The sequence below is a fragment of the Chanodichthys erythropterus genome, chromosome 24 (genome assembly GCF_024489055.1).
Source record: "Chanodichthys erythropterus isolate Z2021 chromosome 24, ASM2448905v1, whole genome shotgun sequence".
Taxonomy (NCBI): Eukaryota; Metazoa; Chordata; class Actinopteri; order Cypriniformes; family Xenocyprididae; genus Chanodichthys; species Chanodichthys erythropterus.
The window spans coordinates 4523776-4649612 of record NC_090244.1 but is presented as its reverse complement, the minus strand read 5'-3'; the positions used below and the strand labels follow the sequence as shown (position 1 = coordinate 4649612).

At 41.4% G+C, this 125837-nt stretch overlaps 5 protein-coding genes and 1 pseudogene across 8 annotated transcripts in view; all 6 read right to left on the bottom strand.

The window, feature by feature from the left end:
* Positions 1–4266: 4266 nt before the first annotated feature.
* On the bottom strand, positions 4267–44243 carry LOC137015594 (von Willebrand factor A domain-containing protein 5A-like). Its single transcript, XM_067380642.1, has 22 exons — positions 44025–44243; positions 43532–43734; positions 43234–43456; positions 42978–43144; positions 42217–42331; positions 35716–35891; positions 35544–35632; positions 35316–35460; positions 34828–34907; positions 34635–34749; positions 34390–34548; positions 25338–25441; positions 24904–25110; positions 24120–24179; positions 20281–20358; positions 20145–20198; positions 10404–10803; positions 7392–7401; positions 7109–7183; positions 4774–4913; positions 4567–4690; positions 4267–4480 (listed from the first exon to the last, which is right to left on the bottom strand). The coding sequence occupies exons 1-22, from the start codon at positions 44062–44064 to the stop codon at positions 4401–4403; spliced, it is 2844 nt and encodes a 947-aa protein (XP_067236743.1). The 5' UTR covers positions 44065–44243; the 3' UTR covers positions 4267–4400.
* Positions 44244–45163: 920 nt separating this feature from the next.
* On the bottom strand, positions 45164–61208 carry LOC137014909 (von Willebrand factor A domain-containing protein 5A-like). The gene is made up of 21 exons (XM_067379464.1): positions 60984–61208; positions 60488–60690; positions 60184–60406; positions 59902–60068; positions 59713–59827; positions 59493–59641; positions 58316–58404; positions 57027–57171; positions 56829–56908; positions 56636–56750; positions 56391–56549; positions 56203–56306; positions 55871–56112; positions 52849–52887; positions 52040–52078; positions 48959–48997; positions 46475–46493; positions 46284–46348; positions 45979–46118; positions 45770–45893; positions 45164–45683 (listed from the first exon to the last, which is right to left on the bottom strand). Exons 1-21 carry the CDS (start codon positions 61021–61023, stop codon positions 45604–45606), a joined length of 2376 nt encoding a protein of 791 aa, XP_067235565.1. The 5' UTR covers positions 61024–61208; the 3' UTR covers positions 45164–45603.
* A 17698-nt stretch (positions 61209–78906) lies between these two features.
* On the bottom strand, positions 78907–91749 carry LOC137015500 (von Willebrand factor A domain-containing protein 5A-like). Of its 2 annotated transcripts, XM_067380502.1 has the most exons (6): positions 91252–91398; positions 88538–88603; positions 81296–81435; positions 81087–81210; positions 80338–81000; positions 78907–80196 (listed from the first exon to the last, which is right to left on the bottom strand). In XM_067380502.1, exons 1-5 carry the CDS (start codon positions 91280–91282, stop codon positions 80921–80923), a joined length of 441 nt encoding a protein of 146 aa, XP_067236603.1. In that variant the 5' UTR covers positions 91283–91398; the 3' UTR covers positions 78907–80196; positions 80338–80920. The 2 variants fall into 2 exon arrangements, with proteins under 2 accessions (XP_067236603.1, XP_067236602.1); XM_067380501.1 differs by lacking the exon at positions 78907–80196 and adding an exon at positions 91679–91749 and having other exon boundaries at positions 80935–81210; positions 91252–91302.
* Positions 91750–91934: 185 nt separating this feature from the next.
* LOC137015499 (von Willebrand factor A domain-containing protein 5A-like) lies at positions 91935–104722 on the bottom strand. Its single transcript, XM_067380500.1, has 15 exons — positions 104527–104722; positions 104034–104236; positions 103730–103952; positions 103471–103634; positions 102747–102861; positions 99749–99924; positions 99577–99665; positions 99351–99495; positions 98005–98084; positions 97812–97926; positions 97567–97725; positions 93259–93362; positions 92723–92964; positions 92510–92572; positions 91935–92336 (listed from the first exon to the last, which is right to left on the bottom strand). Exons 1-15 carry the CDS (start codon positions 104564–104566, stop codon positions 92143–92145), a joined length of 2112 nt encoding a protein of 703 aa, XP_067236601.1. The 5' UTR covers positions 104567–104722; the 3' UTR covers positions 91935–92142.
* Positions 104723–105612: 890 nt separating this feature from the next.
* Positions 105613–122021, bottom strand: LOC137015498 (von Willebrand factor A domain-containing protein 5A-like; annotated as a pseudogene).
* A 1420-nt stretch (positions 122022–123441) lies between these two features.
* Positions 123442–125837, bottom strand: part of LOC137015497 (von Willebrand factor A domain-containing protein 5A-like) — a 22460-nt gene continuing 20064 nt past the window's right edge. For 2 of the 3 annotated variants that reach the window (XM_067380496.1, XM_067380497.1), the window contains 5 exons: positions 125590–125611; positions 125418–125473; positions 124399–124517; positions 124190–124313; positions 123442–124103 (listed from right to left, as the gene is read on the bottom strand). In XM_067380496.1, the coding sequence (XP_067236597.1) occupies positions 124024–124103; positions 124190–124313; positions 124399–124517; positions 125418–125473; positions 125590–125611 (401 nt within the window). In that variant the 3' untranslated portion in view covers positions 123442–124023. Of the gene's footprint in view, positions 124104–124189; positions 124314–124398; positions 124518–125417; positions 125474–125589; positions 125612–125837 lie in introns of those variants that run through there. The other variant, XM_067380498.1, reaches the window with a different exon arrangement.

Here is a 125837-nt window from a genome sequence, read left to right as displayed (position 1 = left end):
CATTACCATATTTAGCACTCCAAACAAGATTTTTGTCTTATGTGAAAGTATCCTCAGTGATTACTGACCCATCCACCTGCATATAAACCATCATGATTATGAACCATCATGAAATGTTAGTCATTTATTTTTAGTAGCTATATTATAAAAAGTAAAAGAACACGTGTTTTATAAGCAGACCTGCAGAACAACATCACAAATACACCCGAAACAGTGCTTATGATATAAACAAAGAGTGCAATTGAGTATATACCCTTAAAAAGAAGGAAAAAAGCTTAATATGTAATATAAACAGCAAGGACAAAGATTAAAGTCAAGTCACCTTTATTTATACAGTGCTTTATACAACACAGATTGTTTCAAAGCAGCTTTACAGTGATAACAGCAAAATAACGATTAAATGATGCAAACAGAATTCAGTTCTGCTGTAAAGCAGCTCTAAAAAGACAAGAGTAAAGAGTCATTATTCAGTTGAAATCAATTCAGTTGATTCATTTTGGTTCAATAACTGCATAAAGTGCAATAGTGTCAGTCTAATAGTGTCAGTGCAGTCAAATCAGTAATATTGTTAAATATTAAGTGTCCCCAACTAAGCAAGCCAGAGGCGACAGCGGCAAGAAACCCAAACTCCATCAGGTGACAGAAAGGAGAAAAAAAAACCTTAGGAGAAACCAGGTTCAGGTGGTTTTTCTGAGATCGCAATAGACACGAAGGACTGTAATGAGTTAAAAGCTCGCTCAAGTACTGAGGAGCTAAACCATTTAGAGCTTTGTAAGCAATTAGCAAGATTTTGGAAATGTATGCGAAGTTTAATAGGGAGCCGATACAGAACCGGGCTAATATGGTCATACTTCCTGAACTCTAGCTGCTGCGTTTTGGACCAGCTGGGGTTTGTTTATCAAGCGTGCAGGGGAACCACCCAGTAAAGCATTACTGTAAACTAGCCATGAGGTCATGAACTTTTCTGCATTTGTCATTGAGAGCATATGATATGTTTTTAAGATGGAAAAATGTGGTAAGCATCCTGTAGGTGAGCCATACCTGGGTAATTTATCTGAGACCACAGTTTAACGTTCTCATGCTCATTTAGAGGAAATGACATTATACTGTGTGGGTTTGTGCTGTTGACCTATTTACAGTCACTGTAAGGGGGGGAGGGGGAGATTAAATGAGAATTATATTGCAATTGTAATATTTACTTGCATAGTAAGACTGAAAGACAAGATTGTGTAAGATGGAGTGAAAAATCCTCTGGGTCTGAACAAAGTCCCTTTGGTTTTGTGGGACTTTTTGTGGTCAATTTTAACTTCAGGTCATGACTTTTTTCAAAGTGTAGTAGAACAAGGCAACAACACTAGCCTAAACACATTTCAGATTCATCATTACATCATTTAATGCATTTATTAAAACTCCCAGTTATCTCCGTCCAGGCTCAGAGGTTTCTGTCAGGTCCACCCTGTCCCAGAAGTTCCCATCATTACCGCCTCACAGTCGGTTAATGATTCCTGTCACTGCCGGCCCAGAGGTTTATGTCTCTGTTTCTGCCTCCTCTATGCCAGCAAAGATTGCTGTCATTTCCTTCACCTCAGAGGCAGTGATGGGAATAATGCCGTTATAAATAAACTTTTTTCAGTAACGAGTAATCAAACAAATTACTTTTTCTCCCGTTACAACGCTGTTACCGTTACTAACGTAAAAATGCTGCGTTACTATAATTGAGATCACTGAAGCAGTTTTCATCTGAGTAGACTCTCTCTCAGCCATAGGACCTGCAAAGATTTTTTCTCTGGTGTGTGCTGCAGTTAGTCATACACAGATATAATGTTAAACTGATAATAATGTTCGATGCTCTGTGTGTGTGTGTGTGTGTGTGTGTGTGTGTGTGTGTGTGTGTGTGTGTGAGCATGCGAGCTGAGCACGAGCACAAACCAGAATACCCTTTGTGACATGCTGGATCGAAAATATGGGAAATAAGTTGTCCTAGTCGACTATTAGTTATTCATTCAAGCCATTAGTTGACTTATCACATTTATATTAATTTAATTTCTTAAATACTGGAGAGAATAAACCATAATAATGAGCGTTTATGTATAGGCTATAAAGGCACTCAAGCGCATGCATAACGCTTGCCATAAAGAACCGGCAAAAGTAATAATTATGAATGTGACCAAAACAACAAGGAGACATTTTAATTGTTTATTAATAAAGTAATGTTTTCTGAATCAGTGTCGGCTGCAAAGATGAAGTTGACATTGCTGACTCTCATCATCTGCTCATACTGGACGCGCCTAGAGAGAAAATGCACATTTCATTCGGATAAGGCTACATAATCAGAGTAGCCTATTTCTTTTCGTTTTTAGATATTTCAAGCTTTCTGTAGATATATTTCTCATGTCTGTGAGGCAAGCAGCCACGCTGAGTTTCGGTTCATTTAGCCTATAAGACACGCTCCAGTTCACGCGCCAGTGATCGCGTCCGCGCCTGCCATGATTATATTGTCTGCTATATTTGCTTCTTATTTATTAAATCCAGGCAATTGGTTGATGAAACATTGATTCAAATTAAGATACAATTTTTACAAAACGAAATTCACTTTAAAGAAAGGCTTTCTACAAAACAAAACTTAATGAAGTGGTCAAAATCATGTCTGACCCACTCCATGACTCCCGATATATTGCGCACCTTATGATGCATCTTACTCATGCTGTTCACTTTTCATAATCAAGTAAATTAATTTAAAACATAACATAGGACTATTTAAACAGCCTATGTATGAAACTAAATTTTCTTTAATGGCTACCAACACGTAGGCCTATAGTACAGTACAGATAAATTTCATAAGCAAGAGCGCATCATGAGTCACAAGTCGGATCAAGAATTATTTATTCATAGACTTATATTTAATATTGGGGGCATTCAAGTTATTTGACAAATTTAATTTTTTTTAAAGTAACGCAATAGTTACTTTCCCTGGTAATTAGTTACTTTTATAATGATGCAACTCAGTTACTAACTCCGTTACTATCTGTGAGAAGTAACTAGTAACTATAACTAATTACTTTTTTAAAGTAACGTGCCCAACACTGCTCAGAGGTTCCTATAATGGTCTCACCTTGAACCAGCACCCAAGGCCTTCCCAGTTTCTGATCTAGCCCCCCTGGTTCCCATCATGGCTGCACGGTCCTAAAGGTTCTTGTCATGGATGTCTCAGAGGTTCAAATGCCAGAAGTCATCCACCAGAGCCTGAGATGTCCTGGTCTCCAGGCTCCATTTAATGCCAGCTTGATCCCAGAGCTTCCTGTCATATCTCAGAGGTTCCTGCCACAGCTGGAGTTCCTTGTCCCTGGTGTCAGAGCTTCTGGGTGTCCATCCAGCCAGTAAAAGCAAATCTGAAATTTAAAAATGTTGCCTTCAAAATTAATGTTTACATTTTGTCATTTATCAGATGCTTTAACCCAAATCTAGAAGTGAAAATGCAGGTAAGTGTTTTAATAGAATTGATTTACAGGAAGTGCCTTTTGACTTTGTACCTCATTCTGAAGGAACCACCAGATGCTGCTCGCTCACGGACCATTGAGGAATGGAGGGAACATGATAACAAAGTTGTATTCCTTTAAATCTGTTTATAGTAAAACCTTTAATAGATGGCAAGAAAAAGAAGTAAAATATTTCACATTATTGATTAGTCCTGATTGTCAACTACAGTTGTAGTCAATTTTAATTTTCTCTAAAGGAAACATGTTGAAATGAAAGGACAAACATGGTAAGGTATTATATGGCTTCAGAAGATGTACTGACTATTTTATGGTGTTTTTCGAAAAAGAGTGACAGAGTATTTAACCCTCTATGGTAGGCAATATGATATCAATGAGGAAAAAATTATTTGTGTTGTTTTTCCTGCTTAAAATTGGACACTTTAACAATATCAATAAACATTTTCATCATTTTTTTATTTATTTAATTTTTATAAGTTTGTTGCCTCGAGGCAACATTGTACCACAATGGAAAAATTTAAACATTTGGCATTTTCATGTAGAAAAAATAAATGTATTTATTGAAAACATAGATTTATATAACTAGACACTTAAACAAATGTATCTAGTTTTTAATGTATTAAAAGTTTCATATTTAATATTTTTGTATTTTAATAGTAGTCTTTGCATAAGCTCAACATTCATGTTTGTGTTTGAACAATCATTTTTAGCACATAAGCATGATTCTGTTGCTGTGTGAAAGTATCCTCAGTGATCGAGGACTCGTTCAACAGCGTTAGTAAATCACTGATGCACAAAAAACTGAAAGAAAAAACAAAAGGTTAATGAATAATCTGAATCAAATTATTTTCAGTTTCAAAACAGCAAAAACATTATCATGAGAGTTTTAAAGATTCCCAGATGTCTTCAGATTCCCAGAGTCTCTTTGGTCACCTGACATCCAAGCAGGACATTCCCCACACACACACACTGAGACAGATCGCCCACTGAAACACACACACACTCAAATCATCAGTGTGTGTCACAGAACTGAAGATATCTGAACGAATGTGTTCTGGAATGGAGATCCCACCTTTCTGAGAGCCGATCCATGACGCTGCCTTCATGGCCACAAACTGCCACTCGACCTGCTGCTCTATTTTACAGCCGTATAACCAGATCAGAGCCAGGAGAGTGGCCCATACTGACCCATCCACCTGTGTACAAACCATCATCCACTGCATTTGTTACTGGACACTGGACACATTCATCGCTGTCTTATTATTTCATCACATCTCACCTGTGCTGGTTTCTGATTGGTCAGCTCATCCTCCGTCTTCCCAAACACATCAGCCAGTGTGGCGTCCAGCTCCCAGCAGCCTGACGCCTTCTGGAGAGAAACCAGCTGGAGTAACGGGTCCTTTGGGGGATCAGGAGCAGCTGAACACACATAGACATCGATTTAAGATAATGGTAAAATTGACTGAGAGAACACTAACACACAAAAACAGGGTTGTCAATTGATTACTAATTTTAAGCAAATTAGTGTTGCAACAAATCACAAAACTAACAGTTCGGATCATATTACAGTTTTTGAGTCCCGGATCAGATCATTATTCGGGTGGGGGGACTTTTATTATGACACAGTCGCCTGGCTGAGCATATTGTGTGGCTACAGAGAGAAAAAAAAGTCAGAACAGATTCGGCTGTTCAAAACTGACACATCCAAAAGAACTAACAAACAAGAAAAGCTTTGGAATGTTTTTTCCATTGGACATTACTGCAGTGGATGTGTTAGCAGGATGTTTAGCAAACACCAAACATACATTCACATGGGAACATGCAATAGAATGAAAATTACTATTACCACATCCTCCTTAAAACAGAAAAAAATCTTAATGAAGTCAGCACCTCAAATGTAGTAAACTGAAATTTATTAGAAATTCATTTAGTAAAGCAAACACATAATTTTTCAAAGAAACTGCATGACGGCCACATATAATATATTTTAAAGGAATAGTTCACTGAACACACATAGACATCTATTTAGGATAACACACACAAAAACAAGGTCTTCAATTGATTACTCATTTTAAGCAAATTAGTGTTGCAACAAATCAAAAAACTCACAGTTCGGATCATATTACAGTTTTTGAGTCACGGATCGGATCATTATTCGGGTGGGGGGTGTAATTTGATTTCCATTTATTACTTAAAGAACGCTAGAGGTCGCTAGAAGCCTATTCAAAACAAAAGGTGTAGCTTGATGACGGCAAGTTTGAGCGCGGAATCTTGGGACGTGGTCTCCACCTCAATGGACAGTGCAAAAGAATAGGGATTGGACTCGGGAAGAAATCATGTTCATGGATGCGATTATTAACGTTACTGTAGTATGAAGCAGAGCAGGAGCGTGTGTTGTGGAGCTGAATGAGGAGCTGGAGTGGTTGCTCAACACACGCCTCACGAGCAGCGGGACTTTTATTATGACACAGTCGCCGGCGCTGCTTCCGCTTTTCCGGTCATGAGTATGAGGTAACGCAGCTCTGTTTATCATATTAGATACATTTGAGTGTGTTGAAAATGTTACTCTGTGCGTTCGCTCGGCGGCTGCTGTGAGACACTGTTACACACTGCAGTAAGATAGATAGATTTTAGAATATAATTTTAAATATTGAATGTCTTGTGTTGTTAAATGTTGATAAATGCATGCAATTAATTTGAAAACATATTGTATGATGGAGAAAATTATGTATTACTGTTAATAAAAATAAAGCTGTATCTGATTATGCTATGCTAGCTATTTGACAAAATAGTGTTTTTCTCTGAGGAGTGGTAAAGCATGGTAAATTGAAAAAAAAAGACGAAATGTTGAGCAACATAATAAAAATTCATTTTCTTGTCTATAAATATATCTAAACAGTTGTTCCCTTGTCTATTAAAATGTTAAATATATTAAAGCATCTTTGCTGTTTCCATGGTTTCTTCAAAATAAAACGGAAACCGAGGGTAACGCGGGTATGACGCAATTGACAGGCGACCCCTCACATGTCCCAGAGCCTTGGTTAAAATTTCAATTTTCTCAAGATTTACAAATAGTTAGAAACATTTGGGATATTGTAAGTACTCAAGTGAACAAAATATATAACACTGGCCTAGTGGTTTTTGGATAATTTACTGCAAACATATTACATATTGCACCTTTAAGTACTTGAATACCACAGCAAAAACTACTAGCTTAACTAATAAAGTTCAAACATTAAAGAAAAAAAAATGATATTTTGTTAAATACAATATAACAAAGTTACAAATAAAGTAAGTTCTAACAGTAGTATTCAGATACAGTCAATAAAGCCCTTATGCTTCTCTGCATCGGAGTCTTTGCTTCATCCCTCCACCACACCAGACCATATATACAGACTATAAAAACAAATACAAACCCACTTACACAGATCAAAACACCTAAACACACACAAAAAACCCCACAGGGACTAAATTTATCTTAGGAGAAGCATGTTCCTCTACTCATCATTATTTTTGTAATTAATCTAAATTGATGCATTAAAAAACAATCTTTGTTTCAAACATTTCATACTTTACTCTTTCACAAAAGTAATATTACATTGAGGTAAATTTACCCTGCATTGGCATCGAACTGCATACCAAGAGCGGTAAATCAACTGCAAAATGCAGTGGCTGAGCATATTGTGTGGCTACAGAGAAGAGAAAAAACAAAAAACAAAAGTCAGAACAGATACGGCTGTTCAAAACAGACACATCCAAAAGAACTAACAAACAAGAAAAGCTTTGGAATGTTTTTTCCATTGGACATTACTGCAGTGGATGTGTTAGCAGGATGTTTAGGAAACACCACACATACATTCACATGGGAACATGCAATAGAATGAAAATAACTATTACCACATCCTTCCTAAATCAGAAAAAAATCTTAATGAAGTCAGCACCTCAAATGTAGTAAACCGAAATTCATTAAGTAAAGCAAACACATGATTTTCCTTAGAAACTGCATGATTTGTAAATTATGTGTGGCGGCCCCATATAATATATTTTAAAGGAATAGTTCACCCTAAAATGGGTGATTATCCCATAATTTACTCACGCTCAAGCCATCCTAGGTGTATATGATGCATAACTCAACTCTCTCGTAAACGTGTTTACGGCTGTTGCCAGAAGCCAGTGTTTTAAATATGGATATTTTCCTCACAAAAACCCATCGTTTCGCTTCAAAAGGCATTTATTAACCCACTTGAGTCATATGGATTACTTTTATGATGGATAGATGTGCTTTTTGAAGCTTCAAAAAACTCAGGCACTATTCAATGCCATTATAAAGCTGGGAAAAGCCAATATAACTCCGACTGTGTTCGGCTAAAGAATAAAGTCATATACAGTGGGTACGGAAAGTATTCAGACCCCCTTAAATTTTTCACTCTTTGTTATATTGCAGCCATTTGCTAAAATCACTTAAGTTCATTTTTTTCCTCAATGTACACACAGCACCCCATATTGACAGAAAAATACAGAATTGTTGACATTTTTGCAGATTTATTAAAAAAGAAAAACTGAAATATCACATGGTCCTAAGTATTCAGACCCTTTGCTGTGACACTCATATTTAACTCAGGCGCTGTCCATTTCTTCTGATCATCCTTGAGATGGTTCTACACCTTCATTTGAGTCCAGCTGTGTTTGATTATACTGATTGGACTTGATTAGGAAAGCCACACACCTGTCTATATAAGACCTTACAGCTTACAGTGCATGTCAGAGCAAATGAGAATCATGAGGTCAAAGGAACTGCCTGAAGAGCTCAGAGACAGAATTGTGGCAAGGCACAGATCTGGCCAAGGTTACAAAAAAATTTCTGCTGCACTTAAGGTTCCTAAGAGCACAGTGGCCTCCATAATCCTTAAATGGAAGACGTTTGGGATGACCAGAACCCTTCCTAGAGCTGGCCGTCCGGCCAAACTGAGCTATCGGGGGAGAAGAGCCTTGGTGAGAGAGGTAAAGAAGAACCCAAAGATCACTGTGGCTGAGCTCCAGAGATGCAGTCGGGAGATGGGAGAAAGTTGTAGAAAGTCAACCATCACTGCAGCCCTCCACCAGTCGGGGCTTTATGGCAAAGTGGCCCGACGGAAGCCTCTCCTCAGTGCAAGACACATGAAAGCCCGCATGGAGTTTGCTAAGATGGTGAGAAATAAAATTCTCTGGTCTGATGAGACCAAGATAGAGAACATTTTGGCCTTAATTCTAAGCGGTATGTGTGGAGAAAACCAGGCACTGCTCATCACCTGTCCAATACAGTCCCAACAGTGAAGCATGGTGGTGGCAGCATCATGCTGTGGGGGTGTTTTTCAGCTGCAGGGACAGGATGACTGGTTGCAATCGAGGGAAAGATTAATGCGGCCAAGTACAGGGATATCCTGAACGAAAACCTTCTCCAGAGTGCTCAGGACCTCAGACTGGGCCGAAGGTTTACCTTCCAACAAGACAATGACCCTAAGCACACAGCTAAAATAACGAAGGAGTGGCTTCACAACAACTCTGTGACTGTTCTTGAATGGCCCAGCCAGAGCCCTGACTTAAACCCAATTGAGCATCTCTGGAGAGACCTAAAAATGGCTGTACACCAACGTTTACCATCCAACCTGACAGAACTGGAGAGAATCTGCAAGGAGGAATGGCAGAGGATCCCCAAATCCAGGTGTGAAAAACTTGTTGCATCTTTCCCAAAAAGACTCATGGCTGTATTAGATCAAAAGGGTGCTTCTACTAAATACTGAGCAAAGGGTCTGAATACTTAGGACCATGTGATATTTCAGTTTTTCTTTTTTAATAAACCTGCAAAAATGTCAACAATTCTGTGTTTTTCTGTCAATATGGGGTGCTGTGTGTACATTAATGAGGAAAAAAAATTTACCCACTGTACACCTAGGATGGCTTGGGGGTGAGCAAATTATGAGATAATTTTCATTTTTAGGTGAACTATTCCTTTAATAGACAAGCTGTGGGCCATTTGAAAGTCATCCCTGAGTCATAATTGTCCTGCAGGTCAGACTTTGGACAACCCTGTTTTATGCTTGTGGCAGGGGGGGCGTGGTTCAGCGGAGTCTGCAGCGGGAGAGAGAGGGAGGAGACGCGCGGTGTCTGAGTGGATTAGACGCAAATATTAAACACCTGTCTCTTGTTTCAGTAATTGGCGTGGAGAGAGTATTTAATGCCAGGAGAAACAGGAGCCTGCGAGAGAGAGAAGGACTACTGGCTGTTTCCCCACTCCTGGATGTCTGTCTGCTGCTGGAGTGAAGTCTGACTATTGAGTTGATTGTTTTGTGCCTGTTTGTACACTGTTTTTGTGACTTTATTATTTTGGTGTCAATAAACAGCCAGTAGTCACCTGCCGACCCTGTCCTCTTCCCTCCTTACTTACGAACATTGTTACACTGGTGCCGAAACCCGGGAGAGAAGATGGATGCCGCCGCCATGCCCGAGTCCTCCGCCGCGCCATTTGCGGATCTGATTACATCCCTTGCGGTCATGCAACATGATCAACACCAGGCCCTGCTGGACTTACGTCAAGATCAGGAGAGGCGGTTCCAGGCCGTCCTCCAAGCCCAGCAGGAAGACCGTGAGAGGTTCCGGAGCTGGATGGACCGGGAGGTTCGGCCGGAAGCTATGGATCAGCGCGCTGCGCCCATCCATATTCCACTCAACAAGATGGGGCCTGAGGACGGCCCTTTGTGATGGCCCAACAGCTCCGGGACTCCTGCCGCAAATGGTTGCTGGCCGACGGAAGTGACGTGGAGGAGATCATCGACCGAGTGGTACTGGAGCAGTTTGTCACTCGGCTTCCGAGGAGAACCGCCGAGTGGGTCCAGTGCCACCGCCCCACGTCACTGGAGTCGGCTATCCAACTTGCGGAGGATCATATGGTGGCGTGCCCCGGGGTCGGCGAACCCCTGCCATCAGCTTCTCTCTCTCCCTCTTTTCCATCTCCTTCTCTCTCTCGCCCTGTCCCTTTACCCAGGTCTCGTCCACCCGGCCCTCCCAGAGTCCCGCCCAGGGGGGCACCAGCCGGGGTGGACATGGCTCCTGTGTCTCCGCTCTCTCCACGCCAGCTGTCTGATCCACTCTCCGCCACTGGAGCGGCGGGGAGGTCTGGGCCGGCCTGTTGGCGTTGCGGGGACCCGGGCCATTTCGTGGACAGGTGTCCTGTAATGGAGTTGGGAACAATGGTCCGGGTCCCGGATGCCCCGCAGGCTGCCCCCGGTCAAGCTGGGTGGTACCAAATACCTGTGAGTATCGAGGGGGGTACCTATCAGGCATTGGTGGATTCAGGATGTAACCAAACCTCGATCCATCAAAATCTGATACAATCTGGGGCATTGGATAATAGCCGCGTGGTTAAGGTGCGGTGTGTACACGGGGATGTGGTGGAGTATTCTATCGTGCCAGTCATTATTCAATTCAGGGGTCAAAAGCATAGTGTTGAGGTGGCAGTTAATCCGCACCTCCAGCATCCGTTAATTTTGGGGACGAATTGGCCAGCGTTTACAGAATTATTAGGGGCTTTTTGTACGGATGCTTCTTGGGGTAAAAATGCACCGGAGGGGAGCGTGAGTGTGCAGGCGGGAGAGACTGAATCGGGACCTCTGAGTACTGCCTCGGGGGAGCAGAGCGAAATCGAGAGACTTATTCTCTCGGAGCGCGATGATTTTCCCCTGGAGCAGTCTCAGGACGAGACGCTGAATCGTGCGTTTGAACAGGTCAGTACCATCGACGGTCAGCCTCTCCATCCTGGACAACCGCTTACCTATCCATATTTTGCAATTATAAAAAATAGGTTGTATCGTGTTAGTTCCTAGGAGCCGCAGGGAAATGCTTTTTCAAGCGGCTCATTCTAATCCAATGGCTGGTCATTTAGGTCAGGTAACGACACTAAATCGCCTCATGACCCGATTTTTTTGGCCGGGCATTCACGAGAATGTGCCCAGTTGGTAAACCCACCGGCCACCCCAAAAGCGCCTTTGCGCCCCCTCCCATTAATGCAGGTCCCCTTCGAGAGAATTGGCATGGACCTCATCGGGCCATTAGAGCGATCAGCAAGAGGTCATCGTTTTGCATTGGTCATTGTGGATTATGCAACACGATATCCAGAAGCAGTGGCTCTCCGCAACATTTCCGCTAAGAGTGTTGCTGACGCACTGTTTTCTTTAATCTCCCGAGTGGGGATTCCTAAGGAAATCCTCACTGATCAGGGCACGGCGTTTATGTCACGGACGTTACGCGAACTTTACGAATTATTGGGCATTAAATCGATTCATACCAGCGTCTTTCACCCACAAACGGACGGGCTAGTCGAACGTTTTAATCGCACGCTTAAAACAATGATTCGTAAATTCGTTCAGGAAGACGCCAAAAATTGGGACAAGTGGTTGGAACCCCTGTTGTTTGCTGTGTCCACAGGGTTTTCCCCCTTCGAGCTTCTCTATGGTCGTCAGCCCAGAGGGGTGTTAGACGTCATCAGAGAGGCTTGGGAGGAAGGACCTTCTCAATCTCAAAACGAAATTCAGTATGTGCTGGACCTGAGAACAAAACTCCACACTTTGGGGCGGCTATCTATGGAGAATTTGTTACAGGCCCAGGACAAACAGAGCCGGTTGTATAACAGGGGGACCAATTTGCGTAAATTTGCACCGGGAGATAAAGTGCTTGTATTACTCCCAACGTCAAGTTCAAAATTACTTGCAAAGTGGCAAGGGCCGTTTGAGGTCACACGGCAAGTTGGAGAGCTCGATTATGAGGTAATACACTCAGATAGGAGAGGAGCACGTCAAATTTATCACCTCAATCTCCTAAAAAAATGGAATGAGGGGGAATCAGTGATGCTGGCGACGGTGATTAGCGGAGAGGATGATCTTGGGCCAGAGGCGAATATAAAACAACAATCTCTCGCACTGGCCCCAGGGGGAGATCATCTCTCGCCCTCCCAGCTCATTGATTTAACCAAATTACAAGCAGAGTTTGCTGACGTGTTTTCTCCCCTACCTGGCCGAACAAACCTTATTCAGCACCATATCGAGACAGAGCCGGGCGTGGTGGTTCGCAGCCGGCCATATCGCTTGCCTGAACACAAGAAAAAAGTAGTTCAGGAAGAATTAGGTGCGATGCTTGAAATGGGGGTAATAGAAGAATCCAACAGTAACTGGGCGAGCCCGATAGTTTTGGTTCCTAAGACGGACGGCTCGGTCCGGTTCTGTGTGGATTATCGCAAGGTGAATGCTGTGTCGAAATTTGACGCATATCCAATGCCACGGGTTGATGAATTGCTTGACCGGCTTGGTACGGCTCGTTTTTATTCGACACTGGACTTAACAAAGGGTTATTGGCAGATCCCCTTGTCTCCATTATCCCGAGAAAAAACAGCTTTCACGACGCCGTTTGGATTACACCAATTTGTGACACTTCCGTTCGGGCTGTTCGGGGCACCAGCTACCTTTCAGCAGCTGATGGACAGGGTTTTACGGCCCCATGCTGCATATGCGGCTGCCTATCTAGATGATATCATCATATTCAGTAATGACTGGCAGCGGCATATGCAGCATTTGAGGGCGGTCTTGAAGTCGCTGAGGGGAGCCGGGCTCACGGCCAACCCGAAGAAGTGTGCAATTGGGCGCGTGGAAGTAAAGTACCTGGGTTTCCACTTGGGGCATGGACAGATGTGTCCCCAAATTGATAAGACTGCAGCAGTTGCGACCTGTCCGCGCCCTAAGACCAAAAAGGAGGTAAGACAGTTCTTGGGGCTGGCGGGATATTATAGAAGGTTTGTGCCTAATTATTCGGACCTCACCAGCCCCTTGACTGATCTTACTAAAAAGGAGGCACCAGATACGGTCCAGTGGACGGAGCTGTGCCAGCAGGCCTTTACCCAAGTAAAGGCTGCTCTGTGTGGCGGGCCGTTGCTTCACTCTCCTGATTTCTCTCTCCCATTTTTGTTGCAGACGGACGCGTCGGACCGAGGGTTGGGTGCTGTCCTGTCTCAGGAGATAGAGGGTGAGGAGCGGCCGGTGCTGTACATTAGTCGTAAGCTCTCTAAGAGAGAGACTAAGTACAGCACCGTGGAGAAGGAGTGTTTGGCCATCGGGTGGGCTGTCCTCACCCTCCGCTATTATCTTCTGGGACGGGAATTCACCCTCTGTTCGGACCATGCCCCTCTGCAGTGGCTCCACCGCATGAAGGATACCAACGCGCGGATCACCCGTTGGTATCTAGCTTTACAGCCTTTTAAATTCAAGGTGGTCCACAGGCCGGGTGTTCAGATGGCTGTGGTCGATTTCCTCTCCAGAAATGGGGGGGGGGGGGGGTATGTGGCAGGGGGGGCGTGGTTCAGCGGAGTCTGCAGCGGGAGAGAGAGGGAGGAGACGCGCGGTGTCTGAGTGGATTAGACGCAAATATTAAACACCTGTCTCTTTTTTCAGTAATTGGCGTGGAGAGAGTATTTAACGCCAGGAGAAACAGGAGCCTGCGAGAGAGAGAAGGACTACTGGCTGTTTCCCCACTCCTGGATGTCTGTCTGCTGCTGGAGTGAAGTCTGACTATTGAGTTGATTGTTTTGTGCCTGTTTGCACACTGTTTTTGTGACTTTATTATTTTGGTGTCAATAAACAGCCAGTAGTCACCTGCCGACCCTGTCCTCTTCCCTCCTTACTTACGAACATTGTTACAATGCTGTATGTGTTTAAATCATTTAAAATGCATCTCAAGACCCCTACTTTCTGTTCCATTACAGTCTGTCTAGTGGTCTCTGAACATAAAAAAGCACTTCCTGTGTGAATGGCTCCTTACTCATTCTGAAATTTTGGTAAGTGTGGTTTGGTGAGGCTTTCACATGAACATTTAAATGTATTAATTTTGTAATATGCCATAAAACATACATTGAGGTGCATTTACCTGGCAACATATAAGCCATTGGCTGAACAGATCGTCTGGCTACAGAGAGAGAAAACCAAAGGTCAGAACAGATTCAGATCTGGAGAAACAGCCAAGAACTGACACATCCAAAAGAACTAACAAACAAGGAAAGCTTTGAAATGTTTTTTCTGCTGAACATTACTGCAGTGGATGTGTTAGCAGGATGTTTAGCAAACACCACACATACATTCACATGGGCACACACAACAGAATGAAAATAACTATTTAACACATCCTCCTTAAAACAGAAAAAAAGTACATTTCACATTCATCTTAATGAGGTCAAAACCTCAAATGTAGTAAACTGAAATTCATGTAGTCAAGCAAACACAGAAACACACACATCTATACAGACAAAATCAGAGCATGAGAGATTGAAAAAGAAGAATCTATATTATTTATCTTCCCAGGTGAACCTCCCAAAGAAAACCCTAAAAAACAATTGTTGATAAATGCATGCAATTAATTTTAAAACGTATTGTATGATGGAGAAAATTATGTATTACTGTTAATAAAAATAAAGCTGTATCTGATTATGCTATGTTAACTACTTGACAAAATAGTGTTTTTTTCTGAGGCATGGTAAAGCATGGTAAATTGAAAAAAATACTAAACGTGTTGAGCAATATAATAAAAATTTGTTTTCTTGTCTATAAATATATCTAAACAGTTGTTCCCTTGTCTATTAAAATGTTTAATAAATTAAAGTGTCTTTGGTGTTTCCATGGTTCCTACAAAATAAAACCGGAAACCGAGGGTAACGCGGGTACAACGCAATTGACAGACGACCCCTCACACGTCCCAGAGCCTTGGTTAAAATTGCAATTTTCTCATGATTTACAAATAGCTGGAAACATTTGGGATATTGTAAGTACTCAAGTGAACAAAATATATAACAATGGTCTAGTGGTTTTTGGATATTTTGTTGCAAAAATCTTACATGTTGCACCTTTAAGTACTTGAATACCACAGCAAAAACTACTAGCCTATCTAATAAAGTTCAAACATTAAAGACAAGTGGTCAGTAAAAATAAGAACAAAAAAAAAAAAAGAGATATTTTGTTAAATACAATATAACAAAGTTACAAATAAAGTAAGTTCTAACAGTAGTATTCAGGTACAGTCAATAAAGCCCTTATGCTTCTCTGCATCAGAGTCTTTGCCTTATCCCTCCGCCACACCAGACCATATATACAGAATATAAAAACAAATGCAAACCCACTTACACAAATTACAACACCTAAACACACACAAAACCCCACAAGAGACTGAAAAAGACTTAATTTATCTTAGGAGAAGCATGTTCCTCTACTCATCATTATTTTTGTAATTAATCTAAATTGATGCATTAAAAAACAATCATTGCTTCAAACATTTCATACTTCACTCTTTCACAAAAGTAATATTACATTGAGGTAAATTTACCCTGCATTGGCATCGAACTGCATCCCAACGCCGGTGAACCTAAGCCTCCAAAAGGCAGTGGCTGAGCATAATGTGTGGCTGCAGAGAAAAAACAAACAAAAGTCAGAACAGATTCGGCTGTTCAGAACTGACACATCCAAAAGAACTAACAAACAAGAAAAGCTTTGGAATGTTTTTTCCATTGGACATTACTGCAGTGGATGTGTTAGCAGGATGTTTAGGAAACACCACACATACATTCACATGGGAACATGCAATAGAATGAAAATAACTATTAACACATCCTCCTTAAAACAGAAAAAAATCTTAATGAAGTCAGCACCTCAAATGTAGTAAACCGAAATTCATTAGAAATTCATTTAGTAAAGCAAACACATGATTTTCCAAAGAAACTGCATGATTTGTAAATTATGTGTGGCGGCCACATATAATATATTTTAAAGGAATAGTTCACCCCAAAATGGGTGATTATCCCATAATTTACTCACGCTCAAGCCATCCTAGGTGTATATGATGCATAACTCAACTCTCTCGTAAACGTGTTTACGGCTGTTGCCAGAAGCCAGTGTTTTAAATATGGATATTTTTCTCACAAAAACACATCGTTTTGCTTCAAAAGGCATTTATTAACCCACTTGAGTCATACGGATTACTTTTATGATGGATAGATGTGCTTTTTGAAGCTTCAAAAAATTCAGGCACTATTCAATGCCATTATAAAGCTGGGAAAAGCCAATATAACTCAGACTGTGTTCGGCTATAGAATAAAGTCATATACAGTGGGTACGGAAAGTATTCAGACCCCCTTAAATTTTTCTCTCTTTGTTATATTGCAGCCATTTGCTAAAATCACTTAAGTTCATTTTTTTCCTCAATGTACACACAGCACCCCATATTGACAGAAAAACACAGAATTGTTGACATTTTTGCAGATTTATTAAAAAAGAAAAACTGAAATATCACATGGTCCTAAGTATTCAGACCCTTTGCTGTGACACTCATATATTTAACTCAGGTGCTGTCCATTTCTTCTGATCATCTTTGAGATGGTTCTACAACTTCATTTGAGTCCAGCTGTGTTTGATTATACTGATTGGACTTGATTAGGAAAGCCACACACCTGTCTATATAAGACCCTACAGCTCACAGTGCATGTCAGAGCAAATGAGAATCATGAGGTCAAAGGAACTGCCTGAAGAGCTCAGAGACAGAATTGTGGCAAGGCACAGATCTGGCCAAGGTTACAAAAACATTTCTGCTGCACTTAAGGTTCCTAAGAGCCCAGTGGCCTCCATAATCCTTAAATGGAAGACGTTTGGGACGACCAGAACCCTTCCTAGAGCTGGCCGTCCGGCCAAACTGAGCTATCGGGGGAGAAGAGCCTTGGTGAGAGAGGTAAAGAAGAACCCAAAGATCACTGTGGCTGAGCTCCAGAGATGCAGTCGGGAGATGGGAGAAAGTTGTAGAAAGTCAACCATCACTGCAGCCCTCCACCAGTCGGGGCTTTATGGCAGAGTGGCCCGACGGAAGCCTCTCCTCAGTGCAAGACACATGAAAGCCTGCATGGAGTTTGCTAAAAAAACACCTGAAGGACTCCAAGATGGTGAGAAATAAGATTCTCTGGTCTGATGAGACCAAGAAAGAACTTTTTGGCCTTAATTCTAAGCGGTATGTGTGGAGAAAACCAGGCACTGCTCATCACCTGTCCAATACAGTCCCAACAGTGAAGCATGGTGGTGGCAGCATCATGCTGTGGGGGTGTTTTTCAGCTGCAGGGACAGGATGACTGGTTGCAATTGAGGGAAAGATGAATGCATCCAAGTACAGGGATATCCTGAACGAAAACCTTCTCCAGAGTGCTCAGACTGGGCCGAAGGTTTACCTTCCAACAAGACAATGACCCTAAGCACACAGCTAAAATAACGAAGGAGTGGCTTCACAACAACTCTGTGACTGTTCTTGAATGGCCCAGCCAGAGCCCTGACTTAAACCCAATTGAGCATCTCTGGAGAGACCTAAAAATGGCTGTCCACCAACGTTTACCATCCAAACTGACAGAACTGGAGAGGATTTGCAAGGAGGAATGGCAGAGGATCCCCAAATCCAGGTGTGAAAAACTTGTTGCATCTTTCCCAAAAAGACTCATGGCTGTATTAGATCAAAAGGGCGCTTCTACTAAATACTGAGCAAAGTGTCTGAATACTTAGGACCATGTGATATTTCAGTTTTTCTTTTTTAATAAACCTGCAAAAATGTCAACAATTCTGTGTTTTTCTGTCAATATGGGGTGCTGTGTGTACATTGAGGAAAAAAGATTTACCCACTGTATACCTAGGATGGCTTGGGGGTGAGCAAATTATGAGATAATTTTCATTTTTAGGTGAACTATTCCTTTAATACACAAGCTGTGGGCCGTTTGAAAGTCATCCCTGAGTCATAATTGTCCTGCAGGTCAGACTTTGGACTTTGTGTTTGATTCATTTAAAATGCATCTCAAGACCCCTACTTTCTGTTCCATTACAGTCTGTCTAGTGGTCTCTGAACATAAAAAAGCATTTCCTGTGTGAATGGCTCCTTACTCATGAACGCTTGCACATGAACATTTAAATGTACCAATTTTGTAATATGCCATAAAACATACACTGAGGTGCATTTACCTGCCCGTGACATATAAGCCGGTGGCTGAACAGATCGTCTGGCTACAGAGAGAGAAAACCAAAGGTCAGAACAGATTCAGATCTGGAGAAACAGCCAAGAACTGACACATACAAAAGAACTAACAAACAAGACAAGCTTCTGCTGAACATTACTGCAGTGGATGTGTTAGCAGGATGTTTAGCAAACACCACACATACATTCACATGGGCACACACAACAGAATGAAAATAACTATTTAACACATCCTCCTTAAAACAGAAAAAAAGTACATTTCACCTTCATCTTAATGAGGTCAAAACCTCAAATGTAGTAAACTGAAATTCATGTAGTCAAGCAAACACAGAAACACACACATCTATACAGACAAAATCAGAGCATGAGAGATTGAAAAAGAAGAATCTATATTATTTATCTTCCCAGGTGAACCTCCCAAAGAAAACCCTAAAAAACAATTGTTGATAAATGCATGCAATTAATTTTAAAACGTATTGTATGATGGGGAAAATTATGTATTACTGTTAATAAAAATAAAGCTGTATCTGATTATGCTATGTTAACTACTTGACAAAATAGTGTTTTTTTCTGAGGCATGGTAAAGCATGGTAAATTGAAAAAAAGACTAAACGTGTTGAGCAATATAATAAAAATTTGTTTTCTTGTCTATAAATATATCTAAACAGTTGTTCCCTTGTCTATTAAAATGTTTAATATATTAAAGTGTCTTTGGTGCTTCCATGGTTCCTACAAAATAAACCGGAAACCGAGGGTAACGCGGGTACGACGCAATTGACAGGCGACTCCTCACATGTCCCAGAGCCTTGGTTAAAATTGCAATTTTCTCATGATTTACAAATAGCTGGAAACATTTGGGATATTGTAAGTACTCAAGTGAACAAAATATATAACACTGGCCTAGTGGTTTTTGGATATTTTGTTGCAAAAATCTTACATGTTGCACCTTTAAGTACTTGAATACCACAGCAAAAACTACTAGCCTATCTAATAAAGTTCAAACATTAAAGACAAGTGGTCAGTAAAAATAAGAACAAAAAAAAAAGAGATATTTTGTTAAATACAATATAACAAAGTTACAAATAAAGTAAGTTCTAACAGTAGTATTCAGGTACAGTCAATAAAGCCCTTATGCTTCTCTGCATCGGAGTCTTTGCCTCATCCCTCCGCCACACCAGACCATATATACAGAATATAAAAACAAATGCAAACCCACTTACACAAATCACAACACCTAAACACACAAAAAAAACCACAAGAGACTGAAAAAAGACTAAATTTATCTTAGGAGAAGCATGTTCCTCTACTCATCATTACTTTTGTAATTAATCTAAATTGATGCATTAAAAAACAATCATTGCTTCAAACATTTCATACTTCACTCTTTCACAAAAGTAATATTACATTGAGGTAAATTTCCCCTGCACTTGGTCCGGGCTGAAAACTAAATCCCTGTGAATTCTGACAGTGTGACCCTAAAACAGCATTTGATTTTGATTAAATGAATACATCAAATGTAAAATGTTATATGACACAAATGTCCAGCACACACACTCCTACAAAATACACAAACACAATCCTTGCACTAACCTTGTGTGGGCACTCTTCTCTGCAGCAGGGGTCCTTTCACAGTCTGTCTGCTGTCTTTATTAAAAAACAATCATTGCTTCAAACATTTCATACTTCACTCTTTCACAAAAGTAATATTACATTGAGGTAAATTTACCCTGCATTGGCATCGAACTGCGTCCCAACACCGGTGAACCTAAGCCTCCAAAAGGCAGTGGCTGAGCATATTGTGTGGCTACAGAGAGAAAAGAAACAAAAGTCAGAACAGATTCGGCTGTTCAGAACTGACACATCCAAAAGAACTAACAAACAAGAAAAGCTTTGGAATGTTTTTTCCATTGGACATTACTGCAGTGGATGTGTTAGCAGGATGTTTAGCAAACACCACACATACATTCACATGGGCACACACAACAGAATGAAAATAACTATTTAACACATCCTCCTTAAAACAGAAAAAAGTACATTATTTCACCTTCATCTTAATGAGGTCAACACCTCAAATGTAGTAAACTGAAATTCATGTAGTCAAGCAAACACAGAAACACACACATCTATACAGACAAAATCAAAGCATGAGAGATTGAAAAAGAAGAATCTATATTATTTATCTTACCAAATGGAGCTCCCGAAGAAAACCCTAAAAAACATTTGTTTATAAATGCATGCAATTAATTTTAAAACGTATTGTATGATGGAGAAAATTATGTATTACTGTTAATAAAAATAAAGCTGCATGTGATAATGCTATGCTAGCTACTTGACAAAATAGTGTTTTTCTCTGAGGCATGGTAAAGCATGGTAAATTGAAAAAAAGACTAAACGTGTTGAGCAATATAATAAAAATTTGTTTTCTTGTCTATAAATATATCAAAACAGTTTTTCCCTTGTCTATTAAAATGTTTAATATATTAAAGTGTCTTTGGTGTTTCCATGGTTCCTACAAAATAAAACCGGAAACCGAGGGTAACGCGGGTACGACGCAATTGACAGGCGACTCCTCACACATCCCAGAGCCTTGGTTAAAATATCATGTTAGTTTTCTTTATTTTACAAAAAGCACAACATTGTGTTTTTACTCTGGGTGTATACAAATAAAAGAAGACATTCTATAGTTTCAATTGATATATTACTTATGTCTCTATGACAAGAAATGACGGAGTATTTTAAGTCTGTTTTGATGCAATGTGAAAAAAATCCTGCAAAACGCGCCAGCGCGTTTTCAGATCTCAGGGAGTTAAGGTCAGGCGAGTTTGCTGGCCAATTGAGAACAGGGATACCATGGTCCTTAAACCAGGTACTGGTAGCTTTGGCACTGTGTGCAGATGCCAAGTCCTGTTGGAAAATGAAATCTGCATCTCCATAAAGTTGGTCAGCAGCAGGAAGCATGAAGTGCTCTAAAACTTCCTGATATACGGCTGCGTTGACCTTGGACCTCAGAAAACACAGTGGACCAACACCAGCAGATGACATGGCACCCCAAACCATCACTGATTGTGGAAACTTTACACTGGACCTCAAGCAATGTGGATTGTGTGCCTTTCCTCTCTTCCTCCAGACTCTGGGACCATGATTTCCAAAGGAAATGCAAAATTTACTTTCATCACAGAACATAACTTTGGACCACTCAGCAGCAGTCCAGTCCTTTTTGTCTTTAGCCCTCTTCTGATGCTGTCTGTTGTTCAAGAGTGGCTTGACACAAGGAATGCGACAGCTGAAACCCATGTCTTGCATACGTCTGTGCGTGGTGGTTCTTGAAGCACTGACTCCAGCTGCAGTCCACTCTTTGTTAATCTCCCCCACATTTTTGAATGGGTTTTGTTTCACAATCCTCTCCAGGGTGCGGTTATCCCTATTGCTTGTACACTTTCTACCGCATCTTTTCCTTCCCTTTGCCTCTCTATTAATGTGCTTGGACACAGAGCTCTGTGAACAGCCAGCCTCTTTTGCAATGACCTTTTGTGTCTTGCCCTCCTTGTGCAAGGTGTCAATGGTCGTCTTTTGGACAACTGTCAAGTCAGCAGTCTTCCCCATGATTGTGTAGCCTACAGAACTAGACTGAGAGACCATTTAAAGGCCTTTGCAGGTGTTTTGAATTAATTAGCTGATTAGAGTGTGGCACCAGGTGTCTTCAATATTGAACCTTTTCACAATATTCTAATTTTCTGAGATACTGAATTTGGGATTTTCCTTAGTTGTCAGTTATAATCATCAAAATTAAAAGAAATAAACATTTGAATTAATTATATGACCAGCACCTGTATACAGAATATAAAAACAAATACAAACCCACTTACACAGATCACAACACCTAAATAGGGCTGGGCGATATATCAAATGCTTTTGTCACGCGCATTTCGTCAGTAAAGCCGGTTCCCTGATTACCACTAAATCGCCATCACCTGCTTTCAAATGAAGCGACATTTAATAGACAGAGCCGTAGATCACTGATAAGCCACGCAATATCGCGTTCAATATCGACGGCGATTCATATCGATATTGAACGCGATATTGCGTGGCTTATCAGTGAACTACGGCTCTGTCTATTAAATGCCGTTTCATTTGAAAGCAGGTGATGGCGATTTAGCGGTAATCAGGGAACCGGCTTTACTGACGAAATGCGCGTGACAAAAGCATTCGATATATCGCCCAGCCCTACACCTAAACACACACAAAACCCCACAAGAGACTGAAAAAAAGACTAAATTTATCTTAGGAGAAGCATGTTCCTCTACTCATCATTATTTTTGTAATTAATCTAAATTGATGCATTAAAAAACAATCATTGCTTCAAACATTTCATACTTCACTCTTTCACAAAAGTAATATTACATTGAGGTAAATTTACCCTGCATTGGCATCGAACTGCATCCCAACGCCGGTGAACCTAAGCCTATAAAATGCAGTGGCTGAGCATATTGTTTGGCTACAGAGAGAAAAAAAAAACAAAAGTCAGAACAGATTCGGCTGATCAAAACAGATACATCCAAAAGAACTAACAAACAAGAAAAGCTTTGGGATGTTTTTTCCATTGAACATTACTGCAGTGGATGTGTTAGCAGGATGTTTAGGAAACACCACACATACATTCACATGGGAACATGCAATAGAATGAAAATAACTATTACCACATCCTCCTTAAAACAGAAAAAAATCTTAATGAATTCAGCACCTCAAATGTAGTAAACCGAAATTCATTAGAAATTCATTTACTAAAGCAAACACATGATTTTCCAAAGAATCTGCATGATTTGTAAATCATGTGTGGCGGCCACATATAATATGTTTTAAAGGAATAATTCACCCCAAAATGGGTGATTATCCCATAATTTACTCACGCTCAAGCCATCCTAGGTGTATATGATGTATAACTCAACTCTCTTGGAAACGTGTTTACGGCTGTTGCCGGAAGCCAGTTGTTTTAAATATGGATATTTTCCTCAAAAACCCATCGTTTTGCTTCAAAAGGCATTTATTAACCCACTTGAGTCATATGGATTACTTTTATGATGGATAGATGTGCTTTTTGAAGCTTCAAAAAACTTGAGCACTATTCAATGCCATTATAAAGCTGGGAAAAGCCAATATAACCCCGACTGTGTTCGGCTAAAATAAAGTCATATACTCCTAGGATGGCTTGGAGGTGAGCAAATTATGAGATAATTTTCATTTTTAGGTGAACTATTCCTTTAATAGACAGTTCCTTTGATATTCCTTTAATAGCTGCTTGAAAGTCATCCCTGAGCCACAATTATCCTGCAGGCCGGACTTTGGACAACCCTGTTTTATGCTGTATGTGTTTGATTCATTTAAAATGCATCTCAAGACCCCTACTTTCTGTTCCATTACAGTCTGTCTAGTGTTCTCTGAACATAAAAAAGCACTTCCTGTGTGAATGGCTCCTTACTCATTCTGAAATTTTGGTAAGTGTGGTTTGGTGAGGCTTGCACATGAACATTTAAATGTACCAATTCTGTAATATGCCATAAAACATACATTGAGGTGCATTTACAGTACATGGCGACATCAAAGCCATTGGCCGAAAAGGTTGTCTGGCTACAGAGAGAGAAAACCAAAGGTCAGAACAGATTCAGATCTGGAGAAACAGCCAAGAACTGACACATACAAAAGAACTAACAAACAAGACAAGCTTCTGCTGAACATTACTGCAGTGGATGTGTTAGCAGGATGTTTAGCAAACACCACACATACATTCACATGGGCACACACAACAGAATGAAAATAACTATTTAACACATTCTCCTTAAAACAGAAAAAAGTACATTATTTCACCTTCATCTTAATGAGGTCAAAACCTCAAATGTAGTAAACTGAAATTCATGTAGTCAAGCAAACACAGAAACACACACATCTATACAGACAAAATCAGAGCATGAGAGATTGAAAAAGAAGAATCTATATTATTTATCTTACCAAATGGAGCTCCCGAATCAAACCCTAAAAAACAATTTCATTTCTTAATGAGTGACTGATTCTGCTTGCTATGCAAAAGTCACCGCCAAATACTGGCATCCTTGATTTCAGATCTCAGTGAGATGAACCCATCAAATGTACTGTAGTAAATAGACAAGTAACAGTAAAAGTGATTCACACACACAATATGAACACTATCCTTGGGTCTGAAAACTACATCCCTGTGAAATCTGCCAGTGTGACCCTAAAACAGCATTTGATTTTGATTAAATTAATACATCAAATGTAAAATGTTATAGGACACAAATATCCAGCACACACACACACTCCTATAAAATGCACTAACCGTTTATCGGCACTCTTCTCTGCAGCAGGGGTCTGTCTGCTGTCTTTATTAATGGCAATGAAGGCTGTATAAACACTGCTCACTCCTGCCTGAACACTGAGCTCCACTATCCTGCTCCTGATGCTCTCAACATCTGCATCACCTGACCTCTCCTCCTGCTCCAGAGCACGGATCAGGGTCCGAGCCGCCAGCTGGTGGATGGACAACCTGAGCAACATGGATGAAAACTGTTAAAACTGTTTACTGAGATGTATTGTTACTTTACTTTACATTTAAATGTATGCATAAGATAAGCAGATAGGCAGACACATTTATCCAAAGCAACTTGCATTGCATACAACTCAAGGCATACATTTTTATCAGTTCTTGGGACTTTAAAAAAGGCTCATGTCACTACAGTTCAGTGTGTTTCTATGCATGTTTGTGTGTGTTACCCTGTTTCCTCAGTTGGTTTGAGGCAGAAGTGGAGCTGGTTTGTTACTGGTTGATCTTTAAGACTGTATTTGACTGTCACTGTTCCCTCAGAGCCTCCTGAACTCTATAAAAGAGTGACAAGACAATGGAATAAGGAATTTAAAAAGATAAATTACCTACAATGTAAAATTCCTTAGCCTAACAACAAGAAATAGCAAAACCCAAGGCAAACAAAATACTCAGGGTCATTTCTTTACATTTTTCATATGCAACTTGAACAATTATTGTTTTTAAAAGAAACAGTTAAAAGTAAAAGTTCAGTCAAACACGTCATATGACAACCCACCCCACAGAACACAAAGTTTGAAATCCTTTTTTGAGTCAAATCTTGTCACTTATTCAGTTGAACAAAAACAAAACCTGATCGAGTTGGTTTTGGTTTTAAATTTAAAAGTGTTCCATAGAAGAAAGTCATACAAGTTTGGAATGACATGAGGGTGAGTAAATGATTAAATGATGGGTGAACTATCCCTTTAAAGAGCCCTTATTATGCTCATTTACAGGTTCATCATTTTGCTTAGGTGGTCTATAATAGATTTAAAGGGTCAGGAAACCCCCTGTTTCAGCAGCAGTCAGTTCTCACCACAGTTTTGAAAAATGCTACAGAAAGTTAAGCTGCAGAGAGGAGGGGGATGAGGGGAAAATGACAACACAGCAATGGCTTCTGATTCAGGCAATTATTATAATTGGTAATTCAGCCATTCGCATTTTGTTCTCTGCACTGAATATGAACATGATGTTACATCTTTGATAACTTTTGAGACTTATTTTGCAGCATTTTATAAGTCGTTTGATCGGTTAAAGAGCCGTATAAAGACTAGTTACACTCACAGTGTGGATGAATCACGTTTGTGTCAAAGACACAGATATTGAAGAGAACTTGTGCGACGCAGAAACTTACAAAGCAAAAACAAACACTTGTTTTTGACCCATTAAACTTCATCTCTAGCTTATTGTATCCGATCTCACTGTTTGAAGCGCCTGTCAGAGGATGAATAAGGCTGAAGTCCACCTTTCTCCAGTTCTAAACACAAACGATAGTTGATGGCCAACCACCTGCAGGCAGTCTTGCCCTAGCAGCATCGCGCAGAATGGCATGCAACACACCTGAACTTTTACACCACAAAAACAAACATTTAAGACCAATGAACGCCTCTCTCATCTACTGCACGATCTAACAGTTTTACATGTCTGTCATTTGAAAGAATCACATGGTGTCCTGAATAATTAAGAGACGGTGTCTTCTCATAGGATAAGAAAATTCAGTCTCATTAATAATCATGAGACACTGACGCATCATCGAAGTGTTCAGCCTGTGACGTGGCACGGTGTAGATTTTAAACCCGAAAGACGGAAATAGCAGGAAAAAAATCTCAAAATTAACCACTTTCCCTCTACAATTAAATCTGACACATGCTGACATTGTATTCAATGATGTTCAACACACATACTGTCACGGTTCGCAAATGCATTGTTTCCTTCTTGTCGCGTGTTCTGTGTTGTGACAGCGGTGGGCGTGTATGTGTGTGTGTATGTGTGTCCAGGCCACGTGGCTCATCAGTGCATCCAGCTGCCAGTCATTACCTCACCAGCTGCTGCTCATTCTCCCCTTACACCCATCGTCCTTGGTCACCCCTGGCTCACCAAACACAACCCCCGAGTAGACTGGATCCATAATTCCATTGTGGCCTGGAGTGTCATGAGTCTTGTCTTGTCTCTGCATGTTCGTCTGTCTCTGGTTCTGTTTTACAGGAGGAAGCAGTGGATCTGTCTGGACGCTTAGTACCATGGCCTGAAGGAGGTGTTCAGTAAGTCTAGGGCTGCCTCTCCCTCCGCACCGTCCCTATGACTGTGCTATAGACCTATTGCCAGGTAAATCTCCGCCTAAAGGCAAGTTATATTCACTTTCTGTTCCAGAAAGAGAGGCTATTGAGAAATATATTTCTGATTCACTGGCAACGGGGTTCATCCGCCCTTCCTCTTCTCCAGCGGGGACGGGATTCTTTTTTGTGGGTAAGAAGGATGGATCTCTACGACCTTGTATTGACTACCGGGGGCTGAACAACATAACGGTAAAGAATACCTATCCTTTGCCGTTAATGTCTTCAGCTTTCGAGAGGTTGCAGGGAGCATCTATTTTCACAGCACATAGAAACTCTTTCGCCTAGATATTATCACATAGAGACTGTGTCTGTACCTCGAACTAGTAAATACAAAAAACTTCCGAAACCTTTTAAGGGTAAAAATTTAATTGATGTTCAAAAAATGAAAATCACAGATAAATCAGATAAATGATAAAGCTTGGGTTACTGAATATTAGATCTATTTCTTCAAAAGCACTTATTGTAAATTAAATTATCACAGACAATAAACTAGACTTGCTGTGTTTGACAGAAACCTGGCTAAAACCAGACGATTACATTACTTTAAATGAATCTAGTCCTCAAGGTTATGATTATCGACACAATCCTCGACAGAAAGGCAAAGGGGGAGGTGTTGCTGTAATTTATAGTAATATATTCAGAATCACTCAAAAGAATTTCAAATATAATTCCTTTGAAGTGATGGTGCTTTATGTAACATTATGTAAGTTGACATTTGTGCTGGCTACTGTATACAGGCCACCAGGGCACCACACTGACTTTATCAAAGAATTTGCTGATTTTCTATCAGAGTTAGTACTGGCTGCGGATAAAGTCCTTGTTGTTGGTGATTTTAATATCCATGTAGATAATAATAAAGACGCATTTGGATTGGCATTTGCAGACATTTTAAACTCTATTGGAGTTAGACAACACGTGTCAGGACCCACTCATTGTCGTAATCATACCCTAGATCTAATACTGTCGCATGGAATTGATATTGATGCTGTTGAAATTCTACAGCAGAGCGATGATATATCAGATCATTATTTAGTCTCGTGTATAATACAATTAGCCAAGGCTACAAAACCACCACCCAGCCATAAATATTGTAGAACCATCACGTCTACCACTAAAGATTGCTTTATAAATAATCTCCCCGATCAGTTTTATCGCCTTAGTATACCTGACAACTTAGAAGAACTCGATGCTGCAACAGAAACTATTGGCTCTCTCTTTTCCAGCACATTAGATGCAGTCGCTCCTTTACGTCTAAAGAAGATTAAGGAAACTAATCCAACGCCGTGGTATGATGAGCACACTCGGGCTCTAAAACGAGCTGTTAGAAAAGCTGAACGTAGTTGGAAGAAAACAAAACTAGAAGTTTTTCGCCTTTCGTGGAAAGAAAAAATGATTGAGTACAGAACGGCTATAAGAAATGCTAGATCTACTTATTTTTCAAATCTCTTAATAGAAAACAAACATAATCCTAGGTATTTATTTGACACAGTGGCTAAATTAACTAGAAACAGAGATTCAACTGCTGACGTTTCCATAGAGCACAGCAGTAATGACTTTATGAACTTCTTTACTTGCAAGATTGACAATATTAGAGAGAAAATTAAAAACATGCAACCGTCTACAGTTTCGCTTCAGACAGTGCACTGTAGTGTCCCTGAGGTAAAACTAGAATCATTCGCCGCTATAGGAGAGGAAGAATTATCTAAACTTATCAAATCATCAAAATCAACAACATATATGTTAGACCCAATGCCGACTAAACTACTGAAAGAAATGCTTCCAGAGGTCGTAGGTCCACTTCTTGATATAATTAATTCATCTTTAACACTAGGATACGTGCAAAAAAACTTTAAGCAGGCTATTATTAAACCTCTTATTAAAAAACCTCAACTAGATCCGAGAGATTTAGTAAATTACAGGCCAATCTCGAATCTACCTTTTCTGTCAAAGATACTAGAAAAGGCAGTTTCAACACAACTGTGCTCCTTTTTTAGAAAGAAATGGAATCTGTGTGGATTTCCAGTCAGGATTTAGACCATACCATAGTACTGAGACTGCTCTCATTAGAGTTACAAACGATCTACTCTTATCATCCGATCGTGGCTGTATTTCTCTATTAGTGTTATTAGATCTCAGTGCTGCTTTTGACACTATCGATCACAACATTCTTCTAAAAAGACTTGAAAACTATATTGGCATTAGTGGAATTGCTTTGGCATGGTTCAAATCGTACTTGTCTGACCGTTATCAGTCTGTAGTAGTTAATGAAGAGATGTCGTATCGATCACAGGTTCAATATGGAGTACCACAAGGCTCAGTACTAGGAGAGATAATTAGGAAGCATGGTGTTAGTTTTCACTGCTACGCTGACGATACTCAGCTCTATATTTCCTCGCGCCCTGACGAAACCTACAAATTCACAAAACTAACAGAATGCATAGCTGACATTAAAAACTGGATGACAAGAAATTTCTTATTATTAAATTCAGAAAAAACTGATATCCTGATCTTTGGACCAAAAACTTCCTCACGAAAAAACCTTGAATACTCTCTAACACTTGACGGGTGCTCCATTAAATCTTCGTCCTCAGTTAGGAACCTGGGTGTGCTCTTTGATACCAATCTTTCATTTGAAAGTCATGTTTCCAGTATCTGTAAAACCGCCTTCTTCCATCTAAAACATATATCTAAATTACGACATATGCTCTCAATGACAAATGCGGAACAGTTGGTTCATGCATTCATGACCTCAAGACTAGATTACTGTAACTGTAACAAAGGGAGGCTCACAGGCAGGGATCCAAATGCAGCGTTTATTAAAGTTAAGCGTGGTCGTACAGGCAGGGTAAACCAGGGGCAAACAGGAACAGCAGAGGGTAGACAGAATCGTAATCCAGGTACAGGCAGAGGTCAGGACTGGCAGATAACATACACAGGTCGATATACAAAGCAAGGGTCAGAGGTAGGCAGCACAGAATCGTCAAACAGGGTGAATCAAGACTTAGCAAACTGGTGATGTGAGTGAGAGTCCTATATAGTCCTGATAATGAGCTGCAGCTGGGTGTGGTGATCAATGTGGAATGTGCATGAGTGTATGTGGCAACAGGTGATTGGTGGAGTGAGTGCATGTGATTGGCAGGGAGGATTATGGGAAATGGAGTCCGGAGTGAACAGGAACAGACTGTGATCGTGACAGTAACGCTCTACTGGGTGGTTGTTCTGCTCGGCTTTTAAACAGACTACAGTTGGTCCAAAATGCGGCAGCTAGAGTTCTTACTAGAACCAGAAAGTATGACCATATTAGCCCAGTTCTGTCAACATTACATTGGCTCCCTATTAAACATCGTATAGATTTTAAAATCTTGCTACTTACTTATAAAGCTCTAAATGGTTTAGCTCCCCAGTACCTAAGTGAGCTCTTAATGCATTATAGTCCTTCACGTTTATTGCGATCTCAGAATTCAGGCCAGTTGATAATACCCAGAATATCAAAATCAACTGAAGGCGGCAGATCCTTTTCCTATTTAGCACCTAAACTCTGGAACAATCTTCCTAGCATTGTTCGGGAAGCAGACACACTCTGTCAGTTTAAATCTAGACTAAAAACACATCTCTTTGCTCTTGCATACACATAACACATTATCAATACATTAACATTTTTCAAATCCGTTAAAGGATTGTTACGCTGCAATAATTAGGTCGGCCGGAGCCGAGAACATTTCCTATAACACTAGATATACCTGTACATCAGAATAAGAATGGCATCTACGCTAATATCTGTCTCTCTGCTTATTCTGAGGTTTGCCGGGTGCTGGATCCAGGCCGTATCCAGATCAGATGGAGAACCTGTGTCTGGACCTGACTACAACGTAGCCCAGGAGACAATGGGCCTACAGATCCAGTTCTGGCTGCATCTATAATTCAGATTTTGAATCCCCGTATCCACTTACATATATTTATATATAATCTATTTTTAATCTCTATAATAAAAATGTATAATTCAGATTTTGATCTCCATATCCATTTACATATATTATATATATCTTCCAAGGGGTTTTTTCCCCTCCTAAGACTTTTTTCCCCAGTGCTAGCACGCTGGGTTTTTCTCCTAGGGGGTTTTTTCCACCCCTGGGAGTCAGCCGACATTGGCTTAATGTAGCACCATCTTGTATATGTTACATATTACCACGCTTGGTCGTACAGCTTATTTTTAACCACTTCCCTTTTTCTGTGCTTCTAATATGTAAAGCTGCTTTGAAACAATTATCAATTGTAAAAGCGCTATATAAATAAATTTAACCTGACCTGACAAAATTGGATTTGGATTTCATAAGGCCCTACAGAGGTTTCTGGGGTTCGCCAATTTCTACCGGTGTTTCATTCGCAATTTCAGCCAACTAGCCTCACCTCTGATTGCCTTGACCTCCCCCAAAACTACGTTCAGGTGGTCAGACACAGCTGAGGCTGTGTTTGCCAAACTGAAGGGTTGCTTCGTTTCAGCCCCCATTCTCGTTGCCCCTGATCCATCACGGCAGTTTGTGGTGGAGGTCGACGCATCAGAGGTGGGGGGTAGGTGCAGTGTTATCCCAGCGTTCTCCCGCAGATGATAAGATGCACCCGTGCGCGTTTTTTTCCCATCGTTTATCTCCTGCCGAACGTAACTACGACATTGGTAATCAGGAGTTGCTTGCAGTCAAGTTGGCTTTGGAAGAATGGCGCCACATGTTAGAGGGTTCAGGGGTGCCTTTTATTGTATGGACCGATCATAAGAATTTGGAATATATTAGGACTGGCAAAAGATTGAACTCCAGGCAGGCTCGGTGGGCACTTTTTTTCGGACGTTTTGACTTTTACTCTCTCGTATCGCCCGGGTTCTAAAAACATCAAACCCGATTCTTTATCACGCATTTTTGATCGGTCCAAACGCCCGTCTACTCCCGAGTGCATTTTACCGGAGACATTAGTGGCCTCCACACTTACGTGGGAGGTCGAATCGAGGGTCAAGACGGCCTTAGAAGGGGTAACGCCTCCGCCCGGGTGTCCACCGAACCGCTTATTTGTGCCGGAGGAATTACGGTCCATGGTCATCCAGTGGGGTCATTGTTCTAATGTAGCGTGTCATCCAGGAGTTAAACGCACTAAATTTTTAGTCAGGCAACGATTCTGGTGGCCTCGTATGGCTCGGGACGTCCGCAAATTTTGTGTTGGCTTGCTCAGTTTGTGCCATTGGTATGACTTCCAATCGTCCACCGGATGGGTTGCTCCAACCGCTGCCAGTCCCTTCGAGACCCTGGTCCCACATCTCGCTAGATTTTATCCCCTGAGCAATTGTCAGACTGAGAGAGTAAATCAAGATTTGGAGCGAACGTTGCGATGTTTAGTCTTCAAGAATCCTTCCTCCTGGAGCCAACAACTTTCAATGGTGGAGTACGCCCACAATATGTTACCAGTGTCGTCCACAGGCCTATTGCCGTTTGAGTGTAGTGTAGGTTACCAGCCATCTATTTTTCCTAGTCTGGAATCCGAGGTCGCGGTCCCCTCTGCCCACGCCTTTGTCCAGAGGTGTCACCGCACTTGGACGAGAGCCCGAGAGACTCTTCTCCAAGTGAGGGAGCGCACCAAGGCCAAGGCCGATCGCCACCGGTCAAAGCCTCCCGTATACGTTGCTGGTCAAAAAGTGTGGCTTTCTACCAAGAATATTCCTCTCCGATCCGTCTCTAACAAGCTTGCTCCCAAATTGATTGGTCCGTTGATGATCTGTCACCAAGATCATTAGTCCAGTGGCAGTCCGCCTTAAACTTCCTCCGCCGTACAGGAGGATTCATCCCGTCTTCCATGTTTCTAAAATTAAGCCTGTGTTTCATTCCAACATTAATCCGCCAGTCCCGGTTCCCCCACCGCCGCGACTCATAGATGGGGAACCATCCTATTCGGTCAACCGTATTCTGGACTCTAGGCGGAGGGGACGCGGATTCCAGTACTTGGTGGACTGGGAAGGTTACGGTCCGGAGGAGAGGAGTTGGGTACCTGCCAGAGACATTCTGGATCACACCCTTATCGATGATTACAATCGACAGGTAAGGGAGTCGGGGAACGCCAGGAGGCGTTCCTAGGAGGAGGGGTACTGTCACGGTTCGCAGATGCATTGTTTCCTTCTTGTCGCATGTTCTGTGTTGTGACAGCGGTGGGCGTGTGTGTGTGTCCAGGCCACGTGGCTCATCAGTGCATCCAGCTGCCAGTCATTACCTCACCAGCTGCTGCTCATTCACTCACCCCTTATAAGCTCACCTCATTCTCATCTTCTCTGTCAGATCGTTGTTTGGTGTCCTGTGCTATGTTGTTTCGTCCTCTTCCTGCCCGGAGTTCGAGTCGTGTCTTCTTCAGTTCCAGTCCGGTGTTCTTCGTGTTCTCGTTCTATGTCTGGACCTTGGATTAACTTCACACCAGCACCTTTCACCACAGCCACGCATCACCAGCTGACCATCTCAATCCCTGCGTCACCAGAGACCTGCCCATTCAGTGACTGTGTTCAATTCTCTCTTCATTTGTCAATAAACGAGTTAACTCGCATTTGCTTCCTGTGATCAATAATGACACATACCTCTGTTAAAATCTCAGAAAATTTAGTTTAGGGTTTCATGACCCTATGAATGATTTAAAGCACCTGTTTCTGTTTTACTTCCTGTTGCTTTAAAACCCACCTGATTGGTCATCTAGCCCAGTCTGTTGTGATTGGTCTACCGCTTAGAGCATGTGTCAGAAACGTTACGCCACTTACCATAACTGGCTGATTTCAGCTTCCGAGGCTTCATTAGTATCTGTAAACATATTGTAATTATGTCGTTTTTTTTGCCGTACCAGTTTGAGACTGGGTCCAATCAAGGCGAAGGGCGGCAAATGACCCAAACCACCTTTGCAAAGACCTCAGCAGGATGTTTCACAATAAGCGTGTATTATGCAAATGTATCACTTGCTGAAATCACGGAAATAATGATAGGACTACAAATGAGGTTTTTCAGGCAGATGTTTCCTTTTGGAGAGATTATCTCACTTTGAGCATAATAGGTTCAATGGCAAACAGTTTCTAATTCTCATTAAAGAAACACACATCATCGCTACATCATCTCACCTCTCCTTTAAGTTGGGCATAAATGAGTGACCTTTGACCCTGGAAGAGCACATTGATGGGTGGAGACAGTGTGTCTACAGTAATGCCATCTGGAAGGGTCCAATCCACAGAGATATTAACCACAGCAGGCTGCAGTGCAAACCTGAGGGACTGCATCACCTGATATAGTTTGAAGAGAAAGAGAAACCATTGAGACATGTGACTAGGAAACATTTGTGCCTGTGAAATCCAGTGGAGAGCTTTACTTTGGGCTGCATGCGGTCGGTGCCTGTGATGAACTGAGCGTAACCAGATCCCTCCCTGGCCATTCCTGTGATGAGGGCGGTACTTGCACCCTCACCAATCCCGAATGAGAAACACCTGAACACACAATAAACTCTTTTAGTGTAAGTGATGAAGATATGAATGATGGGAAGATCAAACCCAGCAGACCTTTACCTGTGAGAGTGAGCATGATGTTTCACCAGATCCAGCACCTCTTTAGTGTTCTCCACCTCTCCATCAGTGAAGATGAACAGCTGAAGAGAGGAAAAACATCTGAGTCTTAAGTCTTGTTTTATCATTAGCTCTGTCAAAAGATCCTCTGCTCACATCAGTCAGAGGTGTTGGCCATTTTCATTGCTACATTTTGTTTTCTGAAATTAATAACTAATTAGATGGCAAAGCATCTTCGTAGAATCTGGCTAATATTTCAATGCTCCATCCATCCCTGCATGTGTCTCTCAGATTTAATCGCTGTCCTTGCCCAGAACAAAACAATACCACTAACCCAAACTGTATACTAATTATCAGTTATCTTTGATAGACCTGGGTACCTACCCAGGTCTGATACAACAGTATAATATATTTTTTGCAAATCAGTCAGTGAACCCACCTGATACTGCAGGCAACAAGTACAGTAGGTGCATGTTGAGGTGTTGTTGTACCTGTCTGGGGTGGTCTGGGTAACAGGGCTGACTGTAGATGTGTTTTAGAGGCTCTAAAATCTTGGTGCAGCCCAAGTCTGATTGCATTTTCTTCACTTTCTTCAGAGCCTGATCCATTGTGTCCTGATTGTACTCAACACTCTTACTGCAAATAAAAAAACACAATGATATCTTTCCTCTCACATATTTCAAAACTGAATATCTATGAATGAAGATCTAGTTACTAACGGGTAGAAGGACTCAAAATTAGAGCCAAATCCATAGATATTGAAGTAGCATCCCATGGGCAGACTCTTCAACAGTAACAGCAGAGTGTCCTATAGAGAGACATGGACAGATACTCAAGTGTGTCTCATCAGAATACGTGTCAACTGACCCAAAGGCACATTTTAAATATTACCTTTGCGCTTTCAATGCGCATCTGTGCTCCTTTACCACGATGCATCATGCAGTACATACTGCCTGACCTGTCAACCACAAAAATAAACTCGCCTTGAGTTGTCAGTGATGACATCACTTCCTCTGGAAACTCTGGGTACAAACTTATCATGACCACTGGGTCCCTCATCAGAGAGCCTGAAACAATGAAATGATGCACGGGGGTTGCAATGAGTGTAAGTTATAAAGAATACAGTGAATTTCCTTTAACATGTAAAACATTTCATAACACTGCCTGTCCTTATAGAAGGGCATGAAGTAAAAGCGATGACATTAAAACCATTCAAAACAGACCAACCATGAGCTCTGATATTCTTAAGCAATAGTATACACCGATCAGGCAACCTTCCTAATATTGTGTTGGTCCTCCTTTTGCTGCCAAAACAGCCCTGACCCGTCGAGACATGGACTCTCTGAAGGTGTGCTGTGGTATCTGCACCAAGATGTTAGCAGCAGATCCTTTAAGTCCTGTAAGTTGTGAGGTGGAGCCTCCATGGATTGGACTTGTTTGTGCAGCACATCCAACAGATGTTCGAATGGATTGAGATCTGGGGAATTTGGAGGCCAATTTAACACCCCAAACTCATTGTTGTGCTCCTCAAACCATTCCTGAACCATTTTTGCTTTGTGTCAGGAGCATTATTCTGTTGAAAGAGGCCACACACACCCAGCCATCCATGTGATGTAAAGGAAAATGCGATTCATTAGACCAGGCCACCTTCTTCCATTGCTCCGTGGTCCAGTTCTGATGCTCACGTGTCCACTGTTGGAGCTTTCAGCGGTGGACAGGGGTCAGCATGGTCACCCTGACTGGTCTGTGGCTATACAGCTCCATACACAACAAACTGATGCACTGTGTATTCTGACACCTTTCTATCAGAACCAGCATTAACTTCTTTAGCAATATAAGCTACAGTAGCTCGTCTGTTGGATTGGACCACACAGGCCAGCCTTCGCTCCTCATGGGCATCACTGACCCTTGGCCGCCCATGACCCTGTCGCCGGTTCACTACTGTTCCTTCCTTGGAGCACTTTTGATAGATACTGACCACTGCAGACTGGGAACACCCCACAAGAGCTGCAGTTTTGGACCCAGTCGTCTAGCATCACATTTGGCCCTTGTCAAACTCGCTCAAATCCTTACGCTTGCATATTTTTCCTGCTTATAACACATCAAATTTGAGGACAAAATGTTCACTTGCTGCCTAATATATCCCACCACTAACAGGTGCCGTGATGAAGAGATGATCAGTGTTATTCACTTCACCTGCCAGTGGTCATAATCCTTATCGGTGTATGTTTCTAACAAAGATATTTCAAGTACTTATTTCCACTTCATTAAAAAAGGGGTCATGAACTGCATTCAACAAGCACAACAATGGAACACACATCCTCAATGTACAGCATTTTTATACTTATCATCCATTAAATAAATCAATATTTTTATTTTGTACTGTCATTGATTATTTGATTACATTATTCACAATGCTTCATGAACAGCTCATTGTGTCATAAATGACATTAAGTACACAGTCTATTTAACTTTTCCCATTTCGAAATACACTGCTCAAAAAAACTAAAGGAACACTTTTTAAGAGAATAGCATCAAATCAGTAAAAGTCTTGGGATATTGATCTGGTCAGTTAAGTAGCAGAGGGGGTTGTTAATCAGTTTCAGCTGCAGTCTCAAGAGCATGGAGGAGATTTCAGGAGACAGGCAGTTACTCTAGGAGAGCTGGACAGGCCTGTAGAAGGTCCTTAACCCATCAGCAGGACTGGTATCTGCTCCTTTGTGCAAGGAGGAAAAGGATGAGCACTGCCAGAGCCCTACAAAATGACCTCCAGCAGGCCACTGGTGTGAATGTCTCTGACCAAACAATCAGAAACAGACTTCATGAGGGTGGCCTGAGGGCCCAACGTCCTCTAGTGGGACCTTTGCTCACTGCCTAGCACCATGGAGCTCAATTGGCATTTGCCATTGAACACCAGAATTGGCAGATCCGCCACTGGCACCCCGTGCTTTTCACAGATGAGAGCAGGTTCACCCTGAGCACATGTGACAGACATGAAAGGGTCTGGAGAAGCTGTGGAGAACGTTATGCTGCCTGTAACATCGTTCAGCATGACCGGTTTGGTGGTGGGTCAGTGATGGTCTGGAGAGGCATATCCATGGACGGACACACAGACCTCTACAGGCTAGACAATGGCACACTGACTGCCATTAGGTATTGGGATGAAATCCTTGGACCCATTTTCAGACCCTATGCTGGTGCAGTGGGTCCTGGGTTCCTCCTGGTGCATGACAATACCCGGCCTCATGTGGCGACAGTATGCAAGCAGTTCCTGGAGGATGAAGGAATAGATACCATTGAATGGCCCCCACGCTCACCTTACCTGAATCCAATAGAACACCTCTGGGACATTATGTTTCGGTCCATCCGATGCCACCAGTTTGCACCTGAGACTGTTCAGGAGCTCAGAGATGTATTGGTCCAGATCTGAAAGGGAAATACCCCAGGACACCAATTTTGTATTTTCTAGACCTCTTCAGTCTTTTTGGATTCAGTGTGCTGTCAGCCATTTTTTCTGTTTTGCTCAAGTACAAACCCGATTCCAAAAAAGTTGGGACACTGTACAAATTGTGAATAAAAACAGAATGCAATGATGTGAAAGTTTCAAATTTCAATATTTTATTTAGAATACAACATAGATGACATATCAAATGTTTAAACTGAGAAAATGTATCATTTTAAGGGAAAAATAAGTTGATTTTAAATTTCATGGCATCAACACATCTCAAAAAAGTTGGGACAAGGCCATGTTTACCACTGTGTGGCATCCCCTCTTCTTATTATAACAGTCTGCAAACGTCTGGGGACTGAGGAGACAAGTTGCTCAAGTTTAGGAAAAGGAATGTTGTCCCATTCTTGTCTAATACAGGCTTCTAGTTGGTCAACTGTCTTAGGTCTTCTTTGTCGCATCTTCCTCTTTATGATGCGCCAAATGTTTTCTATGGATGAAAGATCTGGACTGCTGGCTGGCCATTTCAGTACCCGGATCCTTCTTCTACGCAGCCATGATGTTGTAATTGATGCAGTATGTGGTCTGGCATTGTCATGTTGGAAAATGCAAGGTCTTCCCTGAAAGAGACGACGTCTGGATGGGAGCATATGTTGTTCTAGAACTTGGATATACCTTTCAGCATTGATGGTGCCTTTCCAGATGTGTGATCTGCCCATGCCACACGCACTCATGCAACCCCATACCATCAGAGATGCAGGCTTCTGAACTGAGCGCTGATAACAACTTGGATTGTCCTTGTCCTCTTTAGTCCGGATGACATAGCGTCCCAGTTTTCCAAAAAGAACTTCAAATTTTGATTCGTCTGACCACAGAACAGTTTTCCACTTTGCCACAATCCATTTTAAATGAGCCTTAGCCCAGAGAAAACGCTTGCGCTTCTGGATCATGTTTAGAAATGGCTTCTTTTTTGACCTATAGAGTTTTAGCTGGCAACGGCGAATGGCACGGTGGATTGTGTTCACCGACAGTTAGGGCTGTGACGGTGGCAAATTTTTACTACCGCTGTGGTAAATCACCAACAACCACTGGTGTTGCGGTGGTGGGGTCTGAAGGGGGGTGGGGGGATTTTGGTTTTACATACATACATATATATATATATATATATATATATATATATATATATATATATATATATATATATATATATATCAGAGGTTGCGTTAGACTTGCGTTTCGCCGTCATTTTGATGGGCAGGATCGTAAAAAAAATCCATCATAATCAATAATTACCCATCATTTTAATTTTTATATTTTAATAAGACATTTAATAGCTTCTGATTTCATCCACATTTTCATTTTTATTCACGAACTTACAGGATAAGCAAATAAGCATAGGCTATGCATTTATTTATACTATAAAAGAAAGTTGATCAAAGACTAGCTGCGTCACTTTTAGTTTTCATCTTGAACACTTTCACGGATTGTGAGTGAATGTGATCATCCTTTCCTCTTTGCTACTGTACAGAACGAAATAAACATGAATGAAAATAAAAAATATGTTGAAAGATACAGTAGCTTACCGAAATCTGTATCACATCAGTTCAATCAGTGTTGCAAACAATGTCACGTAACAATATACCTCAGAAAAGCCATTCGCTGACCATAAACTTATAGTCAGCAAGAAAAATAACAGAACTTAGTTATGTAAGTAAGCATAAGTAACTTCATTATTATACAATTTACTTGCTCGTCTGTGTGTAATCAAGCGCATCTATTTCATTTTATTCTGGAGACTGAACTCGCGCTCTGCTGCCACACTGGAGCGCACTCACCACCAACTGGACAGGAGTGGGAATTACAACAAGTTTACATACAAGCTACATAATCTGTCAAAATGAAGGACGGGCTGCAGATTTTTTCCGTCACTGCTAAAAAAATTCCATCAATGACGGAAAATGTTTGGTTAACGCAATCTCTGAGATATATAAATATATATTATATATGATGTCACACTACCGCCGGTGACACTCCGCCACCGCGGTGGCAACTTCACCACTGCGGTGGCGCGGTTGTCATGCCTACCGTCACAGCCCTACCAACAATGTTTTCTGGAACTATTCCTGAGCCCATGTTGTGATTTCTATTACAGTAGCATTTCTGTATGTGAAGCAGTGCCGTCTAATGCTGCGTTCACACCGAACGCGTCTGGGGCGTCTGAGGCGTTTGACTTACATGTTAAGTTAATGCAAACGCGCGTCTAGAGGTCCTGCGGCGCGAATCAAGCGTCTAGCGTGGCGCAAATCGGCCGTTGACGCGCGAATGGCGCGGCGCGAATTGAGCGTTCACGCGGCTGACGCGCGAATTGAGCGTCTGACGCCCAAACGCCCGAGTTGAAAAATCTGAACTTTGGCGTAAATTCGCGGCGCGTTAACCAATCAGGGACTCTGCTTTGGTAGTAACGTGTTTATGATGTGATCAGTGATGCCGGAGACCAGAACAAAGATGTCGCTGTGTGTGGCCACCCTGAGCTCTGTGATGTGTCATTATATTTTTATCGAGACGGGAATAAAAAGGACGTTGCCTGGAAGAGAATAAGCGAAGAAATCGGACAATCTGGTTAGTTGTAAAACTTTTTGCATGATTTTAGCCGTTGATACTAGCCCACCTTCTAGCTAGCAAAAGTCGGCCGGCATAACCGAGTTAAATTGCCGCTACAGGTTTCCAACTGACGAGATTATGTGTTTATTCAGAGGATCTGTGCAGAAAGAGATGAAAGCCCCTCCCATGACGCGAATTCGCGTCTGAACACACTTTGTTTAGACGCGCGAATTGAGCGAATTTTACGCGCGTCTGAAGCGTCTGACTTCAAAATGTTCAAGCGTCCAACTAGACGCGTCTGGCGCGAATTTGACGCCCCAGACGCGTTCGGTGTGAACGCAGCATAAGGGCCCGAAGATCACGGGCATCCAGTACGGTTTTCCAGCCTTGACCCTTACGCACAGAGATTGTTCCAGATTCTCTGAATCTTTGGATGATATTATGCACTGTAGATGATGATAACTTCAAAATCTTTGCAATTTTTCTCTGAGAAACTCCTTTCTGATATTGCTCCATTATTTTTCGCCGCAGCATTGGGGGAATTGGTGATCCTCTACCCATCTTGACCTCTGAGAGACACTGCCACACTGAGAGGCTCTTTTTATACCCAATCATGTTGCCAATTGACCTAATAAGTTGCAAATTGGTCCTCCAGCTGTTCCTTATATATACATTGAACTTTTCCAGACTCTTATTGCTACCTGTCCCAACTTTTTTGGAATGTGTAGCTCTCTTTTCTCACTTTCAACATTTGATATGTTATCTATATTCTATTGTGAATAAAATATAAGTTTATGAGATTTGTAAATTATTGCATTCCTTTTTTATTCAAAATTTGTAGTGTCCCAACTTTTTTGGAATCGGGTTTGTATATCTTTTTTGGTTCAACGCATCTGAAGGAAAGGAATTTTTTTCAAATGAGAGTGCTACAATTTTCTCTGATCTATACAAGCAAGTTGGAGCCATACAAACTACTGAGTACCATTTTGAGTTGCTGCAATGAGATTTCAACAAAACTGACTAGCCTGCTGCATAATTTTTTCACTTTGATTTTTGGGGTGTCTTTGAATTCAGTCTGTAAGTTGATGATTTTCATTTCCATCAAACAATGTGGCATCCTTTCCTATCTACCACATTATCCAGTCCATATTAGTATAGATATGCAGCATTATATTTTTTTTTCCTTTAATTTTTTTGAGCAGTGTACTTTTTGCTTTAAGTCAAATGTTATGTGATTCACTGGAGCTGAATGGATTCTTTTTTAAATGCCTATGGGAAATGAGTGGAAAAAATACTTCTGGATCTAAGACCAATGGTTGGACACTGTTCAGTCCAGGTCATACCTGATGGGGCAGTGTTCACTCCTGCCTCCACTATAGCAGAGGGCTGATGGGTATCCTGATAGTACACAAACAGCTCAAATTCCTTATTGAACATGTGACCAGGACTCAGACTCACCTACACACATAAAAACACGTGCATAAAACTGCTGTGCTCACACATCCAGATAAACACATGAAGACTAGGGTGGTCCTCAGATATAGAGTTAAGCTTTTCTAAAGTGCTTTTGCATTTTTTGACTCCACTTATGGACCTCTGTTTCATGCCATATCATGCTAATGTGAAATTAAATGTGATGTAAAACTTGGGCCAAATCAAATGTGTGTGTATGAAGCAGACCCAGCAAATGAGCAGGATTAACACTACTTGTTTACTTGTTGCTTTCACTGTTGCACTATTCCACTGTTCTCATTTTGGATATTATGGATTGCTGGTGTCGAGACCTCTTGACCACTTGGAACTTGAAACTGTTATGGCCCAGGTGTCTCCAACCCTTTATGTTAAACAGCTTTGACTATTTTTTTGGTTTAATATTTGCAGCACTCATGAACAGTCACGGTTCATGTGCACGGAGCGTCTATATTTGAACAACACAATGTTCAACCCACATGTGGCAGTGGTTAATAAAGTCGGATTTGCCAAATATTTGGTGCCAATAATTTTCTTGCAAAGGTGAAACATTTGATCAAAAAGCACCAAAAGAAAGTTTTTTTTTTAGTTTTGGTGTTATCTTGAGGACCACCCTAATGAAAACACACAGTACCGTCGCCTGAGTGTGATCAGAGTGGAGGAACACTAGAGGATCCAGAGTGCAGCTGGACTCTAGTTTGGAGATGGGCTTTGGAGAGCTCACATGGACACTGAGAGTCAGCGTGTAGGGAACAGATCCACATCCTGATGAAATCTCTGAGACTATACCAGCAGCTGAACCTGACACACACACACACACACACAAACAGAGTGTGTTAGAATCAGCTTCTCTCCACTAATAAAGTGTGTGTCAGCAGCTGCTGTAGTACCTGCTGGTGTGTATCGGGGGTTGAGTACAGCCGGCAGACAGAAGCGCAGCGAGTGGTCGGCCTGCACAGCGAGCTCGGTGACGTAGATGATGGTGACGGCAGCGCTCTGACCCGGCGACAGACACCCGACACTCAGTCTGAACACATCAGGACTCTCTTCGCTCTCTTCCAACAGAAACACCTGCTGACCCGAACTCACAGCGTCATCATAACGATCCCTCGCCTGTGAGACACAATTTTGTTACATGGTGCACAGTAAAAACATATAAGTTTTCAGCGGACTTATATTTGGACTCACGGTTTCTCTTTCTTGCACCTCTGCCACAATCTCCTGCTCTCCGATCTTGGCACTGAAGTGGCAGACAGCAGCATCAGCAGGCAGAGGGAAGACGAACAAGGCCTCCAGGGGGCGCTCTTCCTCATTCACATACTGCAGAGTGGAGGAGACTGTGGCTACATGATCCTGAACCCGAACCTCCACTGAGATGCTCTTCAGAGGCACTGAGTCACACAAACCAACAACAACAACACAAATACAGTAGAAGGCTCATTTTATCATAAAAACAAGAACGTCTACATACAATTAAAATGTTTGTGTTTAAGAAAAAACAGAGAACGGGACGTGTGACAATTTGCCCCATATAACATGAAAACACTCTTCTTCGAACATCCTTTCGGTTAAAATCTACCTGTATTATAGTATTACTGAGATAAAGCCCTCCCGACAAACTATTACAAATGTTTTAAGTTAGAAAACAGGTAACAGTAAAAGTAAACAGGTTAATTCATACCTGGCTCATTTCTCTGAGACAAAAGTCCGCACTTCACCATTTTAACGCCAAGATGATAAGACTTCAAACGTGACCTAACGTTACAGCTTTTAAATCTGCCTTAAATCTTCTCAGACCGATTAATTTAATTGGTAAACCAGTGTTTCTGAGAGTTTCTAACTCGACCGAATGTTTGGTGAAGAGAGGGGATGATTTCTGTTAGTCGTTGGAAGAGCATCAGTCAGAAGACCGTTAAAATCTGAGCTGTTTGAAGACGCGTCGCGCTATTTAAATTGAGGCGGAGGTTTGACTCATGAATATTAATTAAACGCCAAAGCGCCGCGGTTTGATCATGAATATTAATTAAGTGCAGAAGCTCCGTAGAGTTCAGACTTTTGAGTCAAACAAAAAAATAAATTCTAGTTACTTTTTAGATATACCGCATGTCACAACACAAAACACTGCCCCCACAGTTTGAAATAACATATTTTATCTTTTAATAGACATCTTCAGTTACTATTGGTGATCAGCTTGGGCAAGGTGATTTTGGTGTGGTGTACGAAAGGAGATGTAAGGAGGTTGATCCTAAAGCGTTAGTTAACCCAAAAATGAAATTTCTGTCATTAAACACTCACCATCATGTCTTTCCAAACCCGTATTACACAAAATAAGATATTTTTGATGAAATCCGAGAGGTTTCTGAACCACACTTAGGCAGCAACGACATTACACTTTTAAAGGTCCAGAAAGGTACTAAAGACGTTGTTAAAACACGTGACTGCAGTGGTTCAACCTTAATATTATGAAGCGACGAGAATACTTTTTGTGCAGAAAAACAAAACAAAAATAACAACTTTATTCAACAATTTACAGCTCTGGAAAAAATTAAGAGACCACTCCAAGTTCAGAAATCAATGTTAAGTGGTCTCTCAATTTTTTCCAGAGCTGTATACCACACAATGGCAAACTTTTGAAAGTTATAGTAGTACAGAAGCTAGATGTGAAAACGAAGGTAAGTAAAAGCATGAAACAGATAAAGTGTTTTAATAGAATTGATTCACAAGGAAGTGCCTTTTGACTTTGTACCTCATTGTGATGAAACCATGAATGAGGAGAACAAGATATCAAATAACACAATGTTGTATTCCTTTAAATCTGTTTATATAGTAAAACCTTTATTAGATGGAAAGGCAAACATGAAGTATTTCTCTTCTCTTTTATTACATGAAAAAGAGTGACAGAAAGTACTTAAATATTTTTGTACTTTAATAGTAGTCTTTGCATAAGTTCAACATTCATGTTTGTGTTTGAAAATAATCATTTTCAGCACATAAACATGATTCTGTTGCTGTGTGAAAGTATCCTCAGTGATCGAGGACTCGTTCAACAGTGTTAGTAAATCACTGATGCACAAAAATCTGAGAGAAACAAGAAAAGGTAAATGAATAATCTGATTCAAACAAATGAAACATGATCTAGCCAGTGAATTTAAGATTTTACACAATATGGTGTTGATTTAAGCTAAGAAAGAAGAAAATTAATGAAACACAAACATAAACAGCAACAGTTCTTCTGACGGCATGTGGAAACACTGACGTCTTCAGATTCCCAGAGTCTGTTTGGTCACATGACATCCAAGCAGGGCATTCCCCACACACACACACTGAGACAGATCACCCACTGAAACACACACACACTCAAATCATCAGTGTGTGTCACAGAACTGAAGATATCTGAATGAATGTGTTCTGGAATGGAGATCCCACCTTTCTGAGAGCCGATCCATGACGCTGCCTTCATGGCCACAAACTGCCACTCGACCTGCTGCTCTATTTTACAGCCGTATAACCAGATCAGAGCCAGGAGAGTGGCCCATACTGACCCATCCACCTGTGTACAAACCATCATCCACTGCATTTGTTACTGGACACTGGACACAATCATCGCTGTCTTATTATTTCATCACATCTCTCACCTGTGCTGGTTTCTGATTGGTCAGCTCATCCTCCGTCTTCCCAAACACATCAGCCAGTGTGGCGTCCAGCTCCCAGCAGCCTGACGCCTTCTGGAGAGAAACCAGCTGGAGAAACGGGTCCTTTGGGGGATCAGGAGCGGCTGAACACACACACACACACACACACACACACACACACACACTGTATGTAAAACCTAACTGGAATTCACTTTATTGTGGCTTTTAAATCACACTATTGTAGGACCAACAGTTTATTGCAATTTATAATTATCTGTGTGTGTGTGAGTGTGAGTGTGTGCTTGTACCCCTTTTTTTCCCTACAGATTCTGTTTGACAAGACAGCGCAGCTTCAGTCTTAGAAATAACATCTCTGCAAATTAAAACAATCATTAACCATAAGATGGCTTTTGCAAAGTCTTGGAAATTAAACTTTCATAGAGTACAGACACACACACATCACAAAAACATGACAATCAATGTGAATTCAATGTCTTACCTTTCTTCATCCGAATAAACTGTTTAATCGCAAATGGACAGGACAGAAAATAAGAGAATTCAAGTGTTTATCACAAAACCGAATGAATACACTTCCAAAGCACAAATAAACTATGAGTTCAATGACTGTATGTTTCTCTCAATTTTTTCATAACACATAACAGTAACAGAGTGAAAATGTTCAAAGGCATAAAGCATAAAGGCCCCGGTATACTTCAAATGAAATCAAAGAACGAACTGATGTGACGTCATTTCGAACAAAATCAGGCCAAAACGAAGTTCGTTTTGAGTTCTTTTTGGGAAGTTCGAAACGGCTTGCCAAAGCGAATTTTCAGGAAAAGTTCGCTCCAGCTGCAAAACACCTTCATACTACCATTGGTCAGTGACGATAACGTAATCGGGGGTGTGCGGTGAGCAGGGTTGGGCAAAAATACATCAAAATGTATTTTAAAATGAAATACCAAATACCTTAATTTTAAGTGTATCAAAATAAACTACAATAAACAGCACCCACACCATGTATCAAAATAAACTACTGTATTTTTGTATTTTAAAAATACTACAAAATACTTTTACAAGAGAGCATGAAATTTCTTCGCAAACCTTCCATCAATTGGCCTATTTTATCGATCCCTTCACCATTACACTGACTCAGTTGATTAAGTACACAATGTTTGATAGCACCAGCTTTTTCAATCAATAAATCTAACATATGCAACCAGTTAAAGGCACAATATGCACAGTAGGATTTTTGGATTAAAATATGACTTGTGTACTTGCATTATCCCAAATGTTTCCAAGAATGTTTAAATCCAGAGAAATAAGCAATTTCAACCAGGACACGGGCTGTGTTCATGTGTTGCCTATCAATGATTACATACCCTCAATTTCCGGTTTTATTTTGTAGAAACCATGGAAACACCAAAGACGCATTATATTCCTCATATGACTAATAGAACATATTATAAGTTTTATTCGACAGATAAGGAACTGTTTGGATTCATTCATCGACTGAAAACTAATCATGTTATATAGCTGCTTGTTTAAATCTGGTTTTCTTGATTTATCGCAAGTACCATGTTTTACCATGACTAACATCGATCTAGCTTACTGCAGTGTGCAACAAGTGTCTCATAGCAGCTGCCAAGCAAATGCAGAGTAGCACTATAACAACTTTCAACACAAAAATGTATCTAATATGATAAACAGCGCCGCATTACCCCACATAAGCTAGACCGAAAAAAGTGGAAACGGTGACTGTGGCATAATAAAAGTTCCGCTGCTCTCGAGACATGTCGCTTTTGTCTCTCATTAGAGACATGTCGCATTTCGTCTCATTCAGCTCCAACATCACCCTGCTCTGCTTCATACTACTGTAACGTTAATAATCTCATCCATGACCATGATTTCTGCCCAAGTCCCGTCCCGATTCTTTTCCACTGGCTGTAGACGTGAAAACAACACATCCCATGATTCCACAAAATCAAGGATATGCAACTAAATAGCGACCTCTAGTGGTGAAAATTTACATAATGTGGCTTTAACAGATCAAATCCATGTGATCTCCCAGATGAAGGTTAGTTTTAAAGTAACCAACAGTTTAGTGTTTAACAGTTTGTGAATGACTTGTATCCTAATTTAGTTACTTGGTGTTTGGTAACAAAGGGCCTACTTTGCATCAGCAACACTGACTCAATGACAAACAAGTCAATCATAAGAAGACAACTGATGGCACCTGTATTTATAGCAACTAGTTTCTAACTAATTAATCATTTGATTGTTAATCATAGACATAGGGGGCTGCTGCTTGGTATAATAGTTTTCAAGAACATTATGTAAATTGGTCAACTATTTAGCCTAGGCTACTAAAACAAACACTAAAACATCTGTTCTGAACTCAAGAAGTCTAGGCAAACTACTGAGTAAGCACCAATCAGAGGCCGCATTTTTATGATGTCATCATGCAGACTTCTTAAAAAGTATTTTACAGTATTTTTGACTTGACTGGAGTGCTACTAGTTATGATCAGATACTTTCTATAATAAATGCTTGCTGTTTTCTCATTTTTGTTGTGTTTACTTTGTTACTGAGAAGAAAGTGCATGGCACATATTTACATATTCATCTAACCGTCGCTCTCAGCAGTGTGGGTGGCGTCAGATGTTCGTTTACAGTATATTGCTGGTCACGCATTTCGAACTTCGTTTTACCCCTAAACGAAAAACGAAAAAGAACTTAGTTTGAAGTATACCGGGGCCTTAAGAGTCTTCATCTTTTCCCTTTCCCAGAATCTGAACATCTGAGGATGCAGTGGATTAATTTTTAATTTTGAAGGTAATGTGCCTCCATATACCTAAACCAGACTGCTTTGTGAATGAATGTCAATACAAAGGAATAATACAAAACACAGGATTTGCTAAAAAGTTGTTACTCAAGGATGGCTCAGTACCAATTGTTCGTAAACTATTAGACTGAGGTGCATTTACCTGGCAGTGACCTAGGGATCGGTGCTACACATCGTCTGGCTACAGACAGAGAAACCAAATGTCAGAACAGATTCAGATCTGAAACAGTAAGAACAGACACATCCAAAAGAACTAACAAACAAGAAAAGCTTTGGATTTGGGAAGAAGTTGTATGCTGTCTGCTATTTTCTCCGCTCCAGTAGCTGTATAGTAAACAATGTCTCCTCAGCAATCCTGGTGTTTTGTTTTTGTATGTATGAATGAACATAATTTCATCGTCTGAGCTGCTGAGGAATCAGTGAATTCGTTTTATTTGTAATTTTTATTTGTAATGCGCCTCCATATACTCATATTCGTTTATGTCTGCGCCAATCATTTAACACCAGACTGCTTTGTGAACGAATGTCAATGCAAAGGGATAATTCAAAACATGTTTTGCTAAAAAAATTGTTACTCAAGGATGGATCAGTAACAACTGTTCATGATCCAGCTTACAGTCTCCAGAGTGATACTGGATACAGCAGTAATGAAGGGGAAAACACGCACTTTATTACAGTTCATCGGAGTTGATTTACTGATATAAAGTTTACCAGTTTATTAAGCACCCCTGAAAAGACATCAGGTCTGTATATATTTGTTTACTGTTAAATGTAACAATGTTTCTGTGCACTTTGCTGTGTATGTTGATGATAATGCAAGAGAGAGAATGTTTATGGATAATATTTTAAAGGGTTAGTTCACCCAAAAATGAAAATAATGTAATTTATTACTCACCCTCATGTCGTTCCACACCCGTAAGCCCATCATTCATTTTCAGAACACAAATTAAGGTATTTTTGATGAAATACAATGGCTCAGTGAGGCCTCCATAGACAGCAAGTTAATTTACACTTTCAGATGCCCAGAAAGCTTCTAAAGACGTATTTAAAACAGTTCATGTGACTACAGTGGTTCAACCTTAATGTTATGAAGTGATGATTTTGTGTGGCAAAAAAACAAATTTTCAACAATATCTAGTGATGGGCGATTTCAAAAAACTGCTTTGAATTTTTTGTTTGGAATCCATGGTTGGATGCGCCAAAGTCACGTGATTTCAACAGTTTGGTAGTTTGACATGCGATCCGAATCACTGATTCGAAACAAAAGATTCGAAGCAGTGTTTTGAAATCCGCCATCACTAGATAATGTTGAAAAGGCGTTATTTTGTTTTCTTGGTGCACAAAAAGTATTCTTGTCGCTTTATAACATTAAGGTTGAACCATAGTAGTCACATGAACTGTTTTAAATATGTCTTTAGTAGCTTTCTGGGCATTGAAAGTGTAAATTAACTTGCTCACTGAGCCATCGGATTTTAAAATATCTTAATTCATGTTCCGAAGATGAACGAAGGACTATTAGACTGAGACGGCCTCTTAGGCCGGGAGCAGCAGCTAAAACGGTGCGTTTTTGCTCACACTAGGGTGACCACCTGTCCCGCTTTGCGTTGTACCGCACAGCATTTTGACTCCTTGTCCCGCACGTCGCATATTGAGAAAATGTCCTGCATTTTCATCAGTCTGTTGGTTTTTAATTATAATATTAAGAAAACGTGCATGCGTTCTTCTGCCTTTTTAAGAAAGCATTTTATTTATTCTTTTTGCTGCAGTTTTTCACCTAAAAGCACTTCAACAGAAGTATCATCCCGCCTACACAAATACAACAGCCGTTTTTTTACATCATATCCAGTGGTTGAAAAGAAAGGAGTAAACACGGTCAGCCTGCTGGAGAAATTGTGTAGTGATCATGTTCTCCAACAGAGGGGGCTATGCAGCTTGGTTGCGCGCGCCGCTACTTCATGAGGAACGTAATAATGGATGGACCAGAGCAAAGCTACATTATCGTCAAATATCAAAATAAACATCGTTATCGGTTAAGGTAGTAACTTACTAAATATTCATGTTAAATTAAAGTAATACTGTTTGTAGGCTATGTTTTATAACGGGGCCTCAACAGGGTGCAATTTCTACACACACGTGGTGAAGGTACACTCAGATATGAATAAATAAAAAATTAAATTAAATAATACAAGTACTTTGTGCTTAAAATGAGTCTAAAAGGCAAAATAATGGATAAAAATAGTTAAAAGTTAAAACTGTTGTAATTTCTGTATACAGTAGCTAAAAACAGCTTGCGAAAATTAACATATTAAATTCAATAATGTTATAAAATATTTGTTAAATGCTTTTTTATATTTATCTTCTTATATTTATGTTGTTTTATTTTTGTAATGTAACGTGCTTTTGTAAAGTCATACTAATGTTATAACAGGCATATTGTTTTGAACTGCTTTTACAGCAGTTAATATTAATCGTGTAAAAGTTTTTTTTTAATTTTTTTTTTTTGGTGAATTATATTAAAAGAGTAAAAATCCTAATAATAAAACTAAATCATAATTATTAATGTAATAATAGCCTATAAGGAACCCACAACAATTAAAAACAAAAACATTCAAAAATGTATTGTCCATTTTTAAATAGATAATAACAAATGAGATTTTGGTGATATTTTGACCACTCAAATAGGAAATTTCCCCAGTTTCCGTTTCAGAAATCTGGTCACCTAATTCAAAAATAGTTATCTGCATGATGCCTGCTGCCTTTAGGGTCAGTGATGTTTAATTTAAATTATATGTAAAATAAAGACATGTTATGTTACATTGTGATGTAATGGTGTTTTCTGGAAGGGACTAAAGAACAAAGTAGTTAGATAGACATTATATAACAGCTTCAGGTTGTGTTTTAGTGTTGGTAACATGTCCCACATTGTCCCACACAAACTTAGTAATCGTCCCACATTTGGTTTGTTTGATGGTGGTCACCCTAGCTCACACCCAAAAAGTAGCCATATTAACATGCTTTAAAAAAATGATCTGTGTATTTTGAGCTAAAACTTCACATACACACTCTGGAGACATCTGAGACTTATTTTAAATCTTGTAAAAAGGGGCATAATAGGTACCCTTTAAGTAGCACAGTTAGTTAGTTAATTTCTTAAAAACAACAATTTCTTCAAACAATTCACAATTCACTATTTCACAAAACTATTAGACTGAGGTGCATTTACCTGGCAGTGACCCAGGGATCGGTGGTGCACATTGTCTTGCTACAAACAGAGAAACCAAATGTCAGAACAGATTCAGATCTGGACAAACAGCCAAGAACAGACACATCCAAAAGAACTAACAAACAATTCAAACAATTCAAGTGCTGCATTACAAGACATGTTGCTGACAGGCTCTGCTTTGAATTAACTGTATGTTTTGTTTGAAGAACATTGAAGAAGAATAATGTCATATCATCAACTAGTCAGTAACTACACTGTAGTTAAATGTATGAGCATAAGAGTCTTCATCTTTTTCCTTTCCCAGAATGTGAACCACTGAGGACGCAGTGGATTAATTTTATTTTTTAAGGTAATGCACCTCCATATACCTACATTTGTTTATGTCTGCGCAAATCATTTTAAAACAGACTGCTTTGTGAACGAATGTCAATACAAAACACAGGATTTGCTAAAAAGTTGTTACTCAAGGATGGATCAGTACCAACTGTTCGAAACTATTAGACTGAGGTGCATTTACCTGGCTGTGGCATAGGGATCGATGCTGCTGCACATTGTTTGACTACCTGGCCTAAGCTCCACCCTCTTAGGCCAGGAGCAGCAGCTCATTTGCATTTAAAGGGACAAGGGTAATTTGAGCTGAAATTTTACAGACACAATCTGGGGACACCAGAGACTTATTTTAAATCTTGTGTCCTTTTAGTAGCACAGTTAGTTTTCACAGTTAAATTTTTTTTTTTCTTTCGAAACAATAATTTCAAACATTTCACACTTCTCTGTTTCACAAAACTATTAGACTGAGGTGCATTTACCTGGCAGTGACCCACGGATCGGTGCTACACATCGTCTGGCTACAGACAGAAAAAACATATTCAGACATGGACAAACAGCCGAGAACAGACACACCCAAAAGAACAAAAAAACAAGAAAAGCTTTGGAATACGGACGGACTGATATGGACATTTTTGGTTTAAACTGATTTTTAGTATAAACCTCGGTACACAAATAAACCTCATCAGGCCTAACAACTTTCATACTCTTAAGTTATACGCCGGCTCAACAGGAAGTCAGTTATTATGGGTTGTTTGGAAAACGCATGCTCTGGAATTTGATATACTCCTCCTAGACGATTAATCCGATCGCCACCAAACTCGGTGAGCGGATTTTTGATATCTCGAACGGTTTGGCCGTGGCGAGGCAACGAATTTATGGCAAGAAAAGGGAAACAGGAAATGTGTTATAACGTCAGCATACATTGATTGATCTTTATGAAACTTCAGCTGTGTGTTCGTTATAGGATACTGATCACATGGATGTGACTATTGTGAGTCAAAATTATAGCGCCACCAATTCTCAGCAGGAAGTGTGTCACTTTCAAAATGCTTTGAGATCACCCTCTTTTTTTTACCCGTTTTGTTTCAAACTTCATCAGAATAATGTTAAAACATGGCAGATGTAGACCTGTGAAAAGAATCATGATATCTCAAACACTGTTGCCATGGCAATGCATCAAACTTTAATTTTCGTTTTGGATGCTTTTGAGACACTTAGCATGCTTCAAATTGCATGAAACTCGATACAATCGTCAGAGATGTCAACCAGTAGACATGGATAAAACCGTAGAAACAGGTGGGGAGGAGGGCCTCTATAGCGCCATCTTTTGACAAAAGTGGGGGGTTAGTTTAAACTACAGTCACCAAACTCGGTACACATATTGATCTCATTAAGCCGGACAACTTTCTAATTTATAGTCATTAACTCCGACCAACAGGAAGTCAGATATTTTGGTTTGAATGTGGATTTTTCACACACACACACAGAGACGTAAAGCTGTTGATTTTTCTTTCATGTTTTATTTTCAGACATCATGAGAATTACATAACGTTTGGTATTGTAACATAACATGTTATAACAAGAATATCTATGGCAAGAGCTCTTTTCAGCAGATGCTTTCTTATCCTCCCGATTATTTTATTTTGTCTCTTTGCATACCGCTGTAATAGTATGAAAAAGGACAACATATGCTGCACATTTGTGGTCTGTTCTCTCTATATAATTTACAATATATCCCAATAATAATTCACTGGAATGCACGAAGAATTTCTCGTTTTTCTCTTCAAAGCCTCACATCTCTTTCCAGGTTTGTTTCACAGGTAAATACAATTTATTAAAATGGAAATCACTTTGAATTAGTATCACGCAATGCTAAAGTTCATGAACATTTTTATTAAGGCAACGTATTACATAATGCATATATCTCACTATAGTATATGTTCAACCCCGTCTGTTATTGCTGTGGAAAGAATCTAACTTTTTCATGGCCTGTTGAAAGTACCTTGTTGATGCTTTTACGCTTTTAAATGTCCTTTTAATGTTCGTTGGTTGAAGGGTGAGTACAATAATGTCATCTCATTGTACCCAGTTTAAAAATAAAACGCATTACTGCGTTCATAGAGACTATCACTAACTGTTTAAAGCTGTGGCATTACAAATTTGTGCTATGTTATATCTAGGTTCCAATGTAATGGTATATGAACTTAAAACTTTATGTACATTGTGTTTTACATTTTGAGGTAAAGATAATGACATTCAAAGGAGATCAAGGCAGGCAGCCCAGGTGTCTGTAACATTAACCTTTTGTACTTCCTGACCATTTGGCAGGACAAGCTCAAGATACAGCAGTGCTGTTGTCTCTATGATAATGTAAAGGTATGGGCAATACTGTCAGACTGATTGGATTAGCACCTATGCATTTGAATGACACAGTTATGCTGATTAGATCATGGCTGGGAGATGTAGGGAATGGGCTGATTCCTGCACTGCATTTGCATGCTTTGTTTATAATGTCTCCTCCTTTACTCCATGTATCCCTCCCCCTTGAATGTATACGAACTACCAAGTACAATGCCTTAGTTAGACTTGGATGACTACAGCGACACACACAGCACGTTTCTCAATAAAGAGTAACTTCTGCTTGAAAGATATTCCAACGTCTCCTGGTCTCTGCTTTGACGAGAAAAAAGTTTCCAACACAGCTTAACGGAAATTACTCCCGTAATTCACGCAAAACGTCATGGGGTGTTGGAATAAGGTGAATACAACATCAGCAATCACAGACATTCGCATTAAGGCTGGATTAGATTTCTCAGAGCACTGTGGAGTTTGCACAAATAACAGTATGTAATTTGCTCTAGAATTTTTATAGGGGTTGTCTGAGAAAAAACAGACATGGCAGATTAGGATGATATTCTGCACTCATTTGAAATTGACATAACATTCTATGACATGAAAGTCATCCCAATTTAAACGATCTCATGGATGTGACTGTTGTGGTTTATGATCATAGGAGCATCAGCTGCTGCAGTAAATGTGGTGTGAAACTGACATAGTCCTTTTATGTTTAACTGTTTTAAATGCCCATTGCCCGCCGTGCACAGTTGACCTGAAGCCACCGGGGTGGCGGTGCCACCGGGCTTTGGCCCGTCATCGCTTCTCGCAGCTATATTTGTTTTTGAACTGCTTTGTTCGTCAATGAACATGTGTAATTCAATCAGTCACATTAGAGCTGCTTTTATCATTTAGTCATTTTCAGCTGTTGTTACTAAATTGGACGTTAGAAGAATGTTGTGATGCTTGTCTTAGAAAACAACACAAACATTCTCACAGAACAAACACAGATTGAAAAGAACCACTGACCACATCCTCCCTAAAACAGAATTTCACATCTTAATGAGGTCAAATCATTAAGCTGTGAAGTGACAAGAAACCATTTGAAATCCTTGTGGTCAAACACAACAAAACACAGACCTGTACACACACAATCCTTGCACTAACCTTGCGTGGGCACTCTTCTCTGCAGCAGGGGTCCTTTCACAGTCTGTCTGCTGTCTTTATTAATGGCAATGAAGGCTGTATGAACACTGCTCACTCCTGCCTGAACACTGAGCTCCACTATCCTGCTCTTCATTTTATCCATTATATTGCTCCTGATGCCAAACACAACTTTATCACCTGACCTTTCCTCCTGCTCCAGAGAACGGATCAGGGTTCGAGCCGCCAGCCGGTGGACGGCCAACCTGAGCAACATGGAGGAAATTTGATGGATTAGAAGAGCAGCTGATGTCACTTTAATTCAATGTGCTTCTATGTGTGTTTGTGTGTGTTACCCTGTTTCCTCAGTTGGTTTGAGGCAGAAGTGGAGCTGGTTTGTTACTGGTTGATCTTTAAGACTGTATTTGACTGTCACTGTTCCCTCAGAGCCTCCTGAACTCTGTAAAGAGGGAAATTTGTATCATTTAAACAAATGAGAGACACTCCTATTCTCATTAAAGAAACACATGCTACATCATCTCACCTCTCCTTTAAGGTGGGCGTAAATGAGTGACCTTTGACCCTGGAAGAGCACATTGATGGGTGGAGACAGTGTGGAAACAGTAATGCCATCTGGAAGGGTCCAATCCACAGAGATATTAACCACAGCAGGCTGCAGCGCAAACCTGAGGGACTGCATCACCTGATATAGTTTGAAGAGAAAGAGAAACCATTGAGACATGTGACTAGGAAACATTTGTGCCTGTGAAATCCAGTGGAGAGCTTTACTTTGGGCTGCATGCGGTCGGTGCCTGTGATGAACTGAGCGTGACCAGATCCCTCCCTGGCCATTCCTGTGATGAGGGTGGTACTTGCACCCTCACCAATCCCGAATGAGAAACACCTGAACACACAATAAACTCTGTTAGTGTAAGTGATGAAGATATGAATGATGGGAAGATCAAACCCAGCAGACCTTTACCTGTGAGAGTGAGCATGATGTTTCACCAGATCCAGCACCTCTTTAGTGTTAAACACCTCTCCATCAGTGAAGATGAACAGCTGAAGAGAGAAAAATATCATTTAAAATCTTCAGCTAAGATCTGTCCCATGAACCTCTACTCACATCAGTGAACATATACATTGTGTCGTTCAGGTTCATGCTGAGGTGATGTTGTACCTGTCTGGGGTGGTCTGGGTAACAGGGCTGACGGTAGATGTGTTTTAGAGGCTGTAAAATCTCTGTGCCGCCCATGTCTGCTTTCATTTCCTTCACTCTCTTCAGAGTCTGATCCATTGTGTCCTGATTGTACTCGACACTCTGACTGCAAACACAAAGAAAAACATCTCCTAAACTCCTCTGACAAAATTTAAAACTGAATATTAGGGCAGGGCAGTGTAGCGACTTTGTAAGATACAGTATATCATTATTTTTAAGACAATAACATTTATATTGCTATACAGTCATTTCATGTTGCATTTCATGCAAACTTGTACTTTGAAAACCGTTTACAAGTTTGCGTTTTCAGGCCACCAAAACGCTGTTATCATTTTTAGTTGTCACCAAAACGCTTTCTGTTTTTAGTTGAAAATGTCGTGTTAACAGACCCTTAGTGGTCCAGTCTTGTCTATGCTACGGTTGTGTTTCGTTTGCCTGCCCAATTTGGATTATCTTCAGTGTATATTATTAAAGACTTTTGAACCTGATTTCTTCACAGGCAAGACTACATAGATACATTCCCTATATTTGTTTTCACAGCCTTCAATTTGCACATTATGAGACAAAGTGGTTAACAAGCTTCATTTACCCATTGTGTTTCTTATGAAAAATAATAACTCAACATTCAGCCCACTTTGTAGAAAATACCGAGCTATATATAGTATATCGCCATTCAGCCTATAAATACAGATATGTATTTTAAGGATTAGTTCACTTTCAAATGAAAATTACTGAGCTTTCCTCAACCTCAAGCCATCCTAGGTGTATATGACTCTCTTCTTTCTGATGAACATAATCTGAGAAATATTAATAAATATCTTGACGCATCCGAGCTTTATAATGCAGTGAACAAGGATCACGAGTATGAGCTGAAGAAAGTGCATCCATCATTTATAAACATACTCCACAACAGGGGGTTAATAAAGACCTTCTGAAGCAAAGCGATGCATTTGTGTTGAAAAATATCCATATGTTACAAGTTATGAAGTAAAATATCTAACTTCTGCCAGACCGCCTTCCCTATTCAGGGTGTGAAGAAAGTGTAAAACACTTGCAGTTCAAAAATCTCACATAGCGTAGTCACACACCTTCCTTATTTAACTTACAGAAAAAGTGTAACTGACAAGACGGCAGTTTACGCTTTCTTTGTAACGTGGAAGTCCAGCTCTCTAACCATTAGGCCACGAATGTTTTTAGTCTATATCACCCAGCCTGAATGAATATCTATGAATGAAGATCTAGATACTAACGGGTAGAAGAACTCAAAACGAGAGCCAAATCCATAGATGTTGAAGTAGCATCCCATGGGCAGACTCTTCAACAGTAACAGCAGAGTGTCCTATAGAGAGACATGGACAGATAATGAAACTCAACATGATCATTTTCCAATACATAAATTCAAACCCATTATAAATCCATATTCTGACCTAAACAAATTCTGTTTTGAATCTTAAAGGTGCCCTAGAACTTTTTTTTAAAAGATGTAATATAAGTCTAAGGTGTCCCCTGAATGTGTCTGAGAAGTTTCAGCTCAAAATACCCCATAGATTTTTTTTATTCATTTTTTTAACTGCCTATTTTGGGGCATATTTAGAAATGAGCCGATTCAGGGTGTGTGGCCCTTTAAATCTCGTGCTCCACGCCCCAAGAGCTCGCACTTGCCTTAAACAACATAAAAAAAGTTAAAACAGCTAATATAACCCTCAAAATGGATCTTTACAAAGCGTTCGTCATGCAGCATGTCTAATCGCGTAAGTACAGTGTTTATTTTGATGTTTACATTGATTCTGAATGAGTTTGAGGCTGTGCTCCGTGGCTAACGGCTAATGCTACACTGTTGGAGAGATTTATAAAGAATGAAGTTGTGTTTATGAATTATACAGACTGCAAGTGTTTAATAATGAAAATAGCGACAGCTCTCTTGTCTCCGTGAATACAGTAAGAAACGATGGTAACTTTAACCACATTTAACAGTACATTAGCAACATGCTAACGAAACATTTAGAAAGACAATTTACAAATATCACTAAAAATATCATGATATCATGGATCATGTCAGTTATTATTGCTCCATCTGCCATTTTTCGCTGTTGTTATTGCTTGCTTACCTAGTCTGATGATTCAGCTCTGCACAGATCCAGACGTTAATACTGGCTGCCCTTGTCTAATGCCTTTCATAATGTTGGGAACATGGGCTGGCATATGCAAATATTGGGGGCGTACATCCCGACTGTTACGTAACAGTCGGTGTTATGTTGAGATTCGCCTGTTCTTCGGAGGTCTTTTAAATAAATGAGATTTATATAAGAAGGAGGAAACAATGGAGTTTGAGACTCACTGTATGTCTTTTCCATGTACTGAACTATTGTTATTCAACTATGCCGAGGTAAATTCAATTTTTGAATCTAGGGCACCTTTAAATGTTACCTTTGCACTTTCTATCCGTGTGTTGCTCATACTGCCTGATCTGTCAATCACAAAAACAAACTCTCCTTGTGTTGCCAGTGATGACATCACTTCCTCTGGGAACTCTGGGTACAAACTTATCATGACCACTGGGTCCCTCATCAGAGAGCCTGAAATAGAGAGAGAGTCAGTGACAGCTTGATCACTCAATCCCATAATCCCAGTGAGCTGCAGGTCATACCTGATGGGGCAGTGGCCACTCCTGCCTCCACTATAGCAGAGGGCTGATGGGTATCCTGATAGAACACAAACAGCTCAACATCCTTATCAAACATGTGACCAGGACTCAGATTCACCTACACACATAAAAACACATGCATCAAACTGCTGTGCTCACACATCCAGATAAACACATGAAGACACACAGTACCGTCGCCTGAGTGTGATCAGAGTGGAGGAACACTAGAGGATCCAGAGTGCAGCTGGACTCTAGTTTGGAGATGGGCTTTGGAGAGCTCACATGGACACTGAGAGTCAGCGTGTAGGGAACAGATCCACATCCTGATGAAATCTCTGAGACTATCCCAGCAGCTGAACCTGACACACACACACACACACACACACACACACACACACACACACACACACACAGAGTGTGTTAGAATCAGCTTCTCTCCACTAATAAAGTGTGTGTCAGCAGCTGCTGTAGTACCTGCTGGTGTGTATCGGGGGTTGAGTACAGCCGGCAGACAGAAGCGCAGCGAGTGGTCGGCCTGCACAGCGAGCTCGGTGACGTAGATGATGGTGACGGCAGCGCTCTGACCCGGCGACAGACACCCGACACTCAGTCTGAACACATCAGGACTCTCTTTGCTCTCTTCCAACAGAAACGCCTGCTGACCCGAACTCACAGCGTCATCATAACGATCCCTCGCCTGTGAGACAGTTTAGTTTAAAATTGATGTGTATTATGAATACGCTAATCATCATCCTGCAGGTTTTGTATTTGGACTCACAGTTTCTCTTTCTTGGACCTCTGCCACAATCTCCTGCTCTCCGATCTTGGCACTGAAGTGGCAGACAGCAGCATCAGCAGGCAGAGGGAAGACGAACAAGGCCTCCAGGGGGCGCTCTTCCTCATTCACATACTGCAGAGTGGAGGAGACTGTGGCTACATGATCCTGAACCCGAACCTCCACTGAGATGCTCTTCAGAGGCACTGAGTCACACAAACCAACAACAACATCACAAATACAGCAGAAGACTCACATTATCATAAATCTAAAACGTCTACATACAATTCAAATTTCTGAGTTTAAGAAAAAAGGACAACGGGACGTGTGACAATTTGCCCCATATAACTTTTATGAAAACACTCTTATTGTCCGGAAGAATATTTCTGTTAAATCTACATTCATTACCGAGATAAAGCCCAGACAGACTTCCCTCTGTGAAAACACTACAGCTTTATAAAGTTATAAAACAGGTAACAGTAAACAGGTTAATTCATACCTGGCTCATTTTTCTTAGACAAAAGTCCGCACTTCAACATCTTTACGCTCTGTTAGAGGAAATGACAAGATGATCGACTTCAAAAGTGTCCTACAGCTTTTAAATCTGCCTTAAATCTTCACAGAAGTATCATTTAATGAGTAAATCAGTGTTTCTGAAAGTTTCTAACGCGACCAAATTTGAGGAAGAGAGGAGCTGATTTATGTAAGTCGTTGAAACGCCGCTGCTTCCTCAGTCAGAAGACTGTTAAACTCTGAGTTGAAAGGAAGTTGCTAAAGGAAGGTTTTTTTTTTTTTTTTTTTTTCTAAAGGAAGGTCGATTTGTTGCTAAAAGTTGCTATGACGTTGTGATATCATTGCGCGATGACGTCACCGAGTAACCATGACGCAAAACTGCATTATTGCGTAGAATATACATACATAAATATTTGAAATATGTTCATTTAGATTTTTTCATAAATATATATTTATAAACATTTTATTTTTAATATAAACAATATCTTTATGATCAGATATTTTTGTTTTTAAATAAAATATTGAATTATTGAACAGTTACACATTTTCTTATTAACTAGTAACAGTACACATTTTGAACAATCACAGTTTTAAGTATAGTCAAGACTATTAACAAAAGACACTTCACAAGTATTAAGGTGCGTTCACGCGGCCTCCTAATTCGAGATTCTAAAAAGCATTCACGTCCTCGTAGAGCTCGTAATTACAGTTTGTAAGCTGGGAGTTTTCTGAAAGCTCCCACATGTACCACGTGGCAGCTGTACCACCTGACCGCTGTAGATTCATTTAGGCGTTGATAGTGGTGCCATGGAAACGCATAATTCCCAGTCAGAGGACGTGAACAGCTCCGAATATAATGGGTGTGTCTCAATCAGTTCCCTAGCTCCCGAGCTCGTGAATCAGTATATCGTGTACACGAATTCGGGCACTGGTAAAGGTCAGTAAAAGATGCTGGTTCACTACACATTGGGACACTTATGACTCTATTTCCGGCGACGTGACAACGTCCTCATTGTATAACATCACTACTGGTATTTATGAACAATAACAGAGCTGATATTTTCTGACATTACTTGTAATGTTATTTAAACTACATTATGATTAATTATTTGCTTGTTACTTATACGTGCAACATTTCAGCCGTGAATAAATTATAAGTGTTAGCTAGATTATGTTCATTACCTGTCTAGCGATGTATGTTTATGCTGAAATATAATAAAATAACGGTTTGTATTTTTAAAAACATCTATCGCGTATTGTTATGTGTAGTGAGCTGGCTCACGTGATTCAAGTTTCGCGCTTCAGAACTTCCCTTAAGGGAGCATAGTGGGCATCGATGCTCCCTGGTTTTCACGGTGCATTGTGGGACTTTTCAGGGAGCGAACGTTTCAGTGCCCTGGAAGGATTCTGCGATTGAGACAGCCCTTAAAATGGCCGACTCCCTGGTCAGTGCCCTGACTACTGAACTAGGGAGCTGATTGAGACACAGGGAATGTCATTTCAAGAATCCGGTAAATACGAGGTGACGTGAACGCAGCATATAGAGGATATGCATCGACGTCACTTTCCCGCCGAAAACGCGCCCCCTCAGCTGGACTGAGTGGCAAAAGAACCTGGGTAGGGTTGCACCAGCCGTTCGTAAGTTCTTTCTTAAATTGGAACGTCCCAGCTAACACACGACGTAACAGTTACGTAATGTATTCGTACTTTTTGGTAATGTCATGACTTACTAACTGACAACGTAACTACGACGTCGCATGCCAGTAATTTCATTACCTTCAGATTACCATCTCACAACGTCGTCAGTACGTTCTCCTAACGTTATACGATTACCCAGAACGTTCCAGATACGTCCTCTATTCGTAATATATTGGTAATTCCATGACTTACTAGTAACGTAACTACAACGTTGTATGCCCGTAATAATATTACCATCAAATTACCATATCACAACGTCGTCAGTACGTTCTCCAAACGTTACAAGATTACCAAGGACGTTCCAGATACGTCCTCTATTCGTAATATAATGGTCATTCCATGACTTACTGGCAACGTAACAGCAACGTCATGTGCTCGTAATTTCATTACCATCATTTACACATAAATATATTATTATTACCAGAATTTGCAATATAAAACGTGTAATTAAATGTCAGACACAAGACTGAAATGTCCCCTTAAGAAAAAAAATGTTTGTTTTCACCAAATCAGAGTATGGATGACTGGTTTTTATATATGACGTGACATACAGCGCGCGCCTCCACAAATGTAGTGCGCGCGTGCCCACAGTATGTTGATAAGCGTGTAAAGTTAATTTTTCTGAGAGGAGAATTTATTTTTCCGAGGTGACAACGAATAAATGGCTTTTATAAAAATGTATAAAGTTAACTTTGGAAAGACGCAAAACCTTTTTTTATTGTTATGTTTACGTTAGTGCAGGTGGCCGTTAGAGTTGCCATGGCAACCGGGAAAACATTCAAGCTGCTGGAGAGGACAGCGTCGACGTTTCTCCGTGTTTCTCGTCAGTTTTATAGCAATAAAGTTCAACAACTGCGTCAGATTGGTTAAGTAACATTACCCACAGTCTACTTTAAGTACTTTTGTTAATATTTTTACCTTTGTGATTTCCTTGATCGTCTGAAATATATGTTATGCAAAATGTTACGTTAGCATAGCATATGTTTTTAATGATACTGAGAGCAAAACGTCTTGAATGCTTTTATTTTATGTTTCGCTGTAGGCTATATGTTTTTATTTATAGTTTGAGTGTATTTCATTATTTTTATTTGGAGTTTTGTTCATGTTCTGTGTGTTTTTCAAAATAAATGAATTGAATTCATTTCGAGTCTGCATTCATCGTTCACAGCTGTTGGAATAGCCTTTACATTAGTTTGGGCAAATGAGGACATAAATTAGGTTAAACTACTGCATGTCCGCCCATAGAAAAATAAATAAGAATTACCAACTGATGACCAACACACAACTATTGATACACAACGTTGCCACGACGTCGCAGTTACTAACTGGCAACGTCACAAAGTTACGTTGTGGCGACGTATAGGCACCTTTCACTTTTCCGGTTGCCACGACGTAACTAGTTACGTCGCCACGACGAAAGTTTGGTCACCAAATTACGTTGCAGTTACGTAACAGTCACGTATTTTGGTTAGCTGGGGTAAAGTCCTCACTAGTGGCTTAGTAACTACTAGCTAGTTTGTAACTAACTCTGTACTTTATTCGGTTGCACCATTTGTTCTTAAGGCAGAACGTAGCTAGTAGCTCCTAAGGTCTCCGTAAAGAAATGCGTAGTCGCATAATATGACGTTTACCTTCAGTTATCCTTCAAATACAGGAGCAGAAGTTGTTGAAATTCCGTGAATTTCAGTTTATCCTTCATTTTGACATATTTTGCCTCACGTAGCTAACAGTAAAAATAAGTTTCCATTAAATATAATAGCCTACTACTTAATCATAAATGTTTTTATATGTAAATAACATTCAGAAACTGTATTTGAAACGAAATTAATAAGGATCAAAATACTGAAACAACAACAAAAACATAAGAAATTACATTTATTGATTATGACTGATTTTATTTGACATGCACAACACGGAGTGATAGGACCGATGCACACAGCGGTGCGCTGTTTAACGGGTTCGTGTTGAAGAGTGTCTAACAAAGTAATCTTTTCACATGATGTTCTCTCTCTTTAAATTTAAGAGAGTGTAAATGTCAGCAGCATCATATATGTGTAAAGAATGAAGTCTGTCAGGTAAAACAAGAGCTTATGGATGCAGTTCAGTCAGTCTGCTATTTTATTCCAACCGTTACTCCTGATAGGAGGCTTCCGTAAATATTTAGTGTGTACGTAGAGTTACGCTTCAACTAAGTTTAATGGTGCAACACAAAAATATTTAGTAGTGCGTAAGTTGTAACTTAGTGCCCATTTACGTGAAAACTAGTCTACGTTGTAACTTGCGCACAGCTGGTGCAACTGGCCCCTGCTGCGTAACTGGATTAATAGGAGAAAGGGCGAAAACGTGGAGTGGGGGTTCAATCTTCAACTGGCTGGCGGCAGCAGCCACTGACAGGTCACATGACCTGGTGGCAGCTGCCAGTCTGATTCTGGCAGGTCACGTGACCTGCCAGTGGCACTGGTGGCAGCTGCCAGTCTTGATTCTGGCAGGTCTGTCAGCGGTGGCTGACAGAGTGTAACGCGTTCCTTATTTCTATCGTTGCATGGAAATACATAATTGTATTATTATTAATATAATCTTATGACTCTATTCTTTTGTATAATACACGTTTTAGATGGGTTTATCTCAATTAAAGCAGTAAAATGACCGTGATCTCAACTGGTGGAAAATGACGCATAGCCCAGCCAGCCACTGCTGAGACGCGAGTATAACGCGCTCTCTAATCACTCTCGCTGCATGGAAATACATAATTTTATTATTATTAATATCATATTATGACTCTATTCGTTTGTATGGTGGACGTTTTAGATGGGTTTATCTCAATTAAAGCAGTAAAATGACCGTGATCTCAACTGGTGGAAAATGACGCATAGCCCAGCCAGCCACTGCTGAGACGCGAGTATAACGCGCTCTCTAATCACTTTCGCTGCATGAAAATACATAATTTTATTATTATTAATATCATATTATGACTATATTGTTTTGTATGATTGACGTTTTAGATGGGTTTTTCTCAATTAAAGCAGTAAAATGACCGTGATCTCAACTGGTGGAAAATGACGCTCAGCCCAGCCAGCCACTGCTGAGACGCGAGTATAACGCGCTCTCTAATCACTCTCGCTGCATGAAAATACATAATTGTATTATTATTTGTGATGTCCTTACATTAATGCACCACTAGATGGCACTCGAGTTTCCTGAGTTATATATATACATAGGAAGTAAGTGAGAAGAGTGAGAAAGTATGCTGAGCATGTGCATGCATGTTATCCTGCTTGTTCAAATTAGTTATTAAAGTTTCCTTAGAGGAATACACAGTTTTGTGCTTCTTGTCTACATGAAGACATAACAAATTTGGCGACGAGGACGTTTTTACAAGATTTCCTGAAGATGGCATCAGTAAGTGCTCCATTTCCCAGTCCTTTTTTGCCTTGTTCCGGTGAGCCTGCTATACCATTAGTAACATGGCTGAAGATGTTTCAGAACTACATGCTCGTCATCAATGCTACTGGGGATTCCTGGCCAGAAGCCAGAAAACGGGCTTTGCTCCTTCACTGCCTCGGAACTGAAGGTCAGAGACTGTTTTATACATTACCCAATACGGGTGACGATCTGGCAGATGCTATTAAAGCTTTGGAAGAGCACTTTATTCCAAAAAGAAATGTGGTCGTGGAAAGACATGCCTTCAGGAAACGAGTGCAGAGGACAGATGAAACGGTAGTGCAATACATTGCTGCATTGAGAGATTTGGCGACTACTTGTGAATTTGCTGACAATCTTGATGATATGCTGCGTGACCAGCTTGTAGAAAACATTGCTAACCCTCGCATTCGTGAAATATTATTAGTGGAATCTAAATTGACACTGGAGACTGCAATTACAATTGCCACACAGCTAGAGGCCGCTGATGCCCAGGCAAAATCAATGGCTACAAGCAAACCTGCTCCAGTACAAGCCGTACATGCCACTCCTGCTTCTGGACGACAGCGTCCTAAGACCAAATTTAAAGCACGTACCTCATCGAAACCCTCTGCTTCTGCTCCATCAGCTCGGACATGCTTCCGTTGTAGCTCCGCTAGTCATCTTGCAAACGCACAGAACTGCCCTGCTGCATCTGCTAAATGTAAGAATTGCAATAAGACTGGACATTTCGCACGAGTCTGCCGTTCTGCTCCTACTCGTTCAGTGCATTCAGTTGAATTACCAGAGGTCTGTATTCTCTATCTACCTGGAGCAACTGACCGTTTGATGTGTGATGTGACCATAAATGCCACACCTGCTGCCACCCCTGTGTCTCTTCAACTTACAGTGGACTCTGGTTCATCAGTGTCCATCCTGCCAAAACAATTGTATGAGCAGCATTTTCACACTGTACCATTACAAGCTCCTACTGCCCGTTTAGTTACTTATTTACAAGAGCCAATTTCAGTACTAGGATGTTTACCTGCAACGGTATCCAAATATGGCATTACCTGTCCTGCACACTTCTTCATAGTCGACCATGGCACAGCTTTGCTAGGCATGGACCTGATTAAGGGACTCCAGCTTCGATTTGATGGACACACTGTGCTGCCGCCACCACAATCCACTTCAGTCTGTGCCCTCTCCACTCCTCCATCACAGCGTGCTGCATTGGGCTGTGTAAAAAATTTTACACACAAGGTTAACATTTCTGACTCTGTACCCCCTGTCAGACACAAGTTGCGTCGCTTACCTTTCTCTGTGAGAGATGCTGTTTCTGCAGAACTGGAGCGACTCTTGCATGCAGGTGTAATTGAAAGGATTGACTCCTCTCCATGGGTTTCCCCAATTGTTGTGGTCCAAAAGAAAACTGGGGGGATCCGCATGTGTGTGGATCTGCGAGGGCCCAATAAGGCAGTTATAGTAGACAGCTACCCACTGCCACACATGGAGGAGATGATGACATTACTGCAAGGTGCAACTGTATTCTCAACTATAGACTTGGAAAGTGCATACCATCAGGTACCTCTTCATGAAGACAGCCGGGACCTCACTGCATTCATCACACATGAGGGGCTCTTCAGGTTCTGCAGGGTACCTTATGGCTTGGCATCTGCTCCATCTGCATTCTAAAAGATGATGGTTGTCATTCTAAAAGGACTCCAGAATGTTGCAAATTATCTGGACGACATCATTGTGTGGGGACGCTCATTACAAGAGCATGATCAAGCGCTAGAGAATGTGCTGCAACGTCTCAAAGATGCTGGGTTGGTGCTGAATGAGTCTAAATGTCAATTCAGAAAGCAGAGCTTGAAGTTTTTAGGACACATGGTGACATCACAGGGTATTCAGCTGGATCAGGAACACCTCTCTGCAATAATCGATGCACCTGCACCATCAGATGCTGTTCAGTTGCGTTCTCTGCTGGGCCTCCTCTCATGGTACAACAAATTTATTCCCAATTTTGCTTCCGTAGTGATGCCTCTGCGTGCATGCCTGAGAGATGAGAGTGGATTTCGCTGGTCTGATGAAGCTCAACAAAGCTTGGCTGAGGTAAAAAAGCTACTGGTACACAGTCCTGCTCTTGCACTATTTGACCCAGGGCTGCCAGTGGTCATTTCTACTGACGCATCTGCTTACGGACTAGGTGCCGTTTTCGCACAAATATGCACTGATGGTCAAGAACGCACTGTTGCTTTCGCATCCAGAACACTCACCCCAGCTGAACAGAAATACTCCACTGTTGAAAAGGAGGCTCTGGCATGTGTTTGGGCAGTGGAAAGGTGGAGGACATACTTGTGGGGCCGCAGATTTACTCTGCGGACTGACCATCAAGCCTTAACGACGCTGCTGACCACAAAAGGGACTGATAGAGCTGGTATGCGCATAGCCCGGTGGGCTGCACGGTTGCTTTGTTTCAACTACGTAGTTGAGTACCGTGCTGGATCTGAAAACCACACTGCAGATTGTCTGTCCCGCTTGCCCCTGCCTCTTGCTTCGGATGCTGAGTCGGATACCGAGCCCGAGTTTGTTGCTTTACTGTCCACTGGTCCAACTGCCATATCCCAGGATGAGTTTGCTGCTGCCTCTGCTCGCTGTTCTGAACTCTCTGCACTGCACATACAAATTGCGAGTGGATGGCCTCCATCTTCTGCTGCTCTGGATCCTGTTCTTCGCCCGTACTACAAACTCAGACATGAGTTCAGTGTGCAAGCTGATTTTGTGTTTAGAGGGTCTCGATTGGTGGTACCCGGGGAACTGCGTGAGCCATTGGTCCGCATTGCACATGAGGGCCATCAGGGGATTGTGAGAACAAAGCAACGCCTGCGTGAAATGTATTGGTGGCCTAAAATGGACACACTTGTGGCAGAGAAAATTACTGCCTGTCAGTTATGCCTTTCTCTGGATAAAACTGCGAAAGCCTCTGCTGTTCCACTCCAGCCTGTTCCTTTACCTTCTGCACCTTGGGAAAAACTGGCAATAGACATTGTGGGCCCTTTCGAGACTGCTGTCTGGGACTGTCGATATGCTCTGACACTCACTGACTATTATAGTAAATGGCCCGAGGTAGCCTTTACTGCATCTGTTACAACAAAACAAGTGACTGCATTTCTTACCTCTGTCTTCAGTAGACACGGCAACCCGACCACTCTGGTCAGTGATAATGGACCTCAGTTCACTTCCCCAGAGTTCGCTGCTTTCCTGAAAGAGAGAGACATTAAGCACATTCGCACATCAGTGTATCATCCTGCTGCAAATGGAGCTATTGAACGCTTCCACAGAGTTCTTAAAAGTACAATTCAATCAGCAATCCTACAATCAGCACCATGGAAAACAACAGTGACTGACTTCCTGCAGATCTATCGCGCTACACCTCATGCTGTGACAGGGGTTTCCCCCTTCGAATTACTTCATGGAAGGAAAATGCGTACCCGCCTCAATGTCCTGAAACCCTCACCTTCTGGTCATGAGCCTAAACAGCTGCAGAAGCGTGTTTCGTCACGTCAGGATGTCATGAAATCTCGCTTTGACCACAAGCATCGAGTGCGCCATTTTTCTTTCCAAAAAGGGGATAAAGTGCGCATTAAAAAGTCAGTACATGTACCAAAAGCCCATCCAAAATTCACTCCTCCAGTTGAGGTTAGGAAAAAAGTTGGCCCTTACACCTACCTCTTGGAAGATGGAAAGAAGTGGCATGCATCGTGTCTTGCACCCATGCCGACTAAAGCGCTAGATAATGGACTGACCATCAATGCTGAAAACTTGATTCCCTCTCATGTTCCATTGTCTGGAAATTCAGTGTCTTCTGATGCTTGTCCACGGGAGAGACGTCAAAGACGTGAGCCAGGTTGGCTAAAGGACTATGTCCATTAGCCACAGAAACTGACATGGACTTTTGCAACATACATTACACATAATCACATGAAAATTCAAGTACTGAATAGTAGTTGAGTAGTTTTGTTCATACTCTTGTTCAGCACTCTTTTGCATTCATTTAATGTGTTTCTTAGTGTATAATTCATATACATGTGGAATTGTTGATACATTTCAGATTTTATGTTCTTTATTTCTATTTTATGCCAATTGTCGGCTAAAGAAAGAATTAATTTAACTAAGAGGGGAATATGTGATGTCCTTACATTAATGCACCACTAGATGGCACTCGAGTTTCCTGAGTTATATATATACATAGGAAGTAAGTGAGAAGAGTGAGAAAGTATGCTGAGCATGTGCATGCATGTTATCCTGCTTGTTCAAATTAGTTATTAAAGTTTCCTTAGAGGAATACACAGTTTTGTGCTTCTTGTCTACATGAAGACATAACATTATTAATATAATCTTATGACTCTATTCTTTTGTATGGTGGACGTTTTAGATGGGTTTATCTCAATTAAAGCAGTAAAATGACCGTGATCTCAACTGGTGGAAAATGACGCATAGCCCAGCCAGCCACTGCTGAGACGCGAGTATAACGCGCTCTCTAATCACTTTCGCTGCATGAAAATACATAATTTTATCATTATTAATATCATATTATGACTCTATTCGTTTGTATGGTGGACGTTTTAGATGGGTTTATCTCAATTAAAGCAGTAAAATGACCGTGATCTCAACTGGTGGAAAATGACGCATAGCCCAGCCAGCCACTGCTGAGACGCGAGTATAACGCGCTCTCTAATCACTCTCGCTGCATGAAAATACATAATTTTATCATTATTAATATCATATTATGACTCTATTCGTTTGTATGGTGGACGTTTTAGATGGGTTTATCTCAATTAAAGCAGTAAAATGACCGTGATCTCAACTGGTGGAAAATGACGCATAGCCCAGCCAGCCACTGCTGAGACGCGAGTATAACGCGCTCTCTAATCACTTTCGCTGCATGAAAATACATAATTTTATTATTATTAATATCATATTATGACTATATTGTTTTGTATGATTGACGTTTTAGATGGGTTTTTCTCAATTAAAGCAGTAAAATGACCGTGATCTCAACTGGTGGAAAATGACGCTCAGCCCAGCCAGCCACTGCTGAGACGCGAGTATAACGCGCTCTCTAATCACTCTCGCTGCATGAAAATACATAATTTTATCATTATTAATATCATATTATGACTCTATTCTTTTGTATGGTGGACGTTTTAGATGGGTTTATCTCAATTAAAGCAGTAAAATGACCGTGATCTCAACTGGTGGAAAATGACGCTCAGCCCAGCCAGCCACTGCTGAGACGCGAGTATAACGCGCTCTCTAATCACTCTCGCTGCATGAAAATACATAATTTTATCATTATTAATATAATCTTATGACTCTATTCTTTTGTATGGTGGACGTTTTAGATGGGTTTATCTCAATTAAAGCAGTAAAATGACCGTGATCTCAACTGGTGGAAAATGACGCTCAGCCCAGCCAGCCACTGCTGAGACGCGAGTATAACGTGCTCTCTAATCACTCTCGCTGCATGAAAATACATAATTTTATTATTATTAATACAGCTAATTTTATGACTATATTCTGTTGTATGGTTGGCGTTTCAGATGGGTTTACCTCAAATATATATACAATCTACTTAATGCTTTCTGTCCTCTGATTGACAGTACATAGCCTACACATGAAGTATGTGTAAGGCAAAAATGTACTGTACTGAAGCAACTTGATTATTCATATTTATACACAATTTTTAATGCTTAAAATTACTATTACTAATAAACTACTTTTTTCGTGTTATTGTAAGTGTCAAATATAACACAGCATGCTTTCGGGGAACATTATATTATGATTGATTTTCAAAAAATTGAGCTATAAAAGCCTGATGTATAAATATGATGCTCAACAACAAAAACATGCACATACTTTTGAGTATCGTATTTCATACACACATGCACTGGGACTCGTGATTTTTATTTATACTGTACAAACTGTACATCCTCCCATATATATATATATATATATATATATATATATATATATATATATATATATATATATAATTAATGAGAAATGGACAAATAAATGTTACCCAAACGCCTGTTGTTTACATTAGCATTAAAAAATGTAAACATGTATTTTATTATTTTTAACATTAAAAAAAGAGGCATGAATAATTAGGTAAATCAAAGTTGCTGCATTCCACAAAATTTTTATCTTACACTTACTTACAAGCTAACACTCAACAACAACTTTTTAAACATGCAAATCCCCTCCAAATATTGTAAATATGTGAAACATATTTGTGAAACAAGTTTTCTCAGAAGGTGAGCAGATTTACAGGTGGTCATGTTGCTTATGCTGCCCGTGACCTTAAAAGAAATGAACAAAGTCAATGTATCTAAATATTTACATCAAACACACCTTTTTAAAATGAAATCAAGAAATGAGACCTAAACTTCCCCACAGCCGCTAAAATTATTGTATCCAGATTTAGGATTAATGTTGAGAAAGGGTCGTATTATTAGAATAATTCACGTTTTAATTGCCATTTTTATGCTATATATTATTGCATAACTCGTGTTATTACAAAACATAAAATCGTCACAACTATTAGCAGTATGCATACAAATTAGAATGATTTCTTTGGAATGACAGGCAACAGTGGCTGGATGGTTGAGCGTCCAGCGAAGCATATAGCAACCAGTTGAGATCACGGTCATTTGTATTGTATTTTCATGCAGCGAGAGTGATTAGAGAGCGCGTTATACTCGCGTCTCAGCAGTGGCTGGCTGGGCTGAGCGTCATTTTCCACCAGTTGAGATCACGGTCATTTTACTGCTTTAATTGAGAAAAACCCATCTAAAACGTCAATCATACAAAACAATATAGTCATAATATGATATTAATAATAATAAAATTATGTATTTTCATGCAGCGAAAGTGATTAGAGAGCGCGTTATACTCGCGTCTCAGCAGTGGCTGGCTGGGCTATGCGTCATTTTCCACCAGTTGAGATCACGGTCATTTTACTGCTTTAATTGAGATAAACCCATCTAAAACGTCCACCATACAAAAGAATAGAGTCATAAGATTATATTAATAATAATACAATTATGTATTTTCATGCAGCGAGAGTGATTAGAGAGCGCGTTATACTCGCGTCTCAGCAGTGGCTGGCTGGGCTATGCGTCATTTTCCACCAGTTGAGATCACGGTCATTTTACTGCTTTAATTGAGATAAACCCATCTAAAACGTCCACCATACAAAAGAATAGAGTCATAATATGATATTAATAATGATAAAATTATGTATTTCCATGCAGCGAGAGTGATTAGAGAGCGCGTTATACTCGCGTCTCAGCAGTGACTGGCTGGGCTGAGCGTCATTTTCCACCAGTTGAGATCACGGTCATTTTACTGCTTTAATTGAGAAAAACCCATCTAAAACGTGAATTATACAAAAGAATAGAGTCATAATGTTATATTATTAATAATACAATTATGTATTTCCATGCAGCGACAGAGATATAGGGAACGTGTTATACTCTGCCAGCCACCAGAACCTCTGACAGACCTCCCATAATCAGACTGGCAGCTGCCACCAGCGCCAATGGCAGGTCACGTGACCTGCCAGAATCAGACTGGCAGCTGCCACCAGGTCACGTGACCTGTCAGTGGCTGCTACCGCCAGCCAGCTGAAGATTGAACCCCTACTGAAAACGTGAGTAAAACTAACGAATTACCCTAAAGATTGGACTCGAAAGTGTTTCTTACAACTTGCAAATAAACCTAATCCATGGATATTGACATGCAGCCAGGAGTTGTGTTTCCTGACATTTATGTGCCTGATTTGACGCAGGGGAAATACATAAAGCAAATCTGGCTGTGAATATTTTATATAACTACAATATTGTAGGTTTAAATCTGCTTAATCACTTATATCAATGTTAAATCGTCATATTGTCCAGCCCTAAAAGATATATAGTTTTTGACAGTGTTGTTTATTTAAAAACACCCAATTGCAGAATATAAGATGGAAAATATTTAATTGATGAGTCATCAACATAATATATAACAATACAATATATAAGGTATGATTTTACCTCAAAATCCAACAATTCGACACAAAATGATAACTGCAAATCAGGGGCGATTCTAGGATTTTGATTTTAGGGGGGCTCAGCCCCCAATAAGGGTATGATTAAAAAAATATTATTTGACTGACTGTTGCCAGTGCCCAAGGATGTCGACCGGAAGTTGAAGTCGGCTGCGTGCCGCCATCTTGTAGCAGAACTTCACTTGCGTTAGCATCCCATTGACTCCCATTCATTTTGGCGTCACTTTGACAGCGAATAACTTTACATCTGAGGCGTTTAAAGACTCCATTTGTCCATAATTTATTTCTAAACATACACGACAATGTATAAAGGGCTCCATTACCTTCTATGTTACATTATGGCCCCGTAGAAACAGTTTTTGTAAAAATAGGCTAACGATTGCGTCATAACCACTCGACTCTCTGTCGCACAGTAGAGAAATTACCGTACAGACAGGAGGAGAAGCTCGCAGGCAATAGTATGCATTAACTTAATATGGCATACTGGCGTTACATTTTAAAATACTATACAAAATAATTAATCAGAATACTTACTCCCAGCTAACCAAAATACGTGACTGTTACGTAACTGCAACGTAATTTGGTGACCAAACTTTCGTCGTGGCGACGTAACTAGTTACGTCGTGGCAACCGGAAAAGTGAAAGGTGCCTATACGTCGCCACAACGTAACTTTGTGACGTTGCCAGTTAGTAACTGCAACGTCGTGGCAACGTTGTGTATCAATAGTTGTGTGTTGGTAATTCTTATATTTATTTATTTTTCTATGGGCGGACATGCAGTAGTTTAACCTAATTTATGTCCTCATTTGCCCAAACTAATGTAAAGGCTATTCCAACAGCTGTGAACGATGAATGCAGACTCGAAATGAATTCAATTCATTTATTTTGAAAAACACACAGAACATGAACAAAACTCCAAATAAAAATAATGAAATACACTCAAACTATAAATAAAAACATATAGCCTACAGCGAAACATAAAATAAAAGCATTCAAGACGTTTTGCTCTCAGTATCATTAAAAACATATGCTATGCTAACGTAACATTTTGCATAACATATATTTCAGACGATCAAGGAAATCACAAAGGTAAAAATATTAACAAAAGTACTTAAAGTAGACTGTGGGTAATGTTACTTAACCAATCTGACGCAGTTGTTGAACTTTATTGCTATAAAACTGACGAGAAACACGGAGAAACGTCGACGCTGTCCTCTCCAGCAGCTTGAATGTTTTCCCGGTTGCCATGGCAACTCTAACGGCCACCTGCACTAACGTAAACATAACAATAAAAAAAGGTTTTGCGTCTTTCCAAAGTTAACTTTATACATTTTTATAAAAGCCATTTATTCGTTGTCACCTCGGAAAAATAAATTCTCCTCTCAGAAAAATTAACTTTACACTCTTATCAACATACTGTGGGCACGCGCGCACTACATTTGTGGAGGCGCGCGCTGTATGTCACGTCACTATATATAAAAACCAGTCAGTTCTGGGTAATCTTATAACGTTAGGAGAACGTACTGACGACGTTGTGAGATGGTAATCTGAAGGTAATGAAATTACTGGCATGCGACGTCGTAGTTACGTTGTCAGTTAGTAAGTCATGACATTACCAAAAAGTACGAATACATTACGTAACTGTTACGTCGTGTGTTACTCACTCACGCCAAAGAACTCCCCGCTCAAGCTCGCCGTCTCTGCAAGATTAACGATGGCAGTTTGCACGCACAGCTACTAGAAGATTTACATCTGTCAGACAGGTTGCGGACGTCATCAAGCTTAGTTCGAGTCTGCGCGTCAGAAAGGGAAGTGCTAAAAATCGCTAAAAATGGGCTTCACTTGTCTCAATTGAGTTCCAATGGGGTCGATGTGTCCATTTCTTTTACTGTCTATGACTGTTGCTCATTTGCAGACCTACTCCCGCACGACAAGAAAAAATGTTGTATATCCATCTACAATGAAATATTTTAGTTTTTTTTAGCCTTTATAATCAACAATACAGTTGGATATTCATAAAGTCACCCCATGAAAATTGATGTCATTTTAAGTATTTTAACTAACCAGCTAATATTCATTAAGAATATAGACAAACCATGTATTAATGTAATTGTCTATTGGCAATATGATTAATCTGTTCTATATTTATTTCTATTTATTAAAAATAACAACATGAATTATCAATTCAAATCTAGTATAAATAGTATAAATCAAGAAAATCAAAAATCCCTTTACTCTACACTTATTTATGTATCATGACACTCCTCCTGATTCATTATTACTTAATACAAAACTATATTTAATAATACAAAACAAAATAACTCCACATTCTCTCTCTGGGCCATCTAGTGCTTTCAGACAATGATGTGTGTCATTTCTGTGCATGGCTGCATAATGTAATGTCAAAATACATTATAATATGTCTGTAATTGTAAAAAGTAAATTAAAATAAATCATGATCGTTTTCTGAATCTAAAGTATGTTTTCATGGGTGTTAATCACTTCATTTTTGTAGGAATAAAAAACAACTATCACACAAGGGCTGAAGGTGAACGCAGCGAAACGTATTGGTATTGGATGATAAACCGAGCCGTCCCGTGTGCTCCCAATGCTCCAGTAACATTACATTATGTAAACTGCAATGCATTTATGACAAAGAACTGCACCGATGCAGATGTAATATCATAGCATTAGCAATCTATCAATAAATGCACGCACACACGACACACACCTTGTGCTCTCTGATGTTCGCTCTGCTCGGCGCCCCTGCAGATTGAAAAATGCGCTAAATCCAAGCAGACTCAGATAAGGGGAGGAGCCAAAACTTGACGCAGCTTGCCGCCGTTTCAAATTAGTTTTTTTAAAGGGGACTGAAGCGATCAAAAATTTATTAATCAAATATATTTTTTTAGGGGGGCTGGGCAGAAGTTTAGGGGGGCTGAAGCCCCCCTAAAAAAGGCCTAGTGACGCCCCTGCTGCAAATCCATGTTTCTCTGCTGGAGTCCAGCTGTTTCTGTGAATTGCAATCCATTTGCTTCTTTTTCTGTTGCTTTCTTTAGTTTTTAAATATATACCTCAGGGTTTGTGTCAAATCTATTTGTACAGTCAGCCGCAAAGCTCTTTCCCGTTTTGAATGTGTTTTGTGTGTTTTTCGCAACATTCACGCTGAAAACCAATGCTGCTGCTCAGTCTTTTGCCACTCAGCGTGCGTGACCGCAGTCCTAACGGTCGACGGTGACGTCACGTGCATACCCTCTATTATGAATGGGAGAAAGTGCAACGCGCAATATGGCGGAATAAGTCCCGCCTTCTAAATAAGAGCCAATCGCCGATTGGTAAAGTCATCGCGCCACTGCAGCGGCTGTTAGAAACTCTGGTTTCTATAGAAACAGTCATCCAAAATGAGGCACAAGAGACGCGCAGGCGCTGGTTGATCCAGCCTGAAAAATACAGTTTTTTTGTCATGATTCGAGCGTTTAGAAACAAAATTTATGAGACAGTTGTTGTCAGATTTCATTGGTGATTTCAAATATGAAATTTAATCGAAAGCTTGGCAAACAGCTTTAGAGAATTTGATATTTCCCCATTCAAAGAGATAGGAGCTGCACTTGGATGCCCGAGAGGCGTTTCAAAGATGGCCGCCGAGTGAAATGTGTTGTCTTAAAGGGACTTTGGTATTGTAGATAGTGTGCTACATTAAAAAAAAAAGGCAGTTTGGCTTATGAATATTAAGTGCAGAAGCGCCGTGACGCTCAAATTATTGAGCCAAGTTAAAATGCAGGAAAATAAAAGCGAGAAACTGTTAAAATGCACACTTTCTCTAAATGATGTGAAATGTAAACTTCAGGTTATTTATGCAGCTGAACCTTTATAGTACTCGTTGTTTTTGTTTGTTTGTTTGTTTTTTATTGTGTTCAGTTTGCATCTAGTAGCCTAAACACTTTTCTCAGAAATCTGTTCACTAAATTATTTCTTTTCTGTGTCTCACACAATTGGAGACTAAACAAAACAAAAAGGACAAAATTAACACCAAAATGCCTCATAAAGCAGTCTTAAGATTTGTGTGCTATATATCATCTTTTTGTGAGAAGGAAACTAAATTTAAGTTCTCCCATAATTTTGCTAAACTTACACATACACATTTGTGTGTATGTGACCATTACCATATTTAGCAATCCAAACAAGATTTGTTTCTTATGTGAAAGTATCCTCAATGATTACTGACCCATCCACCTGTATACAAACCAGCATCCAGAGCATTTGTTACTGGACACAATCATCGCTGTTATCATTTCACCACCTCTGAATGATATTTTTAAATGTTAGTCATTTATTTTTTGTAGTGTTCTTGTACTTTTTATATTATAAAAAGTACAAGAACACGTGTTTTATAAGCAGACCTGCAGAACAACATCACAAATACACCTGAAACAGTGCTTATGATATAAACAAAGAGTACAATTGAGTATATACCCTTAAAAAGAAGGAAAAAAGCTTAATATGTAATATAAACAGCAAGGACAAAGATTAAAGTCAAGTCACCTTTTATTTATATAGCGCTTTATACAACACAGATTGTTTCAAAGCAGCTTTACAGTGATAACAGCAAAATAACGATTAAATGATGCAACCAGAATTCAGTCTAATATGGTCATACTTCCTGAACTCTAGCTGCTGCGTTTTGGACCAGCTGGGGTTTGTTTATCAAGCGTGCAGGGGAACCACCCAGTAAAGCATTACCATAATCTAGCCTTGTGGTCATGAACTAACTTTTCTGCATTTGTCACTGAGAGCATATAATATGTTTTTAAGATGGAAAAATGTGGTAAGCATCCTGTAGGTGAGCCATACCTGGGTAATTTATCTGAGACCACAGTTCAACGTTCTCACGCTCACTTAGAGGAAATGACATTATACTGTGTGGGTTTGTGCTGCTGACCTATTTACAGTCGCTGTAAGGGGGGGAGGGGGAGATTAAATGAGAATTATATTGCAATTGTAATATTTACTTGCATAGGAAGACTGAAAGACAAGATTGTGTAAGATGGAGTGAAAAAACCTCTGGGTCTGAACAAAGTCCCTTTTGGTTTTGTGATTTATCTCAGTTAGGCGAATGATTTTAAAGGATTAGTAAACTTTTAAATACAAATTTCCTGATAATTTGCTCACCCCCATGTCATCCAAGATGTTCATGTCTTTCTTTCTTCAGTCGAAAAGAAATTAAAGTTTTTGATGAAAACATTCCAGGATTTCTAAGTGCTGAAGAAAGAAGGACATGAACATCTTGGATGACATGAGGGGAGTAAATGATCAGGAAAAGTTTATTTGAAAGTGAACTACTCCTTTAATCTGTTTTTTGAAGAATCATTAAAGTTCTTTCAGTGGGACTTTTTGTGGTTAATTTTAACTTCAGGGCATGACTTTTTTCCAAAGTGTAGTAGAACAAGACAACAACACTAGCCTAAATACATTTCAGATTCATCATTACATCATTTAATGCATTTATTAAAACCCCCAGTTATCTCCATCAAGGCTCAGAGGTTTCTGTCAGGTCCACCCTGTCCCAGAAGTTCCCGTCATTACCGCCTCACAGTCGGTTAATGATTCTCGGCCCAGAGGTTTATGTCTCTGTTTCTGCCTCCTCTATGCCAGCAAAGATTGCTGTCATTTCCTTCACCTCAGAGGTTCCTATAATGGTCTCACCTTGAACAAGCACCCAAGGCCATCTCATTCCCAGTTTCTGATCTAGCCCCCCTGGTTCCCATCATGGCTGCATGGTCCTAGAGGTTCTTGTCATGGATGTCTCAAAGGTTCAAATGCCAGAAGTCATCCACCAGAGCCTGATATGTCCTGGTCTCCAGGCTCCATTTAATGCCAGCTTGATCCCAGAGCTTCCTGTCATATCTCAGAGGTTCCTGCCACAGCTGGAGTTCCTTGTCCCTGGTGTCAGAGCTTCTGGGTGTCCATCCAGCCAGTAAAAGCAAATCTGAAATTTAAAAATGTTGCCTTTGAAATTAATGTTTACATTTTGTCATTTATCAGATGCTTTAACCCAAATCTAGAAGTGAAAATGCAGGTAAGTGTTTTAATAGAATCGATTTACAGGAAGTGCCTTTTGACTTTGTACCTCATTCTGAAGGAACCACCAGATGCTGCTCACTCACGGACCATTGAGGAATGGAGGGAACATGATAACAAAGTTGTATTCCTTTAAATCTGTTTATATAGTAAAACCTTTAATAGATGGCAAGACAAAGATGTAAAATATTTCACATTATTGATTAGTCCTGATTATGTCAACTACAGCTGTAGTCTATTTTAATTTTCTCTAAATGAAACATGTTGAAGTGAAAGGACATCATTTAATCATGGTAAGGTATTATATGGCTTCAGAAGATGTACAGACTATTTTATGGTGGTTTTTGAAAAAGAGTGACAGAGTATTTAAATATTTTTGTACTTTAATCGTAGTCTTTCATTATGTTGCTGCTCTTGTTCAACATTCATGTTTGTGTTTGAACATAATCATTTTTAGCACATGAACATGATTCTGTTGCTGTGTGAAAGTATCGTTCAACAGGACTCGTTCAACAGCGTTAGTAAATAAAAAAAAAACAAGAAAAGATTAATGATTAATCTGATTCAAATTATTTTCAATTTCAAAACAGCAAAAACATTATCATGAGAGATTTAAAGATTCCCAGATATCTTCAGATTCCCAGAGTCTCTTGGGTCACATGACATCCGAGCAGGACATTACCCACACACACACACTGAGACAGATCGCCCACTGAAACACACACACACTCAAATCATCAGTGTGTGTCACAGAACTGAAGATATCTGAATGAATGTGTTCTGGAATGGAGATCCCACCTTTCTGAGAGCCGATCCATGACGCTGCCTTCATGGCCACAAACTGCCACTCGACCTGCTGCTCTATTTTACAGCCGTATAACCAGATCAGAGCCAGGAGAGTGGCCCATACTGACCCATCCACCTGTGTACAAACCATCATCCACTGCATTTGTTACTGGACACTGGACACAATCATCGCTGTCTTATTATTTCATCACATCTCTCACCTGTGCTGGTTTCTGATTGGTCAGCTCATCCTCCGTCTTCCCAAACACATCAGCCAGTGTGGCGTCCAGCTCCCAGCAGCCTGACGCCTTCTGGAGAGAAACCAGCTGGAGTAACGGGTCCTTTGGGGGATCAGGAGCAGCTGAACACACATAGACATCGATTTAAGATGGTAAATTTGACTGAGAGAAGAACACTATCATACACACACACAAAAACAGGGTTGTCAATTGATTACTAATTTTAAGCAAATTAGTGTTGCAACAAATCACAAAACTAACAGTTCGGATTATATTACGATTTTTGAGTCACGGATCAGATCATTGTTTTGGTGGGGGGTGTAATTTGCTTTCCATTTATTACTTAAAGAACACTTTAAGTACTTGATTACCACAGCAAAAACGTCTCGGTTACAAAGGTAACCCTCTTTCCCTGAAGGAGGGAACGGAGACGTACGTCGGACAGACCGACGAATAGGAATCTCGCTAGAGAGGCCAATCTACTTCGAGTGTAACTAAACGAGCCAATGCACATTGGCATGCAATCATATGCATCAGCTGCTCGCCTCGCAGCGCGGGTATATAATGAGCAGCAGGTGCGTTGCATCTTCAGGTTTTCGCTGAGGAGCCCGAACCGGATAGGCAGCAGCATCAGCGGGGTACAGCGACTGTGGCGACGGGACGTACGTCTCCGTTCCCTCCTTCAGGGAACGAGGGTTACCTTTGTAACCGAGACGTTCCCATTCAGTCGGTCACGTTCGACGTACGTCGGACAGACCGACGAATAGGAATCCCTACCAAAGCGCCACAGGAGCTGCCCCCTTCCAGCGCTCTGTTGTAAGCCACCTGAACCCCCTTGCCTGAGGATGGTGGGACAGGGCTAACGCAGAGAGAGTCTATCACTGCTGTTCCCCAAAACCCATTCAGTGAGACTATTGGATAAGCCTGGGAAAGCGTACCCTTTCGCTGGAAAAGGAACGCTGCGGAAGCCACATCCTTCCCCGAAGGAGTTATGTGGAGAAGTACATATGGACTAACCCTGTAGGGCTGTGCTACATATGGAAGAGCTGGGGTGACTCCAACCCGATGAAGGGTAGGTTCTCCCAGAGGGAAAGACACGGGCTTCGTTTAGGAGCAACCGTGGAACCAACCATATGGGATCCCCGTAGGGTCACACATATGGAACCCAGCCTAAACCCGGTTCTCAAGGATACAACGGAGTATAGGCCTGGCGCCAGACGCTCCGCCACATCGGCTGCCGAAGGGATATCGGAGGACTCGACAGGGTCTGCCTTGTAGGGACTCTCTGGAGAAAAGAAGCGCATGTAGCGCAGCAAGCCGACACTAAGCCGGGGCCTCTCCGTGCCTCTGACCTGTGGCGAGAACACGGGAGGAGACCGGCTCGACACAAAGGCTATAGTATCTAGCGAACGTGTTAAGTGTCGCCCAGCCCGCAGCTCTACAAATGTCTGTCAGCGAGGCGCCACGAGCCAGCGCCCAGGAGGATGCGACACCTCTCGTGGAGTGAGCATGCAACCTGAGCGGGCAGGGCACGCCCTGAGCTTGGTAAGCCAGGGCGATGGCATCCACTATCCAGTGGGCCATCCTCTGCTTGGAGACAGCCTTTCCCTTCTGCTGGCCTCCATAACAGACAAAGAGCTGGTCTGAGGTCCTGAGGCTTTGGGTTCTGTCTATGTACAGTCGCAAAGCGCAAACTGGACAGAGTAAAGCCAGGGCTGGGTCTGCCTCCTCCGAGGGCAGCGCTTGCAGGCTCACCACCTGGTCCCTGAAGGGAGTGGTAGGAACCTTGGACACATAGCCAGGCCGGGGTCTTAGTACCATGTGGCTATCACCCGGCCCGAACTCCAGGCATGATTCGTCGACCGAAAATGACTGCAGGTCCCCTACCCTCTTGACGGAGGCCAATGCCACCAGCAGCAAAGTCTTCATAGACAGAATCTTTAAGTCTGCTGACAGCAAAGGCTCAAAGGGAGCAATCTGAAGTGCTCTCAGCACCAGAGTGAGGTCCCAAGAGGGTATGGAGGGGGGACGAGGAGGATTTAACCGTCTTGCCCCCCTAAGGAACCTGATGACCAGGTCGTGCTGACCAACAGATTTGCCATCTATGTGGTCATGGTAAGCGGATATAGCAGCAGTATGGACTTTGAGGGTGGAGGGGGACAGCCTATGCTCAAACCCTTGCTGCAAGAAGGAAAGCACGACTCTGATCGAGCATCTTCGGGGGTCTTTCTGGCGAGAAGAGCACCACTCGACGAACAGGTTCCACTTCGAGGCGTAAGCACATCTCGTAGACAGTGCACATGCCGAAGTGATGGTGTTAAGTACCTCAGGGGGTAAGTCACCTAGAACCTCCGCGTCCCGTCCAAGGGACCAGACATGGAGTTTCCAGAGGTCTGGACGCGGGTGCCAAAGAGTGCCCCGTCTCTGAGAAAGAAGGTCTTTCCTCAGAGGGATGGGCCAGGGAGGGGCTGTCGCGAGGAGTGAGGCTTCTGGGAACCAGGTCCGGTTGGGCCAGTAAGGCGCAACTAACAAGACCTGCTCCTCGTCCTCCCTGACTTTGCACAGGGTCTGTGCAAGTAGGCTCACTGGGGGAAACACATATTTGCGCAGGCCCTGGGGCCAGCTGTGAGCCAGTGCATCCGTCCCGAGTGTCCCCTCGGTCAGAGAGTAAAACAACTGGCAGTGGGAGGTTTCTGGTGAGGCAAACAGGTCTACCTGAGCCTCTCCGAATTCTCTCCAGATCAGCTGAACCACCTGGGGGTGGAGTCGCCACTCTCCTGGCAGCGCAGCTCGTGATAGCTCGTCGGCCACACGGTTGAGCACACCGGGAACATGAATGGCGCGAAGCGACCTCAGATGCTTCCGACTCCACAGGAGGAGATGGGGGGCGAGTTGCGACATGCGACGGGAGCGTAGACCACCTTGACGGTTGATGTACGCAACGGTCGCAGTGTTGTCCGTACGGACCAGTACATGCTTGCCCCGAAGCAGGCCTTTGAGGCGGCTCAGAGCAAGGTGTACTGCCAGCAACTCGAGGCAATTGATGTGCCAATGCAGATGGGGTCCCGTCCAAACCCCTGAGACTGCATGCCCGTTGTACGTGGCACCCCAGCCGGTGGCAGAAGCATCTGTGAAAACCACAGCATGCCGGGACACTTGTTCTAGGGGCACACCTGCCCGGAAAAACAAAGTGTCCGACCACGGACTGAAGGTGTGGCGGCACTCCTGAGTGACTGGCACCCGGAACGTGCCGCGCTGCCACGCCCATCTCGGAACTCGGCCGTGAAGCCAGTGCTGAAGCGGTGTCATATGAAGCAGACCGAGCGGTGTTACAGCCGCTGCAGCCACCATATGCCCCAGGAGCCTCTGAAAGAACTTCAGTGGGACCGCTGTCCTGCCGTTGAACGTATTCAGGCAGTTCAACACCGACCGAGCACGTTCCTCTGTGAGGCGTGCTATCTGTGCGACCGAATCCAACTCCATACCGAGAAAAGAGATCCTCTGCACTGGGGCGAGTTTGCTCTTTTCCCAGTTGACCCGAAGCCCCAACTGGCTGAGGTGACTGAGCACCAAGTCCCTGTGTTCGCACAACTGATCCCGAGACTGTGCTAGAATGAGCCAGTCGTCTAGATAGTTGAGAATGCGAACACCCTGTTCTCTCATGGGAACAAGGGCTCCCTCCATGACTTTCGTGAAGACGCGGGGAGACAGGGCCAGCCTGAAGGGTAGGACTCTGTACTGATATGCTCGACCTTCGACGCGAATCTCAGGAATGGCCTGTGTCGCGGAAGAATCGAAACATGGAAGTACGCGTCCTTCAGGTCGATCGCTGCAAACCAATCTCGGGGACGGATGCACTCGAAAATGCGTTTCTGCGTGAGCATTTTGAACGGTAGCTTGTAGAGGCTCCGATTCAAAACTCGCAGGTCCAAGATCGGTCGTAACCCGCCGCTTTTCTTGGGTACAATGAAGTAGGGGCTGTAGAACCGCGACCTCAAATCAGCTGGAGGGACCGGCTCTATTGCGTCCTTCGCCAGTAGGACTGCGATCTCCGCACGCAGGACAGGGGCATCGGCATCTTTCACTGTAGTGAAGAGGACGTCCCTGAACTTGGGGGGGATGCCAGGCGAACTGAATCGCAAGCCGAACCTGATGGTCCGAAGGAGCCAGCGAGACGGACTGGGGAGCGCTAACCAGGCTCGCAGAGACCGTACAAGCGGGACCAAAGGGACCACCGGTGTACCCGCAGCAGGGCAGCGAGGTGGAACACAGGGACGCGGCTCGGGGGGCTCTCTTTGTAAGGCGGCCCGAACCGGCGTCACAGTGTGCTAGGCAACACTTACCTGGCTCCACGGATGGACAGAGGGAGCAGTCGAGGCTTTGGCTGCCCGCTACTTGCTGCTGTCCGCTGGCGACAGAAGAGGGGGATGAGAGTGGTGAGGTTTTTCTCCTCCCACTGCTCTCCAAACCCTCTTCAGACCTGGAAATGGAGGAACTGCTCTTTTAAATTTGGGTACCGCTGCCTCTTGGGTCAGTGGCGGAACAGAAACAAACCTAATAAAAGGATTTACCACCCAGCCCTCCTCCAGGGGTGAAAGAGCAGCCCCACCCATCTCTGGGTCGCCCGTCTCAGGGGTGATTCTCACCAACCACTTAAACAACTGCAGAGACGGGAGGCGTCATCTCCCCGCAATGGACACAGCAGAGCCTGCTGGGCCAGAGTTTCCTGCAGGGGACGACACCCTTGGCGACGAGCAGACTGAGGGGCGGCCCAAGAGGAACTCAATGGTTTGTCATGGGAAGCTCCCCGATCCGCTACTAACTGAGGAGAACCGCTGGGCTCAGTCCTCGACAGTGTCACCGAAAAGGCCACCTCGTAAGATGGGAGCATTGAGAAAGCATTTAGCTTGACAACCTCTCACACCTCACAAGGTAAGCCAGGGGGCACTTCTGGACCACTGAGGTGGACATCGTCTGGCTGAGGGCCTGCACTGTGACTTTGATCACGGTTAGTCAACAAGCGCAGCTCAACCCCAGCACAGAACTACCCTCATGCAAAAAGAGTGCCTTGGCCTCACATGCAGGGTGGGTGTGGTCTGTGTACAGCCACCCCATCCAAGAGGGTAGTGAGAGAGGAAAAACTTATGCAGATTTTGGCACCTTTGGCATTCCATATTTATGGCACCAATATACCCCCATACTGCCAAGTTTTCCATGCACATCTGGAAGACCCAGGAAAGCATGGCTGTAAACTCCGAATCTGAGTCAGCATAAGCACACACCATTACAGTGGGCAGCGTCACCCTCATTTCCAGAGCATAACAGCACTCTCTCCGATGCTGCAATCGACGTCTGTCACTCAGCTGGAGCTCTGAATGAAGTGCTAGGTTCCCCTATGAGAAGGACCAGCAATCCAATCCAGAAACTGCACAGCTTGTAATGCGCTAGAGAGGGAGGGGCCCTAGGGGGTTGGTTCCCCAAAGGAACCCCTCAACCTCATGTCACCCAAGCCATATCAGCAAAGTAGACCTCTTCTGGTGCACCAGAGAGGGCGCTACAATGGAGATTACGCAAGGGAACCGCGCATCTAGAGCGCCGAGCGAGCGCTGGGTTGCCGTGACAACCCGCGCTGCAGCCCGGCAGCTCGACGGCACACGACACGCAGAGGAGCGAGAGGTTTGCTCTCGTTGATCTCCACGGTCTCCCAGAGTGTCGGGCAGACCCGCGGCTGTGCTTTTACACACAAGCGGCAGCTGGCCAACAACAGAGGGAACTCAAGCTTCCCGGAGAAAGAAGAGTCACGACCGGCGTGTCGACGTGATCATGTTCTCGTATGAAAACATGAACACCCACGAACATCATTTCAGCACGCGCCCAGACATGTGAAACGGTGATCGTGGCCGTCAGTGAGGACAGGAACGACCGCATCCAGAAACACAAGTAGGATGTCATCTTTAAAAAGACGCAAATCTACTTGTGTAAGCTCTTTCAGGGACTTTACTCTTTTAGAAGTGCTGAAGCACGCAGGGGAACGGCCACCGCAACACAGACAGGGATTGTGTGCAGCCTGTCGTGTGCTCTCTCTCGCTCTTTGAAGGCGCTCACTCTTACCAGCCGTAAAAACGGCTTTTCAGCGCTCAAAAGCGCACCGTACCGGCCGTGAGAACAGCCTTCTGACGCTGTCAAACAGCTATTTGCTCAAAAACGGCAAACGAAACAAAAACAGAAAAAGAGAGGACTTCGACCCCGCTGCTGTGCTGTTCGCCCGCACTCGGAAAAAAAGAGAAGTTCAACCAAAAAGCTTGACTCGTCTTCTAGCAGACACTCGCTTGCAGAGAACAGGAACAAACACCGTTCGGCTCCGAAGCGAAAAGCTGAAGATGCAACGCACCTGCTGCTCATTATATACCCGCGCTGCGAGGCGAGCAGCTGATGCATATGATTGCATGCCAATGTGCATTGGCTCGTTTAGTTACACTCGAAGTAGATTGGCCTCTCTAGCGAGATTCCTATTCGTCGGTCTGTCCGACGTACGTCGAACGTGACCGACTGAATGGGAACTACTAGCCTAACTAATAAAGTTCAAACATTATTAAAGACAAGTCAGTCAGTAAAATGAACAAATACAAGCATAGATAGATAAAATATAACAATGTTAACAAATAAAGTAAGGTCCAACAGTAGTATTCAGGTACAGAAAAGTAAATTAATGTAAATTAACACTATAGTGTTCACTGTATAAAATACAGATCTGCTAAAATATAGTCTCCTACACTGTTGATGTAGTGAATGCAGTGCAGCACTTCCATGTTCTACGTCATAACACCAGCTCAGTATTGACCGATGCTGTTGACGTGAGCAGCACGACGTATGCGTGTGATACTGATGCAGGAGCCATTTGTTTTGGTTTGTTTTGCCTTTTTTCTTCATTTTTAAATAAATTGAGTCTTTGACATCAATAAAGCCCTTATGCTTCTCTGCATCAGAGTCCTTTCCTCATCCCTCCACCACACCGGTTCATATATACAGAATATAAAAACAAATACAAACCCACTTACATAGACCAAAACAAACTTCTAAAAAATCTTAGAAGGAGAAGCATATTCTTCTACTCATCATTATTTTTGTAACTAATCTAAATTGATGCATTAAAAACAATCATTGCTTCAAACATTTCATACTTCACTCTTTCAGAAAAGTAATATTACATTGAGGTAAATTTACCTTGTACTGACATCGAACTGCATCCAAACAGTGATGAATTAAAGCTTCCAAAAGCAGACTGTGTGGCTAAAGAGAGAAAAAAAACAAAAGTCAGAACAGATTCAGATCTGGACAAACAGCCAAGAACAGACACATCCAAAAGAACTAACAAGAAAAGTTTTGGAATGTTTTTTCCATTGAACATTACTGCAGTGGATGTGTTAGCAGGATGTTTAGCAAACACCACACATACATTCACATGGGAACATGCAACAGAATGAAAATAACTATTACCACATCCTTCCTAAAACAGAAAAAAAAATCTTAATGAAGTCAGCACCTCAAATGTAGTAAACCGAAATTCATTAGAAATTCATGCAGTGAAGCAAACACATGATTTTCCTTAGAAACTGCATGATTTGTAAATTATGTGTGGCGGCCACATATAATATATTTTAAAGTCCCTGTAAAGTCAATTCTGAGAATTCTTTCTAGACACTTTATAAATGAAACACATTACAAAGACTGTGAATTGTGTAATGCTTAATTGTGAAGTTAGAGTTGTTATAATATACAATATGCTCGGTCTCCTTATTTAAATTTCCTAAAACGATGATATGAAGGATTCTAAAGTGATCGTTCTACAATGGATAGTTTTACAAACTTTCATCAGCTGGGATTCACAGATAATCCGCTGTTTTTGGTGAATATAACTGAACAGACCTTGGCCCCCCTCCCGCCTCGGCCTTCCTACCATCCCACCGATAACCGATGATATATGGGGCCGGACAGAGTCTCTCCCGTCCCGGCCTTCATCCTCCCGTCTCGCAGCACCGTCATTTGTCGACTCGACAACAGTCGGCAGTACGTGCCCACCAATGAGTGTAAGTTGCCGAGTTTGCTTATGTAATAATTAGTAGGTAGTCCACAGTAACTCTACTAAAATTTGCAACCCTCTAAATGATTATTTTTATATGCATCAGTATATGCATGTGGGTGTGGTTTCAGCGCAGACAGCGGACATGCCCCCAGCGTTTGAGAGCAGAGAGCGTTGCCTATTTTTTCGAGATTTTGATAACTTATTTCATTTACTTGCAGATTTTTTTAATCATTCAAATTTGGCTGAGTGGTTAATAACACATTTTTCTGTGGTGTGACAAACTCAGAACACATACTTTAAAATGACTTTACAGGGACTTTAAAGGAATATTTCACCCTGAAATGGGCGATTATCCCATAATTTACTCACACTCAAGCCATCCTAGGTGTTCAGGTGCTGGTCATATAATTAGAATATCATCAAAAAGTTTATTTATTTCACTAATTCCATTCCAAAAGTGAAACTTGTATATTATATTCATTCATTACACACACACTAATATATTTCAAAAGTTTATTTCTTTTTATTTTGATGATTATAACTGACAACTAAGGAAAATCTCAAATTCAGTATTTCAGAAAATTAGAATATTACTTAAGACCAATACAAAGAAAGGATTTTTAGAAATCTTGGCCAACTGAAAAGTATGAACATGAAAAGTATGAGCATGTACAGCACTCAATACTTAGTTGGGGCTCCTTTTGCCTGAATTACCGTAGCAATGCGGCGTGGCATAGAGTTGATCAGTCTGTGGCACTGCTCAGGTGTTATGAGAGCCCAGGTTGCTCTGATAGTGGCCTTCAGCTCTTCTGCATTGTTGAGTCGGGCATATCGCATCTTCCTCTTCACAATACCCCATAGATTTTCTGTCTGTTGTTCAAGAGTGGCTTGACACAAGTAATGCGACAGCTGAAACCCATGTCTTACATACGTCTGTGCGTAGTGGTTCTTGAAGCACTGATTAGCTGATTAGCTCTAATTAGCTGATTAGAGTGTGGCACCAGGTGTCTTCAATATTGAACCTTTTCACAATATTGTAATTTTCTGAGATACTGAATTTGGGATTTTCCTTAGTTGTCAGTTATAATCATCAAAATTAAAAGAAATAAACATTTGAAATATATCAGTCTGTGTGTAATAAATGAATATAATATACAAGTTTCACTTTTGAATGGAATTAGTGAAATAAATCAACTTTTTGATGATATTCTAATTATATGACCAGCATCTGTATAACTCAATTCTCTCGTGAAAGTGTTTATTTTAAATATGGATATTTTTCTCACAAAAACCCATCGCTTTGCTTCAAAAGGCATTTATTAACCCACCTGAGTCATATGGATTACTTTTATGATGGATGGATGTGCTTTTTGGAGCTTCAAAAAACTTGAGCACTATTCAGTGCCATTACAAAGCTGGGAATAGCCAATATAACTCCGACTGTGTTCGGCTAAAGAATAAAGTCATATACACCTAGGATGGCTTGGAGGTGAGCAAATTATGGGATAATTTTCATTTTTGGGTGAACTATTCCTTTAGTAGACAAGCTGTGTGCCATTTGAAAGTCATCCCTGAGCCATAATTGTCCCGCAGGCCGGACTTTGGGCAACCCTGTTTTATGCTGTATGTGTTTGATTCACTTTGTCAGAGGCGATTCATTCAAAATGCGTCTCAAGACCCCTACTTTCTGTTCCATTACAGTCAGTGTAGTGGTCTTTGAACACAAAAAAAGCACTTTCTATATGAATGGCTCCTACTCATTCTGAAATTTTGGTAAGTGTGGTTTGGTGAGGCTTGCACATGAACATTTAAATGTACCAATTTTGTAATAAAACATACATTGAGGTGCATTTACCTGGCGATGACATAAAGCTTCCAAAGGCCATTGGCTGAGCAGATTGTGCAGCTACAGAGAGAGAAAAACAAAGGTCAGAACAGATTCAGATCTGGAGAAACAGCCAAGAACTGACACATACAAAAGAACTAACAAACAAGACAAGCTTCTGCTGAACATTACTGCAGTGGATGTGTTAGCAGGATGTTTAGCAAACACCACACATACATTCACATGGGCACACACAACAGAATGAAAATAACTATTTACCACATCCTCCTTAAAACAGAAAAAAAGTACATTTCACCTTCATCTTAATGAGGTCAACACCTCAAATGTAGTAAACTGAAATTCATGTAGTCAAGCAAACACAGAAACACACACATCTATACAGACAAAATCAAAGCATGAGAGATTGAAAAAGAAGAATCTATATTATTTATCTTACCAGGTGAACCTCCCAAAGAAAACCCTAAAAAACAATTGTTGATAAATGCATGCAATTAATTTTAAAACGTATTGTATGATGGAGAAAATTATGTATTACTATTAATAAAAATAAAGCTGCATGTGATTATGCTATGCTAGTTATTTGACAAAACTTTTCTCTGAGGCATGGTAAAGCATGGTAAATTGAAAAAAAAAGACTAAACGTGTTAAGCAACATAATAAAAATGTGTTTTCTTGTCTATAAATATATCAAAACAATTTTTCCCTTGTCTATTAAAATGTTTAATATATTAAAGTGTCTTTGGTGTTTCCATGGTTCCTACAAAATAAACCGGAAACCGAGGGTAATGCAGGTACGACGCAATTGACAGGCGACTCCTCACACATCCCAGAGCCTTGGTTAAAATTGCAATTTTCTCACGATTTACAAAGAGTTGGAAACATTTGGGATATTGTAAGTACTCAAGTGAACAAAATTAAACTTAAAGACAAGACACTTAAAGACAAGTGGTCAGTAAAAATAAGAACAAAAAAAGAGAGATATTTCGTTAAATACAATATAACAAATTTATATACAGACAAAATCAAAGCATGAGAGATTGAAAAAGAAGAATCTATATTATTTATCTTACCAGGTGAACCTCCCAAAGCAAACCCTAAAAAACAATTGAATTTCTTAATGAGTGAGTGATTCTGCTTGCCATGCAAAAGTCACCGCCAAATACTGGCATCCTTGATTTCAGATCCCAATGAGATGAACACATCAAATGTATTGTAGTAAATAGTCAAGTAACAGTAAAAGTGATTCACAAACAACATGAACACTAACCTTGTGTCAGAACACTTGGTCCGGTCTGAAAACTAAATCCCTGTGAAATCTGCCAGTGTGACCCTAAAACAGCATTTCATTTTGATTAAATGAATACACCAAATGTAAAATGTTATATGACAAGAACATTTTAAATAAAAGGACACAAATATCCAGCACACACATACACACACTCCTACAAAATACACAAACAAACACAATCCTTGCACTAACCTTGTGTGGGCACTCTTCTCTGCAGCAGGGGTCCTTTCACAGTCTGTCTGCTGTCTTTATTAACGGCAATGAAGGCTGTATGAACACTGCTCACTCCTGCCTGAACACTGAGCTCCACTATCCTGCTCTTCATTTTATCCATTATATTGCTCCTGATGCCAAACACAACTCTATCACCTGACCTTTCCTCCTGCTCCAGAGCACGGATCAGGGTCCGAGCCGCCAGCCGGTGGACGGCCAACCTGGGCAACATGGATGAAAACTGTTAAAACTGTTTACTGAGATGTATTGTTACTTTACTTTACATTTAAATGTATGCATAAGATAAGCAGATAGGCAGACACATTTATCCAAAGCAACTTGCATTGCATACATTTTTATCAGTTCTTGGATTCTCTGAGAATCAAACCCACGACCTAGGCATTGCTAGCACCATGCTCTGCTGTTTAAGCAACAGGAATGCTGTATGTTACTTTAAAAAATGCTCATGTCACTACAGTTCAGTGTGTTTCTATGTGTGTTTGTGTGTGTGTTACCCTGTTTCCTCAGTTGGTTTGAGGCAGAAGTGGAGCTGGTTTGTTACTGGTTGATCTTTAAGACTGTATTTGACTGTCACTGTTCCCTCAGAGCCTCCTGAACTCTATAAAAGAGTGAAAAGACAATGGAATAAGGAATTTAAAAAGATAACAAATTACCTACAATGTAAAAGTCTTTAGCCTAACAACAAGAAATAGCAAAACCCAAGGCAAACAAAACGGGGCTCGCAGATGGATGTAGCAGAGGGGCTAGAGACACCTGCCCCCACCTGCTGCATCCGTGGTGTCAATTCGGAGGCAGGAAGCATGCGTTGCGGTTTCTTCCGCTATAGTTGACACCGTCACATTAATGGCGTCTAGTTCCGAGGAGTTAGGCGTTGTTAATGTGACAACGGGAGAGACCGAAGACTCGCCACTTCCCTCTGCCGCGAGCGAGGAGCTCATGGAGGTGCTTACTGGAGCAAGCCGAGAAGCAAGAGCAGCAAACCCGCAGTAAGCTTGATGAACGCTTTTTACCATCAAGGTCTGCTCAGCCTCCACATCGGGCGCTACTGTTTTTTCCCGATCTCCACACCGAGGTGTCGAGATAGTGGAAGAGACCGGTTTCATCCCGTGTTTACACCCCTCAAACCTCCACATACAGCAACGTGGTCGGTATGAGGAAACACGGGTATGGGGCGATGCCAAGAGCGGAAGAGACGCTTGCGAGCCATCTCTCTTCGCAGGCGGCGTCGTTCCTTAAAGTCCCAACATTGCCCACTAAACCACTGAAAACTACCTCAGCGTTAGTGGGCAAAGCGCACTTGGCAGCGGGTCAGGCGGCGGCATGCTTGCATACTATGGCCATCATCCAAGCATACCAAGCTGACCTGCTGAAGGATTTGGGTAACAGTGATGAAGTGGGGGCGGAGTTCATCCAAGAGCTCCGTCAGTCGGCAGATTTAGCCCTCCGTGCCACTAAGGAGAAGGCCAAGTCTATCGGCCGCTCTATGGTAGCCCTAGTGGCCACGGAGTGTCACCTATGGCTGAATCTGTCCGACATTAAGGACAGAGATAAGTCCTTTCTCTTGGATGCCCCACTGAATCCTTCTGGCCAGATCCGAGGACTGGTTTGTCACGATAGATCTGAAGGACGCATACTTTCATATATTAATCCTTCCACAACACAGGAAGTTCCTGAGGTTTGCTTTCGGGGGCGAAGCATACCAATACAGGGTTCTTCCCTTCGGCCTAGCATTGTCACCCCGAACCTTCACGAAATGTGTAGATGCGGCGCTGGCGCCCTTGCGTATGCAGGTCATCCGCATACTCAACTACATAGACGATTGGTTGATTCTGGCTCAATCAGAGCGAATGGCGGTTCAACATCGAGATTTTGGGGTTGAGACTAAACGCGAAGAAAGGTGTGCTTTCTCCAGCTGAGAGAACCACTTATCTAGGCGTGGTATGGGATTCGGTGATCATGCGGGCCCATCTGTCTCCAGCACGCATGACATCAATCCTGTCGAGTGTCTCGCACATAAAGCTAGGCCAGTCACTCACTGTCAAACAGTTCCAGAAACTGTTAGGTCTTATGGCATCAGCGTCCAATGTGATACCTTTTGGCCTACTGAACATGAGACCACTGTAGTGGTGGCTAAAAACCAAGGGGTTCTCACCGAGAGGGAATCTTTTTCATATGATCAAAGTCACGCGGCAATGCTTACGTGCTCTGGACATATAGAAGAAACCTTGGTTTCTGTCCCAAGGACAGGTGTTGGGTGTCATCAGTCATCGAGTTACTCTAATGACGGATGCATCCCTCACAGGCTGGGGGGCGATCATGAGTGGTCGCTCGACTCAGGGTCTGTGGCAGGACCATCATCTCTCATGGCATATAAATTGCTTAGGTATTTAAGCAATTTATGTGCCATATCTAGCCTTAAAATACTTCCTCCCAGACCTCAGAGATCGACATGTGTTAGTTCGGTCAGACAACACATCTGTGATCTCATATATAAATCATCAAGGGGGTCTGAGGTCACGCCCACTTTACAAGTTGGCGAATCAGATTCTCTTGTGGTCCCAAGGGAAACTGCTCTCCCTCAGAGCAGTTTACATCCCAGGGTACCTGAATGTGGGAGCAGACATCCTGTCGAGGCAGGGGCCGAGGCCCAGGGAATGGAGACTTCATCCAGAGGTGGTGACACTCTTATGGGAGAACCACGGCAAAGCCCAAGTGGATCTGTTTGCATCTCGAGAGACGACTCACTGTCCACTGTAGTTCTCAATGACAAACCCAGTACCTCTTGGGCTGGATGCTATGGTACAGTCATGGCCGAGGTTACCGCTGTACGCATTTCCCCCGATTGTGCTGCTCCTGGGAGTTCTGGAGAGAGTACGCCGGGACGAGGCCCGTCTTACTATAAGTAGCCCCGTTCTGGCCAGCCCGAGTATGGTTTTCTGACCTGATATCCCTTCTTGACGGGTCTCCGATGGAGATTCCGATCAGGAAGGACCTTCTCTCTCAGGCGGGCGGTCTGATACTGCACCCCCACCCGGAGTCATGGATGCTGTGGGTGTGGCCTCTGAGGGGGCACAGCTCATAGATTCCGGTCTCTCAACTGAGGTTGTTGAGACCATACTCCAGTCCAGTCCGGAGGAGTGAACCCATCTAAACTTTCAATTAGTGAAACTCAAACATAATCTCAAGAGGAGGGAACCCTAATCTTTCAATTACATCCAGGGCATATAAGCAGCTACTCGCACTGCTCTGGCATTAGTTGTTTCGAAATCCCTCCACCTCCCCAACTCCCACCACATAAATTAGGCATCTCATCTATCGTACTCCTCTTCCATGCACTAGTAGTCCCTGGGGGGTATATCCAAGCTCGAGTTGAAATACGCTTTCGAGTTGCCAAATACGCTCAACCTTATTAGCTTAAAGATTTTATGAGGAAACAAACTCATGAATATTACATAATATACACAAGGTATTTGCTATAATTTAATTATAATTGGTAATTCAGCCATTCACATTTTGTTCTCTGCACTGAATACGAACACGATGTTACATCTTTGATAACTTATTTTGCAGCATTTTATAAGTCGTTTGATCGGTTAAAGAGCCGTATAAAGAGCAGTTACACTCACAGTGTGGATGAATCACGTTTGTGTCAAAGACAAAGATATTGAAGAGAACTTGTGCGACGCAGAAACTTACAAAGCAAAAACAAACACTTGTTTTTGACCCATTAATGCATCTCTAGCTTATTGTATGCAATCTCACTGTTTGAAGCGCCTGTCAGAGGATGAATAAGGCCGAAGTCCACCTTTCTTCTGTTCTCGTAGCTCTCTCGAGAAAAATGCTTGCTAAACACAAACAGTTTCGATGTGTCGATAGTTGATGGCCAACCAACCGCCCGCAGGCAGTCTTGCCCTGGCAGCATCGCGCGGAATGGCATGCAACACACCTGAACTTTTACACCACAAAAACAAACATTTAAGACCAATGAACGCCTCTCTCATCTACTGCGCGATCTAAAAGTTTTACATGTCTGTCATTTGAAAGAATCACATGGTGTCCTGAATAATTAAGAGACGGTGTCTTCTCATAGGATAAGAAAATTCAGTCTCATTAATAATTATAAAACACTGACGCATCATCAAAGTGTTCAGCCTGTGACGTGGACACGGTGTAGATTTTAAACCCGAAAGACGGAAATAGCAGAAAAAAAATCTCAAAATTAACCACTTTCCCTCTACAATTAAATCTGACAGATGCTAACATTGTATTCAATGATGTTCAACACACATACCTCTGTTAAAATCTCAGAAAATTTAGTTTAGGGTTTCAGGACCCTATGAATGATTTAAAGCACCTGTTTCACTCTCTGTTTTACTTCCTGTTGCTTTAAAACCCACATGATTGGTCATCTAGCCCAGTCTGTTGTGATTGGTCTACCGCTTAGAGCATGTGTCAGAAACGTAACGCCCTTTTACTATAACTGGCTGATTTCAGCTTCCGAGGCTTCATTAGTATCTGTAAACATATTGCAATTACGTCGTTTGTTTTGCCGTACCAGTTTAAGACCGGGTCCAATCAAGGCGAAGGGTGGCAATTTACCCAAATCACCTTTGCAAAGACTTCAGCAGGACGCTTCACAATAAGCACGTATTATGCAAATGTATCACTTGCTGAAATCACAGAAATAATGATAGGACTACAAATGAGGTATTTCAGGCAGGTGTTTTCTTTTGGAGAGATTATCTCACTTTGAGCATAATAGGTTCAATGGCATTAAAGAAACACATGCTACATCATCTCACCTCCCCTTTAAGGTGGGCATAAATGAGTGACCTTTGACCCTGGAAGAGCACACTGAAGTGTGGAGACAGTGTGTCAACAGTAATGCCATCTGGAAGGGTCCAATCCACAGAGATATTAACCACAGCGGGCTGCAGCGCAAACCTGAGGGACTGCATCACCTGATATAGTTTGAAGAGAAAGAGAAACCATTGAGACATGTGACTAGGAAACATTTGTGCCTGTGAAATCCAGTGGAGAGCTTTACTTTGGGCTGCATGCGGTCTGTGCCTGTGATGAACTGAGCGTGACCAGATCCCTCCCTGGCCATTCCTGTGATGAGGGCAGTACTTGCACCCTCACCAATCCCGAATGAGAAACACCTGAACACACAATAAACTCTGTTAGTGTAAGTGATGAAGATATGAATGATGGGAAGATCAAACCCAGCAGACCTTTACCTGTGAGAGTGAGCATGACGTTTCACCAGGTCCAGCACCTCTTTAGTGTTACACACCTCTCCATCAGTGAAGATGAACAGCTGAAGAGAGAAAAAACATCTTATTCTTAAAGGGTTACTTCAGGATTTAGCATTAAGCTTTGTATTAGTAGAATACCACTAGTATTTCCGAATTAGCGTGCTTTCCCCCTTCATATCAGCCCGAGATGAGAGATTTATGCATTTTTATTCTGTAAAAAAGCCTCCGATGACGCAAAAATCGTCATTTTGCGTCATTGGAGGCTTTTTTGTCCAGAGGCTTAAAACTACAGCCAGTAATAGCAAGTAGTTCCGCATTTTTTCACCACGCCCATACATATGCGCGTTTGAGGTTACTCACGGACATAGATCAGGCCAGGCTGTTCGTCCTCTGGGAAAGTGAATATAGATGGTATCGCGGTGTCCTTCAGAATGGTTCTCTTCATTGCAAAGATATTTGGTTCGTAGTCCTCGTGCTTAAAAAATGGAGACTACATATTCTGCGTTTTTTTAGGTTTTCTATAACGGTGTCATCTCCAAACCTCGGGTGTTTGATGGCCCGCAGCCACTGTTTACATCGCTCCAAATCTTTAACTTAATCGGAAAATGATGGAAACTTACTTGTCCTTTCCTGGTTTTGGGTGTACATCCAGGTACAAAGCAATTTAGCACCATTTCGCTGTAAATGTATGAACTAACTCACGATTTATTTGTTTGAATTTTCCTGAATGCCGCCTGTAACCGATAGGCGTGGTTTGGGCGTGGCCTCGCAAGGGCAGCAAAACAAGTGCATTCTGGGAGTTGTTGTCTTTCATCCACATTAGTCAAAAATACATTTTCTGCCTTTTCTCAGTCTAGAAAGCTCCAAATTCAAAAATAATTTCACATTTCTACTACATAAATGACCAATTTTAAATAAACATTCATCTTTCCAGGGGTGAAGTACCCCTTTAAGTCTTGTTTATACTACCGTTAGCTCTGTCAAAAGATCCTCTGCTCACATCAGTCAGAGGTGTTGGCCATTTTCACTGCTACATTTTGTTTTCTGAAATTAATAACTAATTAGATGGCAAAGCATTTTCGTCGAATCTGGCTAATATTTCAATGCTCCATCCATCCCCGAATGTGTCTCTAAGATTTAATCGCTGAACTTGCCCAGAACAGAACAATACCGCTAACCCCAACTGTATACTAATTATCAATTATCTTTGATGTTACCTACCCAGGTCTTATACAACAGTATGATATATTTTTTGCAAATCAGTCAGCGAACCCACCTGATACTGCAGGCAACAAGTACAGTAGATGCATGTTGAGGTGTTGTTGTACCTCTCTGGGGTGGTCACGGTAACAGGGCCGACTGTAGATGTGTTTTAGAGGCTGTAAAATCTCTGTGCCGCACAAGTCTGCTCGCATTTCCTTCACTCTCTTCAGAGCCTGATCCATTGTGTCCTGATTGTACTCTACACTCTGACTGCAATGAAAAACACATTGATATTGTTCCTCTCACACATTTCAAAACTGAATATCTATGAATGAAGATCTAGTTACTAACGGGTAGAAGGACTCAAAACGAGAGCCAAATCCATAGATGTTGAAGTAGCATCCCATGGGCAGACTCTTCAACAGTAACAGCAGAGTGTCCTATAGAGAGACATGGACAGGTATTCAAGTGTGTCTCATCAGAATACGTGTCAACCGACCCAAAGGCACATTTTAAATCTTACCTTTGCACTTTCCATGCGCGTCTGTGCTCCTTTACCACGATGCATCATGTTGTCCATACTGCCTGACCTGTCAATCACAAAAATAAACTCCCCTTGAGTTGCCAGCGATGACATCACTTCCTCTGGGAACTCTGGGTACAAACTTATCATGACCACTGGGTCCCTCATCAGAGAGCCTAAAACAGAAAGAAATGATTTACAGGGGTTGCATTGAGTGTAAGTTATAATCCACATTGAATTTACTTTAACACGTAAAACATTTTTATTGTGTCATTACACTTTCTGTCCTTATAGAAGGGGCATAAAGTAATATCGATGACATTAAAACCATTCAAAACAGACCAACCATGAGCTCTGAGATTCTTAAGCAATAGTATACACCGATCAGGCATACCATTATGACCACCTTCCTATATTGTGTATGTCCTCATTTTGCTGCCAAAACAGCCCTGACCTGTCGAGGCATGGACTCCTCTAGACCCCTGAAGGTGTGCTGTGGTATCTGCACCAAGATGTTAGTAGCAGATCCTTTAAGTCCTGTAAGTGGCGAGGTAGGGCCTCCATGGATCAGACTTGTTTGTTCAGCACATCCCACAGATGCTCCATTGGATTGAGATCTGAAGAATTTGGGGGCCAAGTCAACACCTCAAACTCGTTGTTGTGCTCCTCAAACCATTCCTGAACCATTTGCTTTAAGGCAGGAGCGTTATCCTACTGAAAGAGGCCACAGACACCAGGGAATACTGTTTCCATTAAAGGCAACAATGCTTAGGTAGGTGGTACTTGTCAAAGTAACATCCACATGGATGGCAGGACCCAAGGTTTCCCAGCTGAACATTGCCCAAAGCATCAAACTGCCTACGCCGGCTTGCCTTCTTCCCATAGTGCATACTGGTGCCATGTGCTCCCCAGGTAAGAGACGCATATGCACCCAGCCATCCACGTGATGTAAAAGAAAACATGATTCATCAGACCAGGCCACCTTCTTCCATTGCTCCATGGTCCAGTTCTGATGCTTCACGGTCGGCTCTTTCAGCGGTGGACAGGGGTCAGCATGGTCACCCTAACTGGTCTGCGGCTATTAAGCTCCATACACAACAAACTGATGCACTGTGTATTCTGACACCTTTCTATCAGAACCAGCATTAACTTCTTTAGCAATCTGAGCTACAGTAGCTCGTCTGTTGGATTGGACCACACGGGCCAGCCTTCGCTCCTCATGGGCATTACTGACCCTTGGCCGCCCATGACCCTGTCTCCGGTTCACCACTGTTCCTTCCTTGGAGCACTTTTGATAGATCCTGACCACTGCAGACCGGGAACACCCCACAAGAGCTGCAGTTTTGGAGATGCTCTGATCCAGTCGTCTAGCCATCACAATTTGGCCCTTGTCAAACTCGCTCAAATCCTTACGCTTGCATATTTTTCCTGCTTATAAAACATCAACTTTGAGGACAAAATGTTCACTTGCTGCCTAATATATCCCACCACTAACAGGTGCCGTGATGAAGAGATGATCAGGGTTATTCACTTCACCTGCCAGTGGTCATAATGTTATGTCTTATCGGTGTATGCTTCTGACGAAGATATTTCAAGAACTTATTTCCACTTCATTAAAAAAGGGTTCATGAACTGCATTCAACAAGCACAACAATGGAACACACATCCTTAATATACAGCATTTTTATACTTATCATCCATAACATAAATCAATATTTTTATTTTGTACTGTCATTGCTTCATGAACAGCTCATTGTGTCATAAATGACATTAAGTACACAGTCTTTTTAACTTTTCCCATTTTGAAATACACTGCTCAAAAAAACTAAAGTAACACTTTTTAAGAGAATAGCATCAAATCAGTAAAAGTCTTGGGATATTGATCTGGTCAGTTAAGTAGCAGAGGGGGTTGTTAATCAGTTTCAACTGCAGTCTCAAGAGCATGGAGGAGATTTCAGGAGACAGGCAGTTACTCTAGGAGAGCTGGACAGGGCTGTAGAAGGTCCTTAACCCATCAGCAGGACCGGTATCTGCTCCTTTGTGCAAGGAGGAACAGGATGAACACTGCCAGAGCCCTACAAAATGACCTCCAGCAGGCCTCTGGTGTGAATATCTCTGACCAAACAATCAGAAACAGACTTCATGAGGGTGGCCTGAGGGCCTGACGCCCTCTAGTGGGCCCTGTGCTCACTGCCCGGCACTGTGGTGCTCAAATTGGCATTTGCCATTGAACACCAGAATTGGCAGATCCACCACTGGCGCCCTGTGCTTTACACAGATGAGAGCAGGTTCACCCTGAGCACATGTGACAGACATGAAAGGGTCTGGAGAAGCTGTGGAGAACGTTATGCTGCCTGTAACATCGTTCAGCATGACCGGTTTGGTGGTGGGTCAGTGATGGTCTGGAGAGGCATATCCATGGAGGGACGCACAGACCTCTACAGGCTAGACAATGGCACCCTGACTGCCATTAGGTATCGGGATGAAATCCTTGGACCCATTTTCAGACCCTATGCTGGTGCAGTGGGTCCTGGGTTCCTCCTGGTGCATGACAATGCCGGCCTCATGTGGCGACAGTATGCAAGCAGTTCCTGGAGGATGAAGGAATTGATACCATTGAATGGCCTCCAATTTCAACAAAACTGACTAGCCTACTGCGTCATTTTTTCACTTTGATTTTTGGGGTGTCTTTGAATTCAATCTGTAGGTTGATCATTTTCATTTCCATCACACGATGTGGCATCTTTTCCTTCCTACCACATTACTCAGTCCATATTAGTATAGATATGGAGCATTATATTTTTCCCCATTGAGATCTGATGTGTTTTCAAAGTGTTCCTTTAATTTTTTTGAGCAGTGTACTTTTTGCTTTAAGTCAAATGTTATGTGATTCACTGGAGCTGGATGGATTCTTTTTTAAATGCCTATGGGAAATGAGTGGAAAAAATACTTCTGGATCTTAGACCAATGGTTGGTCACTGTTCAGTCCAGGTCATACCTGATGGGGCAGTGGTCACTCCTGCCTCCACTATAGCAGAGGGCTGATGGGTATCCTGATAGTACACAAACAGCTCAAATTCCTTATCGAACATGTGACCAGGACTCAGATTCACCTACACACATAAAAACACATGCATCAAACTGCTGTGCTCACACATCCAGATAAACACATGAAGACTTGGGTGGTCCTCAAATATAGAGTTAAGATTTTCTAAAGTGCTTTTGCATATCATGCTAATGTGAAATTAAATGTGATGTAAAACTTGGGCCAAATCAAATGTGTGTGTATGAAGCAGACCCAGCAAATGAGCAGGATTAACACTACTTGTTTACTTGTTGCTTTCACTGTTGCACTATTCCACTGTTCTCATTTTGGATATTATGGATTGCTGGTGTCGAGACCTCTTGACCACTTGGAACTTGAAACTGTTATGGCCCAGGTGTCTCCAACCCTTTATGTTAAACAGCTTTGACTATTTTTTTGGTTTAATATTTGCAGCACTCGTGAACAGTCACGGTTCATGTGCACGGAGCGTCTATATTTGAACAACACAATGTTCAACCCTCATGTGGCAGTGGTTAATAAAGTCAGATTTGCCAAATATTTGGTGCCAATAATTTTCTTTGCAAGGTGAAACATTTGATCAAAAAGCACCCAAAGAAAGTCCCCTTTTTAGTTTTGGCGTTATCTTGAGGACCACCCTAATGAAGACACACAGTACCGTCGCCTGAGTGTGATCAGAGTGGAGGAACACTAGAATCAGAGTGCAGTTGGACTCTAGTTTGGAGATGGGCTTTGGAGAGCTCACATGGACACTGAGAGTCAGCGTGTAGGGAACAGATCCACATCCTGATGAAATCTCTGAGACTATACCAGCAGCTGAACCTGACACACACACACACACACACACACACACACAGAGTGTGTTAGAATCAGCTTCTCTCCACTAATAAAGTGTGTGTCAGCAGCTGCTGTAGTACCTGCTGGTGTGTATCGGGGGTTGAGTACAGCCGGCAGACAGAAGCGCAGCGAGTGGTCGGCCTGCACAGCGAGCTCGGTGACGTAGATGATGGTGACGGCAGCGTTCTGACCCGGCGACAGACACCCGACACTCAGTCTGAACACATCAGGACTCTCTTCGCTCTCTTCCAACAGAAACGCCTGCTGACCCGAACTCACAGCGTCATCATAACGATCCCTTGCCTGTGAGACACAATTTTGTTACGTGGTGCACAGTAAAAACATATGCAAATAAGCTTCCAGCAGACTTATATTTGGACTCACGGTTTCTCTTTCTTGCACCTCTGCCACAATCTCCTGCTCTCCGATCTTGGCACTGAAGTGGCAGACAGCAGCATCAGCAGGCAGAGGGAAGACGAACAAGGCCTCCAGGGGGCGCTCTTCCTCATTCACATACTGCAGAGTGGAGGAGACTGTGGCTACATGATCCTGAACCCGAACCTCCACTGAGATGCTCTTCAGAGGCACTGAGTCACACAAACCAACAACAACATCACAAATACAGCAGAAGGCTCATTTTATCATAAAAACAAGAACGTCTACATATAATTAAAATGTTTGAGTTTAAGAAAAAACAGAGAACGGGACGTGTGACAATTTGCCCCATATAACATGAAAACACTCTTCTTCGAACATCCTTTCGGTTAAAATCTACCTGCATTATAGTATTACTGAGATAAAGCCCTCCCGACAAACTATTACAAATGTTTTAAGTTAGAAAACAGGTAACAGTAAAAGTAAACAGGTTAATTCATACCTGGCTCATTTCTCTGAGACAAAAGTCCGTACTTCACCATTTTAACGCCGAAATGACAAGATGGTAAGACTTCAAAAGTTACCTACAGCTTTTAAATCTGCCTTAAATCTTTTCAGACCGACTCTTTTAACTGGTAATTCAATGTTTCTGAGAGTTTCTAACTCGTTTGGTGAAGAGAGGGGATGATTTCTGTTAGTCGTTGAAAGAGCATCAGTCAGAAGACCGTTAAAATCTGAGCTGTTTGAAGACGCGTCGCGCTATTTAAATTGAGGCGGAGGTTTGACTCATGAATATTAATTAAGTGCAGAAGCGCCATAGAGTTCAGACTTTTGAGTCAAACAAAAAACATTTCTAGATACTTTTTTAGATATACCGCATGTCACAACACAAAACACTGTTCCCACAGTTTGAAATAACATATTTTATCTTTTAATAGACATCTTCAGTTACTATTGGTGATCAGCTTGGGCAAGGTGATTTTGGTGTGGTGTACGAAAGGAGATGTCAGGAGGTTGATCCTAAAGCGTTAGTTCACCCAAAAATGAAATTTCTGTCATTTAATACTCACCATCATGTCTTTCCAAACCCGTATTACACAAAATAAGATATTTTTGATGAAATCCGAGAGGTTTCTGAACCACACAACGACATTACACTTTTAAAGGCCCAGAAAGGTACTAAAGACGTCGTTAAAACATGTGACTGCAGTGGTTCAACCTCAATATTATGAAGAGACAAGAATACTTTTTGTGCAGAAAAACAAAACAAAAATAACAACTTTATTCAACAATTTACAGCTCTGGAAAAAATTAAGAGACCACTCCAAGTTCAGAAATCAATGTTAAGTGGTCTCTTAATTTTTTCCAGAGCTGTATACCACACAATGGCAAACTTTTGAAAGTTAGAGTAGTACAGAAGCTAGATGTGAAAATGAAGGTAAGTAAAAGCATGAAACAGATAAAGTGTTTTAATAGAATTGATTCACAAGGAAGTGCCTTTTGACTTTGTACCTCATTGTGATGAAACCATGAATGAGGAGAACAAGATTTCAAATAACACAATGTTGTATTCCTTTAAATCTGTTTATATAGTAAAACCTTTATTAGATGGAAAGGCAAACATGAAGTATTTCTCTTCTCTTTTATTACATGAAAAAGAGTAACAGAGAGTATTTAAATATTTTTGTACTTTAATATTAGTCTTTGCATAAGTTGCATTCACGTTTGCGTTTGAACATGATCATTTTCAGCACATAAACATGATTCTGTTGCTGTGTGAAAGTATCCTCAGTGATTGAGGACTCGTTCAACAGCGTTAGTAAATCACTGATGCACAAAAATCTGAGAGAAACAAGAAAAGGTTAATGAATAATCTGATTAAAAAAAATGAAACATGATCTAGCCAGTGAATTTAAGATTTTACACAATATGGTGTTGATTTATTTTAAGCTAAGTAAGAAGAAAATTAATGAAACACAAACATAAACAGCAACAGTTCTTCTGACGGCATGTGGAAACACTGACGTCTTCAGATTCCCAGAGTCTCTTCGGTCACCTGACATCCGAGCAGGGCATTCCCCACACACACACACTGAGACAGATCACCCACTGAAACACACACACACTCAAATCATCAGTGTGTGTCACAGAACTGAAGATATCTGAACGAATGTGTTCTGGAATGGAGATCCCACCTTTCTGAGAGCCGATCCATGACGCTGCCTTCATGGCCACAAACTGCCACTCGACCTGCTGCTCTATTTTACAGCCGTATAACCAGATCAGAGCCAGGAGAGTGGCCCATACTGACCCATCCACCTGTGTACAAACCATCATCCACTGCATTTGTTACTGGACACTGGACACAATCATCGCTGTCTTATTATTTCATCACATCTCTCACCTGTGCTGGTTTCTGATTGGTCAGCTCATCCTCCGTCTTCCCAAACACATCAGCCAGTGTGGCGTCCAGCTCCCAGCAGCCTGACGCCTTTTGGAGAGAAACCAGCTGGAGAAACGGGTCCTTTGGGGGATCAGGAGCGGCTGAACACACACACACACACACACATTCGTAAACTGTAATTCTCTTACTTATGGCTTTTAAATCACAATATTTTCACATCAACCTTTGTAAATAATTAAGTAACATTTTCTGCCCAGGTCTAAACATAATTAAAGTACTTGTTTTTTTTGTTGTTGTCTTTTTACAATTTGTAATAATTTTTTTTTTTACAATTTTAATAAGTTTAGATTTACAAATACCTTTTTTTGCGTCAAGTATGCAGTAGCAATCTGTGTCAGCATCTGTGTAACAAGGAAAGAAAACTAAACAAGTCAGTGGCCTATAATTATAAGGGATCTGCAGTTTTTTGGTGGATCAGACTCATAAAAAATGTATAAATGAATGTGATACTAATTACTCGGTTTCACACACAAAAAACAACAGACACTATATTTTTCCAAACTGCACAGAAAATATAAATAAAACAACTTTGGTGCAGTCTAAAATCTGTAAAGATGTAGTTCTCTACTTCTATGAATCTTTCTGCAGGTTACATCATTACACCACCCAAACATTCAAAAATGTAAATTCTGTCATGAATTATTCAACATCAGCAATCCCGGTGGTTAGTTTTTGTGAGTGAGCATAAGAGTCTTCATCTTTTCCCTTTCCCAGAATCTGAACATCTGAGGACACAGTGGATTCATTTTATTTTTGAAGGTAATGTTCCTCCATACACCTAAATTAATTTATGTCTGCGCAAATCATTTTACATCAGACTGCTTTGTGAACAAATGTCAATACAAAACACAGGATTTGCTAAAAAGTTGTTACTCAAGGATGGATCAGTACCAATTGTTCGTAAACTATTAGACTGAGGTGCATTTACCTGGCAGTGACCCAAGGATCGGTGGTGCACATCGTCTGGCTACAGACAGAGAAACCAAAGGTCAGAACAGATTCAGATCTGGACAAACAGGAACAGAGAACAGACACATCCAAAGAACTGACACATCCAAAAGAACTAACAAACAAGAAAAGCTTTGGAATTGGGAAGAACTGATATAGGAATTAGTCCTGTTAGCAGGATACAAGTGCTGCATTACAAGACATGTTGCTGACAGGCTCTGCTTTGAATTAACTGTATGTTTTGTTTGAAGAATATTGAAGAAGGACAATGTCATATCAACAACTAGTTAGTAACTACACAGAGTTAAAGGATACCTATTATGCAAATCATTTTACACCAGACTGCTTTGTGAACGAATGTCAATACAAAACATAGGATTTGCTAAAAAGTTGTTACTTAAGGATGGATCAGTACCAACTGTTCATAAACTATTAGACTGAGGTGCATTTACCTGGCAGTGACCCAAGGCGGCGTCTTTTTAATCGTGCGCCTACAGACAGAAAACCAAAGGTCAGAACAGATTCAGATCTGGACAAACAGCCAAGAACTGACACATCCAAAAGAACTAACAAACAAGAAAAGGTTTGCAATGGGGAAGAACTGATTTAGGAATTGGTCATGTTAGCAGGATTCAAGTGCTGCATTACAAGACATGTTGCTGACAGCCTTTGCTTTGAATTAACTAAGTTTAGTTTAAAGAACATTGAAGAAGAAGAATGTCATATCAACAACTAGTCAGTAACTACACTGAGTTAAAGGGGACCTATTATGCAAATCATTTTACACCAGGCTGCTTTATGAATGAATGTCAATGCAAAGGTACAATACAAAACAGGTTTTGCTAAAAAGTTGTTACTCAAGGATGAATCAGTAAACTGCTCATGATCCAGCTCACAGTCTCCAGAGCGATACTTGGTATGGCAGTAATGAAGGTGCGAGCACTTTATTACAGTTCATCGGAGTTGATTTACTGATATAAAGCTTTCCAGTTTATTAAGCACCCCCGAAAAGAAATCAGGTCTGTATATATTTGTTTACTTTTAGTTGTAACAAGTGTTTCTGTGTACTTCGCTGTGTATGTTGATGATAATGCAAGGGAGAGAAAGTTTATGGATAATTTTTTAATGTTTTATTAAGCTCTTACATTGTCGAATCGTTTGTGTGAAGTACAATAAATGTCATAAAACTTATCAGCAGGGGTGCCTGCAGGATTTTATCTCAGTACCGCACAACTAGAACCACTGCCCCCCCCTCTTTTTTTTTTTTTTTTTACAAATTAAATAAATCATTGCTTTGGTAGGGACGATCTAATGCTGTACAAATCGAGTGATCGACTGTCTCTTTCCTGTTCCCCACTTAGAAAATCTGATGCACGTAACTGCACTCTGATGTGCTTGTGTAGATAGATGCTTTTTTAATTTTTTTTACGTTATCTCTGATCAGCTTTGTTCCAATTGTTTTCGGAGAAACATGTGATTAACAACAACATTTTTTTCCCAGTCAGCTTCACTTTGCGTGTCAGAAGCCAGACCACTATTATTTGGAAGTTCAAGTTCTTTTACTAAACATTTTAAATAGGTTGGCCTTTATAAGCCTGTGGCTTATATTACATCATTACATGTTCTGTCAAACAGTATAAAAACAATAAAATAACAGAACAATTTACTTTGCTCAAACATCTCAGTATGTATTATTAGTATTATTGTTTTTGTTGATCCATTTCATTTATTGGCAAACTTCAATATGTGAATGATATTATCAGAAAACTAAACACATTTAGCGTTGTCAGGCTTTTATTTGTGCTTAATGGATGAAACATCGGAGCACTCAGGTTTATGGCTGCTGTCAATTTTACGTACCACAAATTTTACGTACCAGTTTTCTACACTCTTTATGCTTTGGAACCTTTCCCGAAACATTTAGAGAATAGCTTCAAAGATTTAGGAGGCTTCATTTCTCCATGCCTACTCAATAGTTTTAGGCCTTTTTGCAAATATTTCAATCGAATTTAGTTGTTTTATAGAGCGTTTACTCATTTTGAGCCTGTTTTTAAACTTTAACTATCTGTAACGTCATTTTTCATGTGTGGAAAAAACGACAAAACTAAACTAGCCAATCAGATTTCTTTTCACCCATATCCCAATGCCCACCCATGCACGCACACACACATTTGACTTTACAACACACAAAAACGCAAACCTTTATTTATTCTCATACCCTCTTTTTTGTCATGAGTGTACACAGGTAGATTTTCATAATCAATTTAAAAATTATGTAAAAAATAAAAACGGCATTAATTAGCGCCCTCTCATGGTACGTACAGTGTGTACACCCGTACGGCTGCAGGCGCCACTGCTTATCAGTAAAGTTTTGGCCATCATTCGGACGGGGACTGGTATAACAAGCTTGTACTAATAAAGGATAAAAGCAAGATGACACCATACTTTATAACTGCAATTAAACTATACCTGTTCTATCCCCATGCAGCATACTGTATATTCTCAGTTTCTAACATTATTAGTGCATTCTGACTGACTCCTGACACAGGACAATGAGATCTTGAAGCTCCGCCCTCTTAGGCCAGGAGCAGCAGCTCATTTGCATTTAAAGGGACACACAATAAAACGGCAAGTTTTTGCTCCTACCCAAAAAGTAGCAATTTTAACATGCTATAAAAAATTATCTGTGTATTTTGAGCTAAAACTTCACATACACACTCAGGGGATATCAGAGACTTATATTACATCTTGTAAAAGGGGCATAATAGGTGCCCTTTAAGAAACACAATTAGTTCAAAACAATAATTTCTTCAAATATTTCAGACTTTACTATTTTACAAAACTATTAGACTGAGGTGCATTTACATGGATCTTTCTTAGGGATCGCTGCTTTCAATTGTCTGGCTACAAACAGACCAAACCAAATGTCAGAACAGATTCAGATCTGGACAAACAGCCAAGAACAAACACATCCAAAAGAACTAACAAACAAGAAAAGGTTTGCAATAGGGAAGGACTGATTTAGGAATTGGTCATGTTAGCAAATTCAAGTGCTGCATTACAAGACATGTTGCTGACAGCCTCTGCTTTGAATTAACTGTATGTTTTGTTAGTTTTGAGTTAAATGTATGAGCATAAGAGTCTTCATCTTTTCCCTTTCCCAGAATGTGAACCACTGAGGACGCAGTGGATTAATTTTATTTTTGAAGGTAATGCGCCTCCATATACCTAAATTTGTTTATGTCTGCGCAAATCATTTTAAAACAGACTGCTTTGTGAACGAATGTCAATACAAAACACAGGATTAGACTGAGGTGCATTTACCTGGCAGTGACCCATAGAACGGTGCTGCACATTGTATTGCTACAAACAGAAAAACCAAATGTCAGAACAGATTCAGGACAAACAGCCAAGAACAGACACATCCAAAAGAACTAACAAACAAGAAAAGCCTTGCATAGGGAAGGACTGATATGGACATATTTGGCTCAAACTGATTTAAGTATAAACTAAAGAGCAAGACCCTTTATTTGCTTTTTGTTTTGTTCATCAATAAACACAATTCAAAAATACTCCCATATAAAATGTGACATTAGAGCTGTTGTTGTTGCTAAACTGGATGTCATCAGAATGTTGTGGCATTTGTCTTAGCAAGCAGGCACAAGACCCACACAGATTGAAAAGAACCACTTACCACATCCTCCGTAAAAGAAATAAAACGTACATTTCACATCGTAATGAGGTCAACTCAAATGTATTCAACTGAAAATCTGAATGAAACTAAAATCCTTGTGGGCAGGGAAATGCAGAATATCTGAATATCTGTCTGAATATCTCATTATGAGAGAAATGTTTTTCTCTAATACACACTGCTCACAATTAATCATACCCTTTTATTCAATACTTTTTGCAACCACCTTTTCCCAAGATAACAGCTCTGAGTCTTCTTCTATAACGCCTGATGAGTTTGGAGAACATCTGACAAGAGATCAGAGATCATTCCTTCCTATAGAATCTCTCCAGATCCTTCAGATTCACAGTTCCATGTTGGTGCTTCTTCTCTTCAGTTCACTCCACTCATTTTCTTTAGGGTTCAGGTCAGGGGACTGGGACGGCCATGGCAGAAGCTTGGTTTTGTGCTCAGTGACACATTTTTGTCTTAGTTTTGATGTTTGTTTTGGATCATTGTCCTGATGGAAGATCCAGCCACAGCCCATTATATGACTTCTAACAGGGACAGTCAGGTTTTGATTTTTTATCAGTTAGTATTTGATAGAATCCATAATACCATGTATCTGAACAAGATGTCCAGGACCTCTAGCAGAAAAATATTAAATATATAGCCGTATATTTTATTGTACGCATGGAGTACTTTTTACCCCTGTGTGCACCAAACCCATCTTAAGTTTTTTTTTTTCATCTGACCATAGGACATTTGAAAAGTAACTGACACTACTGGAACTTCAAACGGGATGGGTTCTATGGTCAGATGAAATAAAAAATTTGCTTTTTTAGCAGCAAACACTCAAGATGGGTTTGGTGCACACAGGGGTAAAAAGTACACCACGTGTACAATTAAATATACTGTTATATCTTTAATGTTGTGGGCTTATTTGTCTGCTGGAGGTCCTGGACATCTTGATCAGATACATGGCATCATGCATTCTATCAAATACCAACTGATAAAAAATCAAAACCTGACTGTCCCTGTTAGAAGTCATATAATGGGCTGTGGTTGGATCTTCCATCAGGACAATGATCCAAAACAAAAAAATGTGTCACTGAGCACAAAATGAAGCTTCTGCCATGGCCGTCCCAGTCCCCTGACCTGAACCCTAAAGAAAATGAGTGGAGTGAACTGAAGAAAAGAAGCACCAACATGGAACTGTGAATCTGAAGGATCTGGAGAGATTCTATATGAAGGAATGGTCTCTGATCTCTTGTCAGATGTTCTCCAAACTCATCAGGCGTTATAGAAGAAGACTCAGAGCTGTTATCTTGGCAAAAGGAGGTTGCAAAAAGTACTTAATAAAAGGGTATGATTAATTGTGAGCAGTGTGTATTAGAGAAAAACATTTCTCTCATAATGAGATTTCCCCCCCCATTTAAAATTATTATTCTCCAATGAAAGGCTGGATTTTTGTAGATTTCTTAAATAAAAGATCAAAAGTATTAACGATGCAGATTTATTTTCACAGCCTTCTTTGGTCATATTTACCAAGGGTATGAATAATTTTGAGCACGACTGTATATATTTATATACAGTCGTTATATATATATATATTTAAGGAATTACGTGGAAATGCACATATGGACTGGCCGTGGGCAGTACGCATATGGAGTCCCTGGGATGGCTCCAGCCTAGAGATAGGGGGAGACTCATCTGACAGATGACAGCAGAGCTGGCTCTGCTAAGAGAAAGACGCAGGCTCATCGTGGGGAGTTTGACCGTGGACAATACACATATGGGACCACTCACATGGAGGGGTCACGACATATATCAGTTCAAGGACTCCCCCGTGTCCCAGGTCAGTATATTCGGTGACGCGGTCGAGAGCTTTGCCCAGCAGTTCTCGGCCACACAGAAGCAGGCTGAGGCTATCAAACACGTCCTGCCCCGGCGGCCAGACAGCAGGGAACCGGCCCGCTCAGAACCCAGCCAAGCCAGGTGGCAAGAGATCAAGGAAGCGTTCCTAAGACAGGTGACCTGGAGGAGAGGATGTCAGCTCTTCAGGAGATGATGCCTGCATCTCTCCCTCCCCCGGAGGTGGGCCAGGGGGAATTTGTGTCTTGTCTTGTCCCGCCGCTGGCTCTCCAGAGTCCAGCGGTACCCACTTTCTCACAAAAAGAGCTGTTTCCCAATCCTTCAGGTCCTAAGAGGGCACAGCTGGCAGAGTGTGAGGCCCCACCTCGCCACTCTCAGCCCCCTCTCACTTCGCCACCAGGTCCTAATGTGTTGGTCGAGGCCACCTCCCATGTGCCGTCTACCATACACACTGCCACCTTGCAGAGTTCAACCCCACTTCGGGGCGCTATGCTGTCCGAGTCGGGTCCCAGCACTCTGCTTCACTGCCCCATGCCCGGTACGTCTGTGGTGCCTTTAGTCCCGCTGGCTCGGTGTCTGGAAGCCTGGCTAGCGCTTCCCCGTCCGCTGGCTCATTCGTACCATCAGACTCAGCTATGCGATTCAGTTCGCCCGGTGTCCCCCGGTGTTTAAGGGTGTCCATTACACTTGCGTGTCCCTGGACAATGCACCTGTTCCCTGGGCGGAGATTGCTGTCCTCCTGGTGAAGGATGCAATCGAGCCGGTCCCTCCAGCCGATATGGAGTTAAGGTTCTTCAGCCCCTACTTCATTGTACCCAAGAAGGGTAGTGGGCTATGGCCAATCCTGGATCTGCGCGTTCTGAATCGGTCCCTTCACAGGCTGCCGTTCAAGATGCTTACACAGAAACGCATTTTCGAATGCAGCCGTCCCCAGGATTGGTTTGCAGTCATCGACCTGAAGGACGCGTACTTTCATGTTTCGATTCTGCCTCAACACAGGCCCTTTCTACGGTTCCTTCAGGCTGGCCCTGGCACCCCGTGTGCGTAGGCGGCCGTTGTTCCACTCAAGGAACAGGGCGTTTGCATTCTCAACTACCTCAACAACTGGCTCATTCTGGCCAGCTCACGGGAGCAGTTTTGCGAACACAGGGACACCTTAGCCGGCTGGGTTTTCTGGTCAACTGGGACAAGAGTAAACTCGCCCCCGGGCAGAGGATTTCTTATATCGGTGTGGAGCTGGACTCGGTCGCCTGGACAGCACGCCTCACCGAGGAGCACGTCCAGTCAGTGTTGAACTGCCGTAGTACGCTCAAACGTAGGACAGCGGCCCCACTGAAACCTTTTCAGAGGTTCCTGGGCCATATGGCATCTGCAGCTGCAATTCACACCACTCGGATTGCTTTATATGAGGCCGCTTCAGCATTGGCTTCATGGTCAAGACCACCCTGGGGCATATCCATGAGCGCTTTGGCCTGATAGACCTGTAACAGGGTCATGGCATGCAGGGCAGAGGCGGCCTGCCCGCAGACTCTGTATGCTTTCTCTGTCAAGCCTGACGAAAATTTACAGGCCCGGGATGGGAGACGTGGTTCACCGCGCCAGCCAGCGGCCATTGGACACAGTTGCATCGCTATGGCTTGCTCAACTGGGGGGATCCCAGCGTACGCCTTGGCCTCCTTGCCATCCAGAGTGGTGAAGGCGGAGGAGGGGCTAGGCCTGGCACGAATGCTATATGGTGTTCTCCAAGACTTATTCACCTCCTCATGCTGGTCCTCAGTGCCCCGCCCTGGTTCCATTCTTCCCAGAGGTGCAAGAGAAACCAATCCTCCAAACGAGAAGGTTCGGGACGCAGTGGAGAATTCCAGATGAGCCTGAACTTCTCGATGGCCTGGGAAAGCATAGCCATCAACTCGGGATCGGGCTCGGGCAACGCAACACTCCCAGAAGGAGGCAACGCAGCCGAGTCTTCATCTCCCGAGGACTCCTGCTCACCTTCCGATGCCGCAATCGACATCTGATCATCCGCCGGTGCACCAAAGGAAATGACTGGTCGCTCAACAGAGGGACCAGCACAATCCTCTGGTAACACCACAGGCTGCAGTGTTGCAGAGGGGACAGGGGCCCGCGGAGCAGGGAAGCCCTGACCTTAATCCTCAAGTCACCCTGCCCACATGCTGCCGTGCCGCTCCCCAGGCCGGAGCCAGAGAAAATGGCCATACGGGGCATAGGGGAGGGGACCCCCGCCCCTTGAGAACCAAGGAATGAGAGTCTAGACCTCAACACTGAGTGAGAACATGAACTATCCACAAAAGCTGCCTCAGCATGCTGAACACCCAGGCATGTGACACAGCGCATGACACTTAATAAACGTGACATGCACGTCAAGTTCATCTGTGGCCATAAATTCCACTGTTGTTGCCCTAAAAAAAGCATTCGTCACCAAATGTAAAATCTATATGATAAGAACATCCTTTTTGAAATTATAATAAAAACAGAAACAGACAACCTCACAAGTTCACGATGAGAGCACTAACCGTGTGTGGGCACTCTTCTCTTCAGCATGGGTCCTTTCAGAGTCTGTCTGCTGTCTTTATTAATGGCAATGAAGGCTGTATGAACACTGCTCACTCCTGCCTGAACACTGAGCTCCACTATCCTGCTCCTGATGCCATCAACATCTGCATCACCTGACCTCTCCTCCTGCTCCAGAGAACGGATCAGGATTTGAGCCGCCAGCCGGTGAATGGCCAACCTGAGCAACATGGCAGAAAACAGTGCTTACTGGGATTTAAAGGAACACTCCACTTTTTTTGAAAATAGGCTCATTTTCCAACTCCCCTAGAGATAAACAGTTGAGTTTTACCATTTTCAAATCCATTCAGCCAATCTCCAGGTCTGGAGGTACCACTTTTAGCATAGCTTAGCATAGTTCATTGAATCTGATTAGACCATTAGCATCTCGCTCAAAAATGACCAAAGAGTTTCGATATTTTTCCTATTTAAAACTTGACTCTTCTATAGTTACCAAGACTGACATAAAATGAAAAGTTGCGATTTTCTAGGCCGATAAGGCTAGGAACTATACTCTCATTCCGGCATAATAATCAAGGAACTTTGCTGCCGTACCATGGGTGTAGGGATGTGCGGTATACCGGTACTGGAAAAATACAGGTATTTATTATATTTCAAACAGTACAATATCATAATTTTGGTATTTTATGCGTTGCTGTTCCGAAGTTCACCGTTAGGCTGCAGTGTGCTACTCAAACAGACGCAAAACCAGCAAATGCGGCAACAGAACAACACACGATGGCTCTAACAGATAGTTAATTCTACACACCTGAAACTAATCGACAAAGACAGCAGTAGGAGTGAAATATGGCATTTCTTTGCCTACAAAAGTGATGGTAAAGGTGAAGCAACAGACCTCAATGCACCAATCTGCAAATGCTGCTTTAAATCATGTGTTACCACGAGAGCCAGCACATCAAATCTAGCAAAGCACTTGTCACTTGCTCATCCCGATTTGTTCAAAGAGTTCAGAGATCGACAGGTGAGTCCATTCAACTGATTTAATTTAGACTTTTATTCACAACACTGATCAGCACATGCACATACATAAGAGCTTATCAAACGGTAAACACGAAAGCTCAAACATGCGTGCGTGACATGCTAGAACCAATGAAGTTTAGTTCTTATTATACTTGCACTTGTTGCAAACAATCATATACAGTATGAACCCATTTAAATTGGGTTACTTCAGTTTTTTTCCAAAATTAAAATTTAACCTTTGTTCCCTGTAGGTTTTTTGTTGTTTGTTTGTTTGTTTGTTTGTTTTACATACATTTTGTTTGCACTATGTGATAAAAGAAAAAGATAAAAGATTTTTTTTTTTCTAAAATCAAAAATCAAACCATATTCCCTGAATGTAGGTTTTGTTACATTTTATTTGCCCATTTGTTACTGCAGAGTTTTAAGCAGTTTATTAATAAAATTGTTTAAATTCCCTTATCTTTTGAGGCTGGTTATTTGTCACCTATGATATCAATTTAGTATCGATACCGAAATATTAGTACCAAAGCCAAAATTGTGGTATCGGAACATGGGTGCAGCAGGCGCAATGATATTACGCAGCGCCTGTGACCCCCTGTTTGCACAGGGAGTGTGCCTTGCAACCATGGAAACATTTGTGAGAGACGCGTAATATCATTGCGCCTGCTGCACCCATGGTACGGCAGCAAAGTTCCTTGATTATTACGCCGGAATGAGAGTATAGTTCCCAAATAGTTTTAAATAGGAAAAATGTAGAAACTCTTTAGTCATTTTTGAGCGAGATGCTAATGGTCTAATCAGATTCAATAATCAAGGAACTTTGCTGCCATAACATGGGTGCAGCAGGTGCAATGATATTATGCAGCGTCCCTCACAAATGTCTCCATGCTTGCAAGGCATGCTCGCTGTGCAAGCAGGGGGTCACAGGCGGTGCATAATATCATTGCACCTGCTGCACCCATGTTATGGCAGCAAAGTTCCTTGATTATTACGCCGGAATGAGAGTATAGTTCCTAGCCATATCAGCCTAGAAAATCACAACTTTTCATTTTTAGTCAGTTTTAGTACACGATGTAACTACAGAAGAGTCAAGTTTTAAATAGGAAAAATATCGAAACTCTTTGGTCATTTTTGAGCAAGATGCTAATGGTCTAATCAGATTCAATGAACTATGCTAAGCTATGCTAAACGTGGTACCGCCAGACCTGGAGATCGGCTGAATGGATTTGAAAACAGTAAAACTCAACTGTTTAACTCTAGGGGAGATGGAAAATGTGTTCCTTTAATGTTATATTACATAAAAAATGCATGCATTTCGTAGGTACTTTTTTCCAAAGGGACATTGCATCCTGGGAATCAAACCCATGAACCTGGCATTGCAAGTAGGGTTGGGTACTGAACTTGGTACAAATCTGAATTACGTCAGTACTACAGAATACCGATTCACATTAAAACAATCAGTGCCAAATTTCAATACCTGAGAATACATCTGGGCTCGAGAGTAAGGTACGTTAGAAAGAGAGACCATGCGATGTCACTCCAGCAGCTTGTTCAAACACAACATACAGCGCAATGACTAAATGTTCTGAAGTGTGGTTACATTTCACAAAACAAGATGTAGCCAACGCTATTTGCAATATGTCCATAAAAATGTGCTTAATCCAGAATGTATATGATCCGCATTGGGAGAATTGTTAATCTCATTGCGGCGTTCCATGCAGAAACCACTCTCATCAATACCATGTTGTTACATACTAAATATTGTTACAGTCATATTTTCCATGTATTGTTCAGAAACGGTCTTTCGTGACATTTTAATTCTATGTAATGCGATCTCATGCAATCTACAGCGCACACAGTGTGCTCACACTATGCCCTGGACAGGAGACGCTGTGACGTCATGTGACAACGCTGGAGGTTGTAGGGATGGTTTTGGGAGGTAGAGAGAGGATTTATTTTGTCTAGAGTGAAATGTTTTTTAAATAAATAACAAAATGCTGAAATTGAGAGGTTTGGACTTTTATTTCACTGAAATAAATATTTCTAATATTAAAGTTTTATATTACTGAAAAAAATGTACTAGCTTTGAAAAAGGTCTACTAGCAAACTACTGATGTCACTCCAATGAATGCATTTCTGTTTATGTGTGTGTGTGTTACCCTGTTTTCTCAGTTGGTTTGAGGCAGAAGTGGAGCTGGTTTGTTACTGGTTGATCTTTAAGACTGTATTTGACTGTCACTGTTCCCTCAGAACCTCCTGAACTCTATAAGAGAGGAAATTTTTTTATCATTTAAACAAATGAGAGACACTGGTCTCTTATTCTCATTAAAGAAACACATGCTACATCATCTCACCTCTCCTTTAAGTTGGGCATAAATGAGTGACCTTTGACCCTGGAAGAGCACATTGATGGGTGGAGACAGTGTGTCAACAGTAATGCCATCTGGAAGGGTCCAATCCACAGAGATATTAACCACAGCGGGCTGCAGCGCAAACCTGAGGGACTGCATCACCTGATATAGTTTGAAGAGAAAGAGAAACCATTGAGACATGTGACTAGGAAACATTTGAGCCTGTGAAATCCAGTGGAGAGCTTTACTTTGGGCTGCATGCGGTCGGTGCCTGTGATGAACTGAGCGTGACCAGATCCCTCCCTGGCCATTCCTGTGATGAGGGCGGTACTTGCACCCTCACCAATCCCGAATGAGAAACACCTGAACACACAATAAACTCTGTTAGCGTAAGTGATGAAGATATGAATGATGGGAAGATCAAACCCAGTAGACCTTTACCTGTGAGAGTGAGCATGATGTTTCACCAGGTCCAGCACCTCTTTAGTGTTAAACACCTCTCCATCAGTGAAGATGAACAGCTGAAGAGAGAAAAACATCTGAGTCATAAGCCTCGTTTATACTTTAACACCAATGTCAATGAGTAGTTGAGGTGTTGTTGTACCTGCCTGGGGTGGTCTGGGTAACAGGGCTGACTGTAGATGTGTTTTAGAGGCTCTAAAATCTCTGTGCCGCCCAAGTCTGCTTTCATTTCCTTCACTCTCTTCAGAGCCTGATCCATTGTGTCCTGATTGTATTCGACACTCTGACTGCAAATAAAAAACACAATGCTATCTTTCCTCTCACACATTTCTAAACTGAATATCTATGAATGAAGATCTAGTTACTAACGGGTAGAAGGACTCAAAATTAGAGCCAAATCCATAGATATTGAAGTAGCATCCCATGGGCAGACTCTTCAACAGTAACAGCAGAGTGTCCTATAGAGAGACATGGACAGGTAATGAAACTCAATATGATTCTATGGACTTTCATCAAGCACATTCATGGGGCCTCATTTAAAAAGACATAGATAGAATGATCCTCTATCTGAATGTACGACAGTTTCCAAAATGTATCAAATTCAAAAAATTCCAATTTATTAAGCATCCATATGCTTCTGTTCCTAAATGTATCCCAGAAAAAGTATGGCATTTGTCATTATGGGCAAGAAAAGCCTAGCAATCTGGTTGTGAACTGAGTTTTATTTTGTTTAAATGTATCTCATCTGAACACATTCTAATAAATACACATCCTGGCATGCAAACATCCAGTTTTTAATCTTAAATCTTACCTTTGCACTTTCAATGCGCTTCTGTGCCCCATTCCCCTGATCCATCATGTCATCCATACTGCCTGATCTGTCCATCACAAAAACAAACTCTCCTTGAATCACTTCCTCTGGGAACTCTGGGTACAAACTTATCATGACCACTGGGTCCCTCATCAGAGAGCCTGAAATAGAGAGAGAGTCAGTGACAGCTTGATCACTCAATCCCATAATCCCAGTGAGCTGCAGGTCATACCTGATGGGGCAGTGGCCACTCCTGCACTCCACTATAGCAGAGGGCTGATGGGTATCCTGATAGTACACAAACAGCTCAACGTCCTTATCAAACATGTGACCAGGACTCAGATTCACCTACACACATAAAAACACATGCATCAAACTGCTGTGCTCACACATCCAGATAAACACATGAAGACACACAGTACCGTTGCCTGAGTGTGATCAGAGTGGAGGAACACTAGAGGATCCAGAGTGCAGCTGGACTCTAGTTTGGAGATGGGCTTTGGAGAGCTCACATGGACACTGAGAGTCAGCGTGTAGGGAACAGATCCACATCCTGATGAAATCTCTGAGACTATACCAGCAGCTGAACCTGACACACACACACACACACACACACAGAGTGTGTTAGAATCAGCTTCTCTCCACTAATAAAGTGTGTGTCAGCAGCTGCTGTAGTACCTGCTGGTGTGTATCGGGGGTTGAGTACAGCCGGCAGACAGAAGCGCAGCGAGTGGTCGGCCTGCACAGCGAGCTCGGTGACGTAGATGATGGTGACGGCAGCGCTCTGACCCGGCGACAGACACCCGACACTCAGTCTGAACACATCAGGACTCTCTTTGCTTTCTTCCAACAGAAACGCCTGCTGACCCGAACTCACAGCATCATCATAACGATCCCTCGCCTGTGAGACACAATTTTGTTATATGGTGCACAGTAAAAACATATGCAAATAAGCTTCCAGCAGACTTATATTTGGACTCACGGTTTCTCTTTCTTGCACCTCTGCCACAATCTCCTGCTCTCCGATCTTGGCACTGAAGTGGCAGACAGCAGCATCAGCAGGCAGAGGGAAGACGAACAAGGCCTCCAGGGGGCGCTCTTCCTCATTCACATACTGCAGAGTGGAGGAGACTGTGGCTACATGATCCTGAACCCGAACCTCCACTGAGATGCTCTTCAGAGGCACTGAGTCACACAAACCAACACAACAAATAATCCTCAAATACAGCTCTTTGATAAAAATAACATCTGTTAGACTTTCTACATTAACATGAAAACTCGAACGTGCAACTTAGATATAATTAAAAATTCAAATCTACCTTCACTATAAAATAATACTGAGATAAAGTCCTCGCTAAAAAACTTACCTGTTACACTACAGTTCACCCAAATCGGCTATTAAAAAATGAAATCGGAAAGAGTAAAAGTAAAAAGGTGACTTCATACCTGGTTCATCTGTCGCAGTCACAAGACCGCAGTTCACCATTTTCACCCTCCGTTAGATGAACTGACTAGATGATCTACTTCGAAAGCGAAAGTAAGTGAAAAATCCGAAATACTGCCTTTAAACCTGCCTTAAATCGTCGCAGAAGACTCGTTTAATGAGTTAATCAGTGTTTCTGATCAAATTACCGAATGTTTGGGGAAGAAAGGCCGCTTTCTGAAAGTTGACACGCGCTGCTGTAGCATCAGTCAGAAGATCGTTGACTGACTGTGTGGAAGACGCGTCGTGCTATTTTGACTCATGAATATTAATTAAGTGCTGTTATTTCTATGCCAAACTAATTTTCCATACACGGTAGCCCAACTAACAGAATTTTGGAACGTGAAAAAAAAGGAACGTGTTTTAAAGGTATAATGTTCCTCAAATGTTCTTTCAACTTAATTTTGGTTTAAAATTCAACATTCTGGGAACGTTGATTTGTAACATTCCAAGAACATAAAAATGTCCAATTTCCTTAATGTTAGTAGAACGTTATTTAAAGGTTAGTATGATGTTCCTGAAACATTCTTTCAACCATTCAAACACCTGCTGTGAACAAACACTGAAAGAAAGAGAATAAGAACACAAACTACAACTTTCTTCAGCCACAGCCTTAGATGAACTGAAGATAAAAAGACATTCAAGACTAGACAAGACAAGACAAGACAAAACCTTCAAGATCTGATTAAACAACTCCACAAACAACATTACCAGCTTTACTGGAGAGAAGCAGTCAAGCAAGTGTTTTTTCTAGTTTTTTGTGTCTTTTCTAGTTTGATTTTAATGCTGTGTCGTTGCTAGGAAAGTTTTTTCACTGTGTTCATGTGGCAAGTCGCTGCCCCTGCATTAGACCCATTCTATCAAAGCAGCAGAAAGCAGTGCAGATGCAGCATCCAGTGGCCAAATCCTGCCTTCTTACGGACAGGGGCGCCCCCAAGGCGTGGTCAGTGGTAGTCACGGCCACCCCTGTACAAATTCTGGCCATCCTGTGGCCACCCCACTATGATTTTGCAGTGGGTACTATTAAATTGTATGCATTAAAAACATAATGTCAATTCAAAAGTTCATGAAGTGAAAGAAAGTAAAATGCCACCAAAAAGACTGTAGATTGATTGGCGCCACCAGAGTAGCCTAGCTGTTTCACTGCCCCCAAATAGAAATGTCGGACCTGCAATTTCAAATGTTATTTATACTGTAAAGAGGGTAGGGAAGGGGTGTGCGATATATTTAGTCTGCGATTTTATCATTGTTGATGCACAATCGATCTGACATCGCTGTATGTGTGATATTGTCTTGTAGATTAGACTGTGTCGGTGCGCATTTAGTTCACGCTTTCACTGTGTGACTTTACTTTTCACTGTGTGAATCCGACAGCCAAATATACAGCGTCCCCCACTTCAGTAGATGTGACAGAAATAAAGTCAGTCTGGTTAGTAATAAGTGAAGCTGGTTATGCTGTTTGTGGAGTTGTTTAATCAGATCTTGAATGTCTTTTTATCTTCAGTTCATCTAAGGCTGTGGCTGAAGAAAGTTGTAGTTTGTGTTCTTATTTTTCTTTCTTTCAGTGCTTGTTCACAGCAGGTGTTTGAATGATTGAAAGAATGTTTCAGGAACATTATACTAACCTTTAAATAACGTTCTACTAACATTAAGGACACTGAACATTTTTATGTTCTTGGAATGTTACAAATCAACATTCCCAGAATGTTGAATTTTAAACCAAAATTAAGTTGAGAGAACATTTGAGGAACATTATACCTTTAAAACACATTCCTCTAAAGTCAAGAAAACTGGACATTTTTTATGTTTCCAGAACCACCACTGAATATTTGTATGTTCATATAACAAAATTCTGTTAGCCGGATTTTTCCCCTAATGTGATGAAACCATTGAGGAATGAAGAGAACATGATATCAAATGATAAATCTTAAATCTGTTTATACATTAAATCCTTTATTAGACAAACGTGAAGTATTTCTCTTTTTTTACTTACATTACATGAAAAAGAGTATTCAAATATTTTTTTTACTTTAATATTAGTCTTTCATTATGTTGCTGCTCTTGTTCAACATTCATGTTTGTGTTTGAACATGATCATTTTCAGCACATAAACATGATTCTGTTGCTGTGTGAAAGTATCCTCAGTGATCGAGGACTCGTTCAACAGCGTTAGTAAATCACTGATGCACAAAAAAACTGAGAGAAACAAGAAAAGGATAATGAATAATCTGATTCAAACAAATGAAACATGTTCTAGCCAGTGAATTTTCAAGATTTTATATAATATGGTGCTGGTTTAAGCTAAGAAAGAAGAAAATGAATGAAACAAACATAAACAGCAACAGTTCTTCTGACGGCACAGGAAGTAGAAACACTGACGTCTTCAGATTCCCAGAGTCTGTTTGGTCACATGACATCCGAGCAGGACATTACCCACACACACACACTGAGACAGATCACCCACTGAAACACACACACACTCAAATCATCAGTGTGTGTCACAGAACTGAAGATATCTGAATGAATGTGTTCTGGAATGGAGATCCCACCTTTCTGAGAGCCGATCCATGACGCTGCCTTCATGGCCACAAACTGCCACTCGACCTGCTGCTCTATTTTACAGCCGTATAACCAGATCAGAGCCAGGAGAGTGGCCCATACTGACCCATCCACCTGTGTACAAACCATCATCCACTGCATTTGTTACTGGACACTGGACACAATCATCGCTGTCTTATTATTTCATCACATCTCTCACCTGTGCTGGTTTCTGATTGGTCAGCTCATCCTCCGTCTTCCCAAACACATCAGCCAGTGTGGCGTCCAGCTCCCAGCAGCCTGACGCCTTCTGGAGAGAAACCAGCTGGAGTAACGGGTCTGCAGTTAGATAAGTTGTGTTAGTGTGAGTTTCCTGTTTAAGTTTTGTCTTTAGATATTATTATAACTGTCCTCTTTTGTCTTCATGCTTTTGACATAACTGACCCGTGACAGTGCTTTAGTGTTCTTGTTCTTTATTAATAATACATTTTTTAGTGTAATGTCCTTTTATTGTTGTGTTTTATTGTCTCTCTGTCCTTGTTGGTTGTTTTGACCTCTATAGTGGACGTTGGGAATGACATACTAGCATAACATTCTTACTATTACTGCAATATAGAATATTTAAGCACATTTTATGTGTATCCATATGACCTATTACATTAATCAAAATATTCAATACAAGAGCACACATGCAATATTGTATCCCACAATGCAATGTTTAATTCTTTTTCCAGTGTGATGAATGAACTGAAGGTTATTAAAGCTGTGATTTTTGTTTGTTTGTTTGTTTGTTTGTTTTTATCTGTTCTTTGACTCATTTAATCATATTACCAAAAGTTGAGACGTGGAAACAATTTGAAAAAAGCTGCTTTTAGACAAATTTGGAAAAAAGGGTGAAAATAATGTTTTAATTTGCTGATAAATAAACGCTACTCACATTAAACATGTGTTGTTTAGCTGTTAGTGTGTGTGTGATCCTGGTAAACCCTACATAAAGAGGACCAAATGTTCTAGTAATACCAATTTTTATTTTAATTAGTAACTTTTTCTTTCTTTTTTTGGGGTCCTCGTGAGGAAAACAGATTGTAAGTCATACTAAATTAAGTTATTTAAAATGCAGGAAGTTTTCTGTGATGGACAGGTTTAAGGTTAGGGGACAGAAAATACAGTTTGTACAGTATAAAAATCATTATGTCTATGGAAAATTCCCATTAAATTCTAATGTGTGTGTTAGTTTACCCCTTTGTTTGTCTAGAGAACTTGCTTGATGTGACGCCAGAATAGGATCTCTGCAACTGACAACAACAATCATTAACCATAGCAAGACTTACACATAGCATTTGAAATAAAATATACACACAAACACACATATTACATAAACATGTCAATCAGCGTAGATTCATAGTCTTACTATCTGGTAGGCTCATCTGTTCCTGATCAAATGGAAAAGACAGAAAAAAAGAGAATTCATGTGTCTACAGTAAATCTGAAGAAATATTTTTCCATATACAATCTAAGTCCTGGTTTCACAGACCGGGCTTAGACTAAGCCAGGATATAAGTCCTTAGTTCAGTTAAGACATTTAAAAGGTTAGTTCACCCAAAAATGAAAATTCTGTCATTTATTACTCACCCTCATGTCGTTCCACACCTGTAAGAC

Bases quoted from the DNA above. Each gene is read 5' to 3' on its own strand.
- LOC137015499 (XM_067380500.1), bottom strand. From the start codon at position 104,566: ATGGTGAAGTACGGACTTTTGTCTCAGAGAAATGAGCCAG. The intron at 98,085-99,350 runs GTACAACAACAC...TTCTCTCTTCAG, and splicing joins ACCGTGACCACCCCAGAGAG to CTGTTCATCTTCACTGATGG. The intron at 93,363-97,566 runs GTGAGATGATGT...ACTCTTTTATAG, and splicing joins ATGCCCACCTTAAAGGGGAG to AGTTCAGGAGGCTCTGAGGG.
- LOC137014909 (XM_067379464.1), bottom strand. From the start codon at position 61,023: ATGTTGAAGTGCGGACTTTTGTCTAAGAAAAATGAGCCAG. The intron at 56,751-56,828 runs GTAAAGGTCTGC...TTGTGTGTTCAG, and splicing joins CATCATGCTCACTCTCACAG to GTGTTTCTCATTCGGGATTG. The intron at 52,079-52,848 runs GTAAATGCACCT...CTCTGTTTGTAG, and splicing joins GATCCGTGGGTCACTGCCAG to CAAGACAATGTGCACCACCG.
- LOC137015594 (XM_067380642.1), bottom strand. From the start codon at position 44,064: ATGGTGAAGTGCGGACTTTTGTCTCAGAGAAATGAGCCAG. The intron at 35,461-35,543 runs GTTAGTAACTAG...TTTTATTTGCAG, and splicing joins AATTTTGAGTCCTTCTACCC to TAAGAGTGTTGAGTACAATC. The intron at 34,549-34,634 runs GTAAAGCTCTCC...AAACTATATCAG, and splicing joins CCGACCGCATGCAGCCCAAA to GTGATGCAGTCCCTCAGGTT.
- LOC137015500 (XM_067380501.1), bottom strand. From the start codon at position 91,282: ATGGCCTTTGGAAGCTTTATGTCATCGCCAG. The intron at 81,436-88,537 runs GTAAATTTACCT...ATGTGTGTTCAG, and splicing joins CAGTTCGATGTCAGTACAAG to CTGCTCCTGATCCCCCAAAG. The intron at 81,211-81,295 runs GTGAGAGATGTG...GTTTGTACACAG, and splicing joins CCAATCAGAAACCAGCACAG to GTGGATGGGTCAGTATGGGC.